Source organism: Diabrotica undecimpunctata, chromosome 7, assembly GCF_040954645.1.
Source record: "Diabrotica undecimpunctata isolate CICGRU chromosome 7, icDiaUnde3, whole genome shotgun sequence".
NCBI lineage: Eukaryota > Metazoa > Arthropoda > Insecta > Coleoptera > Chrysomelidae > Diabrotica > Diabrotica undecimpunctata.
Window position 1 is genome coordinate 159938182 of NC_092809.1, and position 111903 is coordinate 160050084.

Sequence of the window (111903 nt, forward strand, 5' to 3'; positions counted from 1 at the left end):
GTTTTGTATGATTTATTGTTTCTACAATGTGTGTTTAACGTAAATTATGTGTTTGTGTATTGTGTGTCGCATATTTATAATTGAAGATGATGCCTACGACTTCTTTTATGTACCAGATTGTACGTACCTACAAGGAAGGCGAAATAATCGTTTGTTTTTATTACAATAAGCTCACAATGTTGATGTACGTGCCTGAAAGTTTTAGCATTGATTTGCATAAGCCAAACGTTCCGTTTTTAACGTGGAATAAAGTATAGTAAATATCGTTAAAAAATAAAACAAAGAAGCACATGAATGTAAAGATAATTTAACTATTTAATATAACAAAGAAATATACAATTACTTATAACAGCAAGTTTCAATCTTAAATTTTTACTTCAAGAATCTGAGCTATACACGAATTTTTAAGTAAATACTTTGTATATTTACTAACATTAGACATAGGTGTTGGCACTGTTTTATAATATCTAGGTATATAATAATACTAAAAAATATTCTTTTTTGTGAAGTACATTCGGTTGATTTGCTCAATAAATAAATTAGTACAATGGCATCTGTACAACTATTTTTACATTAAATCTAATATATAATTCTATTTTCCTAAAATATCATTTAGCTGAAATGCATGTTCTTGAGGAAAATGTGCCCATTTGCTAAGATCCAAGCTTGGGATTATTCCAGATTTACAGGGAACACGAGGATTTCTGAAAAATAAACATTGATTAATATATTTTGTTTTTGTTACGTTATTTATTAAAATTTTTAAACTGATATTAAATGAAATCTATTTGGACGTTATAGTAACATAACATGCCTGACTACTCTCAGCTATCAGCTAAGATCTACTACTATCAGCGCCTCTATAAGAAAGCAACAAGAAGCCAGAAGTCTTCTCTTCGATGGCAAATTAGATAAACTGCAAATCCAAGCTTACTCGAAGCAGTTTGACGATGTTAGGAATAACCTTATATTTCAATAATACACCTACAGTTTACTCTTGAAAAACACCATCTTTTGCATTCTTTACATAGAGAAAAGAGGTTGGAATGGCAATAGACGATTGTATTTCTGTTATTGATCGAATTGGAACCTCCAACTGGAAGTATTTTTGCCTTTCATATATCAGGGTGGATTTAAATTGACATTTTCACGCAATGGTTGGTAAAGCTTACTTGAAGATCCAAAGTGGCAAAAGGGCAATCAGTGGATTTCGACAAATGAGTATCTTTCTAGTAAACAGACATATTTTTTCAGAAGAGGATTTTCTAGTGGAAGCACTTAAGAATCCAGAAGCACAAGTTGGATATGAAAGCCAGATAAACCCGCCTCGTGACCTGCAAAATGCCGATGAAGGGGCAAATGGACAACCAGTTTTACCACAATACATACTTTCCATTCCTGTTCTTAAAAAACGACAAGGCACAAGAAGCCGAAAATCGGGAGCAGCCAAAATTTTTACGACAATCCCAAATAAAAATGAACTGGAAGAATCAATCGTATCGAAAATTGAAAAAAATAAAATTAAAAGAAAAGTTGGGTTCGATGCAAAGAAAAAGCCAACTGACGATGCAAAACCTGGTAGTAGCAGAATGGATGTTGTGGCAGCAAGTTCAATTTGTGTTGCGAAAAAAGCGAGAAAGGAACTGATAGAAGACGATACATCGTCAGAGGATTTAAATGAAAGTATCCCACCCTTAGATGACTCGATCGATGAGAAAGAATTCCGGATTATGGACAGTAACACAAAAGATAATGTAGAATGTCTTTTCTGTTCAGGACGTTTCACGGCTGATTTAAGGGGAGACATGTGGGTACAGTGCCTAAGATGCGAACTCTGGGAACATGAGTTATGCGTTAATGCTGAACGATACGATACGGTTTTTGTTGTTAGAAGAATGGTTAGTAGTATTCCATATTACCTCATGTATTAAATTTAATCATCACAATGTGTACTATTTAGTATATTCATGTCTAAAATTAAAAAAAAAAAAAAAAAAATAGTGGCGCCCGCCATTGCTACGGTTATGATCGGCGTTTGATGACCTGCGGTTGTCGAGAAGATAATCGACTAAGCACGTATTCGACGATCGAGTTCCAAGTAACGGTACTCGATAAAGATCTAGATGATTCCACACTGTTCCGATCATATTATGCAAACAATCCAAAGCAAGACTTAATGGCGTCGACATATTTGTGATAGCATAGGCGTACTATATATAGAACAATTTAGATTTTAGAGTTAGTCGATAATAAATTTGTAGAGTTAAGTAATAAATGTTATAAATTAATTGTGTTTTTAGTGTTAGTTTTATAAGACTGTAAATAAATTAAAATAAGTGTTTGTGATTATTATGAACGTTTGACAATATTTAAGTTCATTTTTATTAGAAAGGAATGTAGTTCTTTTATTTGTCTGTATTTTAAATAAAGCAGTATTAAATATAAATAAAACTAGTAAATAAAACGCTTACATTTCATGATCTGGTAATACCATTGGATACAGCTGAACAGTATCTATTAAGTCTGTGTTATCGCAAATAAGTCTTGCTAATCTAACTTTCCTAATTTCCTGGAGTTGCTCTGGGGTAAACGATGATGGCTGATTGGGAAGTTCATACCTGAAATAAATTATTATTATTATTGAACGAAAATTATATTTTTGTTAGTATTATCAGGAATATGAATATATTATTATCAGACTAGTATATGGTATTTCATTAAATCACTTTAAAAATAATTATATAGTCTAAAATTCTTCTATAAAAATAACCGTAGGAGCCTTTTGCACTATTTCTATACACATCTGACTCTGTTCAGGAGATACCTATGGAATTAAGGCGATATATTAGGCTAGCATAACTCCCAACGTCTAAGCAAATAATGAAAAACCAGTCAGAAATCATGTGTTTGCACTGTTTCTAAACAGTTTATCTTCAAAAAATTTGATCGAAATCACCTTTCTATAAAAGCCTTAATAGATATATCTCCAGTTATTTTGTATTTTCATATTTACCACACCAAATTAAAAATTCGTCCTCTTTGGATTATCAGAAAACCTATCATTGTCCTCGACGCATCAAGGAATTTGGATATCGGTTAAAATACTTGGGAATTCCAAGGTTGGCCAAATCCAAATTTCTAATTGATTCGATGCAGGGAAAGTCCACTTTCGCTACGTAAAACAAAGGATTTGTTTTACATAAAAGCAGGTAGATTTTCTCTCATCGGTCAGTCGAGCTTGCCTCTTCTACTGTAGACCTAGTCGGTGCTATTATTGTTCCTACTAAGTTATTGTTTTATTTCTGATTTTTTTATATACCATTTTATTTTAGCATTATTGTATATTCAGACCTTTTCAGGTTAGAATAATACATTGATCTATATTTGTTCATGTACTGATTGTTTGATATTTTATTTGACTATTTTGATTGTTTATTTTTCTTGTATTTTGTGTCTAGGTTGTTCTTCCGTAAGTTAAGAACACTTAGAAATATTTATCTTGCTTTTTCTATTTTATATTTTGATTTGTACTTTGTCTAAGTAGTTCTTTCCGGTAAGTCAAAGAACTCTTAGAAATATTTCTCTGAATATTTGACTTGTTATTTTAATTGTGCGTCTAAGCCATTCTTTTCCGGTAAGTCAAAAGAACACTTAGAAATATTTTCATAATCATTGTTGCATTATTATTTCCGATATTTTATTTAAGATATTTTCTTCCTTAAGTTAAGAAAATACTTAATACATTTGTCACTTTCATTTTCTATTTTATGCTAAGTTGTTTCTTCCGTAAGTCAAGAAACACTTAGCAATATTTCCACATCTTTTCTGTATTTGATTTTTCGTATTTGTACGTCGTTTCTTCCGTAAGTCAAGAAACACTTATAAGTATTTGTATTCTTATTTTTCCATATTTGATTCTCTTGTTTATTTTCACTCTAAGTTGTTTCTTCCGTAAGTCAAGAAACACTTAGAAATATTTCCATACCTTGTTTCATACTTACATATTTCATTTATCTGTATTTCTGTCCTAAGTTGTTTCTTCCGTAAGACAAGAAACACTTAGGAATATTTCTGCATTTTTCTATTCTTTTATCTTGTGTATTTTACTTTTCATTCTAAGTTGTTTCTTCCGTAAGTCAAGAAACACTTAGAAACATTTTCTTTGCATTGTACTTTTATACCATTTTATTTTTCTTGTTTACTAAGTTATTCCTTCCGTAAGTCAAGGAATACTTAGACTATTTTACCTGTTCTGTTTTCTATTTTTGATCTGTTATTTTGTAACTGCTCCTTGGAACTGTTACCTATAACAGATACTTGTCACGGTAACCGTTATTTTATACCAGTAGAAGTATTAAACCATTTTATCAGTGACAAACAAAGATGGTCAACACCCGGTCTAATTCCAAGGACAGGAAGAAGTCCGCAGAGCCGGCGATGGGTCCTACAGGCCCAAACGCCCCCTCTCGGCAACATGGCGCCCAACAAAAATCCGAACCCACGACCCCAGGACCGTCTTCAAGCCAGCCTTCAACCGCTGACTTCATAGCTGCACTTATGCAAGCGATGACGGCCCTTTCAACTACCCAAGGCACAATACCACAGATGCCCCAACACACACCTGAGCCACCGAAGCCCAGGATCACTTACATGAAACCACCCCAATTCTCAGGCCGAGACATCGAGAATCCACTCAACTTCCTGAACAAAGCAGAGAACTTCCTCACCAAATACGATGTCGACGAGGACCAATGGATTGACTACCTAATAGACAATTCTCTCCATGGTGATGCGAAGAAATGGGCCCAGAAATTCTCACATACGGACCTGCCATACGACACGTTCCGAGGCCGCCTCCTGAAGAAGTACAACGATCCCGCTTTACTTTCAGCCCTCACATCCAAACTCCACGGCGAACACCAACAGAAGGACGAACCAACAGAAGACTTCATCAATGGGAAAGCTGCCCTGTTCAGACGTCTCGCCCCGTACACCCCTGAAGACCAGAGATGCATCACAATTGTGAATCAACTGCGACCAGATATCTCGATCTGCCTACGGCTGAACATCCCGAAGACAGAAGAAGACCTCCTAACGATCGCCCAGGGAATGGAAGCAGACACCCGCCGGAATACCGCTCTGAACAAACCCCAGCAACAACCTCAACAGCAAACACAGCAACAGTCGCGACAGCAGCGACAATCGTACCGTCCCCACCGGAACAACAGCTCCCCACGTCATCCGGAAGCCATTGAAGAGTGGAGGAACCCCAACAATAGAAAGTCCAGGATGCCATTAAGGAACCAGCCTCCACCCCCACTGCCTCAGAATCAGGGAAACGCCAACAGGGGCACCAACTAAACCCTGTTGTGAAGATGGTGCCCCAACTGAACCCAATTCAGATGCGACCCTCGACAGCAGGCCTCCCACAACTCCACGGAAGGATCAACCAGCACCGCGTGAAGATTTTGGTCGACACCGGAGCATCTGGGAATTTCATCCACCAGAGGCTGATCCAGAGACGGAACCTGCAACGAGGACCAGGATTGGTTCAACTGGCGTGCACGGACAGCACGTCCCGTACCCTTGGGACTGCGTCAACTGCGTTGTAATGGAGACCTTGAACCACGACGTTGTGTTAGGGATGCCTTGGTTAGAACAGGAAGAGGCCAATGTAGACATACCCCGTAAATGTCTACACGTCGGTACCACCTGCAGAACCACAATCTACTGGAAGAACCCAGCTAGACAGCAACCCAAAACCCAACAGTTGGAACCCCATCAAGCTCCAGCCTTCGCCTTCCAACAAGTTGAACGACTGATACAAGAGTACGATGACGTATTCGACGACCGTTTGCGCCAGCCGACCACGAAAGCCACCGAGATGGTCATCGAGGTAACCGATAACCAACCGATCAACGTGAAGCCATACAAATACTCCACGCAGAAGAAACAAATCATGGCCAAGGAGGTGAGAGAGATGCTAGCCGCAGGAGTCATCCGCCCCAGCAAATCTCCTTACAATAGCCCGGTGGTTATTGTAACCAAGAAAGATGGCACCCCCCGTTTCTGCGTGGATTACAGGAAGCTAAACAACGTCACCGTCGACGAAGCCTCCAGTATGCCGCCAATCCACGATTCCATCAAAGAGATCGGTACAGCACAAATCTTTACCACCTTGGATTTGAAAAGCGGATTTTGGCAAGTCCCTCTACACAAGGACTCCAGCCCGAAGACAGCCTTCAGCCTGCCTGACGGTTCTGCCTACGAGTTCACCGTGATGCCCTTCGGTCTGAAGAATGGACCAGCTGTGTTCCAGAAGCTCGTGACTTCAGTCTTCGCAGGATACATAGATATATTCATCAAAGTGTATATGGACGACATCATCATATACTCCGAAGACTGGACCCAACACCAGAACCACCTCCGCCTAGTTCTAGAGAGACTTCGGACACACGGACTATGGGCATCACTAAAGAAGTGTAAATTCGCGGCAGACGAACTGGAATACTTAGGGCACAAAATCACCTCCGCCAACACACAACCTCTGGAAAAACACGTGGAGAAGATCAAAGGCTTCGACACTCCACGTACGATGAAACAGCTACGAAGTTTCATCGGGACCGCCAACTGGTTGAGGGATTTCATCCCTCGATTCGCTGACATCATCACGCCTTTGACGGACCTCACCAAGGGCAACAAGAGACGTCTACATTGGACTGATGCCGCAGATGCCGCCTTCCAACGTCTCAAGACCGAAATCGAGGGAGATCTCCTACTCCACAGACCAGACGCATCCAGACCTTTCTGCCTCCAGACGGATGCCTCTGACGTCGGCATGGGCGCAGTCCTCTTCCAAGGGACCCAAGATGACAAGAAAGTCATTGCCTATGCCTCCACAAAGTTGAAGCCAGCTGAAACTCGTTACCACATCAACGAGAAGGAGTGCCTCGCATTAGTTTGGGCACTCAAGAAGTACAAACACTTCCTTCAAGATCAGAAATTCACACTATACACAGACAGTCAGGCTCTCTTGTGGCTCCACCGGTTTAAGGAAGACAAGGCCAAACTATCCAGATGGGCCTTGGTACTCCAAGAATTCAACTTCACCACGGTACACATCCCAGGGAAAGTGAATGAGCTTCCTGACCACCTATCCAGGAATCCGACCACCGAGAGAGAAGAAACTGATCAGGACGAAGAAGTGAACAGACTCAGCTGGCCAACAATAGACGCAGAGGAAGACGACTCCTTCCCACTATTATGCATGATGGAAGATGTCGATGACGGTTCTGATACCAACCCCATCCTTGACGACCTGGTCGACTTACCACTCCAAGACAAAATCCGGAGAAGTCACCAAACCCATCATGGTATGCAGCGGTTTCGGAGACGCTATCTGAAGATCTCCGAACGTGGACCAAGGAACGAGGTCGAAGAAAACCTCCTCAGCGAATTCTCACTGGTCGATGGCGCCGTTTATTACAACGCTGGACCAGATCACAGGACGCTGGTAGTACCCCCATCCCTCCGGACGGACGTGATGAAAGTCTACCACGATTCAGAAGAGGCTAACCATCCAGGACAGGACGAAACCATCCGTGCCATCAAAAACATATATTACTGGCCCACCTTATCAAAAGATGTAAGGACCTACGTCAAGTCCTGCCTAACCTGTCTGAGGACCAAAGCCGCTCCACGACAGCCAGCAGCACCTGTGATGCCCAGAGAACCTACCAATCCCTGGGAGAGAGTGTCTTTCGACATACTAGGACCGTACCCACCAGCCAGAGGGACACGCAATCGCTACATCCTCCTGGCAACAGATTGCCTGAGCAACTGGGTGGAGTACCGCTGCGTCCAATCCACCAAAAGCCGTGATGTCATCCAGTTCCTCCAAGAGGAGATCTGCGGCCGCTGGGGGAAACCAACCACCCTCATTACGGACAACGCAGCCCAATTTCGGACGGACGCATGGGAGAGATTCCTGAGACGGCACAACATCAAAGCCGAACTTAGCCCTATCTTCCACCAGAGGGCCAACCCGGTTGAACGCCGAGCTCAGGAGCTCAAAAAGGGACTCCGCGCCCGATGCAAAACTGCAAATGACCCGAGATGGGAATCCTACCTGGCTGACATCATGTTCAGCCTAAGGACCCGGAGGAACGAGGCCACCCAGGAAACACCCGCTGAACTTCTGCTAGGCTATCTTCCACGGCGCGCAGAAGAAACACAGCGGGAACATCGTCTGGCAAACACCGCAGCCAGACGAGACGAAAGGGTTGCCAGAGCTGTTCAAAAGGCCACGGTATACGCGAGGAACATGGTTCCTGACAACCCTAACGCTCCACCTGCCAGGAGGTTCAGCGAAGGAGAGCAGGTCATGGTCAGGAACCACGTCCGAGGGAACTTCGGACCAACATGGACGGGACCACACACGATCCTGAAGGTCCTAGGCGATCATACCTATGAGGTGCACCGCGACCGGGACGTGAATAGGACCATTCATGTGGATGACATCCGCGCTGCTCCTCCACCTAGGGACGAACCTCCAGAGCAGGATTAAGGTTTATGACGACACGTTTAGATATCAAGGTGAACTGAGTAACCTTATATCTTCACGACGTCGTAAGATCTTCCTCAGGGTGAATTAAGTAGCCCTGACAGAACAGCTGAGGATAACGGGGCCCTGTTACGATACGTTACAGACACCAGAGCGAATCGAGTAACTCTACGTGTTTTGAAACGTCGTAAGGCGTGAATTAAGTAGCCTGGTCGAAAAAACACCCGAACCAACTGGACCACCGGGACCACCCGGACCACCTGGGCCACCTGGACCACTATAATTTTAAGTATGATATATCTTAAGTTTGAATTGTATTTCTTTGTATTGTATTTCTTTTTTTTAGGTTAAGGACTTTTTGTATTATTGTATTGTTTGATTTTTTTTTATTAATAAATTTTTTTTAGCACCGTTAGGTCTTTCAGAGGAGGGGGGATGTCCTCGACGCATCAAGGAATTTGGATATCGGTTAAAATACTTGGGAATTCCAAGGTTGGCCAAATCCAAATTTCTAATTGATTCGATGCAGGGAAAGTCCACTTTCGCTACGTAAAACAAAGGATTTGTTTTACATAAAAGCAGGTAGATTTTCTCTCATCGGTCAGTCGAGCTTGCCTCTTCTACTGTAGACCTAGTCGGTGCTATTATTGTTCCTACTAAGTTATTGTTTTATTTCTGATTTTTTTATATACCATTTTATTTTAGCATTATTGTATATTCAGACCTTTTCAGGTTAGAATAATACATTGATCTATATTTGTTCATGTACTGATTGTTTGATATTTTATTTGACTATTTTGATTGTTTATTTTTCTTGTATTTTGTGTCTAGGTTGTTCTTCCGTAAGTTAAGAACACTTAGAAATATTTATCTTGCTTTTTCTATTTTATATTTTGATTTGTACTTTGTCTAAGTAGTTCTTTCCGGTAAGTCAAAGAACTCTTAGAAATATTTCTCTGAATATTTGACTTGTTATTTTAATTGTGCGTCTAAGCCATTCTTTTCCGGTAAGTCAAAAGAACACTTAGAAATATTTTCATAATCATTGTTGCATTATTATTTCCGATATTTTATTTAAGATATTTTCTTCCTTAAGTTAAGAAAATACTTAATACATTTGTCACTTTCATTTTCTATTTTATGCTAAGTTGTTTCTTCCGTAAGTCAAGAAACACTTAGCAATATTTCCACATCTTTTCTGTATTTGATTTTTCGTATTTGTACGTCGTTTCTTCCGTAAGTCAAGAAACACTTATAAGTATTTGTATTCTTATTTTTCCATATTTGATTCTCTTGTTTATTTTCACTCTAAGTTGTTTCTTCCGTAAGTCAAGAAACACTTAGAAATATTTCCATACCTTGTTTCATACTTACATATTTCATTTATCTGTATTTCTGTCCTAAGTTGTTTCTTCCGTAAGACAAGAAACACTTAGGAATATTTCTGCATTTTTCTATTCTTTTATCTTGTGTATTTTACTTTTCATTCTAAGTTGTTTCTTCCGTAAGTCAAGAAACACTTAGAAACATTTTCTTTGCATTGTACTTTTATACCATTTTATTTTTCTTGTTTACTAAGTTATTCCTTCCGTAAGTCAAGGAATACTTAGACTATTTTACCTGTTCTGTTTTCTATTTTTGATCTGTTATTTTGTAACTGCTCCTTGGAACTGTTACCTATAACAGATACTTGTCACGGTAACCGTTATTTTATACCAGTAGAAGTATTAAACCATTTTATCAGTGACAAACAAAGATGGTCAACACCCGGTCTAATTCCAAGGACAGGAAGAAGTCAGCAGAGCCGGCGATGGGTCCTACAGGCCCAAACGCCCCCTCTCGGCAACATCATCATCCTAAGTTTAACAGAGACCGGTACTGACCTGAATGCGTATTCTAAGACCCAATCATCTTTACAAAATAAAATAATTCGACTCATCATTGTAATGGTTGATAAACTGTCATTTGTATTAGCTGCAAAAAAGTACTGGCACTGTAAAATTTTTATGGACTTCAACGCATATCGGTGTAAAATAGAAGAATAAGCGGTACATCTATTCTTTCCAAATCTTCAATAACACTATGTAGAGTAAGCAGAAGACACTTACAGCCAATTTTAACAACAGTGGATTAACTTGGAAACTTAACAGGTTAGGTTTCACCATATTGAAAATCTTAATGTCTTCATTAGCCGATTACTTTTTTTTAAACAGTATTTCTATTACTCTCTTTAACTTTAAATCAAAATCCAACACTCTAAAATGTGAATTTTAGAGTGTTCACATTTATCACAAAATCTTGAAAAATATTGGCAAGAAATTCTGTCAGATGAAGAATCGGATGAGTTTGGCAACACGTATCTTTCGGACGCGTACCAACCAACTGATTCTAGTGACAGTGACAATGAATCGAGTATTCGGGAACAGAATAAAAAAGGAAAACGTGTGGCCGGAAATACCAAACCGTTGGGACAAGATGTATCGGCGTCCACCAGTAAAGAAAAAGAATATACGAATTTCGGAGAATATGTTGATGCTGCTATAGAATCTGTTGTTGTCCAACATTCTGAAGTCTCCGAACAGGAAATTTTAGAAGAAGCAATAGTATCCAATGCAATAAATGAAGCTATTGTCTGGCGGCCAGTCAACAGCGAAAATTTACAGAAATTTACATTTGAGGACTATAATTCTGCAGGTTTTCATACACAATTATACGAAAACTTCTACAACAAATCGCCCTTTCAATTCTACTAATATTTTGTACACGATGGTCTTTTATCCATGATGGTAAATATCTAATTTATTTTGTTCAACTAATTTTGATTTTTTTTATTTTTAGGTCGAAGAAATAATCATTATGCCTTGCAGTGCCAGGAAAGAAATCAGAAAAAAGGCGTGGCACAACACTGATGTCGAAATAAAACGATTCTTGGGTATAGTTCTTTGGATGGGACTATGTCATTTTCCATCTTTTTATTCGTACTGGTCAAAGAATGCTCTTTATATGAATAATATCAAAAAAGTATTGTCAAGGAACCGCATGCAGTTATTGTGGAAAACGCTGCATTTCAACGATAATTCAGTAACAACAGATGACCGTTTGCAGAAGATCGTACCCTTGGTTAGCAAACTAAAGGATACATTCAAAGCTGCCATCGTTCCAAAGAAAAACGTGTGCATTGACGAAACTTTAGTGCCTTTTCAAGGGCGACTAAAATTCAAGCACTATATTGCCAACCAGAGGCACAAATTTGGGATAATATTATTCAAACTTTATCTAGAAGGTGGTTATACCTAATATTTTAACGTATATTATGGAAAACAACATGCTGAAGGTAGCACCGTACCAACAAATGTAGTAATGAAACTTATGGATGGACTGCTTGACAAAGGACGAATACTTGCGATTGGTAACTACTACAGTTCTGTTACACTTGCACATGAAGTCCTACACCGAAAAACTTATATGATTGGTACGCTATGTGCAAACCGCAAATAAAATCCCAAGAACGTTATTTCCAAAAAATTAAAAGTAGGCGAACATGTAGCTAAACGAAGTAATTCGGGCATCGTTGTTCAGAAGTGGAGGGACAAACGAAATGTGATGGAATGGTGACAATGCAGAAGGCACGCAGTGATGTTTTAAAGCCAAAGAATGTCATCAAATATAATAAATATAAAAGCTTCATTTCATCAAAAGCCAAGTATCCTTTCTAGACCATCTGGCCGGGCTCGAAATGTCTCCATGTATTTTAAATGAGTTCGAGAAGCCGCTGTTAAGCTACATAGCATTTTCTGATGACCTAGCGCGATAGTCCACGTCGGCATCACGCGGCCTGTATATAACTTTTATGCGTGAGTCCGTGTTAGCCTCTCATGGCACTTAACCTGTTAAGAATATAATCAATACCACCAAAAATTACTAGATAATAAGACACCTGTTACAAAATGGAAGAACAAGTACAAAAATATGGAAAAACAAACCATTTCAAACATATATATATATATATATATATATATATATATATATATATATATATATATATATATATATACATATATATATATATATATATATATATATATATATATATATATATATATATATATATATATATATATATATATAGACGCATATGCGTCTATAACTGCATAACGTATCCTATTTGAATGTAAACATAATGTTCCTACACATCGCTAGATTTCGCCACATAGGTTGATATGTCTTTAAATAAAAAAACTTATTAAATATTAGTGTACAAAATTACTAAAATTGTTACTACACCTACATTATATTATTAGCTTAACAAAACATTAAGAACCCTGTGTGATTAATGCGTTAGTGTTCAAGAAATATTTCAAATAATAACCTCCACTATAACTAGAAGTAAATATTATCCTAGTTTTGGGTTTAAGACTAATTAGAAAGTCCTAATCGTTCATAAGATATTTTTAGTGTCAAGTTTAGTGTCAAGATATGTTTAGTGTTTCTAAATATGTTTCATCTAGTTATTCTAGTTTTATTTATCGAATATAATTTAACTTAAAAACATTTTATGTTAATTACCAGAATCTGTCTCCTCTTCTTGAATAACTAAATTGCGTGGCGATTATACACGCGAAGGTAGGTCCCAATATACTACCCGGTAAAGGCTTTTCTGATACTCCGCCTGACCAAAGGTCTATGTCAGCTGGATGTCTGGAAAATAAATAAAATTATTTATTTGTATAATTTTAGAAGAAATGTAATTATATAATTGTTATGGATAGTATCAAAAAATTATCGATAAAGTCGAAAAATTTTATCTAAAAATTGATTTTGCGCGCGAAATTGACATTTAAAACTGCCTATAGCTTAAAGCGTTGTTTCTGAGAGAACAGTTCATTCTACACTAAAAGTGCTAATAAAGATTTTTGTTCAAAATTGACTAGAAGGTAAATTATTATGCAAATACAACTAATAGTATACTTTCCTAAAAGCTTAATGTCCTGATAAATAATATTTATATAATATTATATTCACTTACTCAAATATTGAACTATATTTTCTTACAGTCTCGTTAGGCATTGAGTGGAATAGATCTTCAAACCTATCTGAATATGGAAGTCCGCAGAATTTTCTGTATTCCAAATACCCAGGAAGTCCGAACTCTCTACCCCTTTGCATGTTGAAACTAACCAGATCCATGCCGAATTTGGCTCCTGCTTTCTTAAATAGATGGTTTGTGACTTCTTGTGTGATGGAGTCGTCCATAGCTTGGGCAACTTGGTTCATTAGACCCATGAAGTATTCGTCGAATACTCCAGCTCTGAACAGATCGTAGGGACGGCGGATTAAGTCCGACAAACGTTTAGAAGCTAAAACAATATATATTTAATAACTACAAGCATGCGAAATATATTTTTTTGTTACATTGAAAATATCACTCCGAATATTACTAATATCTTGCTCCAGTTTTGTGAAAATCTGTTGATGCATAATTTTCAACAATATCTTTAGAATGTGGCTCATTAAGCTGATGATTCGGTGGTTACAGCATGCTCTAGTGTTAGCTGTTACGTCGACTTAATATATTCTTTTGAAATGATGCCTGTATCTCAAATGGTGTTGTACAAGTTTTTTGATATATCTATCTCGTCTTCTGCGACTAATTTAATAATTTCTGCTAGTATCTCGTCAGTACCTGTACCTTTATTATCTTTTGCCAACTTTACTGCATGCATTCATGACTTCCTTTGTTATACTGGGCCCAGATTCTCATCTGTTGCATATTTCTACGTTTACTGTTTGTCTTTCGTCTTTAAACAATTCCTGTATGTATTTTTTCAATCTTTCTATTTTCTTGTTGTTATTAAAGATGATTTTACCGTTTTCATCTAATAGGAGGCAAGAAGCAACGGGAGGCATTCTACGAAAAATTATAAACCATCCTGGAAGAAATACCTCATGAAGAACCTTTAATTCTTTGTATTTTTTCCATCTTTCTATTTTCTTGTTGTTATTAAAGATGATTTTACCGTTTTCATCTAATAGGAGGCAAGAAGGAACGGGAGGCATTCTACGAAAAATTATAAACCATCCTGGAAGAAATACCTCATGAAGAACCTTTAATTCTTTGGGTGATTTTAATGCACGAATTGGAAATGAAATAGTTCCAGAAGTAAAACAAAGATTTTTTGAAAACCATGTCAACGTAAATGGAGAACTCATGGCTAATCTCTGTGCTTTTAACGAACTGAGAATCAATGAAACATTTTTCGACCATAAGCTCCAGTATAAATATACATTTGAAAACTAAAGGGGACACAAATCTATGATTGATTTTATAGTCACTAATAGAAAAATCCACCCAAAGTAGATTCTAGATATCCGAAGTTTAAGAGCGTAAGCGCAAAATTTCGGGCCAATGATTTTTAATTGCATTCATTTTTTTTAATCCTGAGTAAACTTATAAGTATTTTTGAAAAATTTAAACGCAGGATGAAAGAATACATTATTACTGAGGGCCGAAAGTTCTTGAAAACTTCTATAATATTTATTTTAATAAGTTAGAAGGGTGAAAAAGAAGAGAAAATTTAGTGTGATTTTTAATTTCAAATATCTCATTCAAAAAAACTTTTTGTTTATTGTAAGGGACTTTCAGCCTTTGGTAATAATGTAATATTTTATTCTGCGTTTACAGTTTTCAAAAATATTTGTTAGTTTTCTCAACAGTTATGAGACAGTTATACCAATTTTCAAATTACGCGCTAGAAATGGCATTCAGTTCTACAGTATTCGTCGTTAACGGTCAGTCGTTCTCGTGTTGTTGAACACATTTTGATGGATTTTCTGAAGACACACGCATTTTCAAATTAGAGGAAACATCGACCGTGATTGCAAAAGACTGCTATTTTTATTTGATTATAAATAGATTCAATAATTGCATTTTTAATTTGAACTAAAAAAATTGGTAAAAAACAGCTTATATCATCAAAAATATGAAAATGTCTCAACGTGGCCCACTCTGCCTTGTAAAGTTTTCGTAAACATAGCTTTTAAAAATACTCACATATAAATTTGTGTGCCTTACTCCATCTCTCCACTGCAGTTGGTAATAGTGAATGACCAAATCTGAATGCTGCAGCCGCAAACGCATCTATAACTCCTGGATTAATATTGGGATCATAGCCATCCCAGTATCCCTGAAATAAGGTAAAATTTACAAAACTCATAAATTTCAACACATCGTATTTTTCAATCTATATTTTCTTGAAAGTTTGTACTGTTTAAATTAGTTACTTACTTCTTTCTGTAAAGTTAGTCCAAACTTTTCCATGACATCCTTTCCGAGCAAAATAGGCAAAAATTCGTTATAAGTAACTTGTTGAATGATAGCTATGGTGATACGCCTTGCTTCTTGGAAAAGAGTTTCGTCGTCCCAATGAGGATTAATTTCAGCCAGTCCTTTAGCTAACCTGTTGTGTTCACGCGCCATCAGCGTATGCATGCAGGCCAAGACCAGTTGTTCGTTTACTCTAATTTCCCCTAAAATTTATAAATATAAAAGTTTTATAAATATGATATCATATCATATATAAAAAAAATAAATGTTTTTTAGGCAGTAAAATTAATTTCGATTGACTAGTCAGTAGAACTGAGTAGAAAAAATTTCAGTGTTCTAGTCTGAAGATAAAGCAGGTCATGAAATTGGAAATTTATTAGTTTTTAGTCTAAATTTTGGCGGATGCATACCCGAATTTTTAAAATTTGATTTAATTTGTTTATATGTCATCAATAGAATAATATTAACCTGGTATAATTCTCACTTAAAAGTCAAGATCGACCTGTTTCAGGATTTTTTCTTAAGTGAACGGTTTTCGAAATATTTAATTTAATTTGTTCTAAAAAGATCGGCCTACTGAATTTATTGTACTATAACCTTGCAAATGAGAGTATATATACCGGAAAATACCCATAAAATAAAAGTAAACTATTCTCTAAATGGAAACCGATCGCTTTAGAAAAAATTCTAATCAGTCTAACAGGTCGATCTTTTCTTCCTAGTCAGAGGAGAGTTATAGTTTAAAATTGTTCTGTTGGTGCTGCAGATAAATCAATTAAATAGAATTTGAAAAGTCGGCTTACGCATCCGCCAAAATTTAGACTGTCAAAACCAGAAATAATTTCCAACTTGATGACCTGCTTTATCTCCAGGCTGGAACACTGAAATTTTTTCTAATGTGAACGGTTTTCGAAATATTAAATTAAATCCGTTCTCAAAAGATCCACTTCCGATATACTGAATTTATTGCACTTTAACCTTCCAAATGGGAGTACATATACCTGTATTTTGCATAAAATAAAAGTAAAAAATTAATCCCTTACATATTTGGAATTCGATCGCTTTAAAAAAATCCTGAAACAGGTTGATTTTTATTTCCAAGTGAGAGTTCAACCAGGTTAAAATTACTCTGTTGCTGATACAGATGAACCAATAAAATGGAATTTAAAAAATTCGACTTACGCCTCCGTCAAAATTTAGACTGTCAAAATCAGAAATAATTTCCAACTTGATGACCTGCTTTATCTCCAGGCTGGAACACTGAATTTTTTTCTAATGTGAACGGTTTTCGAACTATATATGCATATAACCGACTTTTTACTCATTTTTACATGTGTTTTGACACATTTTCCCTACTTTTTACACTATTTGTCAACTTTTAAATAGTTCCCTTTACTTTTTACAAATATTTTCCAATGTTTCTTTACTAATTTACATTTGTTTGACACTTTTTACTCATTTTGGCTGTTTTTTTTTCACATAAATCGATAAATTAATCCTTTTTTATTTCTACTTGTGCGTTTCACTGTGCCACTGTGTCATCTTTATGACCGTAAAGATGTCATCTATAGTTTTTTTTAAATAGGAATTTGTACATTGTAATAAATTATTGGAAATGTCTTTTAAATGTCTATTCAGCCATAGAATAATTACGTGATGAGCTATAAGTAAAGCAATACATGTCAGCATTGGCAGAACACAAACATTTTAGAGAATTGACTAGATATTTATCCTTTCTTGTATCATATCTATAATATGTTTTTGTTTTACGTAATGTTTTGATAGTGATATTAATAAAATAATAAGTTTATATAACATCAAATATAAAAATATTTGCAAATTAGTACTAATCGTAATAAATAAATTACCTGCTTCAAAACAGTACATCGAAGAATTAGGTCTAGTACATCCTTCGTCAGGAATTTCTACCTTTAATGGAAGTAAGTCCTTAAGGCCAAAATGTTCAAACGCTGGGTGCATCCTTAGAAGTCCTCCGTTAAACGATCTCAGTTTTCTACAAAAATAAACATTTTTTAAATGTAATCCTAATAATTTTAATTAAACAACTTACTTGGCATGTGCCTCCGTTACACCGTATACAGTGTTGCCATCTAAAACACCGGTAAGTGTATTGAAGGGAACCTTAGAGCCTAACCTACATCCTGGACGTGGAGCTGGGAATGTCCTTACGAAGTCTATGCAGTTAACTTTGAAGAGTTTGTAGAAAAAGTCATCTTCGGGTATGTAAATTTCGTTACAGTACGGATGCTTTAGATGGGCCGGTCGATTGCAGCATTCTTCAGGGTCATTTTTGTTAAGCGGATCTATTAAAATGAAATGAACTAAATTAGTAATGGAACAAATAATATTTAGTAGAAGTATTAAAAATATGTAGATAAAAAATCAGTTATAACTTCACAAGACCAATAAAACCAAGGTATTTCTTCAGAATTCTAAAATTTTCTATACTTTTATGTATGAAATAAAAATTCGAAACATGCCTTGTTAGAATCTAATCAGTTAACAAACATATCTTCGAAACGGATAATAAACTTTCTTAGAAGTTAAATTAAAGTTTTGACTTATAATAATAAAACATGGATGTATGGTGTATACAAAGGATCTTTACGTGGAAAACTCTACGATATCAAATAATCACAAGATACATGTTACATTTTCTAAAAACTATAATTTAATGATAAAACTTCTATATCTAAAACCTTCTTACCTAATGGAGTGCCTTGCAATGTGTAATCGTGGTCCATAAATTGACCCCATGCTATTATCATAACAGTTCCTGCATGGTCATGGTAGCCTTCATCAGGATGTATTGTTCTGGATACAACTCTTGATAAGGGCAATGGTCTTCCTGTTACACTTATACGTGGTGCTTGGATACCATCTGCATAAACTGGTCCTAGAAGTCTGTCAAATATATGCATAAAAGTAAATATCATTAAAATCGACAAATTTATTTTTAAAATTTAAAGTTGCAATTGAAAGATATCAATAAGTCATACTAAAATTTTAACAAAACAGAATAGGTCTGTTTCAGAATAATCAAAACGAGTATTTTGAAGGTAATAACACACTAAAGTGGAAAAACGTCACACAGAAAGAGGGTAAAATTAAACTAGTCACTCTAAAAGAAGTGTCCAATGAAACTAAAGCAAACATAAATCTCAGGAAAGCACCTGGGTTGATTTAATTACTGGGAAAATCTTAAAACAACTCTCTAGAAAAGCCATAGTAAAGCTGACATGTCTTATAAATCCATCGTTTAGATTAAGATATGTTCCCAAGATATGGAAAGTAGCAGAGGTCATAATGATGCTTAAATCTGGAAAGAAACCAAATACAGTATAATTGTTTAGAACGATTTCCTTATCATGTGTAATTTCCAAGCTATACAAGAAGCTATTGCTGAGAAGCCTAAAACCTCGCATAGGCTCTAATTTTATCACACTAATTTGAGATTCTAGAAAGTCATTTAACTCTCAACTATCAAGTCCATAGAATAACCGATATCATAGAGATGTCACTAGAACAAAAGAGAGTTTGCTCCGCTATCTTTCTCGACGTGACGCAAGTTTTTGATAAAGTGTGGCACGAATAACTTAAATATAAGTTAAGCAGGATTTTGTCAAGTAAATACACAAAATTATTGGAAAACATACATTCCAGATAAAGTTTTTAGGGTTAAGAAAGAAGAAGCCCACTCGGAATTAAAAAAATGAATGCAGGTGTACAACAAGGTATTGTCACAGGACCAGTCTTATGACTATTATACACTAGTGATATCCCTGAATTGGATCCGAGATATCACTAGTGGATATCATTGAAACACAATAACGACCTTCCCTGATCGTACTGAAAGACTTATCAACTAGACTAAATGCTGGCGAATTAAATTAAACGAAATAAAATTAATGTACAAAACAAGAGGAAATAACACAATCCTGTTAATGTAGATAATACTCAGAGGTCATAATGATGCTTAATTGATACCATACGCCAATATCGCAAAATATTTGGATATTAAATTAGAGGCTAGGCAAAGCTGGAGGGTTCATTATAAAAAGGAAAGACAACAGCTTAACATTAATTATAAACAAAATGTATTGGCTTTGGAAAGACAAGCTACCCTGTCAATCTACAAGAAAATATTTTATATAAACAGATTCTAAAATCTATATGGGCATGTGGCATCCAGTTGTGGGTTTATTCTATTAAGAGTAATTTAGACATCATTCAGCGATTCCAAAACAAAGTGCTGAAGAGCACTGTCAAGGCCCTTTGGTATTATAGGAATAATGACCTCTATCAAGTTTCTAATATCAACTGCTTTTTCTTGTTTTACTTGAAAACTATATTTTGGTATTATACCATGACAAAACTGGTCCATATTTCTATATATTTTTGTGATGGTTTATTTTACGAGTATTGTTGTTGAAGGTAAACTAATTATTTACATATAAATTTGTCTGCAGGTGAATGTTTTCCAAAGTTATCTCGTTCTAAAACGTGTTTAAAGTAGCATAATTCTTTAATACTCTTACAGGATCTTAGAAATGGATACTGTTCACGAGACCACTGATAAATTTGTGAATAGTCACGAACAACGACTTCTTTAACAGGTCAATGTTAAGACCATTCAGTTCCTCGACAACATGGACCTGGCTCTAAGATTCAAGAGGAAGAAACCCTTCGAGTTAGTTAAACGAAAAGCAGAGTATTGTTTAAGTGATGGTATAGGTTAATATTTATTTGTGCAATAAATTAAAAGAGCCTGGGGGATACTAGTAAGTTTATCTTAGTCTTAAGTTTTAATGGTCATTTGGACTAGAAAAAAGTTGTTCATTGATCATATTGTTTGATCAGATCGTATTGTTTTTAAGCACCTTATTGGTGTTTATTAAATAAATAAAAAAACCTATGTAAATATATGCGTACCTTGTAAACGGTGTATGACTTGCTCCCCATGTAGGATGTTCAAGGTTTGTACACAGACCATCGTATCTTCTATACTTTCCTGCTCTACACTCAACATTGGACAAAAAGGCAGGACACACGTCTCTTATCAAAGTTTTGCTGGTGTCTATCAAAGGCAATCCTTTTTCGATTTCTTGATAACTAAGTCCATAGCTAATAAGAAAAAAAATTAAAAATCAATAACCGTGACAAAGTGAAGTTTAAAATTTTATTTGAAAAAATCGAAGAACACTATTAAAAAAATAAATTATTACAAAATATAAAAGTTGTATGTTTGAATCCAGATAAAGAATGTTTATAAAATAATAAATGTTCCTATTTGCCTTAAATGTTCCTATAATCTATAACTGATATGTTTTTTTATGAGTATTGACTTTCCCTCCTTCGTTCGCCTATTTTTCATGAAAATTTTATTTGAATTTTAATACCAACGCGGATTAATCAATAACAATATTCAATATCAAAATCCTAATCAAAATATATATAAAAAATCAATTACTTACGTCTTTGCCAAGTTCAAAGATATATCAAAAACCAGTTCACCCACCGAAGCAACGTATTCATTCTTAAAGTGAGCGTCATCAGGTGAAGCAACATCTATAATAAAAAAGGATAATTAGAGCGGTACTGCATCAGCGGTGAAGATCTTTATTGCATCGTTAATCGAATGCTGCCAGTTCTTACGCAACACGAATAAAAACCAATTAGCTAATGAATGACAATGTTTTTTAATTGCCTTAACTGTTGTTTGACTGACGGATATCTTGCAAAATTAAATCATATAAATTTAAAATGACATTTTTAAAAAAAATATTTTAATGGTTAGAAGTAACATAATAATGATTTAATTTGTTCTTTAAAATCCATATACAGTGCAGTACGTACTGGTTATTGCTTAATCTGTAAATTAATGTAATGTAATTTTTTCAATTAGTTCTAGCTCTTATAAAGATCATTATTCCATTAAATCTTCTATGTTATTCTGTTACACTAATGAACAATCATCAAACATTCTTTAAATTATTAATTGACAAGGTCCGACATAACAAAATATTAGAAATATTGACAACAGCTCGGTTCATCATAAATATTTACGAATAATAATAATCAACATCATAAATAACAAATTTATAGTGGCACTGGCAACTGTCAATAATTATTCGATAAAATAAATAATATAAAAGTGAGACAAGGCTTTATACTCTCGCCTAAAGATGAGGCGTAGGAAGGAGGAGGAAGAGGAATCGTAACTTACATTCAAAGGAAATATTTAAGGAAGCTTTAATGAAGATAGCAGAAGGTACTCTTGTGAATGGTGTGACCGTAAACAATATTAGATATGTCTAGGATACCTAATTGCAGTGAAGACCCTCTAAATCTAATAAACAAAATAAAAATAATAAGCTGGGTCGACAAAGTTTGAAACAAGGACGTTTTTACACGGGTGAAACAAACAACGCAATTGGCAATATAATAAACAAACGCAAGCTGGAATACTTCACTCACATTATGATCCTGAAAAATATAAACTTTTGCATCTGATCATTCAGGGAAATATTCAATGTAAACGTGGCTCTGGTAAAAAAAGAACATAATAGCTAAAAAATCTAAGACAAGGGTACTAAAAATTGACTACATTATTATTAAGAGCTGCAGTCAGTTCAGTTACAATAGCGAGTATTGTAGCAAACGATCGACGAACTGGAAGAAGAACTCATTACAGATATCCCCAAAATCAATCTTTGAATGTTTGACGCTCTGGGATTTCCATTGGTTTTATATAACGGTTTATAAAAAATCTACAAAAACGTAAAAATCTGTAGTTCTTTTCTAAATATCTAGTGTTATTAAGTTATTGAGTTATTCGTGAAAAATCAATTCAAACATAAGAAAAATAAAATTTTGTGTAAAACTGTATAGAATTTTTTTTTGCTTAGAATATATTTTTTATCAATTCTTCAGATTATTTTTAATAAAAAGATTGTGACCTTCCAGTTGGTTTAAGTTGACTACCACCAGGCTTTTTAGGACAGTAGTCAACAAAGTCAAAATAGCCGTGTTATGTCCAAAATCCATAACGAATAGACACCCTGAGAAGGAGAACTCAACAGTTGAGATGGATTCTACCTCAAAGATAAAAGTCTAACTCGACACAAATTGCTGAAACCCTCATTAACTAAACCTTTATTAATGTTTTCTATTTTGAGAACGATTTCCGAAGTGGAAATTGAAACGTCAAGAATAAACTTATTTTAAACTTAAATTATGGCTTATTTCCAATAAAACTAGTAATTATTTTATCTTTTAACTTCGGTTTAGTGCTCTGATAATAAATATATTATAAAACCATTACCGTTATAATGGAGTATTAATTTTAAAGTTCAAAATCAAAACTCTAAAATAATAATCGATTAGACAACTCCGTATCAACGTCTCTGTTCTTTCTCTTGTTCGCGGTTTCAGATAAATTTGTTGTACTGTATACTTCAACACTGGGTAAATTTTGTTCGTTAAGGCATTCTCTACTTACTGTTAAAATTTCAAGAAAATCGAGGCATGTTGATGGAATTTGGAGTTAATAACCTTGGTACACTGCACTAAATGCTTGAATTAAGTGGCTAGGTGATGTAAGTACATAAAAGTTGAATATTATATTTTCTTATTAAGTACATGAAAAATATTTTCACTCAATCTAATTCATAAAATCGTTAAAATACTTACGTATCCGTTTTCGTGCATCTAAATAGGCTGAGTTAACCGCATCATATGTTATACATGTATTAGGACCATCGTAGTTTCTGAAAGAGAAATATTTATCATAACTATAACAAGATTATTTTTTAGTAATCGAATTACCGAATAAATTTAATTCTGTAAAAATAGGAATCGAATCCGATAAAAAAAATTACAATAATTTATACTTACAGTGAACTGCCTCTTAACAGGTTTAATGAATAATCAAAGTTGCTGCTCTTTCCGGGTCCTTCCAAAATTAATGCACATTCCCCTTCTCCATTAAAAGGCACGTCAAGTGATTGTAATTGAATTCCAGACACTATATTGGACGATATTAAACCCAGTAACGTGAGCCACCGAACACAGGGCATCCTCACCCTGTAAAAATATAAAACTATAAGAAAAATTGTAGTCCTACATAAAAAGAAGAAGAAGAAGAAGAAAGAATTTTGGGTTTATGTTCCAATAAAGTTTTTTTAAAAATGCAATACATTTTTTTTTACAAAATTAAAAACGCGTAAAATGAGTGTTGGAGCATGTGAGCAATAAACCATTACTACCTCAGTGCTCACGAAGCGGATCCGCGTTTTTTTTTTGACATTTTTACTAAAAGATTTACTAGGGGGATCTGAGTTCATACCCTAAATCACAACCCCTAAAATCGCAACCACCGATCGTAAATACCAAACGGCTTAACGTAGGATGACGAGTGAGGTATCGTTGGAAAGGGAATAAAAATGTGGTTGAATGCAGTATTGCGCATCTACGTGCGCATCTACGACGTATCTACATTGTCTAATTTCTAATTTGCCTCTATCTATCTAAAATACACTATTTTAATACATTTTTATTTAGAATATTTTTATAAATAATTCCAAGTCTATGATTTTTCGTAATTTCATTAATTGTATACACATATAATATTTTTAAGGACAAGAATATTCGAAGTTTGACGCTGCGTTTCGTTTTATATTTTTTTCAGTCATATATAATGACCGTATAGCATTAAAAGTAATATACTTGAAAATACCTTTCTACATAATATTAATTGATGCTATGTATAAGGCCTCTTTGTTTCTTTACATGTCAGGTTGGCCGAATGGTCAAAGGAGTTGGATTTAAGCTCCAATAGCCGCAAGGGTGCGAGGATTCAATCCCCTCACCGAACATATTTTTATAGATATTCAGAATGGGAATTGTCATATGCTTCACATGTTGGTACATACATTGTCTCTTGCCTTTCCAACATCAACACTCTTGTCGCTGTTACATGTCTCACGGTGAACGTAGCACATGCTCCACGCACATTGTCTCTTGCCTTTTCAAAATCAACAATTATGTTGCTATTACATATCTAACGGTGAACGTAGCACAGCAGGCTTATGCCCATCGGTAGATGTTGCCATGCGCGTGTTTGCATGACATCTCACACATCAAAATCGGAGCAAGATACGATATAGTGCCGTTTTGTCAATACCGGCATCTTTGTTTATTGCCTCAACGTGCTCGTTACCCCCTCTCCTTCAAAACGAGCCCTCATACGCCACGATCGGAAAATAGAAACGAAGATATGACGTAATGCCCTTTAAGCATGCTCCGATGCGCACGACACATACTGCATTCAACCCTATTTTTTATCCCCTTTCCAACGATACCTCACATATCTACTTTTACAGTCGGGTAGATATGTCAAAAATAGTAATATTTATTGTTATTTTTATGCTATACGAGAAAAAATAACTAATTGCTTAAAAAAATGTTTACCACCTGCCTGAACCGAGTATATTCCAGTTCTCAGTTAAAGTGTTAAAGAAGCCTTTGAGCATATTAGCGTTCATGAATCTGCGTGTAGAACTTGTATATTTTCTTTTATCGATAGCATAGTAAATTGCAAGTTCTACGAAAGCATGATTATTTTATTCATGGAACGGAATCGTCAGGAACGTAAAAATATCTAAAACATACATGTCATAATAGTAATTATGAACAGCATGCGGTAGGTAAGACGTTCCACATGTTGCTCCTATAGAAAGTAAAGCATTTTAATTTGATGGGAACGAGTTAAGAAGTATTGACGCGTTACAAGTTGCACCATACATTTATACCTTCTTGAAACTGATGCAATTTCAGTGTAACAGCGGCTGGCTGCTGCTTAAGATGAATTGAGAATTGTTTTTAAATTTCAGTAGGTCAAGGTAAATGCAATTATTTGTCCGGTTTTAATGCTTGATCTATTTAATTTCTCATTAATTGATCTCTGTTAGTTCGGTTTTTAATCGACAGATATTCAATACGTTTTAGATTGTTTGACATTGGTACCCAAACTGAATATAAATAGATCTACCATAGGTATACAAAAAATACGTACATTACAACACAATAATTATCTAGAAACAAAACAAACAATGTTGACAATTTAAATGTAATAGGTAGAAATAAATTCTTATTGTCTTTTTTAATAAAATCCTTATTCACGAGCTGTGTGTTCTATATAGAGTCACAAAATAATACACTAGTATTTATATTATATAAATTTTTTTTATATAATATAAATACTAGTGTATTATTTTGTGACTATATATAGAACACACAGCTCGTGAATAAGGATTTTATTAAAAAAAAAAAAACAAAAAAAAAAGTTAAAAGTCGAACTACGCAGAATTTAGTCAACTCAGTAAAACAGTAAACAAAAAAATCCGAAAAGACATACGGCACATAACATGAGAGAGGTGACAAGGGTGATAGAGAAAAATATAAGTCTGAAAGTTCTAAGACACAACATGTCCACAGGAAAAAAAGAACATACATAAGTTAAGAAATAAACAAGACGACATACTGATAAGGAAGAAATAGTGAAAACAGTGGAAGACTTCTACAGACAACTCTATGAAACAAGTGAATCCGATGAAAGACGCCCCTTACCAAAGATAGAGAATCAAGGCTCAGAATTAATGCCGAACATAACTGTTGACGAAATTAAAAATGCACTTCGGGTGATGAAGAACAATAAATCCCCAGGTGAAGACAGAGTAATGACCGAAAGCCTAAAACTAGGAGGAAATAAGCTCTTACTGACACTTGCTAAACTGTTCAATAAATGTCTGTGCGAAGCGATAACACCGACGCAGTGGAACAACGTGGAAATCATCTTACTTCATAAGAAGGAAGATATCAGCAACCTTAGAAACTACCGCCCCATTAGCTTGTTGTCACAAGTATATAAGCTATTTACAAGAGTTATTATCAACAGGCTAGGAAGTAAGTTGGATTTCTATCAGCCAAGAGAGCAAGCAGGTTTTAGAGCAGGATATGGCACGAATGATCATTTACAAGTAATTAAGAACTTAAGAATAGAATAGAAAAGAGTGTTGAATATAACAAGCCATTAGTCATGATATTTGTTGACTACGAAAAAGCTTTCGACACAATCAGTCATCAAAAGACGTTAAAAGCCTTAACAGAGTGCCGTAAAGATCATCGCTATATAAACATGATAAAATACATCTATCAAAATGGGACAGCAAGTGTGAAACTGGCAGATAAAAAGACCAACGTATTTAAAATAAAACAGGGAGTGCGACAGGGAGACACAATTTCGCCAAAATTGTTTACAAAATTATTAGATCATATGTTTAAGAACGCAAATCTGAGTGAAAAAGGAATTAATGTCAATGGAGAAATGCTTAGTCATTTGAGGTTTGCTAACGATATTGTCCTTTTTGCTGACAGAATCGATGATGCAGTATCGCAACTGGAGAAACTATACCTAGCCTCCCTACAAGTAGGATAAAAATCAACCACACAAAAACACAAATCATGACAAATCTTGTGTTAAGCGAAAAGATTTCAGTAAATGGCATGCATATTGAAGAAACCACCTCATATAAGTACTTAGGACATGAGATACGCATAGGAAGAGATAATCAAACGTGCGAATTAAGCCGCCGCATAGGACTCACTTGGGTGGCATTCGGCAAGCTAAGCTATGTTCTTAAATCAGAACTGCCTATGTGTCTTAAAAGAAAAGTCTTTAATCAGTGCGTGTTGCCAGTACTTACATAGGGTGCAGAGACATTAACACTAAAAAAGAAAGTAAGAAATAAAATTTGTGTTACCCAAAGAGCCATGGAACGATCGATGTTAGGCATTTCTCGTAGGGATCGGATCACGAACAAGGAAATAAGACGGAGAACAGGAGTGACAGATGCCATAGAAAGAATTATGACCCTTAAGTGGAACTGGGCGGGGCACATAGCTAGAATGTCGGATAACAGATGGACACAGCGAATAATACAGTGGAGACCGAGACAAGAAGCACATCGAAGTAGAGGTCGTCCACCAACAAGATGGTCTGATGAGATAAAACGGAACGACAAAAATTGGATGCAAACAGCACAAAACAGAAATACATGGAAAAGACTGAGGGAGACCTATATCCAGCAGTGGATAGATCCGGGTTAAATGATGATGATGATGATGATTTATATTATAATTAATATAAAGGTCGACAGTGATTCCAGTAGCAGCTGTGATATAGACAGTGATTATTAAGTCAAGCATCTTAGGCTCTTAGAGCATTAAAATTAAGCTTAATTTTTTATTGGTTTAAACTGATGATTTCACTGACGGTTTCTAAAAAACCATAAGATGTAAAAATAAAGACTGGAGACAAAAGCATGTACTAGTGTGTAACTTTTAAGCACCACACTTTTTTTACATTGTCGCACAATAAAGCTTAATAAAAAATATTGATTAGTATTTGAAAATCTAGTTGTAACAAAACATTTTAAAGTAAATAAGTAATGAAAAAGGTGTTGAATTTTTTATTCTATTTTTCTCCTTTATACTACACAAGCGGCTCAAATTGTTTTTAACGTACGATTATTACTTAATTCTTGTTTTCTATTTCTAATTTTTTTATTTATTTACATTAAATATTAATTGGTTTTGTTGTATAAAACTTCTGTCATAAATATGTCAAATATTTAGTTTAAAATAAATTCAGGATTTTTTTTTGTAATTTGGCAACAATATCAACTTATATCTCTGACGTAGATAATGACGTACATCAGGATTTATACTTTACCAACGATATATATATATATATATATATATATATATATATATATATATATATATATATATATATATATATATATAGATCTAGCGGTTAATGAGAGCTCCTTACTAAAACGGTATTATACTAACTCCAGGCGAATATACACCGTGTATATTATTATCTGTGTTGCGCTTTATGTGGACTCCGACCAACACGTCGGATTAAGTGGACTCTGTAATAGGTTAAAACACTTTTGGGATCCGTATACATTTCTTTGCGTACCCAACTAAACTCCTCCGATGTTGCCAATAATTTGATTAGTCGTAGATTTTTAAATTTTACAGCAGGTACGTTTTGGAACTTCAAATTTATTTAAATATCAATCAATTTAGTCATCGAGAAATTTCACAAATACGTACTTGGTTAATGTAGTTAAATATTTTAATAATTATAATTTATATTACTTTAATTATAGATAAACTGAAATACGTGTCTATTATAAACTTTGAATAGGCAAGTGTCCATTTTTATGTACTAGAATTTTTTTTAATACATTGGCACTGAAATATTTATTATATTATAAATGTACTTTCCGATGTTTCGATTGCTATAGTGTATGACTTACAATATTTGTTTCATCAAGTAGTAAAATTTAAATTATAATAATTTATAAATCAATCTTAAAATTATAATTTTTTACTGTCTAATTTAAATATTTCGATTTTTTAATGTAGGGAATTCAATATACTACTATACTTTAGATACACATAAACACATAGATATAATATTTCGGTGTCTTATGGTATAATTTTAGCCAACATATCTATTACAATTACATATAATATGTTCGGCCTTATCGTTTTAAATACTTTGTCGCTTGTGCAAGCTATCATTGTTTTCAATGTTAAATCATTGTTTTTTGTATCTTGCGTTGTCAGGCATATAATTTTTAATTTAGAAGTACATGTATGTATAATATTCTTTTTTCTGTCACTTGGTTTAAATATAGTACACTTACATTCTTCTTGCTTATTTATTTTTATTCGAAATACTTATAAAGTATGTAATAACGTACCCGTTGTTGCAAAAATCAACAACGGGTACGAAAGATATCACGTATTAGGGGTAGTATTTGTCAATCGAAATGCCGCTTACGACATATTAAATTAGAGAAAATTTCTCCAAAAATTCTATGACGTCCCCTTAGATAAAAACATCACTTGTTTTATTCACAATCTAGATTGAATTGCTCTCTTCTGTTGATTCGCTTGTATTTGTTTTTCATTTTGTTGATTTTAAGTAAAACATTTTTCGTGTTCTCTTCACTTTGTTGAAGATGTCGCAGACGGGAGAGAGTTTCTTATGAGATCAATATTATTACCATATGCTAGAAGTGCTTGGTACTTTGGGCCATTAATGGATTGCATTTTAAATAGGCGATTTCTATTTTAGTAAGCTGTTCTTCAATTTTTTGAATACTTGAATTGAGAATCTGTATATTATTCGACTGTTTTATAACAGTGTTTCTTGTGTTATAGAATATAGTGCTGTTTATATAGTGCTGTTTAATAATAATAAAGTTAAAGCAACAATTCATATATGCAATAACTTGGTACTGATATCTCTGCTCCCCCATACCAGGTAGCAGTCCCGAAAACATTAAAACTGCTACACTCATGCTTCCTATTATCCAACGATTAGCCAGTCCAGGACTATACCCTTATTATGGTACTAATATTGCTGTTGTCCCTTATAAGTGAATAAAATATGCAAGGAAGGTTTTGGCAATTTAATAGGATTTTGTATGTAAGAATATTATTACTCCGAGAAAGTGAAAAATATCTATTTGTTATACGGATTTAATCTATAGATGAAATATTAGAATACTATTAGCAGCAAATAATATGGCAGATAATATGCTGGAATTAGCAGTAGCATGTACTAACAGTGGCCATACCTAGTCCACTGTTAGTACATGCTTTTAGAAAAGAGAAAGCCAACTTATCCAATTTAAAAGCAGACAAAATCAATTCCAAATATGGATCGTAAGCCAATCCCTTATGTAAAGACTCTAAAGTAATAATTAGTGAAACTGTAAGCCAACAGCATAAAGTGCTGGTACTAGATATACAAGTAAAATATGAAATAAAACCAAAATATCGAGGAGAGTCACAAAAACAATTAATTGACGTTAACAAGCGACAAAGTAGTTCAATTTAGAATAGAACTAAAAAAAGAATGTGTTGGAATATGGAAGAAGGTCATAATGAAATTTGGAGAAATGTGTCAAAAATTATTAAAGAGGGTGTAACTAAAATACTTGAAAAAATCTCAGAAAATTGACTTAAAAATTGGTAAATATAGATAGTCAGACGATGTTTAAGACAATATAAAAGACAAGAGAAGATTATATAAGGAGGGACAAGAAAAAATATCAGAATAAGATTATCAAAAGTATCAAATAGATAAAGAGGAAGCAAATGTGCGGTAGCACAATCTAAGGTAGCAGCGCATGAAAAGCTGTACAATCAACTGAGTACTAAGAAAAAAACATATACAAAATTGTTAAAAGTGGAGCAAAGAAAACCAAAGATTTTAATCAGATTAAATGTATACGAGATAAATACATTAAACTATTTATGCAAGGAAAGGATCTAAAAAATAGCTACAAGGAGCTCTTTAACGACCAATTAAACTAAGAGTTTGAGAAAGCATCTATAGAGGCAACAGAGACAGTAATAGCAATGGTGCCGAAAATGACGACCGCGGAAGTAATTCAAGAGCTACATAAGATGAAAAAAGAAAAGGCATAGGTCCTGATGGCATCCCTGGATATATATGATCAGCATTAGGAAAATCAGGAACAAGTTGGCTAACAGGACTATTTAATAGAATTTTGAAAGTAAGGCGAATACCGGATGAATGGAGAAGTAGCATTTTAGTACCTGTATACAAAAACAAAGTAGATGTTAAACTCTGTACAAACTATAGAGCCCTAAAACTACTCTGTCACACCATGAAACTGTGGGAGAGAATAATTGATAGTAGGATAGAGGAAGAAACAGAAATATTAGGAAATCAGTTTAAATTCATGCAAGGCATATCAACAACGGATGCAATTTTTATCATAAGGCAAGTAATGGAAAACTAATGTTAGAACAAGTGAGGGTAAGACTGATAAATTTCATTTGAGAATAGTATTGCATCAGGGGTCAGTGCTAATCCCTTATCTCTTCTCATTAATGTTGGAAAAATTAACGAAAACATGTTAAGGAGATATCCCTTGGTGCCTTATGTATGCTAACGATGTGGTGTTAGTAAGAGATAAGGAGAGATAATTGAATTAATGATTGAGACAATGGAGATGGGAGCTTGAGCAAAAAGGTCTAAAAATAAGGTAAACAAAAACAGAGTATCTAAAGTGTGCATTTAAAAATCAACATTACATATTGATATTGGATACCCTATACTATTTAATCAACGGAAATACTAAGATCACACGGGGAGAATAATATGGGTTATTTCTGGTTTCGTCAAAATTTACGCTGAAATTACTAACAAGAGAGTGCTCTCACTTCCACATGTTGAAATTGATATATAGTACCAACAGATGCTAGTCATATACCATCAGCACTAATAAAATGGAAACTATCAAATTAATGTCAATTTCATTTAATCAAACGTACTAACCTTAAAAATGATCATTTAAGATAACACACCTCAAAAATATTGACAATAAATTAAAAATAGCTTAAGCGTTATAAAAGTAACAGAGCAGCAAAGCTCACAGCATGAGAATAGTGCCTCGTACTTTTATAAAGAAATTTGTTGACAGACAAATATTTATTTTTTTTATATACTAGGTTCTAGGAAAAGTGTACTCAAAACGAATAAATATTATCTAACAAGTGTTTTATTTCAGTTTCATATGAAAGCACCAGATGTTAGATATTATAAATTTCGTCATAGGTGCAAATTATAAATGAAAACCAAATGATAGAGCATATAGTGAAATATAAATATCTTAGCCCTCTATTGCCCGAGTTTTTTGTAAACTTGTTTGTTTATAAAATGTTTTAATTTGTATATGTGCTCAAATATCCATTTACAACAACTAGTAATTTTTTTAGATTTTTTAAATTTCATTTGGGGAGAGTTTTGGGAGTGTTTAGCAAAAACTAACGAATTAAGTTATATACTTATTTATTATGTCATTTAAAGAAACAAATATTTGCAGTTAGTTGTAAAACATAAAGCAACTTTACATTTATCGCACATTACTTTAGAAGTATTACAGCATCCTGGTTTTTTGCATCTTTCCTTTTTTTCAGAAATTACTGGCCAGTGGAAGGTTTGGTCAAGCCTAACTTCCTTTGGTAGTACAATAGCAGTAGATCCTCTCCTCTGTTTTTTTACAATTTCGTTCTCAATTTCACTGAGCCTGGGACGTCCTTTGTTTTTGATCTAATCATTGCTTGCTAACAGTACGCTACATAAATGGGACTTATGTAGCGTACTGGTTTTTCTTTTTAATTTCAAAGTAATCGCAATCACGACGATGCAACAACTAGCTGTTAACAACAGCTAAATCCAGAAGGTGAAAAAATATTTTTAGATAACACTTTTTATATTTTATGTCTGTTCGGTAAAGAGCAATTAGTGAATCCATAAGATCGACACCTCTCATAAATTTATTATAAAATTGAACTGAATTTGGACAACATACAATAATTCTTGATTTTTGTTTCTTATCCCACCTCTTGACTAACGAAGTAGGCTCAGAACCAACAAATGTACTAAGCAAATGAACCAGTTTATTATCGTACCACTTTAACGCTGGTAGTCTTATGCCATCTACTGTAGCGTGCTTTTCTTCTACAATACCTCTACCCTGTTTCTTCATATTCTTGTCATCAGAAAAATGGCAATTAGGCAGTCTGTTTGGACGAACAGTTCCCAAACATTGCAGTCCACGTTTTTCCATTTCAATCTGCAACTGAATGCTATTAAACCAGTTGTCAAAATATACTTTATAGTATTTGTTTGGTTTGATTATCTCACACAATCTTATTACTACATTACCGCTGGTGTCTACATTAGGTAAATGAAGGGGATCTTTAACAGTTCCTGTATATAATTCCCAGTTATAAACAATACCATTGCTATCACACAAAACAAATGCCTTGTATTCCCATTTTTTGGGTTTGTTCTTCATATATTGTTTTAAAGAATGTGCCTCTTTGAATGGTATCATTTGTTCATCAATACACAATTTTTCACTCATTGGAATACTTTGAAAATTTTAAAATAGACCGTTGATGAATGGTCTAATTTTGTATAACTTATCATTATTGTTGACCATATTTTCGTTATTATTGAAATGCGTTTTAGTTTTTATTTCTTCCCAGCGATTCCTAGATATAGTATCGACTATTTGAGCAATACGTGTTTCCTTCTGCCAAAATGATCTTGTTCTTGGCAAGCCATATATTGACATCAGTAGAACAGATCCAATTAATTGGTTTAATTCTGCTAGTGTCATATTCAATGGTTTATTTATATTCTTTTGCAGTGCATACAAATTACTTTGTTCTACTATGTTTTCCAGCATATTGGTAGATATCATCTTTTTAAAATAATGTAGAAGGGATTCCGGTTCTAATAATTTGCATGTTGGTAAATTACCTTTCCATTCTGGAATTGGAAATACTGTTCGAGAACCACTCTTCCACTGAATGTTTTTTACGATCATTTTTGACCTTTTGAGCACATTTTGTTCAGTGTGTTTTTCAGTTTTATCGGTATCGCCCTCATCTTCATCTTAGTCTAAATCTAAATTGGTATCCTGGTCTAAATTTGCTTCGTACAAATCGTCTTCATTTTCCATTTTATTCCACTATCAAAGTCAAAGTCTTTGGATTCCTCGGATATTTACTGCTTTTCCCGTAGAACGTTTTTGTATCCATCTTAAAGAAATAATTTAAAATAATATGGTAAAGTGTGGATTCAAAGCAACATACCTTTTTTTTATCACAGTACTGAAACAACACAATAAAATAAACAAATGTCAACGGTAATCAATATCTAAATGCTGATATAATGCCTCTGTATGTATTTTTATATAAATTGTACACAATTTATAACAATAAATCACGATCGAAAATACAAACTAATAAGGCAGTCATGTCCATTTGACATACTGTTAAACATTTCCATATAGGTTTCGTCATAGGTTCATAGAGTGTATTAAAATGTATAACCAAATATTGCCTGAAATTAACAGAGGGCATACTAGAGTCGGAAATTGTTTTAAAAAAGTTTTCTGCATCAAAAACTCCTTTGTTACCTTGAGTACACACGGGGCTAAAGAGGGTTAAAATAGCTGTATCGAGCGAGGATAAGGTTATTGATGAGGAAAAAAAGACCTATCGCTAAGGAAGTGAGAAAGTAATAGGCAAACGCAAAGAGCACTTTAATTACATTAAATAAAATATGCATTACAATCTATCATGACACACATATCTTGATACACATAAAACAAGACAATTAATAAACACGTTAAGAGAATCTTAAGAAATAATAACCAACATTTAATTTTTAATACACAAAAGAAATAATGATATACAGAAGATACACAAATTAGAAAAACGTTATCCCCTTATTGTACGCAAGAGAGATACCTCTAGGAAAAATCAAAACGATCGAAAATATATACCAAAACAACACAATAAAAGTAAAAGTAGAAGAAGAACTAACCGACCCTATTGAAGGTGACAATGGAATAAGACAGGAATATTACCTGAGTCCTCTATTTCAACCTGATTATGGATGAAATAATAAAAAATAAGAACTAAAAAAGGATACCAAATGGAAGAAAAACAAATTAAAATAATCTGCTGTGCAGACGTCGCAATACTACTCTTTTAAAGTGAAAATGATTTACAACGTATGCTGTACCGATTTCATATAACCGCCAGAAAATTTAATATGTTAATTTGCCCAAAAGAGACAAAATGCATGGTTACAACAGCAAATTTACTCAGATGTTAATTGGAGCTGGAAGGTCATATAATAGAACAAGTGTTAGAGCTTAAATATCTAGGCATCACATTATCTAGCTACGGAAAGCTCGAAACTAAAGTGGAAGAACCAGTGAATAGAGCAACCAGAGCCACAGGCTGCATAAATGAAACATTATGAAGAAATAAAAATATCGAAACAGAAACGAAAGGCAGAATTTACAAAACAGTCATCAGACCAATAATGACATACGCGGCAGAAACAAGATCTGACACAGAGAGGACAAAAAGGATATGAAACAGCAGAGATGAAAACACTTAGAAGAATTGATGGTAAGACACTATGGGACAGAGCTAAAAGTACAGATATACGACGTAGATGCAAGGTGAAGAACATCAAAAACTGGTTAAGAAATAGAAGAGTAGAATGAAACGATCATATAAGCCGAATGACAACAAATAAAACAATAAAGACGGCAAGAGACGGTTAACCCATAGGAAGACGATCAGTAGGACGACCACGAAAACGATGGAAAGGCAACTTACTGGAGGCACATTGAAAAACAGACAGTTATGTCTATATGAAAAGAAAAAGTAGAAGAAGAAGAAGATACACAGGATAACCATTAAAATAGTTGCAAGAAAGATAAAATAAATCAGTCATATTATTGTAGAATAGCAGAGGACAGAGTATTTGTCATAGCTTTGGACAAGTACCCAATTGAAAAAAGAACACAGGTCGTTCAAAAAAGACGGAACTCTAGAAAGAAAATAGCATAGATTTAAAAAAAATAAAAGCATAAACATGTCTTTTTCTACTTTTTTAATATTGAAGATACGTAAATAGTACATTGAATTAAAATGTAACCTTTGATATCTGTGATAAACCCACAAACAGTGGCGCCGATGTATGTAGTTAAGATTGTTTACACTTATTTTACCTGTTTATTTTTTTATTATCTATATATGAGTTGTGACAGATATCACAAACTTATTTATTTTCCACAAAGAGGTTCTTTAGAACCTAAAATTATTACTATACAAATCTGATTCGACATATCTTCAAAAAGTAATACACGGCATGTAAAATTTAAATTTTTAATAAATAGTAAAAGATTACGCATTACTTATGGGGTTTAAAAAGCGAGCCTTTAGGAAGATTGAAGTACTAATAAGACCACCGCAATCGGGCATACCCCGGGTAATGATTAATTAATTAATCGGCTAATTCTTCAGTCACCCCTTTAATATGATTTTGTCAAATTGGTCCTTTTTAGGACCAACTATTCTAATAACATATGTCTATAACTGTTAAGGGTATATCTAAAAATCAAGAAACTTTACTTTATTTAAACTTATCAGACATATGAGCTAAACACGAATCTGACTAATTTCTAGTACAGGAAACACATATAGGGCCTAACCTAGGGTATTTGGTATATAGCTGATCGCTGAAAACCACAATATAGATATAGACATACTATTTCTATCGGAAAAAAAGCAAAGAATAACTCAAAGTAAGAAAGAACAAAACCAGTCAGCTAAGAGAACCTTTTAATGATTTTGAGCTTGGATCCACCATCTACATATTTAATGAAAAATAATACAAATACCGACATTGAGGATCTGAGCACAAAGCTTATTACGAAATCTGGACCAAAAACACTACAATGGCTTATCCAGATGATGAACAACTGTATTCAAATTAGGAGATACCCAAAGTCTAGAGACAAGCCAAAGTTGTTACCTTGCTTAAACCTGGCAAAAACTCCAACGACCACAAAAACTATCAGCCGAAATTTTTAGTTTGTCAGCTATTCAAAGTAATGTACATCACAAATACTAAATCAAAGATGGGTACGAAAAATATCGGGTATCAGTGGTGGTATTTTTCAATCTAAATGCTTAAGGTGCCGCTTACGACACCTTAACTTACAGAATATTTTTTCAAAAACTATATGATATCCCCTTGGATAACAAACTCACTTATATTGTCTGCTTATGCCTACACAAGAGAATATTTTTTATATTACTCAATGGTAAGAATAGCAGATGAAGAACGGTCTCGCTTGGGGTAGCATAAAGGCACCTACACTGTATAACATTTACACAAACGAACGATCCATACCGGTAGATACTAGGACTTCTATTATATAGACGATACACCTATTATTGCACAATAAAAATAAACTATGAATCAATTTTCAGCCAAACCCCCTGAAAAGCTCGTGTGTGCTCCTTCAATTTCCCTAACATAGACGCTTTCACAAAACTGAACATCCAATAATGTCATGATTGTTGAACGTAGACTAACTATAAATTCCTTGAAAATAGTTTGTATCGCACGGGGTCAGTCACAGATTATTGTTTAAAACTAAAAGGTAAATTGAGGACCAGAAATAATATTGTTCGCAAGCTTGTCAGCTAAAAATGAGGTGCACATCCTTCCACCCTTAAAACATAGACGCTTGCACTATATGCATCTGCCGCCGAATATACCTTGTTAGACAAATTAACCATTCTTTGTTTTTGTGCACACTACTACCAATTTTAACACAAAAATATCTATTGTAGCTCTTAACCATATTTATTTTGAGATAACCGTTCATCGAGATATCATATGTAGTACACAAATAAGACCAGAACTAAAATAATAAAAAAGCTTTATTAAAGATATCGCAGAAGATTGGATGAAATAAAATTAGTTTTTATTAATCGGATGCTTACATAAGACGTACAAAGACATACTCACGTAAACAAAATATATTACGAAATTTCTTAAATAAAAAAAAACATCGAGTTCGGCATTGAACTAATAAAATTATATTAAATAAAAGAACAACATTTTTAAAAATGCAGAAAAAATAAAATTTCCTATGCAAGCGAATATTCCATTAAATAATAAGCCCAAATCCTTTTGTATCTATATACCTGTTTTTAAAGAACCAGTTACCTTTTAGTACGTAGTTATACCAGGTAATAAGATATCCTCTGTTACTCAGTGTAATGCGTATTAGATTACACTGTCTACGAACAGTAGATAAAAATAAGGAGCCCATATGAACCGTTCAGGGTATATGCTGAAAATATACGGTATAATCGCACAGTTGTCAAACTCTCAGAGCTTACTTAAACCGATAAACGTATGGTTCAAATATACATTGAAGAAGATCTGTACGACCCCTATAATATATACACGTGAACTAAACGATATACATTTATGATATAGGGGTATTTACGGGCTCCAAAAAATTTTTATAAATTATTAAACTCTACATGTTGATGAATCGACAGAACCAATATTATGGAATGGTCAAGTGAGCTCCGTATATCGGTATCCACTTGACCACGGAGCTCAATTGAACCTGAATTTTAACATGGGCGGAGTCCACTTTATGCCGTAGATATATATATATATATATATATATATATATATATATATATATATATATATATATATATATATATATATATATATATATATATATATATATATATATATGTATCAATGATAGATCCGTATTCTAATTATTAGATTAATAATACAAAATAAATAATCAATAGGTTTTCTTCCACCATTTATTGTATAATTTATTGATTGATATAAAACAAAATACGAGAACATTCCAAAAATATTTGTAAAATATGTATTTGTACAAATTTAAAAATTAGTATTATGGATCGGAATCTATAGTTATTTTAATAGATTTCACTAAATTATGGATAATAACCCATGCACATCGAGTGAATACCATTAAAAGTGAATTACATACAACTTTATCACTAAAATCATTTTTATAGTCTAGACACGGCTTTTCTCTCACCTTGGAAGGAACTGCTGGTATTTATGTTAGCAACAATTACAGTCCGCGAGCTCGAACGGTTTTCGACATGGCTTTTAGAGAATTGATATTGAATTATTATCATTAAGTCGATCTGGAATTCCAGTACAGTACCGGATTTGTACAGTCTATCCGGGATGTTATCATCTAATTTGTAAGACTATAATCTTTAAAGCTTAGATTAAAATCATCACGACTAAATGCGTAATATCCAGTTCTCATTTTTTTCTATTATCAACCTTATTGTTGCACTCTAGGTTTGCAATCTTATCAAAAATTCAAAAAAGAAACAAATTTAATTACGAAATATTCTTTGATAGGATGGATCCTGCTGCTATTATCAGGAAATTATAAATAGATTATGATAGAATGAATTTTTCAATATGGTTTACCTTCTGGTTATCTACACTCACCGGCACGAAAAACGGAGCATTTGTATTTTTAAAATAAAAACTTTAAAAATTTTAATTCTCTTTAAACTTTAATTATTATCATAACGTAAATACAAACGAAACAAACTGTTTTAAGTAATTTATAATAAAAATTTACCTTTTGAACAAAGAACTGTTACAGTAGATAACAATTTAAAATTTAAGGAAAAAAACGTAAGTAAATGTTGTAACAAAATGACGCTCCAATAATGAAAACTTAAATCATGTGTCCGGACAAAGTGATTTTAATAATAAATATTTCCTCCTCGTGCTCGAATTATTGCCTAAATTCTCCTTGGCATGCCTAAAATCAAATAAGAAATATCCTGTAAAGAAATAAGTTTTAAGTCCTCTAAAAGAGCTTCTTGTAACTGATTTAAGGTTAAAGGGGCAGAAACACGACTTCGAATTCTTCGCCTAAGCGTGTCCCAAACATGTTGAATTGGATTTGCGTGTGGACTCAATGCTGGCCAATCCATTAGTGGAATGCTTATTTTACTTAAACTGTTGAGTTATTCTCGCACTGTGAGGCTTGGCATTATCATGCATCAGAACAAAGTAATTTCCAACAAAACCAGCATAAGGCACCAAAATCTTGGAGAACTTCATCAATGTACCTGGCAGTTGTTATGGAGTTTCTCGAATCTATGTACAAGTCTGTACGTGCCTCTAGAGAAATTCCAGCTCACACCATAATTGCGGAATTTACCTTCTACCCTAAGACTGAAGGTAAATTCCGCAAAACGCTTACGTGGTCTTCGCCATACTCTCTCACGGTCAGCTGGAGAGCGGTAAACCTAGAGTCATCGGTAAATAAAACGTGCCTCCAAATATGTACAGTAAAATGAGCATGGTTTCTGGCAAACTGAAGCTGCGCAACGAGATGGCGCCTGAGAAGTTGCAGGCCTCTTGCAGGTCTGCGACTGCTTGAATTTGCTTCTCCAAGCCTTCGTCTAATTGTTCAATCACTTACGTTAGTATTTCAGACGTACTGAAAGTAATGCCTGGTATATAAGTATTATACAGGATATTTCTAATCATTCAGGTTATAGTTAGACTTGTTTGGTAATCATTGTTTTAGTTGTAATACAAATATATTGATTGGGCGTCTTTTTATTTCAAATTTCACCTTTCCTCTACTATCGAAACAAAACAATGGAAAACATACTTAAGAAGCAATAAAAAACTGATTGAGAAAGAGAAAAACGAGATGTGGCTATCCGACACTGACCGAGGAGGGGAAGTATCGCTTTCTTATTGTCTAGGCACGGAGCGATGGTTTTTATTTTGTTTATTTTATTAAGAAATATGCATGGGACTGCGTTTCTTTGCGACAAGCAACATATTGAATTTCAAAAGATATCATTTAAAGTCCGTGGTGCAAGGGTAAATATTTGAGCAAACCAAAAAATTGGCAGGATATCGTGACATATCCTAAATTTGAACAATTCCTTTAAAAACAGAAGAAGTACAGCCAAACAAAAATTTTTTAGAATGTCCATAATTTTAAATTATTCAGATCGAATAAAAAAAATTGAACTAGTTATTTCTGTTCACGTTTTAAAACCAGTCCTGGTCTCAAAGCAATAACCGATCTGATTTTTTTGTAAAAAACTTCGAATCGAATTGATTAATGTATTGGGTGCTTTCGGTACATTTATTTTATTTCGTGTTCCAAGTAATGTGTTGTCGTAAAAACTGTCAGGCGTTTTGTCACACGGTTATGAAATTTTATTGACACGATTAAGAAAGATTGTGATCTAGGGATACTTGCAAGTTGTGGAAACTTGCACTAGTTGTATATCTACTAACTCGTTAAGAAGCAGTGACAAATTAGAGTTAGTTGGGTTAGGTAATATTTAATGATTAATTTATGGTAAATATTTTAAACTGCTAATTTGGATTGTGATATTTTAAAATTATTGATAATTATACTCGTTGAACAAATATTTAACAAATTAAGCAACGTATTTATTGATCTTGTTTAATGATTTATATGGTTGTTTTTTAGAATTTTATGATTGTTGCTTATGTACTGATTTGTCAATGAATATTTTATTACCAATTTATGAAATACAATAATTCTCTGGTTAAAATTATCGCAACACTTTTTCATTTTTTTTTTAAATTTTCTATATAGTTTATGATCATATTCATGATTATTTATAATAAATTTTTAATTATTTGTCAGTTTTAGTGTTATGTTGTAGCATTTCTATTTGAACAATATCAATGAACAATATCCTTGACCTTCAAATTCATGAGGCGTTTGCTATAACTTTGGACCTAAAACGAGCATTCAATACATGTTGGAGAGAAGCTACACTTCTGGAATATCAGAGGTTATATTTTAGCTTACAGCCAAAACTTTGTAAAATAAGAACTTTTCAAACAAAAGTAAATACTTAACTGTTTTTCCAATATTCATGCTGAGAATAATGATACTCCTCAGTAAGCTCGCTTATATGCCGACGATCTAGTAGTCTTTATCAAAGGAACGAACATCGCATATATGTCCTCAATTCCGCAGCCATTCCTTAACCAATCAGAAATATGGTCCCTAACCACAGGTTCCGAATTTTCAGTCTCAGAAACATTGGAACATTGGAATAATATTTTCCAAGAAAACATTAGCAAATTTATCCGAAACCATGATTAAAATTACTAGGTATGTGGTTCGACCAAAAAACTACCTGGAAAGAATACATCAATCACCTCATTCTAACTTGTAATAAAAGACTATTAAAAACTCGGTCAAACACGATTGGTGTTCAGATTATTTCACATTGATTATGCTTTATAAATCTCTTATTAGATCAAAAATCTACTACGGTTAAACCCACTTGACCACATACATAACAATGCCCTTAGAACTGCCCTTGGTGTTTTTCTTCTTCTTCTTAGAGTGCCCACTCCCTACGGGGGTTGGCAATCATAATGGCTATTTTTATTTTTGAACTTGCTGCTCTAAACAAATCAATCGATCTGCATTGATACCAATCACGTAGATTCTTCAACCATGAGTTCTACCTTCGGTCAACAGATCTTCTTCCTTGAATCTTTCCCTGTATTATGAGTCTCAAAATTTCATATTTTGGTCCCCTCATCACGTGGCCTAGGTATTCCAGTTTTCTGGTTTGTATAGTGGTGATTAGTTCTGTTTCTTTACCAACCCTCTCCAGTACTTCTTTATTTGTAATTCCATCAGTCCATGATATTTTTAATACTCTGCGGTATGACCAGAGTTCGAAAGCCTCGAATGGTACGTAGTCTGATCTCCAAATTTAGATTTTTGCACGTTAGGAGTGGCTTCATTCGTATAAATGCTGATCTGGAAATCTCTACTCGCCTGTTTATTTCTTTAAGCTTTCGATAAGATGTTGTAGATCTTCTATACTCGTTGCTATGATCTCAGTGTCGTCTGCATATCGTAAGTTGTTAATTAATTTTCCATTAACGGTAACTCCGGCTTTGATATTATTGAGCGTGTTTTGGAAATTTTCTTCAGAATATAAGTTAAACAAAAGTGGCGGCAAAACACATCCCTGTCTAACTCCTCTACAGATCTTCATTTCTTCTTAGCGTTTCCGATCAATTTGAACTATGGCACTTTGGTTCCAATATAATGTTTGCACTATATTTATGATTTTACTGTCAATGCGCTTGTTCATAAGTATTGATTTAGTTTTTATGTCTTACTTTATCGAAAGCTTTTTCGTAATCAACAAAGCACAAGTGTAGATCAACGTTTACATCCCGACATCGCTGAATCAATATGTTGATGGAAAATAGTCCTTCTCGAGTACCCATTCCATTTCGGAACTCGAACTGCGTCTCGCTAATATCCTCCTTTAACCTTTCGTATATTCTCTTATGTATTACTTTCAGCAGTACTTTTAAAGTATGACTTCTTATGAGGCTCAGTGTTCGATAATCAGAGCACTCTTTTGCTGCTTATTTTTTAGGGATGGTTATAAATGCTGACTTCAGCCACTCTTGTGGTATTATTCCCGTATCGTACACCGTGTTGAATAAATCGTTTCGCACCATTCCAATAGAAAATTTATACAGCGAATGCGGAGAACCGTACTTACACATAAACGTATACTCCTCTTACTTACGCCATATCTATCGCACAGTAAATAAAAACCACCCTGTATCTCTAAATACATTTACACAAAAATATTAACATTTCTACGATAATAAACCGTGCACAGCAAAACTTAAGCGGTTAACGATAGCAGTCAACTCCCTAGACATTAGTTTCCCAATCGTTCACTCAACAAACTTTGACTATCCTCCCCCTTGGTTGGGAAAACATTATTTCCATTCTAACGTAGTTCTGAAGAATGTGGCAAAAGCTTAGCTAAAAATAAAAGACACTTACTTTGAAGCACTCGTTTTTATTGCTTCCTTAGTACAGGGTTGTTTACCAGTTAACCTTACTTTTCTATATATACATACGTACATATATATATATATATATATATATTATATATATATATATATATATATATATATATATATATATATATATATACATATATATATATATACATATATATTTGCATTTTTTTTAATTCGAGCTCCGTTATTCTCCTACACGTATTTCGAGATTTCACCTCTCGTCAGGGAGACTTGCGGTAGTATGAATTGAAATGAAATGCTGTTTATCTATATGGCCGTTATAGAAACATAACATGCCTGTGTACGTTAGTAGCACTCATTTCATTTCAATTGGAGCTACCATAAATCTTATAACGAAGCTTGCCTAATTTCTTTTACCGTAAGTTAAAGATATCTTTGTTCCTAGTGTTATAATTCTTAGGCTGTTGTCAAGTGTTTAATAGATTAAACATAAACGTATATAAATAAATATTGAAAATATAATATAAAATACGATTTAAATAACATGTATTTGAATAAATTTGTATAAGAATAAAGGTATTGTTGATATATATATGTATGTTAAACTTGAATAACATAATATGTTTATTCTTTGTATCACAAAATAGAATTAATTAAGAAGGAAGTTGATTACCTTAACGGTGTTTTATATGTAATAATAGATAAATATTGTGTAATGCATTATTTACTGATTTCCATAATTGTGTGAATATGCTGCCTACAATTTAAATGATATACTGTTTACATTTGCGGATATAAATACTTTGACGGATTTCTTATAACTACTTATATTTTTATTACTATAAAATTACTGCATACTTTTTTAAATCAGTTATTTATTGCCATAGCAATTTGTAATACAGTTGTTTAATTATATTATGATATTAACAAAATAGGAGGGAGAAATCTATTTATTAATGTAGTGACGGATTTCTTAAAATGCTCTTCTTAATTGTTCACTTTAAAAAAATTAAGGATGCTGAGTCCAAATATGACTTTCTTTTTTGCTGTAAATATTTACTTTTTGAGAAATCTACCACTAAGTTTGAAATTTTCTGGTTAATCTGATTACAAATCTGCATAAACTTTTGTGATTCGACAGATATCTAGATATATACAATTAACACATAGCTTTAATCTGTAAAGACAATTTGGCTTTACATACTATGATGTAGGGAAGAACATAACAATAATAGCTATTCTAGAGCAAAAATGAACGACGTCAGATGGATTTTTATTTGTTTTACCTAACCAATCATAACTTAATCTAATCTAAGCTAATCTTTTTTTATCACTAGTTCCTAAAAGAGTCAAGACCTGACCAACCAGTTTGGCCCTACGAGGACCTCACCGATCTTTCACGCTCCGAGATAACCGGGATCAACTAAATATCTCCCCTCTCACTTTGAGTTAAGAGACGGGAGGGTCCTCTTTGGACATTTCATAGTCTCGATGCCTTCTTCTGTTGCTCGAGCTCCATATATCCTTTCTCCTCGAAAACAACATTTTATCACAAAGTCAATTCAGCTTTTTATCCAATAAATGTACCAGCAATGCTAGGTTTTCTGTACTACATGTGGTCTATCAAGCACTAAACAATAATCTTTATATTGCCACTGTTTTTTATGACTATGCCAAAGCTTTTGATTGTGTAAATCACGATATTTTGATAAACAAACTAAATTTCTACGGAATTCGAGATATTTCTTTGAATTGGTTCCAATCTTACTTGAGGATAGGAAAACAACTAGTTAGAGCAAATGATACCGACCCTAGTCACAAAAACATTGTATGTGAACTTCCACAAGGTTCAGGAATGGTTCCTCTACTTTTCCTTATTTTTATAAATGACATCACTAACTTAAAAATCGATGGAAAATTTTTATTTTTACTAATAATACTAGTATTACCTGGAGGAACTCTAATATTGAAACTCTTCATGCAATTATAACTTTTGATATACTTAAAATAAAAACCTGTTATGACTCAATTTACTCTCTTTTAACGTGAATAAGACAGTAGCATTATCCCATAAAGGAGCTCTTCAACCCTTGCTTCTTAATAACAGCCGTAATCGTTTATTCTGTAAAATTTCTTGGTATTTTTATAGACTCCAACCTTAAATGATTCCTTCATATAGATCCCGTAAGAAATTAGCCCCAGCCTGCTATGCAATAAGATCTGTTTCAAAGGAAATCAATTTAGCATCTTCCAAAATAACATATTTTTCTTTGTTCGAGTCTCATCTTCGATATGGCCTTCCTTTTTGGGGTTCTAGCACAGCTGCCCAATCTGTTATTTTTAAATTACAAAAAAAATACGGTATCTTTTTGGCCTCAGTCAAATAACACATTGCAGAAGCTACTTAAAAAATCACTCTATATATGAATTGTATATTTTATTATCTTTTATTTTGAGATATCTCCGATTTATGTACTTTTAGTAAATTTTAATTGTTATTATTATTTTTTTGACTTGTTGTAAGCTTTGTTCATAAAATTGTACACTTTTAAGTAACAATAAAGCATATTTCTATTATATTCTATTCTATCCTTTCGCTCCCATTCTATCCATTGTTTTAAATTCTCAATCGCACAACACAGCGACCAGTGGAGTTCGTTCTTTTTCAGTCATCTTACTTTTTCGTCCTCAGTTCGCATCTTAATATATACATCTTAATCTGAATATTCCCAGATTCAAGTCGCATGCCATTGCTATTGTCGTTTAATTAGCTTTTCTTCTTTCTCTTTTTTCGACAACACCGTCCCTATATATCTGATTACTTTCCATCAGATTTTAACCAATACCATTCTTTCCATAATTTGCCTCACAGTTTTGAACTTTATCTCACATTGTGTTTTCTCACCCGCTCATTGTACTGTACACACGTATCATTGTATTCAAATCGTCGTCATAAAGACATTCCGTGGATTCCGCCCTCCTGAACTCGTGAAGGTAGGCACAGAATAAAAAATGACGAACCTGTGTTAGTTAATAATCTATACGCCTGTGCTTCCAGCTACAGTATATCCAGCTTCTTAGCTCCGGGATTAACGACATTTTCTTTAATGTCCCCATCCCGATATCAAAACAATCGTTCTCTTTCAAGCGCCAGAACATGCAAGGAAACACACGATCCTCGAATAAGCGGGAATTTTTACCACTCCACACCAGACTGGAGCCGCGTAAAGGACGACTGACTTCATATGACACAATATACTTTTTTCTGTTCGCGGACGATTAAGTCCAATACAAGTTAATTTGTTAAACAGATTGTAATAGATACGTGTTTTACTAAAAATAATCAAGTTTCATAATAAACATAAAAAATTAAAAATCAATAAATTAGGATTGAATGGTCACTGACCGTAACTAAAAAGAATATTAAATATATTTTACACTCTTTCAGGTAAATATTTTATGGTCGCAACCAATTAGCTCTTAAATCTTAAGTAGCGCTTAAAGTTCTTTCATTCTCCATTATAATTACAGTAAAAGGTAAAAATGTATTAAAATGTAATTTTATGCCTCTTGTGGGAGCTATAAAATCACAATTGGTATGTGATATTCAACATATATGTGCAAATATCTTAACTGACCTATAAGTTAATTTCGCTAATAGTTCAACTTCTTGTTTCAGTAATGCCATACCTCTTTCTGTTACCATAGAATGAATTTTTATTTCGACATTTTTTTTTGTACAAAAAGCTATAAGCCTAATTCTATTTTAAGCTTAATTGTTTACTAAAACGTAACGATTGCAATGTTATACTTTGCCAGAAAATAATAGTTACTTATATAGTGTTGGATAGAGATTTTCCATTTTTCCAATTCCTTTTAACAACAACAATACAAAAATCAACCATTAAAACGTGGATTTGAAAAAAGGACAAATGAAAATTTTGAAAACGTTAATTTTAATTTAATCCTTAATGTTACAAATTCGTAAAAGAAAAAAAAGGCACAGAATTTGGTTTTAAAGATGGTCTAGGAACCTTCAAATCTATCCAAGCACTATCCAAAGTAACACAACCACATCTTATTCGGGCTTATAACAAAAATATGGGAGGAACTGATCGGATGGATCAAAATGTTGCCTATTACAGAACAAGTATAAGATCGAAGAAATGGTATTGACCTTTACTTATCTGGGGTTTTGATGTCTCCATAAAAAATGCTTGGTTAATTTACTGAAGAATAAGACACATTATCCCTGAACAACCCGAAATGGATTTGCTGCAGTTTCGTCGAAATATAGCCAAAGCCTTGTTGATGATATTCGGAACTCCTCCAAGAAGATCTGGTTCATCCCAATCTTCCATAAACAAAATTACACAAGATGTTCGATTCGACAACATCGGCAAACAAACATTAAAAAATGTATTAAATGTAAGATTGCCTTAAATGAAAAAGGTTTTATTAAATTTCATAGTAATACGCAATAATTTCTTTATATTATTTTAATTTCAGTTTATTTAAAACTCTAATATGCTTTAATAAAATATTCCAAACAACGTATTTGTAAATTTTTTTTACATCCTAACTGCCCAGTGTTGCGTTTTCGCAACAGCCAATTATCAAAAATTCAAGTTTTTCATTTTTTAAACATATATTTTTGGTGATTTTGTGACATTTAGAGCATACATTTTTCAGAAATTAAAAAAAATAAGCATAAGTAGACCTAACCATGAATGGGTTAAATTCTTTCGAACAATTGAATTTCATTTCTAAATATTTTAATTCTTTAGTGATGCTGCAGTATAGATATAAGTCATCAAAGGTTTTTCTACATCAAAGTCTGATAGTTCATTTCCTTATGTCCTTCATACACAGACACATATGTTACGATTTCTATGGAGTTCTTTATTGAGATCCTTACAGTTTTTTATGAATTCTGACCACACTACAGATCTATAATTTATTATAAAATTACATTCAAAAATACAATACAATACAATACAATAATACAATTCCCAAAATATTATAAACATTTGGTAAACAAGTGTACCTTACTTGTAATAAAACTTGCTACACGTATAATGCAACTGTGTCGCAAGATGCAAATATCCTTATAACACGATCACGAAACCACTAACGACAATGTCATATACTCAAGGTCGCGTTTAACGTAAAATGTAACTCGGGCATTACAACCACTTTGGTGTAGTCGACCGGCATATAACCATAGATAGAAAGTCTGTATTTGTTCAAATAAATTTTGATCACGGAGCAAGCAATAAGAGAAGGTTACAGAGAAGGACCTAGTATTTAATAAAGATTTTTAGAGGAAATTATATAATTTGTCTTTTTATTTAAACATATATTTTTTAAAAGGTTCTGTAACTGTTTTTTTTTGTGGCATGTCCACGTTAAATATTATGTTTATATGGGAAAAAGCCACAGTTAATTGTAATCATTTTCGATTTCCACTCCGGAAATCATTTCCAAAAAAAGATTATTTTAAAAAGAATCTGCCAAAATGTATAACCAAAAAGTTGTTAGTAGATTATGTTTTTCAAAATTGACAGTTGACTTAGTTGTCCTCGATCCTGCCTGCTTTTAGTTTCAACCAAAACTTTCTTTTTGTTTTGGTTTTCTTTTCTAATCAAAACCTTTGGCATGATCACAAAAAACAGTGAAAGTATGAAAATTATTGTTTAGTGCTTGATAAACCTCATGTAGTACAGAAAACATAGCATCGCTGGTACATTTATTAGATAAAAAGCCGAACTGACTTTGTGATAAAATGTTGTTTTCAACGAGAAAGGACATACGTCGGGCTTTTATGAGTCTCCCAATAATTTTGGATAGGACCGGTAGTAAGGTAAAAGGTCTATATTTGCAGATATTAAATTGTTCACCACCCTTTTGAAGAGGAATAAGAATGGCTTTAGACACTCTGGAAATATACCTTTTTACCTATTACCTTTTAAATATACCTTAAAATTTTTTTATGGATTAGTACAGTAGATACTACAGGAAGTAGCCACTTGCCACCCACCACTTTTTTATCAGTACTACAGGAAGATTTGCTTTTGATGCTACTGATTGTTTGGATCAGTTCAGATTTATCAACTGGTCTTATAAAGAATTAATTCGAGACATATGGAATAGACGAAAATAATGGATGTTATATTTTTACTTACAATAACAAAGTATTCATTTAGATTTTTAGGGTTTGAAAGAAAAAATGTTTGAGCTGTGTTAATTTTATTTCGAAAATCGTTTATTATGGACTAAGTTTCTCTTGAAACATTTTTATAGCTTCCCAGACGATTCTGATACTACATTTTTTTAGCCGTTTTGATAAGTTTTAGATAGGTTCCTCTGTACTTGGAGATATATTTAGTGACAAAGACGTTATTGGTAAATTGTGGATACTTTTGGTAGTCCAGGGTTTGTGATGTTTTGACTTAATTTTAATTAAAGGAAATGCCTTATTGAAAATACAGACAAGCCTATCTAAAAAATCCTACCAAAACTTTGGGTTTTCGAGGATTATTTGTTAAGAGTATTAAATTCGGTATATACTGCTTCATGATCAGATAGTCCTGAATTAATAATTGTATATCGTACATCAAGGGGTGAGAAATCTGAAACAATATAATCAATTATGGTAGATGTTGTTTTAGTAATTCTTGTAGGAGAATTAACGTGTATTGTGAAACCATACGATTCGAATATATTGACCAAGGATAATTGGGTAGCACAAGCAACAGCGTAATTAATATTCAAGTCACCGCATAGACTCTTTCTGCTCTAAAATTAAATTTAACAGGTTCTGAAAAAATCGTTCCGTGGAAGAATCAATTGATCTATAAATGCAAAGAATGTAGGTATATATTTCAGAAAACTCAAAAAAGGATTCATTCAACAGAAAGTCATATTTGAAATGAAATATTAATAATGATATATTTATGTTGTCTTAAATATAGCTTAATGGAATAATTTATTTCATTCTTGCTTATAGACCACTAATAATATCTTTTTAGTACGAAGTTACCAGCTGTGGTTTTATATGCCATAAGAATATAATGTTACAATGGGTGAGAACATAATAACTGCTATTATTTATTATGATAGAATACCTTAATTAAAATTCAAAATGTGTTATACAATAAGTAATTATGTTCCTTCATTTACTAGAGCTTATAAAGGTCAATAAAATATACAAATCATAAAGGTACTCATATTATTTCATCATAATTTCATATTTTATTTGTCCATTTTGTCACAAATAGTCTTTTTCTTTAACCTATTTAAATATTAACATTTAATTTTTTGCACTAGAAATATAAATTTGCTACAAATAATGGAAATATTTGGCAAATGTGGAGTATGACCATCATATTTAGATACAACATAAAGTTAACTAAGATACTAAGGGTAATCGGTCCAAATTTGGATAATAAAAGAAAGGATACTTGTTACTTCATCCTTTATTGCAGAAGTTTTCTATTTGAATCCATACAAATCATTAGTTCATTCACATTTTAATAATTATACTTGACGTGACTCAGAGTTACTGATCGCAACCGATTCTTTTAGGTTTGGGAAATTTGAAAAATAAAAAAACTTTGGGATTTTATTAAAATTGCTATTTAAAATCGTTTTAAAAGGAGCTGACTCTTTAGCGTATAATTTATAATAGCTTTGATATTTTTATGTCACACGCTTGTATGCTCATTGAAGAGCTAATGAAAAGGGCATCTATCTTCTTTTTCTTCTTCTTCTTCTTTATAACCAATTCTGCTTGTTCATTGGTGGATTAATACCTCTATGGACGGTTGTCACTCCATATTTTCCGCGGTCGTCCGATACTTTTTCTGCCGATTGGTGACTTATCTCTTGCTATTTTGACGACATGGCTCTTCTCCATTCTGCTTATGTGGTTATTCCATTCTTTTTTTCCTTTTTGTGTCCATTCATTTATACAATGTACGTTACATTTTCTTCTAATGTCTTAAGTTCTCTTTCGATCTTTCATAGTATTTCCTGTAATTCTTCTCAGTACTCTCATCTCTGCCGTTTCCAGTAGCCTTTGTCATTCTTGGTCTAACACTGGCTTTATAAATTCTTGATTTCATCTCAGTGTTAATGTGTCTGTTTCGCCATAGAGCGTTATTAAGGCACCCTGCCAGTCTATTTGCTTTTTGTGCTTGATCTCTCACTGCATTGTCCAAGTCTCCATAGCTAGACAGTGTAATTCCCAGGTGTTTTATTTTCATTACTTTTTCAATACTGATGCCAAAACTACAGAGGTATAAACTTGTTAAATACTACGCTAAAACTTACCACTAAAATTTTGCAATGGAGTGTATACTTTATTATCTCTTATTTTGTGATATTGACGATTTATGTAATTTTAGTAAATTTTAATTGTTATAGTTATTTTTTTTTACTTTTTGTAAACTTTGTCCATAAAATTGTTCAATTTTCAGTGACAAGTTCAGTGACAGTTTCTATTTTAATTTAGAAACTCACAAAAAGGCATTTTCATTTTAATCATTTTAAAAATGTTTTTTTCACTTTTTATAATTATTTAAAAACAAGAAAAATCCTCTGTATGCCTTTGAGAATTTGTCATCAGCGATCCTTCATATATCTTTTAGAATCTATATTTCTTTACTTCTATAAAAGTACATTTCAAAAACTTATTGCGTTTTAAACGAGGGGTTTAATGTCCAGCTCTAGCAGCAGTAGAAAAAGATTGGCAAAATATAGCAGCGCAGCCTTAGGCTTATAAGTCTTATATCTTATATTTTTAATTGTTTTTTTGCCGTTAATTTTGATTGGCGCGTTAGTATCTTTTGAGCTTCAAAGGACTGAGAAGTTGTTTTCCTAATATGCGCTAGATGGATAATATGAATTCCTATTACAACTAATTCCACTGATATGTTGCTCTTCACCATTACCTGAGCTGTATGCTAGTAAAGTTCCTTAAAGTTTTATAAGTCGTCCGCGCTTGTTTCTGGAATTAGATGCATTCAACAGCTTTGAGCTTTAAGTCTATAAAGCAGGCGTTTATCTCTACGTTTACGTTCCAGGCTGACTATGTAAGTAACCGCCAAATTTAGTGTCTTAAGTTTTTTCAGTCAGTTTGAGAATATTTTCCCTATTCTGTAGAGCGGATATATCAAACAGATCTGTCAAAATGCTTAACTCTAAACCACCCTCGTGGATTATGAGTTTCATTGTTTAGACAGGCACCTCTTCCTTCTCTATGCTTACGTCGTTAATTACGCTTATAATCACAAACCTACATACAATTTTTGAGGCTATTTTTTTTCTTTATTGGCCTATATGTACAGTTTTAGAGTTTATATGATTCGGTGGAAAGCTGGTTAAATTTTTACTTCATTTAATTGCAATTTCTATGCGGAAATAATGGAAATCCATCACTGCTTGGAAGAAATAGAAAGGCAGAAAAGAACGTTATGTGCAATTGCCATCTTTACAGATAACCAGGCAGCGCTTAAGGCACTCAATTCTGTAGAGGTCAATTCTAAGTAAGTATGACATTGCGTGGGTGCCCTTTATAAACTAGGAGATCCTAGTAAGGTTACGTTAGCCTGGGTACCAGAGCAGCCGGATCATAAGGGCAATAAAAAAGTAGAAGAAACAGCCAAACAAGCCTCATTCATGCCATTCAATGGACCGCAACCCTTCTGCCGCGTTTGAAAGACAGTATTAAAACAGCTACAAAAAAGTGAGTAACACACAAATCTCTGGAATGGTGGAGAAGAAAAATCCTGGAGAAAGACAGGCCACATAGCTCATTATAGAATAGGTAGTTGAAGCTGATGGGATAGACAGATGAGAATTTATGCAGATTCTGTCACGTAGAGGAAAAAACGGCGAAAACATTTTGTGTCAGTGTCATAGCCTGGCAAATGTGCGGTTCTTTACCTTAGGTGAAAGCCACCAGCAAAGAGCTTCATGGAAGGTTTAGTCTCAAAGTTATTAGACCTTTTAAAAAGGGTCGGGCTAGAGAATAAAATCTATAATTAGAGGACCACAATAGATCTGAAGAGGTTGCAGTAGAATAGGCCAAATGCCACCGCATTAAATCTATCTGCCTATTTAATTGTAATTGTACATTTAATTTTTCGTTAAATAAATTAGTCGTTCTTTTTGTTATTTTTATATTATTTTTATGAAAAATATGATATTTTTCTTGTTAATATTAATTTGAATGTAGGTATAGTACAAAATAGCATATGTCACTATGGTATAAATGCTTTTAAAGCATTTGTAACGTTAATTAGGCGATAAAACGAGAACAATTTTAATTGTTGGAGCATTAGATACTCCGCTTCTCGACGACCCTTAAATTCATTGCAATTGCTGTACACAATTTTTATAACTTTAAGAATATTTGTTCTTTTCATATCCATGTGCAAATATAACATTTAAATAACAACTTGTTTTTGAATTATTATGTAGTAACAATGGTATTAATGCAAATACTAATATTTAACCTACTTTCATTTTTCTACAGTTGCATTTGCTACCTGATAGATAACACATACTACCCAACATGAACAAAGAAAATTGAATAAGAAAGTAACACTCCGATTGCATACAAAATGAATTAGTCATCAATAAACAATCGCCCACATTGCCTTTAACGTATTCAATATTATATTTTATGCTTAAGAGTAAGAATAAAAAAAATAAAGATATTTGTAAATGGAAGACAATGCTATAAAAAAAATTAAAAACTAGCATATTTTTAACTAACCCTTTCTAATTATAGGCTATAAAGTACGATGGAAGTGATAAAAGAGCTCCGAATAGATGTTAAGGAGATAGCCAATAAGAAAGGAAATTAAAAAAAAATAGCAAAAAATGAATAACAAAAAAAAGTGATTCAAACAAGACTAAAGGGGCAAAAAATTTCATGAAGAAGCATTTTGAGTAAGCTAATGCTCAATACATACTTAAAATAATGTAAGACCAAAATCCAGGTGTTGATTCTAAAAAGAGTGAAAAAAACAAAAAAGATGAAAGACAAAAAGTAAAAGTGGGATTAAGAAAAGTGCATATCGAAGGAGTAACGTGGATCTGGGACAAGGAAAGAAAAATTCACAGGGAGTGATAAATCATATAGATTCGAGAAACTGAGAAATCGTTTCATCACGTCCCATAGGACGTTTCCCACTAGTCGTTGGGCGCGGCGTATCAGGGATGATAAGTTCTTCACACAATCTTTCCTGTTCCTAGACCCAGTTTATTACCCCTGCACAATTTTAGACAGGAACGGTATATAAAATTTTGTGGGTCTACTATGGCACTTGAAAAATAATAATCTCCTTTTCCCTTATCAAAGTGGCTTTCGAAGAGGCAGATCGATGTCAGATAACCATGTTACTTTACAAACTTCAATTAATGAAGCTTTTGCAAATAACCAAAAACTGATTCAAGGTAACATACTAGCATTTGTAAACAATTTTCTAAATAATCGATCAATAGAAATTAGGAAAAATCGCCTTAAAAGCTCAACAAGGACATTACATAATAGAATCCCTCAAGGTTCCAAAATAAGTCCAACATTATTCTTAATTGCTATCAATAGTGTTATTCGTGAAATTATAGCACCTATTAAAGCCAGTATTTACTCAGACGACATCGTTGTTAACTAAATCAAACAATAATATAGAATCGGCAACTAAAATTTTACAAAATTTTTTAACTCGGCTTGAAAATTGGACTTTAAAAACTTAGTTTAACTTCTCTATAGAAAAAACACAATACATATTTTTTAATCAAAACAGATCTCGGTATTCAACTGACCCAACTTTAAATAATTTATCATTAGGACAATCAGAAGAAGTTAATTTTCTAGGTTTAACCTTAAATTGGAACTTGCAGATCAACAAACTACAACATTCCTGTCAATTGAGGTTAAATATACTCAAAATTCTGTCTAATAAAGTTTGGGGCGCAGATACTGCGCCCGATAAAATATTAATAAACTTACATAAATCCCTCTTTAGAAGTAAACTAGATTACGGTTGCATTAATGCAGCAAGCAAAACTACCTTAAAAAGCTTAACAGTATTCAATCTAGAGCTTTGAGATTGGCACTTGGTGCATTTAGAACTAGTCCCACTAGTAGTCTACAAATTCTAGCTAAAGAGCTACCTCTAAATATAAGGCGACACAAATGATCACTAAACTACATTGCCAAAATTTCAATTCAAAAAGAACATCCTCTTTTCTCTCAAATTTTCCACACTGGCATCCTCTCTTTTAAAAAGACAACAAACTGTATACCTCTTATAGAAAGAATAAAAGTCACAAATTTTAACATGGATCAACTTAGTCTTTTGTTACATACAAATGCAATCTCTCCTCCATGGATAATCCGCCTACTAACCATTGACCTAACACTAAGAAAGTACCCCAAATCAAATACAAACTTCTAAATAATTAAACATCTTTTAGCAGAAATCATATTCCATCACCCCAACTACTTGCGAATCTTTACCGACGCCTCTAAAACCCAGATGGACATGCTGCTTCTGACTATTCTGATGAAGAAAACTGCTACAGCATATACTTAACTACAAATCGTAGTATACTCACAGGCGAGACCACAGCTATATTAAAAGCCTTAACTTTTTTCAAAGCGAGTAATACTAAATGTGTTATTGAAATTAAATCAAAGTTATACAACAAATCCCATTATACAAGCAATTAAAAATGAGTTAGAAATACTTTACTCCATGGGAAAGGACACAGCTTTCATTTGGGACATGAAAAAGCAGATCAACTAGAAACTACAAGCCATATCAACTTAAAAGATACTACAAAAATTACAAAATATCCTTATAGGACATGAAACATCTAATTAAAGTTCATTGCAATAAAATTTGGCAAAATTCCTGGGAAAATTCAGCAACCAAATTAAACCCAATATGCCCAAAAGTGAACAGCTTTTTGAATAACCCCACAAGTAGACGAGATCAAGTAATTATAAACCATTTAAGAATTGTCATACTGCTGTCACACACAAATTTTTAATCAGTAAAGATCCACCAAAAATTTGCAATAACTTCTCCACTTCATTGATAGTGAAACACTTCCTGCTTGACTGCCCATGTTTCCAAAATCAAAGAAGAATGTATGGAATTTCAGTCGATCTGAAATCCACCCTGACAGATAAAAATTTGAATGTATTAAATTATTTAAGGGATATAAAATTGTATTATACTATTTTTTAATGTACATAATCATATTAAAACTATTGTGTTTGTCATCCCACTAATAACCCTGCGTGGTTGATGTAGAATAAGTGTTTTTAAATAAAACACATTGTGAAAATTAGAATTATTTACTTAAAGTTATTGATAGTTGAATTATGCACTTCTTGCTAATATATGAGTATTAAATAGTTTAAGATTAAAAAAAACAACGAAAGTTATCTTCAGTTTAACTTTTTGATACTTTTAAAAATCTACAATTTAACAGAATTCAGAAACGTATAACGTAAACAAAAAATATTGTTAAAGTATCATTAATAGAATATTGTTACTATAAACTAACAATAATAGATACAAAATCCTTAAAATAATTTGTTGTGTTTCATTTATACATGAATTGGTTATTATCTACATAGTAATATTCTAATATTCTGTCTTCGAGCTGCAAAGTCGTGGTAGTATTTATCAAAAACATTGAAATATTGTTTGATTTGTAGTATCAATAGTTTAAAAACAGCTATTATAATAGCTGGTAATTTCCGTAAGTCACGATCGCTAAGTTATCGTTGGATTTTATCATTACAAATAATACCCTAGCAAGCTACCAGAAACAACTTCACCTTACTGATTATAATCGGTATATTGCATAAAATGATTGAATGGATGACGATTATGTGATTAATAAGCAGAAAATGTTTACATATATATTGTTATGGTTTAAATTTATTAAAATCTAATAATATATATATATATATATATATATATATATATATATATATATATATATATATATATATATAAATATTAGTTTTAATTAAATCATAAAAAGGAAATTCTAATAATAAGTTCCCACAGATCATATTTGGTTACCAATATTAATGAATATTTGTTGCCTTATTTCCAACAGAACAAAAGCTCCTTTATTGAGACTCGTAGGAGGTAAAAATAATCACGCTGATCTTACTCAAGCATGTAAATACTCTATGTGTAACCAAGTATGGAATAAATGTTGTAACAAGGAGTTCAACTGCTTCGTTTAGTCTACATAAAAATGTTTACATAGTATGTAATTGTAATGTACATAGGTGTTCCTGTGAAATATAAAACGCATTATTTGACCTCATAAACTACATCGATATTAATTTCTCTTATTCGTAAAACTAATATCGTGCGAGTTCTTGTTAACTTACTTACGTAATTGAAGAATATGTTTAGGTATTATTTAATTAAGGTGATTCGTCTTAAAATTGTATAACACTTTAAATAGATTAATTTTATCTAAAATATAGTTAACGCTGATTTGAGAATTACACTTTTAGTGTAATATATATTCACATGATTGATAAAGTAAGTAGCTTTTATGACATTCATCAATTAATTAAAAAGATCTTTTATGTTCATTAGCATCACTAGCCCATTGGTAATGTATGCTTGCAAGTTTACGTAATTTATGTAAATATCAAAACATTACGAGCATCAGTAAGTATAGATCATCGACTTTGATTAAGATACTTTATTTGTACACGAAACTAAACATTTTTCAGAATTGTATCGATTAGTCAACTAAAAAATAAAAAAAATAATTTTAATAAAGTACTTGAAGAAAATAGTACGTTCTAAACACATATAACCACCTGAACAGCCATTCATTCCACAAATGAGTGATACATGATATAAAAATAACATATTTTACATAAAACAATTAACATTTTTCGCATTTTATTGTCTAAATCTGGAATATTATCACTTGATTTGGGTAGTTTTTTGTTAACCGTCATATTGCTTTAGTAAAATTTCAATAAGACTTTTTAGCTAAAAAATGGTTGAAAATAAGTATATTATATATAAAACAAAATTAAAAAATATATTGCAGTCACGGTATGTTGTAGATCGCTTTAAATTCGACGACGTTTGATCACTTGTCTTTTACAACCGACCGGATGCCTGTACGAAGCAGTTTAGTTGGGAAGCAGTTCGCTAGTATAGAGTGTTTTTGCTTAAATTTAATAATTTATCATATCAGTAGCAATTATGTTTCAATGTGTACAAAAAACTACATAAGAAATTTTTGTTTACAAGGAAACTAAGTCCCTGTAGCTGGCTGTATACCATGTATCACAAAAAATTTATTTAAAATCCTTTATAAACGGTATATCACTTTGTCTCAGGACCAGCAACCTCCTGCAGAGTCTTACGTTACCATGTTATTAATTTCACTTGTAACTTTAACATCGTAACATATAAAATCCAATAATGAAACCTAAATTTAAATTAATAATATTTAATGGGTTTTACCCAAATATTTAGTGGCCCAAAACATGTAGAACTTAGATGCACTGATGATGGAATATAGATTCAGAAAACGTTTTGTGATGTAGCCCGATTGGGTGTTTTAATTATATACCTTTTATAAAGGATTTTAAATAAATGTTTCTTGTTTAGTTAGACTTCGATCGAAGCGGTCATATTTTACAACACTTCGACAAATTTAAATTTAATTGATTTTAAAACTGTTGTTAAAAATACATCGTTTTGCTTTAATTTTTCAAAGCTAACTTCACTTCTACAATCTTCTTCTTCTTCTTGTAATACCTCCGATCGAGAGCTTTAGTGTAATGGCTGTAAGAAACCAATACACATTGCTTTTACACGAATCTGTCGGTCGATGATCTAATTACAAGGCAAAAGTACGTGGGTTATGTATACTTTGCAATGCAAGTAGTTCACACATTGGGAATATTACTGAAATCAAGAGTCTACTAGTGGAGTTTAAAGCAGACATGAAGAAAATTAAGGATTTTGATATTAAACTATCTGAACTCAGCAATAAATTAAATCAACTTGACTCTAATACAACAACAGAATTTGCTGACAGCATTGTCAATGAAGCCGCTGACCGCGTATCACGTTCGGAAGGAACTTCGTACGGAGCTTGAAACTCGTAAAAATAGTGGAAAAATGACCTTATGATCAAATATGTGAACGGATGTCCAAAGATAATGAAATTTAGTATGTATACGAAAGGTAGCTTAATTTTTCTATCTCCGACGCTATTGTAAACATTGATAATTTTACTATACTCGTAGAGACAGAGCTATTCGTCGAGAGGGAGGAGTATGCATCTGTTTAGCAAATGAAATTACTAATACTTTTTCCGTAATAAAACAATAGACGTACTAGGTATAGAAATTATCCACTTATTACCAATAACTTTTTTGATTTTAATTTTTCAGAGATTAGTTCGCCCATTATTTCCAAAACTAATACTATCAATTCCCAAAATTTGCTTAAAAACTTTATCATGGACTTAAATTTAATACAACTGATAACTGAACCTGTAAGGTTTAGAGCTAACCATAATACTTAAATTTTAGACTTATTTTTTACAATAGATCAATTAATTTCTTCACTTGAAGTGTCCTCTTCTATGGGTATTTCTGACCTCACGCTTATTATTGCTTACATTAAATGAAGATTAACATTTCCTTAATGTTTATTCAGTTTTACCTCAGATAGACTGGCTAGGTATCTATTTTTCTTAATCACTCAGATCATACTGCTATTACAACAATTTCTGATCATACAACCAAACGTCAACTATACAGAAATCGACTAAACCCTTGGAATAGCCTCTCAGCTATCAATTTAATTCGACATAAGCGAAAGCTTTGATGAACATATCAACTCACTGGTTGTCTTGATGTCTCGTCCACCGTAATTTTTCTAACCGAGTCAAATAATCATTGCTAAAGTCAAGAAGAGAACTTGAAGAATCTATTATGGCAAGTGATACTAGTGAAAGAGTTTATTCTTTATTGTTCATTCGGTAAATCTTCGGTAGATCACAAGTCAAGATCAGTTTTAACAGTATGCAATTTTTTTCATGCTTAACATAATTTTTCTTATAGAAGTGTGCTTTAAATATTTTTCAATCTATGTACCTATCTATAGTTAATATTATTCATTGTATTTAGGTAACATATAATTTGTAGAGCGCAATAACCCGAAAATCTAGATTAAATTTTAAAATAAATTTCTTAATACATATATGGTTATCCAACGACTATATTAGTCGGCATGCTCTTGAATAATTATAAAAAGTATGCCAATGTACCAATATCTAGATCAAATCAAAAATGTAAATCTTTTAATTATATATTATTGATAGACATTACTTGATTTGCGAACAATTTTTCAGAGAGTATTTCTATATAAGCCAATTTTCAGATTTGTTATCTGCAATTAAAAATTATGTCTTTGATTTTAGTATTAATATCTTAAAGCTTAAAACAGGTTAAAGTTGTTTATAATCCTTTTATTACGTTTATTACATCTAAGTATATGTAAACACAACTTTTTAAATCAAAGCGTCACAACATGGTCTCTTAAAAAGCATGTAGTGTATCTCAAATATATTATTGTTTGTTTCATTTCCAAAAATTTTTAATTCTGTAAAAGCTCATAATGATGTTCCATTATAAACCCTAACACCTCCCTTTTCGTAGGTTTCTCCAAGACAGAGACTTATAAATAATATTTATAAGGTGTTTAATAAACCTTTTTTTGATAATTTAATGGCTTTAAATAAAATAGAGAAAGAATCTTTGTCGTTAATAAATATGTTCACTTGATATGTTCTTTCATAAATTCTAATCTATGCTGTAGATGCTGTGCAAACAATTAGCAAGAAAAAGTATTTTTCTAAGCAGTAGGCTGTAGACTATTTACGGATCTCCCCTAGAAAATCTAATAATTTTGTCTCCAAAGTCCTAAAAGTTAAAATTTCAAATAAAGTTACGAAGCTTGTTAATAATAAAAAGAGAAAATATTACTAGGAGATGATTTTCATGCACAGGTACCTTCATCCAAAAGATGATATGAAGAGGTACATGGAGGAATCAAAGGTATCCCCCTTAAGCTTATAACTTCTTATCTATGGCAGACACCAGGCGGTAGTGTCTAAAGGTCATCTCTCCGATTTTCTGTCCGTAAAAAATGGAGTCCCACAAGGTTCGGTCTTAGAACCTCTTTTGTTTATTATTTATGTCAACGATTTACATAAATTTATATCACGGTACAAATCCGTACAATTCGCATGAGGAAGTTTCTATTAAATCTAGCTCATGGTTTGCTCCAAACAAACTAAAACTTAACTCTGATAAAACGCAAAATTTGGTTATACCTCCAAGTAATTTACATACTGATCCAGATAATAAAGAGACTGTTAAATTATTTGGAATATCCATAGATAATTGACTGAACTAGTCGGCTCATATCTCACAACTAAAGAAAAAGCTATCAAGTTCATTATTTCTAATTCGCCAACTAGCAAGGGTCGTCAACTTTGAAACATTAAAAATGATATATTTTTCTTTATTTCACTCTCACCTAAACTATGGATTAATCATATGGATCAATTCAACAAATGCACTTCAAATTTTTAGAATGCAAAAGAAAGTTATCAGGATTTTAGCAGGGGTTAGTTATCTAGACCTTTCTTTATTAAATTCAAAATTATGCCGCTACCTACTCTGTTGATATTTCGAGTTTTGACTGAAATTCACAGAAAACGGGTCCATTTAATAAAGCAGTCTGTTTTTCACGTTAGATTACGTATTTCAGATAAAAATTGCCTTAATTATAACTCTTACAATATTTTACCAAAAAGTATTAAACAGCTATGCTGTAATAGTTTCGAAAAAGTTATAAAAAAATTTCTTCTGAAACATTGTTTTTACTGCTCAGAAGAATATGACTCATTGCAGAACATCCACTGAACTGCTTACCGTGACTTTGCCATAAATCTTTTTCTGTTTAATATGTGTTCTTGTTTGTGATATATCTAAGTTACGATTTATATTCCTTTTTTATATACCTACTATACATTTTTTAAACTTACTACAAACAATATTTGGATTTGTTAAGTGGTGAAATAAATAAACTCTTCTTAGGAAAACAATAAGTACTTATGCATAATAGTAATCGTACAACTAATAATTAAACACAATTTAAGATTTTAAAAAACAATTAATTTGGACGATATGGCGTCCAGACCTAGAGTTGATTTCAAATTAAAAAATTTAATTATTAAAAAAATTTTATTTTAAAAATCTAAAAATGAAAAATAAAGACAAAAAATATTTACCTTTATTCAATAATTCTGGTCATTTTATAGTTTTTATTTTTTTATACCTTTTGAATTGACTAGAATTTAAAATGTATAGTCACATTCACACGTATTAACCTTTAATTCTTCTTCCTGTTATTTTCTGAACATCTGTGCCTTGTGATGAATATAAATATCGAATTTATAGTACCATCGCTCCATTGGCGGAAGCGCGTATGATTTCGAAATACTTTCACATTTTGATGACCACGCATTTTTAAACAGTATCTGCAGAAGATACTTTTTCGCTTGACCTAGTGACATAACAGGTTTATGTAAGCCGTTAAACATTGGAGGAATAATTTCGTTTAGGAAATAGCATAATAGACCTTTTGATTTACGGTTTCGATCAAAGCACTTGCCAAATCAAGTAGAAGAATTTAAATTTCTTATGTAAATTGTAGAATTATTTAATAGTTAAGATGATATCAGCAAGGCACGATGTATGCATAAATTTAATATACTTTCCATTTTCTAATTGCAATAATTACTCAGTTTATTCAGTTTGCTGGTTAAAAGTTAAGATGATTAGAGTATTCTAGTGAGATAAAACAACGGAAATCTCATAAACCTGAAGAACTATAACTTTAAATTCAGTAATATTTGGAGTTGTTTACCATAAACCAAAAGAAAAACGCTGTAGATTAACAAGAAACTATCAAGATACCGAAAACAATGATGTTGCAATTGATCTGCATGCATAAAAGCACTATAATTCTAAATAAGGTGGTCAATTAATTAGCAACATTATATATTAAGCATCTTTCATCATAACGAATATTAATTGAGGCAGTTATGGGAGAAGCAATCTAGAAGCATATGGAACAAAAATAAGACAGGAAAAGATAGGTTTGTAGAGGAGTATGCAAAGACTACGGATAAAAGAAACCAGGCAAGATAAAAAATGCTGAAAGATCCAAGTGAGAATAATAAAAAGAAATATAAAATATGTCGATATATGAAATATAAAAAGAAGAAATTCATAAGAGGTTTGTAGACAAAGAAACTGAGGCATGGGAATAAAAAACTGTTAGATTAAACATCATTATATAAAGAATACAGTACGTTAACTTTTAAATTAGATGTACACACTATAAATGACAACACTGCACGCAGTCGATTTTCCACGAACCTCCGTTGCCCCGCCGCTAATAATTATTTGTCATTATACAGTGGTTGTTTAAAGCAATAAGAGCGTGGATTTTTGATTTATTTTTATAAACAACATTTCAGTTTCTACGCACGCAGAAGAGGTTCAAATATCTAATAAAATGGTTTTGTGGTGATAATTTTGGACAACAGTAGTAGATTTATTTTCTGTGTCTTTTTGAGAGGAGACCAATTCCTTGCGTACGGTCAGTTCATAACTTTGTTAAAAATTTTTAAGAATTGTTATTGCCGCAAAAATTGCAGAAAATGCCACGCTCAAGAAGTGTCACCAGAAAAAGTTGAGGAAAGAGAATACCGGGATACACAAATTTGTGCAACAATTGAGGTAGATTCAGCAGGTTCTAGTAGAAGCGTTGCTAGAGAGTTAGATGTTAGTAATGTTACTGTAACGAAAGTATGGAAAAAGCACGGTTGACACGATCAGACACGACAGACGTGGGTTGATGCGGTGTTTCCTCATCGAATATTATTTTAGAGGTATTGAACTGTAATATTAATACTCCATTATTACTGTAATGAGTTTAATTATATTTATTATCAGAGCACTAATATCAAAGCTAAAATGTTGTAGGTAATTGATAAAATATGTTATTTGCTGTAGTTATTAGTCATAATCATTAAAATTAACTGAATGAATAGAGGTCTATTAAATTAGAAAGCTAAATTTGTTTCATATTGAGAATTGCGATATTTAGTTAAAATAAATTGTTTCCAACGGTTGTGAAAATAAGCTTATAAAAATAGATTCTCTTAGAACCTCTTAGTTTTTAATATGAAAATTCAACAAACAATAACTATTTCACGAATTATGAAGTTATCTGACAACGTAGCAACCGCACTAAAATTTATGATCAATGTTAAGTATATGGATGTTTACGCTTTGGGTGCTTGCATACAACTGATTATTGGCTCCTCCGTTTATCGATGAAGTGACCTTGAACGTTGCAATTATATCTGTTAAGTTATAGTGATAAACCCAATTTTATTAAAAAAAAAAATTTTTTACTAATGAATCTTCTTATTTCCTTAGAAGGGAGAGGTGTTGTTTACCGAACTCAACGTCCTCAAAAAGTTAACGTCTGGACTGGCATTTTAGGAGACCACATAATAGGTCCATTTTTTTATTGAGGGCAACTTGAATAGTAGAGTATACCTCGATTTGTTACAGAATCATGTTCTTCCTGCTATGCTCAATCTTCCTGATGTAAATCTGGAGAATGTTTGGTTCCATCAAGACGGCTGTTCATCTCACAACGCTCAAGTACCTAATTATTTAGTAGAGTACTTAAAAAATACTTTCCCAAATCGAGTTATCGGTGGAATAAGCGATATTAAGTGGTCTGCGCGATGTCCAGAACTTAAACCCATAAACTTCTTTTTTAGGGATATTTAAAAAGCATCATCTACCATCATCCTGAGACTAGAGCCTAAAATTTAGATGAATTAAAAAACCGAATAAGAGAAGTCTCCAATTCTGTTAGTGTTAAAGGTCAGTGAATTTTTATCGAGTTAATGTTATAAGAAATGAACCGGGTATACGTAATGAAAACAAAAAACGACGATGGTGATTCATATCCCATGAACATGCGTTGTTATGTGTTACTAAATGGTTTTCCCGTTTTTTGTCTAGGTGTCTAGGTGTCGAAGAGGATCGGAGAATTTATCTCGTACGAGGCAATGTTGCCGATTTAAGCGTTTTATAAGAAAGGTTTTGTAGCAGTATTGCGACTTGAAGTATGACCAGCATTGACAGAAAAAGTGGAGAAGGATAGTGGATATTTTAAGCCTTGAGCTCCTGAGACCTAAAACTGCTTTAGATCTTAATCCAATAGATTTTTTTTTGGGATTTATAAAAGATTGTATTTATTCTGTGAAAATAACTAGCGCAGAACAATTAAGGAACTGAAGTTTAAAAGCTACTAATGCACGTCAACAGAAACATTCGATTTTTCAAAAGATTTAGTATTCACTGTTAAAAAGATGTGGAGTCTACATATAGGAATGACAGTCATTTTGAATAGTTATTAATTAACTTAATATATTTATAAAAATGTAATATTGCTTTTAAAAAACTGGCTGTATCTTCTAAATGACTAACACCAACACTTTCACGGCCAACAGATGCTATTTTAGACTTTAGGACCAGGAACCAGATATCGTAAAACATAATGAGATAGGATGTCTGTGGTGGAGGTGGTCAAAAAAACAGCCAGAAAACTGCAGAGGTAAAAACTTGTTAAATAGTACCCTAAAACTTACAACTAAAATTTTACAAGTGCTAATAAATCAGATGATAAGTTTAGCAAATTAACAACAGCGTTTTCGTAGTGGAAGATCGTGTACTTATAAGAACATATAGAAATAAGCAGCGGAATAAGACAAGGGGATTCATTGAGTCCCATGCTCTTCATAACACTATATGGCAAAACAGACACATTAACACTGAGATGAAGTCAACAATTTATAAAGACTGTGTAAGACCAATAATGACAATCAGAAACAAAACCCGACACAGCCACAATGAAAAGGCTACTGGAAACGGCATAGATGGGGTACTAAGAAGAATTACAGGAAATACGCTGAGAGATCGAAAGAAAAGTGAAGACTGAAGTGAAGAAAATGTAACGTACAATGTATAAATGAATTGACATAAAATAGAAAAAAAGATTGCAATAACCACATAAGCAGAATGGAGGAGATCAGTGTCGTCAAAATAGCAATAGATAAGTCACCAATCGGCAGAAGAAGTATCAGACGACCGCGCAAAAGACGAAGTGACAACCTTCCATAGAGGTATTAACAAGCAGAATTGCTTATAAATGGGAAGAAGAAGAAGAAAAAAGTTAAAAGGAAAAGATTTGGAGACCATTTCTAAATATTTCAAAAATATTTCGCTACTTTGGTTTTATTGGTCAGGACACGGTTGAAAATAGGCCAAATCCAATTATTTTTATCTCTAAAAGTCGTGGTATAATTAATGACACCCTCTCTGTATCTTGTTTTGCGACTATTTATGTCAGAATCAACGTCCTAAATATGACTATAGCCTTAACAATAGACCCATGGTCTAATAAATGAAAAATCTATTGTAATATATTTAAATACCGCATATTTGTTACATATTTTCTTAGTATCTAACATGTCTCAATTCTGGCTTGTGAAATAGAAGACCACCTATCGATAATTGTAACTCATATTAGCATAATATTATACCGTTTCTAGATATATTAATCTTAACAGCTAATTTATGCCAAATGAATAGGATTTATTCAGCAATACCATATAAGTATATCAACGCACCCTACCGTGCTAGTAATTAAACTATACTATTTAGTTTGATTTATATAAACGCCAATTTAATTTATAGTGAGTTGGATTTTGAGAGCTGGTTTTCATTGTAATCCTGGAATTCTTTATATAGCCCAAGCGTTCTCGCACCACAATGTGAGATGGGTGTGCGGAAATATAGGAAAAGAAAGAAAAAATACGACACCCTAGTTAGACACCGCAATTATACCGCGATAATTTTCGCATTTCAGTTTATCCCATTTTATATAGATTGGGCATATAATCTAGGTTTTCCAGTCGCTAGGGATCGTTTCATTATTCCAAATCTTGTTCATCAGCACATCAGCAGATGCATTTGTCTTACTAGGTTTCGCCACCCAATTTATATAGCTCAGAGGGGACGTTGTCAATACCTGGAGCCTTGTCATTCTTGTGTGCTAGTATTGCTTGTTTAACCTTTTCCATCGTCGGAGGTTCTATATTCTCTGTGTCTTCCTCAATGTGATACATGTCCATTTGCTCTTCATTTCTTGCATCCCTAGGAGAGTTTGGAAATACGTTGTCCAGACTAATTTTATTTCTTTTGGATCATTAATTACAATACTAATCAAGAAATAATAAAGCCTACTATCCCTAAAGAAGTAACTAAAGTAACGAAAAATAATCCCAACAAGGCTCTGGATTTCACTTAATAAAACAATAGACCAAATACACCGCATAACAAATATTATAGAGATATCTCTAGAAGAAAATAAAATATGCTCAGCTAATTTCCTAGACATAGCAAAGTATTTTTCACTTGTTCATAAATCTCAAAAGATATCTTTCCATTTAGTATGTTCACCTTATTCCTCTTCTTCTACTAGTGCTATAACTCTTTCTGAGTCTTGGACTGATTAACAACGTTCTTCTATTCTACCCAGTCGGATACGTTAATTCACCACTGCATAATGTTCATGATTTTCATCTAGTCATCTGGTAGTTCATTTTTTACTACATCGTCTATCCACCTTTAACAAGGCCTTCCTCTTGTTTTATTTCTTTGGTGTTTCTATCTCTGGATTATTTTTACAGCTCAATTATCTGGCATTCTTTCTAATTGACCAAGAAAATTTAGCCTTTCTGACTTTGTAACAAATCTAACGATATCTGCTCTTTGCATTAATTCATCCAGTTCACAGTTTATTATTATTGTTCACCAACCATCGCTACAATGGGTTGGTTCAAATATCTTTCTTAATATTTTGTCCTCAAATATTCTCAATTGCGCTTACAAAAATATAAATAATCACCCAGTTAGACTAAACAATAGAATCGTCCCGTACAAGCAAACAGTTAAATAACTAGAACTATATTTTGATAGTAAATTAAAATGGCAGGAACAAACCAAGAAGAAAACTGAAGAACTAAATCTGAGATACAAGAAATTATATTAGTTATTAAATAGAAGCTCACAACTTACAATCAAGACTAGTATGGTCGTATGGTCTACATATATAGGGCTGTACTACTGAGAGTAATTATGCTTGCCTTCAAAGACTCTAAAACCAAATTCTAAGGAACCTAATCAACGCTCACTAATATATCAGCAACAAATACCTACATCGGGAAATCCGTATAGTAACAATTAAAGAAGAAATAAAGAAGATTTTCAAGGGTCAACGAAAGCGACTAAATAACCATACAAATATAGAAGTAATAGAACTGCTAGATAATCCAGACCTAGACCGCAGGCCAAACATACTAAGCCTTTTGAACTTGCTTGTGTGATAGTGATAAATATACATATAAATGTCAGTTTAAATTCAGACAGAGAACATAGTCACAATAGTGAAGTGTGCAACAATAGTCATTAGATTCTAAGATAAACTACTGGGGATACCTAGGAAGGAAAGTAAAGCAGCAGTTTAGGCTAAATATAAAATGCGTTTATCATAGGATAAGAAGCATTATTCCTTTAATAAATTAAAAAAAATTGATCTTCCTGTACAAAATCTTTTTACCATATTCTCTAAAATGCATTCGGTTTGTAGAAGATACACTATTCAAATATATATATATATATAACTATTTAATTTAGACTTTTTAATTCAGTATGATTTTTTCAACTCATTTATATTAATTTATTTAATTACAACTAATTGTGCGAAAACAAACTGAAAATTAGGAACCAGCAAATGAAAGTGCGAAATATCTGCTCTTTGTTTAAGAATCTGATGGAATTTTTATGTCTAAATAATTGCTGTATCTCATATTTGTATTAAAATTAGCTTAGCATATCTGATGTTAATACAGAAAACATTGCATATGCGATAATAATTAGCAATGATTAATATATCTAATCATGTTGTAATAACTGTAAATATATCACGAAGAAAATATATCATCTGTTAAGGAAGTATACAATGGTAATATTAAATCTTAAACTATTGCATAACAAATTCTTTAGATTTTATAATTATGTCCTAATACAGGGTATCCAGAAACTCTCTATACTGAGAACAACTGACTCACGTTGATCTTCTTTTTTTATTAATTAGGCCCATGGCTGGTATTTTTTGAGAACATGTCATGTATATTATATCGTTATTTCAGAAATGACTTGTTCTTCTTAGCACGTAACTATATTATCTAGTCTGCAAATACTTTAGATTTATTCGTTCCTACTATACTTTTAAGAATGATCTGAATATAGTTTATATAAGTTTTCTTCGTTTTCTTAAGGGTCCTGATATCGCTTTTATATTATATTTCGTTTTCAGCCATTGAAATTAAAAAATTAAATGTGAAAAAAAAAGAAAATGAAATTAAAAAATTAATAATGAAAAAAAAATGTATCTTTCTATTCAATTTCTCAACTCTTCAAGAATTAATAATTTGCCGTTAGGTTGGGTAAGATAAGGTTCAATTAAAGTGGCTGTTCCCTTTCACTCGATTTAAGAGGTCTATTTTGTCGTCTATTTTTAACAAAGTCTATTTTGGCCTTAGGCGACACTTCTACGAAGTCGTTGGGGTCTAAAGGAAAAGCTTTATTTTGTTGATTATTCTTCCAAATGGAAATTCCATGTAAGACACTACTATCTGCTTAATCTAGTATTACTCTTAGATATTTGACCGCATTCGCTTCTTTGACCGTTTCCCATACAAAGCGGCCATCCAGATGTTATCTAGATTTTGTCTCATTGTGAAAGTTTAGTACTAATTTACTAGGATTAACAGAGATTTTTTTCTGTCGCACCATCTAGTTCTTTGTTCTTTGGAGTATGATGGATACAACATTATCATATTTTACCATCTTACATCTTACCGTCAGAATTTACCGTTAATAACCACTGTCTATTAATTTTTTTGTTTTAAATATCAAGTAATAATAAGTTTATTTTGGTATGTTTATATCGATTTCATCCAGATTTTCGACCGATAAGAATATAGACACAATCGGAAAATGTAAGATGTTTGAGGCCTGTCTAGGAAGTCTACATATAAATAGGTGGTACAATATTGGTATGAGGTGGAACAATTATGGACGGCAGAACCGACCCCGTTTTTCAAATCGGTGTGTATATGTATATATGTATGTATGTGTGTGTGTTTGTGTGTGTGTGTGTGTGTGTGTGTGTGTGTGTGTGTGTGTGTGTGTATGTGTGTGTGTGTGTCTGTGTGTTTTTGCGCGTGCGTATGTGCGTGTGTGTGCGTGCGAGTGGATGTGTGTATTTACGGGCATCTGACAAAAGTCTATTTATCACAAAATGGTAAAATCTAGTGAATACTGTTACGTCAGCTCGCTCGCTATAGAGCCGCCATCTATATAGATATGTTCCGCTCCCATAGAATTCCAGAACAACGGTACAATATAAATAAGAGAAATTCAATTGTAAAGAGTTAGTCTAATAAATATATTTGCAGCGTGAAGTAAATAAATGTTATAAATTAAGTGTGTTTTTAGTGTTAGTGTTAGTGTTAAAGGACTGTAAATAAATTAAAATAAGTGTTAAGAGACTGCAAATAAAGATAAAAATAATATTACTATATATTATAATACTTTTTAGTAGTCAAAAAAAGACGTTTAATTATATATTTTTATTAAAAAATTTCGTTGCCAGTAGATTTGTAATACTCCTCAATAGCTGAATATTTACAACTTAAAATTTAAATACTGGTTATACTATAAGGTGCAAGGGAGCACCACGTATCGATATACTATTTATAAAATCAGCTAATCTGTATAACATTATTAGAATGTTTTAATCCAGTGAAAAATTAATTTTAATTTAGATCCTAGTCTACATTATTAATGCCATTACTATTTTATTATGTAACAGAGTATCTATTATAAACAGATTTTTATTAATTTCTTGTACTATGCGTAGATAATTTTTATGTTTCTTAATATTGATGCAAGTTTCCTTAAGATTTCTTGTAGATTTTCCTTCTTATTCAAAGACTGTTATTAACATTGTTTCGTCAAGTATTTTTAAATTCTCTAGTGTGTTTTATTTCTGCTCTAAAAACTGTTCTTAACCTTCACTATAAGATAATAATGTTAACCGGTTTAACAAAACTTTTATAAATTTATTTACAGGAAAGGGAAGAATTTTTATACTTTAATAAATATTGGTAGTTACTTCTAATTTCATTCACAGTATACAGTTCTTGTTTAATAAGTGCGTTAAAATACTGTATTTTACAATGGAGCGACTTCATTTAAATTTGGACGAAATGAATATAGACCAGGTCGAATCTATAAAAAAATGTCTACATTTGTATGTGAGAGGTGGCATTCGGATTTTTACAGAAATAATTAGGTGATAAATTCAGTAATAATAATTGACTTTTCTTCGCCTTCGTCGGGAATATTAATGGAAAAATGAAAATATTTAAAAATTATTAAAATCATCGTTTTTTTCTTCAACTTTCCTTGTTTAAAACCGTAAAACGATTTATTTTGGAACAAAGTCGTAATAAAATAAAATACCGATAATTAAATTTTCTATAAAATGCAACTGACTAAAATGCTTTACAATGAAAAAAGATGAAAAATAAGCTTTTTCTTATTCAACGTTATTGGTTTTTGTTTTTCAACCACTCAGGATGTTAGGATGTTCATAATTCGCTTAGAAAATCTATATAGTACAATAAAACATTTCGGCAAATTTCAATAAGTTCGACAGATTTTGTATAACAATTTTGCAATCTAAATAAAAAAAAAAAATTGAAATTGCGCTGTGGTCAGGAACAATTTTCAATAAATTCATTAAAATATTCTTCTTAAAGTTAAAAAAATACTTCCCAAATTTTCATCATGTAATTCTTAATAAATTTCATTAAAATTAATAGCAGTACCAATATCTTTTTCTTCGAGATTAGTAATATTGCTGAAATATTCTTATAAAACTAATTTTCTTTAATAGACTATCAGGCAAGAGCATATCCGTAGTTTGTATTGGCTCTAATCCTGTTTTTCCAGTTCCCAGCCCCACTCTTTGGTCCCACTATTCATTACCATGTCATTTCTGAACTTTGTAATAAACTTTATAGCTGTGCTGAGCAGCTGCAGATTTAGTCAAAGGAAGCATGCTTAAATTAATTTTGTTTTGCACTTTCCGTTTTAAATCTTATATACCTCAGTTTAATTAAATGTGCTTCAATGCCTCTTTTACTACCATTAAGGACCGATATTATTTTAAAACCAGCACTTTTTATTTGGTGTTGTGAAGATACTGGAAAATTGTAGACCTTAGCTTCAGTCATTAGAAAAAATTAGTTGTAAGTGTTTGAAAGAATGTTCCATGTTCTAAGTAATGTAAATGCATTAAGCATGGTTTGAATTGCACTGATTATTGCTTTAACTCTCACAGGTCAACTTGCAAAATTCATCTAGTCTGACTTCCATTTTGTTGTTGATGTTTTCGATAGTTTTTATAATATTTAGAAGAACTTTTCTATAATACGGAAGATGTATTACATCTTTAAGTCTTAGTCTGTCAAACGCTTTCTTTAAGTCAATCAGACACAGAAATGGTGGTCTATTATACTCTAGTGATTTCTCAGTAATTAGCTTTATAACGAATATTACATCTGTACACGATCTTTCACTACGAAAACCCTTTTGTTCATCTGCTAAACTTATCCTCTGATTTATTAGTACTTGTAAAATTTTATTTGTAAGTTTTAGCGTAGTATTTAACAAGTTTATACCTCTGTAGTTTTCTGGCTATTTTTTATCTCCTTTTTTGAATAGTAGAATTAGGTCACTCGTTCTCCATTCTTCCGGTATTTTATATTGTTTTATAATTTTATTAATTAATGTTTATTGTTCTGTTATTGCTGCTCCACAATATTTCAGTAATTCGTTTTTTCAAACGAAATAAATATTTTTTTGAAATACATGGAGATACGAAACATAATTTAGTAGGAACAATTCTGTAATATGCAATATCCGAAACTTGATTTGGTAAAGATATGCTCCGATACATAAGAGAAAGACGATTTCTTAAGATGATATAATTTTGATAATTTCTCCTCACGAATGACATGAGATTTTTAAGATTGCTGTTATAAAAGTGTACACACAATACTACTTTAAAATCGACACATTGCATAATGCTAAAACTAAGAAATGCTTTTTCTGGATTAATTGTTATAATAACGAGTATTAATTATAAAGTAAATATAGTTATGCATGTACTATGGTGTATCGAAATGTATCAAATTTTGAGTACACGAAAAATCTTACGAATTATGTACTTTACTCCCATTATACATCTGCTATTACTATTATTATTAATTTGTTTTAAACTTGTGTAAACAACAAGCATTTATAAGTTATTTTATAATAATTTACTTACAAAATAGCACTACATACAATCATCATTCAATAAACAGTTGGATGTTTGCATCTACCGATTTAGCCACGATCATGCACTTAATTTTCTTTAAATTCATCAAAACTTAAAGATTATATTTAATACAAAATAATTAAATCTGGGCAATATTTGAATTTAGGCCAATAGCAGATATAATGTGCTATTCCCGAATAAGAGAAATTACCAAAAATAAGTATAATGTGTATATATACAAAACCAAAGAAAAAAGTATTGATGTAAAGGGAGAATATTACAATGTACTTAAGGAAAATAAAGATTGGTACAAGACATTGATAGCAAAAAAACAGTAAATATGATGAAGGAACAATGAATGACCGAATGTTAATATATTGTTTTATAAAGGAAAGAAATTCAAAAAGGAACATGAAGATTATTATTTGACCATATATTAAATCAAAAAGAATAGAACTGTGAAAAGATCAAGAGAAAACTATTTACTTTGTGTTTTCAAATACACATAGTTTATAATTTTTAATCAATGTATCTCATCGTTGTTTAATTCAGTAAAAAGTATTAATGGTAAATCATATTAGTGATGCATTTTAGATTGATTTCAATAATATTCATAGTGGATAATAAATTTATCACGACATTATAAATTATAATAATTAATTATTTATGAAACTTAATCAAATATCTAATTACAATATTTAACGATCTCATTAAATTGACAGAAAAAACGTCTTAATTGTTTATCTTAAAATTTAATGAAAACCTTAATTCAATTTTAAAATACATTTTAAAAGGAAATGTCCTTCTCTACACAGATCACGCAATGTAAATTTAAAACTAGGTAGATCTAGGTAGATCAATGTGATAGATAACAAATCAAATTAATCCTTAATCGGATCAAAAAATACGAATATCTAGACAAAGTAGCAAAAAACGAAGAAAATATGGACACCAAAAATGAGGTAACCAACATAAATATGTAAATTTTGAAAGCGTTTAAAATAATGAACTATAGACATATATCTCGCAAAACAAGAAAACAAAAAACAAAATAGGTTATCGATGGAAGGCAACTTACTTCAACTTCACTCGCAATAACCTTTTCTATAGGGTGGGGTCGGCTATATTGGACCGGCTTCTAAATTGGACCTTTGCAGATTAGACCAGAACCAACTAGAACTACATCCCGAAACCTATTGTTTCAACACGTGTGTAGCTGTAAACAACGGTTGAGGAAATATTAATGTTTTCGTGATTATTTAACTTCCGATAAAAAGATACTACTGCTTACCGTTCAAGCAAGTAATCACAAAATTAATAATATCCTTATTTCTCAAGATTCATTAAAGATGCCATAGCTTAGGAATTATTTTATGTAACCTCCAAATTGGTAGAACCCGTTCTGGGTGAAATTTGATATTGTTTAGCTTTAGAACAAGGTTTCCTAAATTGGACCAGCAATTGACTTATAAATTGGACCGGTCCAATTTAGCCAACAGTATTGTAAATTAAACCAGTCCCATTTAGTTCTTGATAGATTTATTTTTAAAGTCAGAATGTCGTCACGTGGCAAATACGGCATGTGGAGCACAGAAGATTTAAATAGTACCATTTTCGCTTTTCGTAATGGTTCTTAATGAATGTGCAAGTTTGTTTGAAGTACCTAAAGCTACACTAAAAAGACATCTCGAAGAGAAAAACAAACGGGTAAATAATGCAATTAAAAAAATGGGCAGGCTCACTGTATTTAACGAAGAAGTTGAAGCAGAATTGGCTAAACATATTTTGATTTTCGGGATGGGCATACGAGACGTCCTCAAACTGACAGTTGAATTGGCAATAAGAAACAATTTGAAACACAATTTCAACACAGATAAACGTATGGCAAGCAAAAAGTGGTATTATGGCTTCATGTCAAGACGACAGCCGGCGAAAACATTAATGGTAAGGACTGCAGGATTTAGCAAAGCACGAGTTGATAAATTTTATGAACTTTTACAAAGAGTGTGAGACTGTGAAGAGGAAAAATTGAACAAGCGATCATTATGACACGCTTCTTAGAAATAGAATTGTTCCTGCCCTAAAAAACAAGTTTGGTGTCTTAGCAAGACAAAGCCTCAGCTCCGTTTCCGAAATTACCATTAAACTATCGTCAACGTTTACGAAAGAGTTTATTCTTGATCTTCAAAATATTTTTAAAGTCATATTTACGTTGCTAAAATCAATTCTTAATATATCACCATCATTCATATTAACCATAGCACATTTTTGTAATGTTATAGGAGGTAGTTTAAAAGATAACTACGTTTTTTTATTGATTTCGTAGCAACATTAATGGCCTGTGTAATTGTAGACGGACACCATGTATAATCTCAATAAATGACCAAAAAATAACAGTCTACGTATTACAGATGACACAGCTCTTCTTACAAATAGTCAAGAAAAGTTAATTGATCAGTTAAACATATCAAAGACAAAGATCCTGATAGTGGATAGACTACATAACAATCATCTAATCATAACCACGATTGATCTGGTAGATGCGATCTAACAAATTTCGCTGTAGAAAAGATGGCCAAGATATGGAAAGACTCTCAAATTTCACGAACTCTAAAATGAGGTTAATCAACTGCTTAATATTCTGAATACGGATCTCAATATTGGACCCTACGAGAAGTGGAAGAAAGAAAGATAGACGCCATTGAAATGTTGAGTTGGAGAAGAATGTTAGTAATTTCGTGGACTGACCACATGACAAATAATTTAATTTTAAATGAGTTCAAGGCCAGCAAACTGCTATCCGGAAAAGTTCATCTTCAACAATTAAAAAATACATTGGATATTTTATGAGAGCAGATACAGAAAACAAGGAAAGACTTATTATCCAAGGAAAGGTAGAAGTCTGAAGATCATGAGGAAGATCCCCAACAAGATGGATGATTGATCAAATTATAGGAATATGCAAAAGACCTATGCATGACGTAAAAGAAATGACCAGAGACAGAGATCTTTAGTTGTGATAGATGCGCTTAATGTCCTGCTACCTTGTTGGAGGACGTCCTCAATTACGATAAACATCGTGTCTAGGTCTCCACTGTGAAATTTTCTTTGTCCTTCCTCCATCTCTGACTCTGGCAACATGTCCTGCCCAGTCAGTTCCATTTCAGCGGTATAATTATTTTAATTGCGTCCGAAACACCAGTTTTGCTCCTAACTATTTGATTTGAATCTCTGTCTCTGAGGGATATATTCAACATTGACCTTTCCATTGCTCTCTGTGCTACTTTCATCTTATTGATTACTTTTCTAGTAAGAGTAAATGTTCCGAGTCCATACGTTAGAACTGGCAGTATATTTGATATAGTCGCAGTTCTAACGGTTAGAACTGGGGATATAATTGATTAAAGACCTTCCTTATCAAGCATATGGGTATATCTGATCTAAAATCTTCTCAGTTTTCCATAAGCTGTCCGTGTTAGTCTTATTCTCCTGTTTAAATCTGTTATTTGATTGTCTCTTTCTAATTTAATCACGTGGCCCAGATTCTATACAATCAATCCTTAACAAAAATAAAAACTGGGATACCAATAACAATAGATTTGTAACATTATCTAACTTCAGGGATTGAAGCAAGGATGTTACCTGTTCCCCAATATATTTCAAATATACCTCGAAAGCGCTTTAAAAAGATGTAAATAAAAATATAGAACAATATAAATTAAACCAAATACTTTGCATTAAAGGACAACAAAAATTTTTTATATTAGACGACATAACCTCGTTAAAGCACTGCTACAATTACAAACATCTATGTACATTCTATCAATATTTCGCTCGAAGAACATTAGACAAAGCCACAAAAGAAAGAAAGAGCAAATTATGGGACCAATCCATCAGCAAAGGAAACAAAGAGGGGATTTATGTGAATATAATGAAAAGTCCTCATTATCAATCATCTTATCAAATCATTGTATCCAGCTGTGAGGTATGCCCATTTAAACAATTATAAAAAAGAGCAATACGAACAGATCAAAAATCACTGTATTATATTTAAAATTTGTAGATTTTAATGATAAATAAATAACTAGAGCTGAAAGGGTAAACTAAAAGTGTTAACATTCTTTGTAAATTTAGATATTCCGAAATTTGAATAAACATATTTATATTTGTATAAAACCGACTTAATACAAGAAAAAGTAAAAAAAAAAAATAGAACAAACCTCGTCATCTCCGTGCCAGTAAAAATTTCTTTTACAAGTGTTAATTAAGTCCTGTTAAATTCGCGCCGCAGATGTACGATAATAATCGAGAGTACCAATGAGTACCACAAAAACCAGCGGTAACGCGCACCAATGCAACACCGTTAAGAAGTGATTAAGGATTAAACTCATAGACTGCCTTACCGAAGAACTGTCACTTTCTTTGGTTTTCGCAAAGAAAGATTCAACCCCTCCAACACGACTACCATTGACTGAAACCCAGAACACAGATTCATGTGTATATGTGTAACAATTTGAGGGTCATACAGATTTTTAAACAACTTTCTATGTTCATGTTATTGTTTCGTGAATTTATTTCATTTTCAAGACAGACAAAATCTTTGGAGATTAAATTTTACGACGTTTGTCGTACGAAATGTTTTTATAATTGATAATTAAAATTTTAAACACGGTTTTATTTTTATTAATTAAATTTACTGGACCTTAAATAAACGTATATATAATAGACAAATATAAGAGTAAGAATAAAAAAAGTACTTGTTGACTCATTTGGAAATAATATATAAATATGTTTGGATTGGCTGGAGTCAATAAAAAGTTTCCCACATCTCGATTTTCATTTCATCTTTCTTATTCATAGTCAATGTCTCACAGGCATACACTGCCACTGGCCGAATGTCTGTTTCATATATTCGAATTTTTGCTGCCCTACATACATTTTTTGCTTTTAGAATATTGTTTAATGAGTCCATTTCTCTACTTCCTTTTAATAGTATTTTTTCTATTTCTTTTTCTTCTTCCATTTTATTCGTTATTGTTACACCCAAATACTCAAACTAGCTGATATGAATTTATTGTGTGTTTTCTGTTATCTCACCACGCATATATACTTTGGTTTCCCTTCATTTTATATACAACCCAAATTTTCTTGCTTCATCTTCAAAGTTCTTAAACATGTGTTCAAGTTTTTTGTTCTTGTTAAGAGGACTACATCATCTGCATACGCTATACATTTCTATTTATAGTGGAAAATGGTACCCCTAGTTTGCATCTTAATGTTTCTCAATATTGCCTCCAAGACAAAGCTAAACAGATCAGTAGAAAGTTGTCTTAATTCTCTTGTAACCGAAAACAGATTTGACATACTTTCTTCTATGACCACTCTATTGTTTGTACTTGTTAGCGACATTTTCAATAATATTATCAACTTTTTTGATATTCCTAAATTTTGTAGAACTTTATACAACAGCCTGTTTAAAATCAATGAAGAGCATGTGAAGTCGTAGGTTTTGTTTGTAACTGTTATTTTGTATCAATTTTAAGGTATATATTTGATCTACTGTCGATCTTCTTGGTCTAAACCCTCCTTGGTATTCACCTACTATGCCATTCTCGTATTTTTCCAATCTATTACGTTTGATTTTTGCTAATTGTTTGTACACAACCACATCCAGTACCGCTATCCCTCTGTTATTTTCACAAAGGGTTCTGTCACCTCGTATGTATTGGGCAAATTACGGCATTACTTCATCTCTCTGGCATTTTCTCCTTTCGCCACACTCTCAGTATCAAATTATATAGCTTGCAGTGTGACCCCTCCTATCTTTAAACTTTCCGCTGGGATTCCATTCTCCCTGTGATTTTACCGTTTTTAAGCCATTTTATTGTTTCCTTTATTTCCTGTTATGTTGGTTTCTGTTTTATTCTCTGTTTTTTTGCCTGCAGATTCTTTTAGCTTCTTTCCTTTTCGTTTCCTGTTCCCTGTTCTCTCTTCGCTCCTGTATTGCCCAAGCAAACATTAGCTGCTTCGCTGCTTCTGTCATTGATGTTTTGATTTTAATCCATTCTTCTTCCAATGTATCAGACATTAAGTTGTCTTCCTCTAATCTTGCATTAATCTCATTTTCTAACCTCTTTGCCACTTGTTGGTCTTTAAGTAGGGCCACGTTATATATATATATATATATATATATATATATATATATATACTTATAAAACAATTTGTAGGTTTTGTGATGGTATGAAAACTATACGATAACTTAACATTAAAAATACAACAAATTAAACGAGAAAAAAAAAACAAAAGAAAAAGCGATCAGCGATTTTACCTACGTGAGATGGAATCTTGGACACGGTCAAGTTCCAAAGAGACCTTTGGAAAATAATAAAAAGACTACATTACGATACATGTCCGCTAATATTCTTAGATGGTTAATACAGATATCTACAAATATCAAAACTAAATTTTGTTTATGAAACCGTTGGTGTATCACGACTTTCTGTTCGGTACATTTATTCCAAATTCAGATTACTAACTTTTTTATGTCTAATTTACTTTAATTATTTTATAAATATTTAAAAACACTTTGAATTTATAGCACATTAAAATTCTATTAGTGTATTTGCTTTATATTCGTATAAATTAGTACCAATGGTCAAAAAGTTAGATTTATTTTTTATTACAAGCTTTTTGAATACTTGCGCTCATATAATTTTAATAGTTTCTTAATGTAGTAGTTTCGAGGTTATATGAAGACTAGTAATACGATTTTTGAAGCTTAATTATATTTATTCAGACTAAAAATAATATTTATTGTAACAAGTGTAAGATTAAGAATAATGAATATATTTTGTATCCCAAAATAAAAAAATTTAATATTTTGAGACTTCGACAAAAATTAGTAAAATCTTGGAGTTGACTCTTTTTTGCACAGAACCTTCAAAAAGTACACATATAAAGCAATATTATTGCGTTCAGCATTTATTTATCATAAAATTAAAAACAACTTTTTTTTTAACTCACAACAACTCTAAAAAACAAGAAACATAATAGAGAACACAGGAAAAATAACAAATAATGTGATAAAAATAAATAAAACTTCTTTTTAGCAAAGAATACTATCAACACAATATAATAAACTAGAAATCTTCATTGTCCAAACCCAACTTGGTATTCTCTCATTGCATGACCAACGATTAATTAAAGATGCAAATATGCTTTATGGCATAATTAATTCTACAGTCTTGTGTCCTCACCTACTTGAGCAGGTTGGTCTGCATGTACCTCTCTATAGAACACGATTAAACCAAACATTTTATGTTTCTCTTCACAGAACTAACTATGCATATAATAATTTTTTATCCCGGGAGCTAAGATGGACAAATATTCACCCAGATCTTACTAGTGACTTATTGTTGTTTAAATCTTTCCCGTCGTCTTGGAGGAGAAAACATACTTTTCTGGATCATACTTTTTAAGGTACAGGCGATAAATGCATTTTTGCAATATTCAACTCAGTGGATAACAATTACTTTTTCTGATTATCTTTCCTACTATAATGAGATTTTCTTCTGGGAACACTCCGAAAAGGTTCCTATATTTGAGCTACCATTGCTTCACTGATTTTGTTCGGTCTATTGGAATGTTTCCCACGCTTATCAGAAGGTGACATAATACTATCCAGCATCAGATTTTTGACCATCTGAGACAATCTGTTTTGATACTCCACGCAAAGAACAGAATGACTTTTTGCATACTATGATTCCTGGCTTTCTACATCATCTGTTGGCGCTACAGCCCTTCGTGAGCGTTGGCCTGCTTCAAAACATTCTTCCATCCTTCCCTATCGAGTGTCTGTCTTCTCCAGCCCCTCACTCCAATCTCCCTCAGATCTTCCTGTACATTGTCCAGATATCTGAGTTTAGATCGCCCCCTTCTTATTCTTCCGACCGGCCTGTTTAGCATAGTTATTTTAGTGGGATCACTCTCATCCATCCGCATAACGTGGCCCACCCACCTTAGGCGGTTTATTTTGATGGTCTTCACAATATCTGCATCACCAAAAAGTCTATAGAGTTTAAAGTTATATCGCCTTCTCCACAGACCCTGTTCGTTTACTCCGCCATATATGGTCCTCAATACTTTTCTTTCAAAGACTCGCAGTAACTCTTCATCTCGGGTCGTCATTGCTCATGTTTCCGATCCGTATGTGAGCACTGGGCGTATTATTGTTTTATAAAGTTTGCACTTTGTTGCTATTGACATACTTCTCTCACTTAGTTGAGGACCCAGGCCAAAATAATAGCGGTTAGTCACGCATATTCTTTTTTTTATCTCGTTGGATATGTTATTTTTGTAGTCTACCAGTGATCGTAAGTAGCAGAATTCTTCTACAATTTCTATCGTTTCGTGTTGCACCTCTAAGTTATTTTGTAGAATTCTTAATATAACAAGCATATATTTAGTTTTCTGGATGTTAATCAGAAGTCCGATGTTTTTTTGCGGCATTTTTGATACGTGTGAAAGCCTCCACTGCTTCATTTTGGGTTCTTCCAATTATGACGATATCATCAGCGTATGCCATTATTTGTATACTACGGGTATATATCGTACCTTTTAAGTTTATTCCCGAATCTCTCATAACTTTTTCTAACGCTAGGTTGAACAGCGTGCATGATAGCGCATCTCCCTGGCGCAGTCTTCTGTTGGTTTTAAATGGTTTTGAAACATCCCCTTGTACGCGCACTTTACATTCGACTTTCATCATTGTCATTTTAATTAATTCTACCAATCCTTTTGGTATTCCTAATTCGATCATCGCCGAATATAATTGGGGCCTGTCAATAGTATCGTACGCTGCCTTAAAGTCTACGAAGATGTAATGGCAGTCTATGTCGTACTCCGTCGTTTTTTCTAATATTTGTCTGATGGATGATATGTGATCAATGGTAGATTTATTTTTCAAGAAGCCTCTTTGGTAGGATCCTATTATATTGTCAGTATACCGTGCCAGTCGTTCGTTAAGTATCAGGGACACAATTTTATATGCGTATTAAGAAGGGAAATCCCCCTAAAGTTGGAACATTCAAGAACGTAGTTCGTACTTCAGTAGTAGTTCGTAGTTCAGTATCCTCCTGTTCTATTTCTATCATATCTACCTTCAGCTCTACTTTCTCCATTAAGTAGCGTATTAAAATGTTCCTGCCATCTTTCTAGTAGTTCCACTCTCTCGTTTAAAAGAATTCCGTTAAGGGCCTTGACTTGGTTCGCTTGTGGCTTGAAAACTTTTCTTTTTGTGTTAACCTGTTTGTAAAATTTTCTGTATTCGTGTTCTCTATTAAGGTTTTCCATTTCTTCGAACTCTTTATTGATTTGTTGCCGCTTTTTCTGTTTGTGTTTTTGTTTTTCCTCTCGTCTCTTTACCCGATATTCTTCAACATTGCTCCTAGTCCTTCTGTTGATCATTTTCAGATACGCGTCGTTTTTCTCTTTCGTTACTCGTTGGCATACCAACTATTATATTTTGCAACAAAAATATTACCTTCTACTTATAACTTCTGTTTTCTTCTCCCCTTCTGTAGTCGGGCGTTTCCTTTACACCTTTGTCAGACTGATTAATCCTCCTAGTAGAGTGATGTCTTGTTTAGTTTTATCTCTTGTACTATAAAACTGTAAATTTTGTAAACTACAAAATCATTAAGTGATGGATTTGACCGTTACTTGATGGAAATTCATTTTGTATAACAAAACACTGAAAACTTTGTTTTTAAAACTACCACAAAATTTAATATAATATTTTATCACTATAGCTGTTTTGGCAGAGTGCCTTTCTCAAGTGATCTATTTTTGAATGTGTTTTCAATTTATAGTCTTTAACGTTGAGAAAGGCACTCTGCCGAAACAGCTGTAGTGATAAAATATTATAATAAATTTTGTGGAAGTTTTAAAAACTAAGTTTTCAGTGTTTTATTGTTATATAAATAAAATTATTATAAGCGATCCCTCCTTGAAATGTGCCAAAGTCTAAAACATCCAACTTCCCTAAATAAACAAATCCGAGATCAATAAATTGAGCAAGATATATCACTCTCTCATCATACATAATAAGTAAAAACCACGATATAGGATAAATAAGAACCATCATATCCCATATCCTTTTTTTAAACTAATAGTCAGCTTTAAGTTTAAAAGAAAAAAATGAAAGACGTCAACTAGGTACTTCATTAATTTAGTAGAATACGTTTCGCTTTGTTTTATTCTTTGAAAGCATCCCCAGTTCTATACAAAAAGTAAGGCTTAAGTCTACTAAAAGTAGACTTAAGCCAGCAACACACGTTAGCACCACACGCTAGCACCACCAATAACCTTTCATTATTCTTTTGATTAAAAAAAAAGAGTATCAATATTTTTTATTATAAACACAATTCTAAGTATTGTCTAATACGTTTGTCTCTAAATCACGCTGTTTGGTTTATCACATAATATACGAGTATATTTTTTAAGTAGACTAAAATATAAATAGTAATAAAAGTAACTGACGTGATTGTTGTATAAACCCAGATTAGGTAAGTAAGTTGGTAACATTTATATGTAGGACGGATGTACGCATTTTGATTATTTCATTATTAATTTAAGACAAAAACTGGTTCAGTGATTTATAGTATCTTTATAGACTCTTTTATGTTAACATAGTATGTTTTACTAAAGTATTATAATTGGTTTTTTACTGATGTAATCAGATTATTATTTTAAATATCTGGTAATTCTGGATTAAAATTTAAAGTAATTGTGTATACATTTATTTATTTGTCACTCATAATTCTCCATTATTAAAAATATGCTAATAATTAAAATAAACACTAAGCTAAGCTCATGGAGATGTATTTTCATTGTTTTATAACCTGTAACAGAAAAGATTACTGTAAAGCAAGCTGCATTTATGCCAAACATTTAATGAAATTAGCTTCCAACAAAAAATCAATCAAAATGGCAGTAGCTTTCATTGATCTGAGTTGCGCTTACGACACGGTATGCAAATAAGGACTACTGCTTAAATTGTATCAGATGATACCATGCAAATCATTTAATAACCTAGTAAATCAATAGAATATTGAAGCGAAGCTTCTTTGCTATCGTTGTATTATTTATCACCGCTTTAATTATTTCTCTTTTTACTATTATCTCTGTTTCTTGTTTTTGGTTCTTTTTGTATAATCCCGAAATAATCGATATGCTGTTCATCTATAATCTTTACTCCAGAATTTGGGAATTTGGGAATCACACTTTACTGCATTCTAAAATATCTACGTTATGGAGTGTCGTTTCTTGAATAATATTATTTGCTGCTTTGCCTGCTTGGTACATGCTTCGAATATTCCACATACCTATCCTTTTCACTCTTGGGACATTATTGGAATTGTCTAATACAGTTTGGAAGTTATGACATCATATGGTGATATTCTTTCTCATTTTATTCACTTAATTGAGTTCTTTGACAACCTTTGACCGTTAAACGCCCGAACTGTATGTAGACACTTTTATAAATTGCAATAAAATATTTAATAATTTAAATAAAAATTTTATTAGTATTTTTAGACACGACGCTATTAGATTGAACAGATGGATGAATTGGGGGCGTGAACTGATATTAATGCACATCTATGACTCAATAAAAGCCACTTAGACTGTAACAACAAAGAAAAAAATGTACATTGGTGCAATAAATATTGTTATACCTACCTACACGGAGACCGTTGTATGTGCCTCATAATATTATTGTCTAGAGAAATAACGTGTCATAATTTATTATAATGAGACATGAAATAATAGATTTAATCAAAAGTCAATGACAGCGGATGGCATTTTACGTAAATTTCTCATCAATATTTCGATCATGACAAAGCGTATTATAAAATATACTAATTATAATGTCAACCGTACTATAAAAAGGAAAATGGTTATATAAAGCGAAGTTAAATTACCATAATTTACTTAAAAAAGAGGATTGCCAATTTTACATCAATAAAAAATTGGTTTTAATTAGTCATAAAGATCGAGAATCGCCTCAGCGCTCGATTAAAAAAGTAAAAATCACAGTACAGTGGAGGAAAATAACCAAAAAAATAGACCTTGTTCGACACTGTGAAAATCGAGGTATCTGAATTTTTTAAAGTTATTATAGGCCATAGGCCATATAAATAAAACATATACTTCTTCGACAGAGATTTCTGTCTTTTTTTAATTACTAACAATTTAGTGTAAAAAATATCATTTTTCAAAATATCGAATAACATAATTTTATCTTTAAAAAAATGAAGAAAGATTTAACATGTTCATTGTTAAAAGTAGTAAACTTGTATAATATGTATGTGTGGAGAGGTTAGGCTTCGAACTATGTTCATTATGCACAAATCTTATTAATGAAATATTACTGACTTAAAATTAAATGTATTGTACTATATAATGTATGTATTGTACTATATATTGTATTGTAATTAAATGTATTGTACTATATATCTGCAGGTCATCATGCAGGGTAGAGTCGATGGCAAAAAGGGAATAGGTAGAAAGAGGAAGTCATGGCTGCGAAATATTCGAGACTGGACAAACATGACTGTAGACGAATCATTCCACGTTGCAAAAGACAGAGAAGCTTTTAAAAATGTGGTCGCCAACCTCCGTTAATGGGGACGGCATAGGAAGAAGAAGTACTATATAAGTATGTATTGTATACGTACTTTTAAATAGTATATACTTGTGCATATCAATTGTATTTTAGTGATTACCTCACAATTTTTTAAGCTATTTGTGGTAAATATTTATTTTTGTTTTCCTGAGAAAATCAATAAGACATCATACACTGATTTGTTGAATGAGGCAAATAAACATGATATATTAACTGAACCTGTAATGTGTAGTTTATACAATTTGGATAATAACTCTTTGGATGATCCCATGTGTTCGGTACATGTGTTCGGTACACGAAAAATATGTGATTTAAGTCCCTCACTGAACTGTTGCTACACTCACAAAAGGGGCTTTGAAATACTCCTATTTTAAAAAGATAGGCTGAAGAGCAACCACGATGAATTTTAATTCTAGTAATGGTGGAAGCATATAATTTGGCAGGAGAACAGGTTAGGTGAGGCTATTGGACAGAGTTGGATAAATTGAATAACAGCAACTGTTCTGAGCATTAGTAATACTTTTATATAAATTTTCCCATTTATTAATGGCTTCTTTCTTTATTAGTGACAAGAAATCATTATTACCTTTAATCGTTGCTTCTATTCGAGTGTCAGAAACACTTTTGGCTGCCATATCTACTTCTTCATTGCTAGTAATACCTGCATGTCTCTTAACCCAAACAAACTTGATATTGTTTTTGTTTCTGCATTTAAGACCATAGTTTAGATTTAATTTCTAGTATTATATCGTTTTTAAAGTGTTTAATTGGAGATCCAATCAGTGCTTGCAAAACCGATTTGGAGTCAGATAGAATTATAGTTGTAAACTTAATTTGTTTAAAAAGGGATAATGCCCAGAAATAGGCTAACCATATAGTTAAAAAAATTCGAACATCGAAGTAAAACACTTCTGTTGTAATTGGTATGTTGAATTAAAAATTAAATTTAAAACGTTTAAATTTCAAAACGTTTTCGGACTAATCAGCTTATCTTCAGTGAACTTTGTAGTTCTTTCAAAATGACTTCAAAACCAAACAGTGGGTCTACATGGATTAAATTATACTTGAAATTCTATTCTATTCTAATTAATCTTTTACTCTGTAATAAAACTTTATTTTTTTTTTAATTATTATAAACAAAGTATCTTGGAATTAAAAAAATAATTCCAACTGTTTATAACTTTCTATTTCTTTCAAATCTGTGTAAAAAATATCAGCTCTTCAAATTCACGAAAAAAGATTTTATCAGTGAGCAATATATTTAAAGGTTTTTCTAAATGTTTGTCAATCAAAAGTGACTGTAATTTTTCAGAAGAGTTTTACGTTGTAAAAATTTTTTTTTCCTTTTTTTTTGACACATATTGATAGCTTAACTCGTAAATTATTATTTGCTAGAACGAGTCTCTAGTACGTCACTGCTTATCTTAAGTTTTTACCTTCTGGTCTGTCATAATTAGTGAGTAAAATGTCTTAAATTATTTTTTGTGGTAATACTACTTAAGTAGCCAAATACTTCGGAACTTTGATCAATGAAACCAATGATCATACTGCGAAAATAAACAGGCGAATAGAGATTGCCAGATCAGCATTTATACGAATGAAGCCACTCCTAACGTGCAAAAATCTAAATTTGGAGATCAGACTACGTATCATTCGAGGCTTTCGAACTCTGGTCATACCGCAGAGTATTAAAAATATCATGGACTGATAGAATTACAAATAAAGAAGTACCGGAGAGGGTTGGTAAAGAAATAGAACTACTCACCACTATACAAACCAGAAAACTGGAATACCTAGGCCACGTGACGAGGGGACCAAAATATGAAATTTTGAGACTCATCATACAGGGAAAGATTCAAGGAAGAAGATCTGTTGGCCGAAGGCAGGACTCATGGTTGAAGAATCTACGTGATTGGTATCAATGCAGATCGATTGATTTGTTGAGAGCAGCAAGTTCAAAAATAAAAATAGCCATTATGATTGCCAACCTCCGTAGGGAGACGGCACTCTAAGAAGAAGTAGCCAATAAATGGAAGTAATTATTGGATGTTTTAATTTAAATTGTTAGTTTAGTATAATAAATTTAAATATTCCTTTCCTCCATTTGCCAGTATTGAATAGACATCACTTTTCGAGTATTTAATCGTATATTTAATCGAATATTTAACCAAGGACTTAATTCCGAAAATACAATGAGCCAGTCCTAGCCAATACAATAAGACGAAGAGAGGGATCGTATCACTTTTTGGTCCCTAAAAGCATTTATATAGGACTGTAAAATAAACAAAACGACAATATTTCGGATATATAATGCAAGAAATCTTGCGGGTCATAATTCAACAGATAGAGAACAGGAACAGTTTACAGCAAGACAAATACCTTTCCTAAAGAATTTAAAAGGATGGTAAAGTTGCAGCTCAAAACAACTATTTACAGAAGTTTGATCGAAAGTAAGAAGGGCTATTATGAGTGTTAATCTTTATAATGAAGATGGCATTTAAAGAAGCAGATAAAAAATGTCATTCCTTAAGTCCTTAAGTTTTTTGGATCTATAGCAAATTGTATCAATTAATTCTAAACTAGTGCGAGATACGGACAGATGGTCATATGATCTGAATATAAATATTTTTAATTATATGAATTATTTATCAGACATAACAATAAAACTTTTGGTAACTTACCTTGACATTTTGAGTTTATGTGTCGAAAATTAGGTGAATTTTATTTCCTGGAACAATAAATTCTGTTGACAAAAATTTAATTGCCTTAAGAATTCAAACTGTTATTAAAACTATCAATAAAACCTATAAAAGGACACACAACTAAATTAGGGCCTAAATGTAAATATCTTAAATAGGTGTTTAAATTTTTTTCAATGCCATTAAATTTATGTTACTAATATTTGGTAAACATTTTTATGACTAGAACTATCAAAATAAAGTATATATATACACATATTATATATGTATAAGATATACAAATTTTAGCAAGAGCTTAGCTACGGCTTTGACGAATTGAGACGCCGAATATGTAAATAAACAGAGAAAGGAAAACACAATTCGTCAAACTTTGCGTGTATGAATTGGTATCAACACATTGTTATAACGTTATTTCTGTACGCCCTACGTCTTCAGACAGTCGGGTCCCGCTATTTTCACTTCTCCAATGGTAAGCTGCAAAATGCACCACCTATTTTGGTAGTCTTAAATAAAAACGACTTTTTTTCTGTCTTTTTGAGCTGTAGAAAATGTGTAAAAGATTTACAAATTTCAGCAAAGATTAATGCGAGTGAATAATAAAGGTAAAACGTAATGGCATGTCTCGCAAAAAACAAAATAGGTATATCGATGGAAGGCAACCGTAAATATGTAATTTTGACTATTTGGTCGCCATCAGTACGGTGCAGCAGAGTTGCTTTCCCGGTGATTATTGTTAGTTGTTACCGTGCCCTAATAAGCGATTTCTAAAGACTAATTAATACTTTATAATCAGCATTTTATAATTTTATAATAATGAAACAGTGGAACCCACATGTCCAAAGATCAAACCGGTCGTACTGCGTAATGAAGTGGCACTTGTCTGACCTAATCACCTCCTCCCTATCGCAGGACATAACGACTGGGGATGCTTTGTACTGAAAGTTACTTTGGATGCCCTGGATAATCGAACATCCTCTGTTTTTTTATGTGGTTAAGCCACCTGATTTTAGGGGTAGTTAGAATAGCTGTTATCCCTATGAATTACTAAAGATACTTTTTACTTGACTTTTTGCTTTGTCAGGGTTGACAGCTATCTTCTCCTGTAGACACTGATCTTGTAATTCGTTAAGTGTCCTTTGTATGTGTCTTACTGCTAGATCTGTTTTGGTACTGCTATCAGATATCGCTAAATCATCTGTGTATAGACTTAACAACGATATGGGTTCGGTTGACGTGTCTGCTGTGTATATGGTGTACAGATATGGCGACAACACCGCTCCCTGTGGCACACCAGTCTCCATGGCTCCAGCTTTGGACATGGTATTTAATGTTAGATTAGTTGTAAGGTGGAATTTATTTTTATTAAAAATAATGTATCGTGTTTTTTTCAGTAGAAAAACAAATTCCATTTTTATCGTCCAATTTTGAAGCCGGTTAGAAAACTTTGTATAATTTTTGACACTATTATTATGTTATTTACCCCTTCGAAAACCACTTTGGAAGGGAGTAAGGAAATTATTCTTTTCTTAGTAGTATAAGGCGGATGTTTAAAATTTAGTCAAGGATCTTACATATGCAACATGTAAGAGAGATTCGGTGAGAGGTAAGGTTGTCTTTTTGTTTGTTAGGCTTTGTACAAAAAAGGGTGTACGTATGTGAAATTATTAATATAATTTTAGTGTATGAGGATCGTATTACATAGGGCTGGTTCAAATAAATTAGGATAAGTAGTAAAGGGTTATACAGATCAAGCAAATCGAGTTTATAAAAAAGTCTTACCAATACTGCTGTTGCACACACACTCTCGGTATTTACAGGCTTTCACTTGCGGTTGTTCTTCGTACGGGGAAGGTGTCTTTACCGGTTTCGCAACACGTGTCTTGCGGTACTAACACTAAGATCACGAGATAGAGCACACTTGCGTGTGCGATTCAAAAGAGAATTCGCAGTATTTTTTGCCTAACTTTAAGCGAGAGAGAGAGAGAGAGAGAGAGAGAGAGAAAGAGAGAGAGAGAGAGAAATAATGTCTGTTACTAGCGGCAGTCAACAGTCGGGAGAGAGAGAGAGAAAGAGAAATAGAGAGATAGAGAAGAGAGAGAGAAGAGAGAGAGAGAGAGAGAGAGAGAGAGAGAGAGAGGGGACGTCTGTTGCTAGTGGTGGTCAACAGTAGAGAGAATACGTCTGTTGCTAGCTATAGTCAACAGGCAAGAGAGAATCTTTTTTTGTTTGCTATCTTACAATTATTGTATTTCTAATGGGGTGGGGTTAAAGTTTGGAGTAGGAAGTATTATCAAAGGTTGGACTAGGGTAATAATTTTATAATTAAGATGAAAAATGATAGGGAGTAATACAGCGAAAAATGACATGGTTTCTCGCATGTGAAAAATTGAACAGTCTTAATAATGGGAATGCTTATTTCTTGGGACCAAAGATCTGGGAATTATTGCTTTAGGAAAAAAATATTTAACTTTAAATAAAATTATTGTGATTTAATTACAAAAAATATATACTATTGAGGGTAAAAGAAGACACGTGAAAACAGTTTCGAAAGAATATTATTGGTCTAAAGTAGTTGTATTTTTCTACGCTGAGGAAAAATCTCATTTCTTTAGTAGTTTAAAGATTTATTATAATATTAAAATTATTACCATTGGGATTTTAAAATCCCATCTAATTTAATTTGCAATTTTAATTAATTTCAATGTTGGTTAAAATTGGTCTACTCTTCGTCTACACTTCAAATTACGTGGGCAGAGAAAGATAATTTCTTCTTGCTAAATTTTAACATATTTGGACCACCCCAGATAATTTTGTTAAAGAATTAAAATAAAAATTAGGTTAATAGAATCGATCGTAAACAAAACTTATATTAATAATTGCCTGTGGCTATTTATTGGTAGGTTTATGTCGACATATGCAAACATTCTTGTTAATCGTGCTCTTAATGTTTGTTAACTCATTTTGGATGCCAAGGTTTTACGTGTAAGATAATAGTGAAAACTATTTTTATCTGTTAATGTAATCACAATTTGTAATAAGAATGTCTGAAAACGTGTAATTAAAAAAAATGGACTAAAATCGCCATCGACTGATTACTTGACTCTATAAAAGCATGGTTTTTTCTGTTGTTCCATATTTGATCTTGGAATAGTACCTATAAATAAATGTGAAACAATAATACTTTAAGGTACAAGTATGTCAAATAAAAAAGAAGAGAGGGAATATCAATTCAATTTATTAACCAAACCGAAGATTTCGATACATGTTATTTAATATTTTATCCTAAACTATAATAAAACAATAAAAAAATCACACTTTGTACCGGTGAATTTGGTCTCTACTACTAGGACAAAAGTAGTACTATCGTAAAAAATGATTCTAACACTATTGCTATTTTTTCTGTCTTAGATTTTACAGTATAATCGAGTCGTTAGGAGATTTTACCTATAAAAAACATACTTCCCTCGGAGAGGGGTAAAAACTAAAAAAAAAAAACGATTTACCCAAAAACCTGTACGCCGTAGAAAAAATTTTTTAAATAAAAAATTTATCTGAGATGATTTTAAACAAAAATGTCAATTAGCACTTTTTTTGTAGAATGAACCGTTCTCCAGGTTCCAATCAATGTAATCAATGTAAAATAAAATGTATATAAAGTCGACGTAAAAATTCAATATCTTTTGATCAGAGTGACCTATCGACAAAAATAAAAATGAGTTTTAAAGATAAATGCTTTCTTGTGTAATTTTTGCATGAATTTAGTTTCTATACATTTGTGCAATAAATAAACGTAGGTCGATTTTTACCATTTTTTTACTATTCTCGTGAAATCAATAAAATTTAATACTTTAATTGACCGGTCATACTGAAATTTCAATTTTTAAAGATCAATCTTTAAAATCTATAACATGAAATTTGAATTTTGAGTTGTGGCAACAACTATGAGGAATTTGAAATATTACTAAAAAACGCTGAATTTAAACTTACATTACAAACGATCGCACGTCACGGGAAATGCCTGTAAGAAGATGATTTTAAATGTAATTTGTAGCAGAAGATGGGCAGTTTTAAACAACGTACTGGTGTAATTAAAAAGAGCAGTTTTAAATGTTTTAGATCGTTTTTAATGTGAAAGTTTAAATTCAGCGTTTTTTAAGCATATTTCAAATGCCTCACATTTGTTGCCAAAACTCAAAACTAAAATTTTATGCTATAGGTTTTGAAGATTGGGTTCTACTCATAGAAACATCATATTGGCCTGTCAATGAAAAGAAAACATTGTATTGATCTCACGAGAATCATAAAAATTGGCAAAAATCGCGCCACGTTTATTTATTTAACATCTTTATAAAAACTCAAACTACAAATGTTAATAAACATCTTTGTTCAAAATTATCTTAGCTATATTTTTTATCAAAAATATTTTTTTCTACTCCATACACATTCTTGGTAAATCGATTTTTTCCGTTTTCTCCCTTATACGAAGGGGGTTTTAGGAGACAGCCCGAAGATAATAGTGGTAAACTTTTTTGCATCTTTTTTGGCGTTTATATGCCTAAAATGTGAAGAGTTGAATTTAAAAATCAAAAGTCCCTCTCTGGGAGATGCCTCAAAAAAAGTGGCTGTTGCAGAATTGTTAGTACACAAAAAAGGGCTAAGTTTTATATGAATTTAAAGGATACTGCTAAAGAGTGTCACAATAGTAACAATGATAGGGCTCGCATTTGACTATATGCAAAATGTTTATCTACCACATATACCTGTACAAGAAGTCTTCTATAAGACCCAACTAACGGTTAATGTATTTTGCATACATAATCTTAAAACAGAAAATTCTTTTTTCATTATTTATCACGAACGACAGGCCAATAAGGGCCCTAATGAAATATGCACCTTTTTGTTTGATTATATAAAAAATTACATACCACCCAACATAAAAGAGTTGAAACTTTTTTGTGACAACTGCCCTGGGTAAAATAAGAACCACACTATTATAAGATTGTGTTTGGTCCTTACAGATATGAGGCGCTTTGATGAAATTGAACAATATTTTCCCATTAGAGGGCATTCCTTCTTGCCCTGTGATAGGGATTTCGGTGTCATAAAAGGTATTTTTTATGACACCGAAAATTTGACAGAATATTTGAAATTCATAAGTACACATAAAATTGTTAATTCAAGTGCTAAAAGCAAGTTTACTGTAAAATAAGTTCAAACTAGTGAGATTCTTAATTTTAAGCAATGGTTGCCCAAGTATTATAAAAAGACAAGCCTGTCCACTGAATCTCAACGAATAAATGTTTATATAAATTATGTATATAGATCCGAAACTCCAGGTTATGTAAGGGCATCGGAAAATATTAATAGCATTTTTGGTGTTCATCACTTCCATTTGACTTTACCGAAACACAACAGCCAATTTAATATCGAATGGCCCAAAATACCAGCATATTCTGAAGACATGGAATTGGAAATGAATTTGGAAACAAAAATAGGCCATTTGCAAAGCCTTAACCACTGTGTATCCGAAGATAAGCAAGAGTTTTACATTAACATAATAAATTCCTAGAAGACCAAGAAATCCAAAAGCAAAGCATCTTGAACTGAAAATCATGTTTTTTTTTCGATTTTGTTGTTGTTGTTTGATATTATATTTTTTTTAAATTTTGGTTAAATATATTTTTGTGGCTATTTTTCACAATAAAATTACCATATTACAGGATTTTATAACAACCTAAAAATAAATTAGCAATAAATATGTATATTTCTGAAAGAACCTAAGTTAATTTTTTTTTAAATCTGTCCAATAATGAAAATCCAAAATTCTAGATTGATTTGATTAATACACACCTTTAACCGAACCATACTAATGAAAAAAAGAACAAAAAGTTTAAAATATCAAGAGGTTAAAAAATAAACAACATTTTTCTGTTTTTCTCAAAACTCGAAAATCACTTAAGAAATAATCGATTCAAATATATGATTATTTAAATTTGTTTAAATGATGTTTGATAACACCTGTATAATATCTCCTACTATCTTTATCATCAAAATCTTACAAAATATCCCATACAGGGCGTGTGTTGTTATTATGCAAAAAGAAATACCCAGAGTAGTAAGATAAATCTAGGTCGACCCCATCAAATTGATTTATCACCTTTATGTTACAGAACGCGACAAAATTTAAAAAATTAATTGTGGAATGTCGTCGACAAGATAAAACCTTATCGCTTTACAAGAATGCGTGGGTAAAATATATCAAAACTATTATGATTTATTTCTTTTAATAAGAAATGCAATGCTAGGATAAGTTGCAGAATGTATATAATACATTTAAAATTGTTCAGTCGTCGAATAATATGCAAACTATTATACTTATTAATGTCCGAACGAGAGTTTTAAATCTCTAAACAACCAGAAAATTACACTTACGATATGATTTTTATCTTAAGTGATTTATGAAGACATTTCTATTAGGAAAATGCAGCGATCTGTGTGTAAAAAGTTGAAATGTGCCTAAGATCAGTTTCTATTTCCTCTTCCTTCTAATTTAACATAATGTTAAATCGTTATCATAGCCTTGATTTATATTAATAGATTGACTATGGGTTTCACGCTATTGTTACACAATTATTTTCTATCGTTCTTTCTATGTTGGATTTGTTTTACTTCTTATATATTTTATACTCTGACAGGAAATTGGCTATGGTGACTCATAAATGAAACATGGAATACTAAGTGTACAAGGTGCAAATAAAATACGCCGTTTACTAATAAGAAAATAATATAACAATAAGTAAATTGTGCAATTATTTTACAAGTAATAACGCAAGAAGTGTGTTATGACAATTTCCAATTTATATTTTAATTTTAATTTTTTAATTTTAACAAAAATTCTGTAAATAAATGTAAATTTGGCATCTACACAAAAAATATAAGAATAATAAATGGTTAGGATGGTTTTTTGTAGGTAAATTGTAACCAAATTAAAAGATAACTGGGCAATATCAGAGGCAGAAAAACATTTTAACATAAGCAAAACCACAATTTTTCTATTATTAAAAAATGGAGGGAACAAGAAACTCTCGAAAGAAAGCGAGGGTCTGGAAGACCAAAACTATACTAATTTTAGGTATGTAAAAATAAAATTAATATTTTGTAATATCTCCATCAGCATTGAAACGCAGTAGTCTTCGGTCCATCTGCGTGAAAGGAACTATGAAATTGTCTTCTTTAGAGAGCTCTTCCCAAACCTGTTGTATACCGTGCCACAGCTCTTCAGCATTTTAAGGTATAAAATTTCGCCGATACAACCGTTTTATAATAACCCTCCACACATTTTCGATTGGATTTAAATCTGGACTGTAGCTGAGCCATGGTAAAGTTTCGATGTTGTTATTCTGGAGCCACTGGTTTATTATATTTGCAGTGTGAAGACGAATATTGTTGGATGATAAAATTATTTTTTGGGTACAACTCTTCTACACTGGGAAACATGATGTTTTCTAGAATATTCAGAGTCCGCCCAACAAACCTGTCATCAATACGCCATACCATTCTCATTCCTCTAGACGAAATCCATCCCCATACAATGGCGGTAAAATGACTATCTGCTCGATATCTATCAACATATAGAGGATTAAATTTATTATTATCTGGTCCATACGCCTAAATTTTGCCCTTTTTAGAAGATTGAAAAATTTTCTTCTTCTGCGCCAAGTTGTTGTCATGGTTCGCTACGGCAGATAGTGACCAATCATCTTCCAATTTCGTTACAATTTTTGCTTTTAGTTCTTTGCTAGCATGTGGAGCCATTTTAGGTTGAACAGAATAAGTCATTTGACAAATTTTAAGATCTGGCAGTGACAGCGAGAGTATGTAAATAAGAAGTATTTATCCTTCAAAATACACTGCTTAATTTTGTACAAAATACGCTTTCAGAGGTACAAAGAGCTTTATTATTTTAAACCTTTTTATACTATATAATATACAACTGTAGTATATTATATAACCTATAGGCCTTTCTACTGCAGAAGACGTTTTAATTTACCAAATGTGTTTTCCAGAAGAAGGGCTTATGTAAACTTGTAAAAAAAGGACATAATTTATAAAGGTGTTCTCTATTATTTTATAAAGGGATCGAAAATTCTTAAAATTAAAACACTTAAACAATGCAAGTGTTGGTTCGCCTTAGGCATGGATGTTAACTCTTTTAATGCTTGTTTTTCAAAATACACTTAGCAGATAGGCTCTTTTTCTAGCTACCGCCTCAATTACTATTTTTGTTGGGAATAAGCCACAATTTAAGTTTAAAATAAGTTTATTTTTCACGTTTCGATATCCACTTTCGGAAATCGTTCTAGTATGCGACTCGAGAAAAAATTCCTTAGCGAACTTTAACTCAAAACATTTCTCCCATACATGATTTGTTATACAAATGTAAAAATTCATAGACTCAGACAGTCGATAATAAAAAAGGTAATACATACAGTTTCACAAAGTTTATACGATTTATTGTTACCTTTTTCCACCAAATACCGCATAATACTTATGCAATATGTACCAGTTTGTATATCCATATAGAACTTCGACTCAATATCGTACCGAATATATGTGTGCGTGCTACAATAAAAGTTGTTGAATAATCTATTACTGTTGTCTGTACTTTTCATGTAAGCTCGTATTACCATTAAATAAAGGTTGAATTACTACAAACGATAAATAATTGAGCAGGTTTCGAACCTTTTGTCGTATTAAACAGGTGTATCTCCGCAACAGGAGATAGCTAGTATCGAATATGCAACTATTTACATAATATAGTAGATATAAATATTGTCCTAAACCTTCATTATTTTGGCATTTTAGTATGGTTTACTATTTTTACTGTAAACTAACCACAATTTTAGTTTAAAATATATTTATTTTAACTTTTCGGTTTCCATTTCGCAAATTGTCAAATTCTTCGGGTACTTTGTCTTGTTGTATTGGGTAGTGACTTGCACCATGAAAGTCAGTTAAAGAAATCAGCTTGAGGCTATCAAAATGTAAATATACTAACATATAAGATTAATTGTTAACAATAATATTAGTGAGAAATATAAGAACCTATATGACGAAGTCATAGATAGTTTTGAAAATCATAGAGGAAAAAATATAAGGCCGCAGAATATCTGGTAGTAGCAGAGTTCCTGGCTGAAAAACAACAATAATTGAACATAACTCATTTCATATATTCCTGAGAAGCGTACAACACCGCACATAGTTCACCGCGTTTGTTGCCAACATCTTCGCCTCCATCAGTCACTAGAAGAAGAAATTGTCACTATTTACGTCTAATTAGTGACACCTAGTATCCATAGCATTATATTCGATTATTGTAAGCTTGCATTAAAAATAATGCTTTTTTTGTACCTTTTTCACTAAAATTTTACTTTTTTTCGTATATTATATCACAAGAGACACAATTTTGCCGGTAATATTTTTGACTGGTATGAAAGTTTGTTGCCTGGCGATTTTCGCGAAATAAATTTTGACAGTTAAATCACGAGACGGCAGTAGAGTGATTTTGTCAAAATTTTGTAAGCGAAAATTGCCAAAAGGCAATGTGAATAAAACCAGAAAAAATGTTTGCGGGTAAATAATTTTCTCTCAAATGATATTCGACAAGACTGTTTCACGAGACAATTAATGCACCATATAAACGAAACATAATCTTTATTTATTTGTTAAAAATATTAAATGTATAATTATTATAAGCTATAGTAGTTTGCCCATTCTTTTCTACAAAAGCATGATTTTATGCATAATTGACCTGAAGCATTTGGCAACTCGAACGTCTAGCTTCATTTGTTGTTCTACTGAAGATCGAGGAGATTGGTTTGTTATCAAATCGGATCGTTTATTGTTTAGGTTCAGCTGGCATTTTTGTCCACTTAAATACGGTGTTGATTCCAAATGGACAGTTTTTGAACAAAGATCCATCCTTTCAGTTGGTGTAAACGGTAAGAAAGAGTCTGTCTGACAAAATCTTTGGTCCCCTTTTTTCCATTAATTTCAAAAATAATCATCAAAAAAGTAACTGGACATAAATTTTTGTTTGATGAATTTCTTACCAGCCATTTGCTGCTTGCCAAACTTTTCGAACCTCCTTGATTTGTTTTGAACAGAATGCTGCTGTATTTAATTCGGTCCGTAAACTTTCCCATAAGATCAAATTCCTTCTAGAAAAAGTAAATCTTACAGTTTACGGCCTCATTGCCTCTCCAAGCAAGTTCAAATGAGCAAAGGTGAAAATTTTTTTTTGTGCTTCATCGGGGATTTCCTAGTCGTAGCTTTGGATGATTTTTAATAGTTCTTCGGTGAAAAATGCTTTTGAACTGAGTTTTCTTTTTTCTTGGACACTTTGAAGCTGCCTCCGTTTGGTATCTCTGGCCAATCTTGCACATTTAAAGGATATATCTGTGAAAGGGTCGATTTTTATGACGTACTCCGTAAAATATTTTTCTTGTACCATTTTTGCTATAGTAATTCACATTGACTTTACAGACGACCTTTTATAGTCTTCACCATTGCCTTTTTTCATGTTAAAGGCATAATGGCAGTACATCTTTCAAGCTTAAAATTTCTCACCAGTAGGAACTCTGAAAATTGGGTCCAAATAGGGCTCTGCATGTTCAATGGGACATTTTTCGACACCAATTTTTTAATTTCTTTACTCAACTAGCATCCAAATCTTGATTTTTCGTCTGGATTCGTTATATCTGTCCAAAATTGATTACAAATCAATGACGTTTATCAAACTGACAATACCATCGTGACGGATCTGTCATAATTTTGTCGCTGAGAAATTACGGGTAGGAAGGAGTTTTGAAATGGTCCCTGAAAAAGGATACTTTTAATCTAAGGCATAGAAAAAAAATTGTAAATATTAAACATTCGTTAAAGTAGTATAAATAATATAGTATATTACTCGTATCTAATAGCCATTAGTCATACACGGTATCTACATCTACGACTGGTGTTGTAAACTTCATCGCTGTTAATGATAACCATAATTACAATATTAGGTTCATTAAATAATGTATCAATAATGTATAATCAATTTCAAATAATTTTAATTAAGACTATATATAGACAACAATTTACAAAATAAATACGAGATCGTTGATAATTCTCATCCACTAATTTTCCAACAATTAGAAGACATAGATTAGAAATCACATTTTAAAATAGACCATATCAACAATCATTATATTATGTACATAAAAATATCAAATATGTATTTCTTAAATTTTTTTCATTATCAGGAGTTTGTGCTCTGCCTATTTATTAATTTCAAAATTTTTACATGGATGTAAAGTAAACAGGAAGAAAATAGCTTAAATCTGAGGATTAAAGCTCTATGTGACCGAGTTTCCACAACACAATGTGTTAAAAATAATTGGTTGAATGTTCAACAACACGTTTCTCTATTAGTTTTAGAGTAAGAATATTATCCATAAAGGACCATCATGTCGAAAGCTGCTGTTTTTCTATTTTTTGGTAATCCGCTTCTATAATTATCCCATATTTTTATGTTTTCAGATTGTAAATAGATTTCATCATTTATTAAAAATATCTCCTAGTATTTTTTACAGTATGTCTGGTCCATGTTTTACTGGTTCAATGGGAATGTCTGCAGGCCTATTTATGTTAATATATTATTATTATTATTATATATATTTATCTATTATCAAAAACTAAATGACCACATATTTTTATATTTACCTCGCCATTAAAATAGACGTGTAAATGAAATATAAAATAAAATTAATAATAATTTACTATGACAATCCGGAGTCCTGCTTTGTAAAGTCTTAACTTGGAAAACAAAACCAAAATCCAATTTAATCGAATGGTTATGTGTGTATGATTTTCTGAAATTAGGAGCCCTGTACATATTTTGAGATAAAATATTCCAAAAACAAAACCACCATTCAAATACTTTACATTTTGGAAATTAACTGAAATTCTGACATAAAACTGGATCTCACAGTATCACATAAGTTAATGAATTTACTTCGCTTTTCTAGAAAATATGTTAGCTAATATGCAATTAAATAAAGTAAATATTAAAAAAATACCGACTTTATTCCAAGTCTAGTTTTTTTTATTGTAGACAAATTATATTGACCTCCAACGCCGTAGCATTGGTTGCATTTATTAACTTATATTACTTAATATTGCTTAATTTAAATAAAAGCAATATCCATAATGGGATAAATTTTATAACATAAAATTCCTAAAAAAAATCTGTATATAACTACTAACCCAATCAATTTTATTTACTTGTTGCTTGAACATTGACTTCCTTGAAGAATTATTTGATCACGAGGGTGTGGCATTACTAGTAAATGGTGCCATTACAGTATTTAGTATTGGTATAAGTATATTAGTCCTTAATTAGTATCGTTAAATTATTATATATTTATTATAATATCATTATGAAATATAATTTTTAAAATAAAGAGTTGGTTGTAAAAATTTAACATAAAAATGTATTTTTACTCCAGTCGTCAGGGACAAAAATGACACTAAAAAAAGCCTCATATTTGTTGGCAAAGCTTAAAGTCGAAATTTTATGATAATAGTTGTAAATATTAAGACCCAAAAAACAAAATTCCATAGGTACCGTTCAATGGAAGTAATACATTTTATTGATCTCATGAGAATGGTAAAAAATCGCAAAAATCGAGCAGCATTTATTTAATTAACAGCTTTATAGAAGCCTGGAAGCATTATTTTCAGACCCTACTTGCTACACAAGTAGACATGGAAGATGAAATGGGTACTTACTACGTAGAAGAGAATAAGTAGAGAATGAATTAGAAGCTCCAACCATAAAGGAAGTTCTCGAAGCTATTAAGGGCCAGAAAAACAATAAAGCCCCGGGAGTTGACGAAATACTAGCAGAATTGTATAAGGTAGGTGGCGACTACCTAACAAGTTTCATCCACGCGCTCATCAAAGACATACGGCAAGAAGAGAAAATACACGACCACTGGAAGAAAAGTAGTAAATAATAGTATGCCCGATCTATAAAAAAGGAGACAAACTCCAGTGCAAAAACTACCGTGAAATTTCTCTACTATATATAGCTTATAAAGTCCTCACGTATATTAAAACCAGCGGCTCCAACCTCTAGCAGAAAATATTATTGGAGAGTATCAGACGGGCTTCTGACGGGAAAGATCGGCACTGGATCAAATATTTACAGTTAAACAGATCTTAAGTAAATCATGGGAACATGACATTGATGTTCACAACGTGTTTGTAGACTTCAAACAGGCATACGACTAAGTAAAAAGGAACAAACTCTACAATATATTGGCTGAATTGGCAATACCAAACAAGCTTATTAGTCTCATTAAAGCCACAATGGATATAACTCAAAAAACTGAAAAAGCAGGGAGATGGGCTGGCAACAATTTTGTTTAACCTGGCACTGGAGTATGCGGTTAGGCAAATGAAAATTGGACGAGGAAACCTACTAAACAACCAAACAGTTCAACTGGCCGCTTATGCCGATGATTTTAAGTATTAGTATATATTAATACTAATAGAACATCAACAGGAGCACAGGAAACATGCGCAGTGATAAAAACGCAAACAAAAAGGCTAGGTCTGGAAATTAACACAAAAAAAAAACCAAAATAATAATACAGACGAGAAAAAATATAGTCACACAAAAGATTATACATGAAGATTACATTGAAACGGTTGGAAAGTTCACATACCTAGGAGTAGAAATATATGCCGACGAATCAAAAGATGGAGAAATACGGAAGAGAATAACGCAGGCAAACAGAGCTTATTTTGCTCTCTCTCATATATTCCGGTTTAAAAATGTCCAGATGAGAATCTATAAAACCTTAATTCAAAAGGAAACTCGACAGATTCAAAAGGAAAGTACTAAGGAGAATTCTAGGACCTATGGGGAAAAACGGAATTTTTAGAAGTCGATATAACAACGAGCTTATTAACTTTATAAGGAAGCACCACTGTCAGACTTCATTAGAATACAAAGATTACAATGGACCGGACAAGTGAAAAGAATGCGAGAGGATAGGCTACCAAAAAGAGCACTGAATGCTAGAATGCAGGGAAAGACCAGATGGAAAGCCAAGAAAGCGCTGGGAAGACACAGTAAACAGCGACACATTAGCCCTTTTAGGAGTCCATGTTTTGCTCAAAATTATCTCATCTATATTTTTTGTGTGAAATATTTATTTTTACGGGGTACAGATTATTGGTATATTGATGTTTTCACTTTTCCCCCCACCTACGAGGGGGGTTTTATATTAAAACCTGGGGATAGGAGTTACAACTTTTTTGGGGTCCCAAAGTTGACATTCTCAGCAAAATTCAGCCTGTTTAGAGGTCAAATTTTTGATGACTGGACTAAAAACAATAAATTCGAAAGCCCAACAAATAATATATTCTTCTGTTTTGGGTACCTGATCTGGTATCCTTTGTAGGACTTTATAATTTGATTATTTTCACCCATAGTATTCGTAGCATTCTTCTGTGAATCTACATCTCTAGTGCCTCAAGCCAATTTATAGTGGCAAATTTCAACGTTGAAATTTCAGTGTTGATTTCGATTTCAATTTCCACTTAATAAAAGCTCTTTGATAGTTTCACTATAGCCAAGGTGTTAGGATATAGGTCTTGCATCCTTTGTTATTTGTTGCTAATTTGTGTACATATTTAACTTATGTGAAAAAAGTACGCTTTCTTGGGCCAAGCGATTTTTTATTTGCACAGTTACAAAATGCAATTAGTGGCACGGTAAAGTATATGTGTTTACAAAATCCTATGTAATAAGTAACCATAAAATATATTTACAATCTTTATGTAAAATGTACTTAACCCTCTACCGCATAAGAAACCTTTTATGGTTTTAAAATTTTAAAGTGTTGTAGTCTGCATAATATCCAACACCTATCGAAAATTCACTTACATCATAGCTAATATAATATATACTTAATATACTACGCAGCTGTATGTTTGGTTGCCTAACAGTCAAGAGAAAGATCGTTATAACCTCATTCATTTGTAGACGTGTAGTGAATGAACGGTACCTTATGTATGACTCCAAATTGAAGCAATATTTTTATCAAAATAGTGAATTATGAATATTTTTTGACATCGAATTTCACTTTATTATCTAGCTTTATGATGTCATTTATTATCAAACCATATTATATAGTTTAGTATGCATTTCGTCTAAATTGGTATAAATCCGTAAAATCCATAAATGGTTTTGAATGCATTCAATCTTATTTTAGTTATATCTTATACAGTTTTTAGAGAAAAACATTTGGTTTTTGTTTTCAAAATGTATTCTGAAAAGTTTTATGGATCATCTAAATACGTTAACTATATTCCTGGTGATGGAGAACTAAGTGAAGACAATTTAGGTTCAGATTCCGATAATGAGTATATTCCTCGATGTCGTCAGTCCCAGTCTGATAATAGTGATAACAATGAACAAAGGAATTTGGATAAAAATATACCTATTTGCTCTGGTTTAAATAGAATTGTCAACAAAAAAAAAAGAAACCTGAAAATTTTTTGTGGGAATCAGGCCATTTGAAGCATTTTAATAAAAATGATTATACATTTACAGGCGTTTTAAAGCTACCAGAATGTATCCTTGAGTTAGAAACTTCTGGAAATGTTTCCTTGTTTTTGTTTCCAAAAGAATTAATATTCATGATTGTTAAATAATCAATCATAAGAGTTCTGCAGGATAACGTAAACAAATCTGCCAATATTACCGAAAACGAAATATAGCAATTCATAGGAATGTAATATTTATGTCATTGGTGAAATTACCATCATCGAGATTTTACTGGAATGCAACTGTAGGTCAACCACAAGTATTTGAATCTATGACCTGCAATAGATGGAAAATTATAAAGAAACACCATTTTAAACTGTTTAAAATTCGACATCTATTAGACAAGATTAAACAACGTATTGTACTGGTTCCCAAGGAGGAACATCTAGCAATAATTCCTATGGAATGCCGGCACCACCTCAAACAATATAATCCGGCAAAACCTCACAAGTGGGTATACCAAAATCAAGTACTTAGTGGTGTATCAGGTTTTAGTAATGACATGACTTTGATATTTTTGCTGGTGAACAATGTAATACTTTTCCAAATGGAGCGCCTGATTTAGGAGTCAGTGGAAATGTTATCACTAGACTTACAGAGATAGTGTCGAAGAACGTTAATCATAAAATATTTTTCGATAACTGGTTTAATAGTCCAAAATTACAGATTTATCTTAAAAAAAAAGGATTGTTGCCTTTAAGTACGGTTCGATTAAGCTGTGTTCCAAATTCAGGAAGTCCACCCGAAAAGGATTAAAGAAAAAGAACGTGGTTTCATTGTAGAAAAAGTTGCCCTTATTGAAGACGTAAACATAAGTCTAATGACTTGGTTCGATAATAAGCTAGTAAATATGTTATCAACTTACGTTGGTAGTGAACATATAACCACAAAACGTAGGTACAAAAACGTACAAAAAAATTCCATGCGCTCAAGCTGTTGAAGTTTACAATCAGCTGATGGTAGAAGTGGGCTTATTAGACTCGATGCTGGGGCTTTAGAGAATTCATCTAAGATTAAAAAACTGGTATAAACGAATTTTTTTTTTATATGTTGCATCTATGTGTTGTGAACGCATGGCGAAGAAAAAATTAACAAAATTGCTATATGCCATTATATGACTTCAAACAAGCTGTTTCTGAACATTTATATATATCTAGGAAGTCACTACCAAGAAAGAGAGGTCGTTCAATAGGAAAAAATGGGAGTCCAACGTCTAGTCATCAAGAAACTCCAACGTCTAGTTGTCAAGGATCTCCACAACCGCAACACCAACAAAAAGAACAAGAAAAACTCTTTCAGTTTGTAGTTATTGCATAAGTATGAAACCATATATGGGTTTACAATAAAACTTCCATATATAGGACTAAACAGTTATTTTAAATGTACTTTTTATTTCATGTTTGCAATAATTCATGCAGTAGAGGTTTAACTCCAAATATATATATTTACACAATACTAGATATTTAGACGATACATAATCATTCCAAAATAAAATGCTTCACGAACAAAACTAAAATCCAAGTAACCTTCCAATTTCAAAAGACGCAAAGTTTCCAACAAAATTGCTGTATTATTATATTATTCAGATTTAATCTAATCATTTTTGCATGTCTGTTTAGAATCACTGTAACTGATTTATAAAACCTAAAGACATATCGTAACAATCTGCTGTCCTTGTTTATATTTCAACTACATTCCTTTACCATTGAGATTACCATCGGATATTGATGTTACTATAATTACTTTATGGGTTTCATTACGGTTGGTTAATACGTATATACTTATGTATTTGCAGTAATTACATTTTTTTAGATTCTCAAGATCTGTTACAAAAAGATTAATAGCAAAAGCGTATTTATATAATTTCTTCATATCGTTTCAAAATAATACATCCGGTTGAAGATTTGGTTGGATTTTAAAACATAAAATACCAACAAATTTAGTAGTGAAATTTTAAATGACATATAATACGGCTCGTCAGCATGCAGTCTGTCCATCTGCAGTTTGTTTCGTTTATTCGTTTTGGACAAATCGACTTTGTGATGGCTTGATAGAAGTTATTTGTAGAATGAACCCTCTATATCAAGATATTTTTTTTATTTTTAAATGCATATTTACAATCTACTCATAAACAGTACATTGAGTAATTAGTAATTAATATTGACTTGATTTGATACCGTCCAGCGACAGTTCTCCATTTTTACCTATGTAACCAGGTCTTCTGGCCAAGTCATCTTCAGTCTTTGTTCCTCCATTGGTGGCTGATATAATTTACTGTTAATTTGGCTGTGGTGCGTTGAATTAAGAATTTTGGCCTTGTTGGCGTGAAGTGATCCGACATCTTTTACGGTTGGTACTCCTAGGTAATTATGGATGCTTGCATTGCTCACATAACAAGGGGCGTTAGCTATCGTGCGCAGTGTTTTTGATTAAAAGATCTGCAAAATTGTTGTGTTTGAAGGCTTGCTACAGCTACAGCCAAGTCCATATTGGTTTTAGTATGACATTGTAAAGCAGTATTTTGTTCTCCAATGACAGTTGTGATTTTCTGGTAAGTAACCAATTCATTTGTTTCAATTTTATATTGAGCTAAGTTCTTTTGGCGTTAATGTGTTGCTCCCAGGTCAGCTTTCGGTCCAAATGTAACCCAAGATATTTTACAACGTCTCTAGCAGGAATGGGGGCATTGATTAGACTAACTTGTGTACAAGTGCGTCTTCTTCTTTAAATGTGATTTGGGCTAATTTTTCGTTATTGACTTTAATTTTCCATTTTGCCAACCAATTCTCTAATACATGCAAATAATTTTGCAGATTTTCAGATGTTATGTCTGGGTCTTTGTTGGAAACTTTAAACGGCTGTGTCATCGGCAAAAGTTGCCACTATGACGTCATTTGTAATAGGTATGTCAGCAGTAAAGATTAGGTACAGGAAGGGACCGAGGATACTTCCTTGATGAACTTAGGATTAGATTGAGAAATTATTATTGATTTTTACTTGGAACGAACCTTCGTTAATATAAGACTTCAGGATAAAGTACATATAGCTAGGCAGTAAAGATTTTAATTTATACAGCAAACCGTTGTGCCAGACTCTATCAAAAGCCTGCTGAATACCGTTTTCTTCTTGATTATTTTCTTATGATTTACTATGGAATCACTAACATGGCATGTGGTTGTCTTTTTACAGACGAATTACATGCTATGATTTTTTCTGACGGATATTCTCAAGTTGATTTCATGTAATCGAATGAACTATCTTACAATAAAGTCATCCCAGGAACGCAACTCAGTAATATTGGCAATATTATTTTAAAGTCATCTACTTTAAAATGTATAATAAATGTCTGAATTGTCAATATAAATAGGTCAGATGAAATTAAATTATTAGAAGAATTTTTCACAGAAAAAATAAATTTTATTAATTACCAGTATTAAAATCCACAAACGCCCTTCCCGCCAAACACGGAGATAGAAAAGCTACTATAAACAACGACACGCCCCCTCAAGCCGAAACCAGTGGAGGGGAGGCGAGTGGGAATTATAAATATTGCCTCCGTAGTACAACGCGTCGTCAGTTTCTGCTTACAAGCGAAGCATCAACATCTCCAGAAGATGCCAACCCCTAGTGTTGGCGAAACGTCGAGAACAAATCTCAACAGAAGACAACGGCCCAACAGCCCGAATAAACAGTTTAATAAAATAAATTTTGTTTAATTGATGAATGTTTGTATATTGAGAATGAAGTGGAAATTGAAACTTGCGGCTTTTGAAAAAGTGTGGCTTATTCACATTAAAATAGTAATTACATAATTATTTTATTAGGATATTCATTTTTAAGTACAGTCCTGCTTATAAACAGAAGCTAGTTATGTGATATCATATCGTTTTTATATTATAAAATACCGTATCAGTTAATGTTACTAATATGTCACTGTAGTTCCGCGTTGCATACTGAAAAGGTTACCTGATTACCCTAGAATGGATATTCAGAGTACAGCTTTGACATAAATGTAAAAGGTATACCAGCGAGCAGTGAGCATTATTAAAAGAAACCGTGACAAATACTGTCCACTTATGAGATTATTTTAATACTGAAAAACAAGTCTTTTTAAAAGTGTCCTGCCAAAACTCTTAAATTCGATGATCTGTTTATTTACTACTACTCGGAATAATAATCCAGTGAATAGCATAGCATAGAATAGCAGGACTTAAAGCTCGGGTACATAGGACGTGATCTGTCGCGGTCGGCAGCGATATGTAACCGAGGCTAGCAGGCGATCTACTTATCATCTCCGCCACATAAAAGAGCATCTATCGCAGGGACCTACAGTTGTATAAAATTACAGATTTATCGCACATTAAGTTTGGTAAAATGAATTAGTGAGAGAAGAAACTGCAGTACTCATTGAAAAAGAGCAAAAATATGTGTATTTTTTGATACTTCCCACAAATATTACAAAAACGTGATAAAAAAGACAAAAGCGTGGAATAAGATAGCTAATGAGCTTGGTAAACAAGCGATGTCACTTGGAACATTGTCAACACTTTCGAACAGCTCTTCGAGTTTATTTGAGACAGAGGTCAAACTCACCTTGAACTAAATACTATAGAATCATCTTTCACATTCGTTTCTACTGGTAATATTTACGAGAATTTTATAATGATGTTTGTATTCAAATTTGTTTTGGTACTTAATTTTGATTGTTGATATGAAAAAATATGTCTGCATAACTTACCTTAAATAAATGTCTAACCTTTCCCTTGTTTCAGTTGCTCTTTATTAGTTAGTTGTGTATTTTTCAATGCTCCGTTTTGAGATAATCCGAGATGATCCAGTTCGTCGGAACTATCTATCTTCAGGTGATTGCAGCTAAATGCACAATCGGTGGTAGTCTCTCAATTTTTCTCTCTTCTTATTGCTATCGTGCATCTAACATTCTCTTTTCTGACTAATATTTCCCAGCAATAATAAAAGCAGCAGTGTTCCTTCTTCCTTATTTCCGAATAAAATTAGTATATTGAAACAAAAAAAAAAAATATTAACTACGAAAACTACAGCATGACCTGTTCACTAAAAAAGAGCCAGTATACTGTGTTGCTTACAAAGACATCACCTCCTATGTGATGTCTTGATATCGATGTCTACGACCGCTGAATCGCCGCCCGCCATAACTGATCGCGTGCTGTATGGTGTGTCCTTTCTTAAGCACTGAGTTCGACTTATTATTTGTCAGTCTCTCTTATACCTAATTTATTTTATTTTATTTTAATATAGTCTTTTTTATTTTTTCATACCTCTGCGTAATCCACCACATCTATCAATGGATTCCGTCTGTGTTGTCTACAAGTTGGGGTTGAATAAAGTTGATTTGAAAAAAGTATAACCATTTGATAAATAATAATTGGTAGATAACGTACTGGTGATAGTTCATTCACAACCTTGATGCTGATTCGGTTTTCTTGGAGATACATCTGACATGTAAAATATCTGAATCTGGCTGAGTTGACGTTGGAGGCAGAGGAACACCTGAGCAGAGCAACTAGCTGAGTTAGATGAAGGTCCAGGCATTTGGCATCTATATTTCTTGGCTGGTGTGATTTCTGGTAAATGCATATTGTTTAACGGAGTAAATCTGAAGAGTGGGATACCCTGGGTTGATTCCGAGGAGGGGGCAAGGAACATTCATAACCTGGATTAATATCCTCTGAGCTCTCCTGATGACCATGGTCCAGGAAATATGCATATTCTTCTTTAAAACTGAAGAGATCTATATCTTTCTTTGGGTTCAAGTCGCTGATCTTGTCGGTA

The 111903-nt window shown here is 32.4% G+C and overlaps 1 protein-coding gene across 2 annotated transcripts; it reads right to left on the bottom strand.

Moving 5' to 3' along the window:
* Positions 1 to 297: 297 nt before the first annotated feature.
* cysu (peroxidase homolog) lies at positions 298 to 79554 on the bottom strand. Of its 2 annotated transcripts, none has more exons than XM_072538638.1 (14): positions 79448 to 79554; positions 23805 to 23993; positions 23601 to 23677; positions 21383 to 21476; positions 20841 to 21032; positions 18616 to 18812; positions 17959 to 18211; positions 17756 to 17901; positions 15849 to 16090; positions 15615 to 15747; positions 13590 to 13920; positions 13130 to 13261; positions 2472 to 2618; positions 298 to 704 (listed from the first exon to the last, which is right to left on the bottom strand). In XM_072538638.1, exons 1-14 carry the CDS (start codon positions 79537 to 79539, stop codon positions 593 to 595), a joined length of 2337 nt encoding a protein of 778 aa, XP_072394739.1. In that variant the 5' UTR covers positions 79540 to 79554; the 3' UTR covers positions 298 to 592. The 2 variants fall into 2 exon arrangements, with proteins under 2 accessions (XP_072394739.1, XP_072394740.1); XM_072538639.1 differs by having other exon boundaries at positions 79265 to 79524.
* Positions 79555 to 111903: the final 32349 nt, after the last annotated feature.

Excerpts from the sequence above, each read along its gene's own strand:
- cysu (XM_072538638.1), bottom strand. The coding sequence starts at position 79,539 with ATGAATCTGTGTTCTGGGTTTCAGTCAATGGTAGTCGTGTTGGAGGGG. Across the intron at positions 13,262-13,589 it reads AAATATAGTTCAATATTTGA|ACATCCAGCTGACATAGACC; the intron begins GTAAGTGAATAT and ends TTTATTTTCCAG. Across the intron at positions 2,619-13,129 it reads AGAAGAGGAGACAGATTCTG|GTATGAACTTCCCAATCAGC; the intron begins GTAATTAACATA and ends AATTTATTTCAG.